Source organism: Vombatus ursinus, unplaced genomic scaffold (assembly GCF_900497805.2).
Source record: "Vombatus ursinus unplaced genomic scaffold, bare-nosed wombat genome assembly UNPS02014812.1, whole genome shotgun sequence".
Classification (NCBI taxonomy): Eukaryota; Metazoa; Chordata; class Mammalia; order Diprotodontia; family Vombatidae; genus Vombatus; species Vombatus ursinus.
The window spans coordinates 20,640,932-20,785,110 of record NW_020954590.1 but is presented as its reverse complement, the minus strand read 5'-3'; the positions used below and the strand labels follow the sequence as shown (position 1 = coordinate 20,785,110).

The following is a 144,179-nucleotide window of genomic DNA, read 5'->3' as shown; positions in this document are numbered from 1 at the left end:
TTAGAAGCAAAGCCTTTGTTCTAAGAATCTTCCCCTCCACAAATACACCTCAGCACATCTCAGACTTCCCTCAGGTTGACCTAGTCATTGCTAGGGTGGCAAAAATGCACTCCACTTGGGTTCCACCAATTCTTAATTTATAATGCTTTTGTTTCCTTTCCTTCCATTCTATTCTCACTGGCATCCCCCTATTCCACTTGTTTTACTGGCATCCCTGTATGCTTGTTTTACCGCAACAACCCCAGTCTACCCAACCCCAAATAAATTGGGCCTGTACACAGCTGCTAGAACAATTTCCCTAAAACATTGTTTTTGGCAGGTAACCCCCTCTGTTCTTAAAAACCTTCAATTACTTCTCATTGCCTAAAGGATAAAGTACAAAATCCCTAATCACCATGATCTAGCCCCTGTTTATGTCTTCAACTTTATCTCCCATTAATCCACTATATGAGTCCTATGTCCTAGCCAAGCCCACCTACTCATTTTTCTCTCATAGAAGTGTGAATTCCTGCCTCTCTCAGCTGTTCATAGGATCATGGATGTAAAACTTGAAGGGACCTTAGAAGCCATCTAGCCTGACCCTCTAATTTTACAGATAAGAAAATTGAGGTCAAAGAGATTAAGTGACTTTACATAGGGAAGCTAGGTGGTACAGTGGATAGAGTGCCAGGCCTGGAGTCAGGAAGACTCATCTTCCTGAGTTTAAATCTGGCCTCAGATTTACTAGCTATGTGACCCTGGACAGATCATTTAACTGTTTACCTCATTTGCCTTCATATATAAAATGAGCTGGAAAAGGAAATGACAAACCACTCCATTATCTTTGCCAAAATAACCCTAAATGGGGTTACAAAGAGTCTGACATGACTGAAAAAACAACTGAACAACATACCAACAATAATAAGTGATAGAAACAGTGAAGATTGGCCAATGAAATTCTAGTCCATTTTGACTATAATCTGGTGTTCCCCGTGTCTGAAAAGCCCTCTTCTCAAGACATATATCTTTTTTTTCCTGTATCCAATGCTGAAGTTTTATCTGTATAAATTAAAGAGGGAACATTTCCAAATATTCCTTTTTTCCCACTTAATAGTATTTCATTTTTTTCCAATTACATGTAAAGCAGTTTTCAACATTCATTTTTATAAAATTTAGAGTTCCAAATTTTTCTCCCTCCTCCCCAAGAAAGCAAGCAATCTATTAGAGGTCGCACAGTTACAATCACTTCAAAAATATTTTCACATTAATCACATCGTGAAAAAAGAATCAGAACAAAAGGGAAAAAATTACAGGAAAGAAAAAAAAAACAAAAAAAAAAGTGAAAATAATATGCTTCAATCTGTATTCAGACTCCATAGTTCTTTCTCTAGATATAGACAACATTTTCCATCATTAGTCTCTTAGAACTATCTTGATCATTGCATGGCTGAGAAGAGTCAAGTCTATCATAGTTCATCATTGCATAACATTGCTGTTACTGTGTACAATGTTCTCCTGGTTCTGCACACTTCATTCAGCATCAGTTCTTCTAAGGCTTTCCAAAATTTGCCTGCTCATCATGTCTTACAGTACAGTAGTATTCTATTACATTGATACACCACAACTTGTTCAGCCATTCTGCAATTGATGTGCATCCCCTCACTTTCCAATTCTTGGCCAGCACAAAAAGAGCTACTATAACTATTTTTGTACATGTGGGTCCTTTTCTCATTTTTATGATGTCTTTGAGATTCAGACCTAGCATTGGTATTGCCGGATCAAAGGGTATGCACAGTCTGCTTGCCTTTTGGGCGTGGTTCCAAATTGCTCTGCAGAATGGTTAGATCAGTTCACAACTCCAACAACAGTGCATTAGTGTTCCAATCTTCCCACATCTCCTCCATCATCTGTCATTTTCCTTTTCTGTCATCGTAGTCAATCTGATAGGTGTGAGATGGTACCTCAGAATTGTTTTAATTTGCATTTCTCTAATCAATAGTGATTTAGAGCATTTTTTCATTTGACTATAGATAGCTTCAATTTCTTCATCTGAAACCTGTTGTTCATATTGTTTGACCATTTATCAATTGGGGAATGACTTGTATCTTTATAAACTTGACTGAGTTCTCTGCATATTTGAGAAATTAGGTCTTCATCAGAAATACTGGCTGTAAAAATTATTTTTCAGCTTTCTATTTCCTTCTAATCTTGGTTGCATTGGTTTTGTTTGTGCAAAAACCTTTTAATTTAATATAATCAAAATTGTCCATTTTGTATTTCATAATTGTTCTCTATCTCTTGTTTGGTTATAAATTCTTCCCTTCTCCATAGATCTGACAGTTAAACTATTCCTTGCTCTCCTAATTTGCTTATGGTATCACCCTTTATGTCTAAATCTTATACCCATTTTGACCTTATCTTGGTATACAGTGTGAGACACTGGTATATGCCTAGTTTCTGACATACTATTTTCCAGTTTTCCCAGCAGTTTTTGTCAAATACTGAGTTCTTATCCCAAAAGCTGGAGTCTTTAGGTTTATCAAACAGTAGAACACTATAGTAATTTATTACTGTATCTTGTGTACCTGACCTATTCCACTGATCCACCACTCTTTTTCTCAGCCAGTACCAGATAGTTTGATGATTGCCACTTTATAATATCATTTTAGATCCAGTATGGCTAGGCCGCCTTCCTTTGCATTTTGTTTTCATTAATTCCTTTGATATTCTTGACCTTTTGTTCTTCCAGATGAATTTTGTTACTATTTTTCCTAGCTCTATAAAATAATTTTTGGTAGCTTGATTGTTATGGCACTGAATAGATAAATTAATTTAAGTAGAATTGTCATTTTTATTTTATTAGTTCAACCTACCAATGAGCAATTGATATTTTTCCAATTGTTTGGATTTTTGTAAAAAATATTTTGTAATTGTGTTCATATAGTTCCTGGGTTTATCTGGGTTTTCTTGGGTAATATTTTATATTGTCTACAGTTATTTTAAATGGAATTTCTCTATCTCTTGCTGCTGAACTTTGTTGGTAATATATAGAAATGTCGATGATTTGTGTGAGTTTATTTTATATCTTGCAACTTCGCTAAATTTGTTAATTATTTCAACTAGTTTTATAGTTAATTCTCTAGGATTCTCTAGGTATACTATTGTATCATCTACAAAGAGAGATAGTTTTGTTTCTTCATTGCCTATTCTAATTCCTTCAATTTATTTTTCTTCTCTTATTGCTAATGCTAACATTTCTAGTACAATATTGAATAATAGTGGTAATAATGGGCATCTTGTTTCACCTCTGATTTTATTGGGAAAGCTTCTAGCTTATCCCCATTACAGATAATGTTTCCTGATGGTTTTAGTTAGATACTACTTATCATTTCAAGGAAAACTTCATTTATTCCTATGCTTTCTAGTGTTTTTAATAGGAATGGGTGCTGTATTTTGCCAAAAGCTTTTTTGGCATCTGTTGAGGTAATCATATGATTTCTGTTGGTTTTGTTATTGATATGTCAATTATGCTAATAGTTTTCCTAATAGTGAACAAGCTCTGCATTCCTGGTATAAATCCCACCTAGTCATCGTGTATTATCCTCATGATAAATTGCTGTAATCTCTTTACTAATATGTTATTTAAAAATTTTGCATCAATATTCATTTCTCCCTCCCTCCCCTCTCCTCTTCCTAAAATGGTAGGCAATTTGATATAGGTTATACATGTGCTATCATGTAAAACATATTTCCATGTTAGTCAAAATTGTGAAAGAAGAAACAGAACAAAAGGGGGAAAAAACACAAAAAAGAATAAAATGAAAAAAGTATGCTTCATTCTGCATTCAGAGTCCATCAGCTCTTTATCTGGATGTGGACACCATTTTCCTTCACAAGTCCTTTTTACTTGCCTTAGATCACTGTATTGCTGAGAAGAGTTGAATCATTCACAATTGATCATCACACAATGGTGCTGATACTGTGTACAGTGTTTTCCTGGTTCTGCTCATTTCACTTTGCATCACTCTGAACAAGTCTTACTAGGTTTTTCTGAAATCTGCCTGTTCATTATTTCTTATTGAACAATTGTACTCCACTACATTCATATACCACAGCTTATTTAGCCATTCTCCAATTAATGAGCATCCCCTAAATTTCTAATATCTTGCCCCCACAAAAAGGGCTGCTATAAATATTTTTGCTCATATAGGTCCTTTTCCCTTTCTTATAATCTCTTTGAGATACAGACCTAGTAGTGGTATTAAAGCATATGCATAGTTTGGTTGCCCTTTGAGTATAGCTCCAAATTGCTCTCCAGAATGGTTGGATAAGCTTAACTTCTTTCTTGACTATTTTGTGGTTATATTTATCTAGTTCTGAGAGGGGAGGTTGAGGTCCCCCACTGGTACAGTTTTGCTGTCTATTTCTTCCAATAACTCAGTTAAGAATTTGGATACTATACCACTTAGTGCATAAATGTTTAGTACTGCTATTACTTCATTTACCTTTTAGCAAAATGTAGTTTCCTGCCTTGGATCTTTTTATTAGATCTATTTTTGCTTTTGCTTCATCTGAGATCAGTATTGCTACCTCTGCTTTTTTTTTTCACTTCAGCTGAAGCATAATATATTCTGCTCCAGCCTTTTACCTTCACTTTATGTGTATCTCTCTGCTTCAAATGTGTTTCTTGTAAGCAACATACTGTTGGATTTCAATCCATTCTGCTATCCACTGCCATTTCATGGGAGAGTTCATCCCATTCACATTCACAGTTATGATTACTGTGTATTTCCCTCCATCCTATTTTTCCCTCTGTTTATATTTTTCTCTCTCCCTTCACCCTGTCCCTCCTCACCAGTGTTTTGCTTCTGACCACCACCTCCCTCAATATGTCCTCCCTTTTTCCTCCTTTTCCCTTTTCCCTCCTACTTCTGCCCTCCCTTCTATCAGTTCCTCCTCCTCCCTTTTCTTTCCCCTTTTCCCTCCTACTTCCCTATAGGGTAAGATAAATTTCTACACCCAACTGGGTATGTATGTTATTCCCTCTTTGAGCCAAATCAGATGAGAGTAAGGTTCAAACAATGCTCATCCCCTTTCTTCTTCCCCTCTACTGTAATAAGTCTTTTGTGCCTCTTCATATGATGTAATTTACCCAATTCTGCCTTCCCCTTTCCTCTTTTCCCAGTACAATTCCTTTTATATCCCTTAATTTTTTTGTATCATCACATCAAATTCAATTTATACCCACACCCTCTGTCTACGTATACTCCTTCTAACTGCCCTAATAGAGACACAGTTCTCAAGAGTTATGAGTATAATCTCCCCATGTAGGGATGTTAACAGTTTAACCTTATTGAATAACATGTTTTTTTTTTCTTTCCTGTTTACCTTTTTATGCTTCTCTTGAGTCTTGTATTTGAAGATCAAATTTTCTGCTCAGCTCTGGTCTTTTCATCAGGGAAGTTTGAAATTCCCCTATTTCATTGAATGTACATCTTTTCCCCTGAAAGATTATGCTCAATTTTGCTGGGTAGTTGATTCTTGGTTGTAATACAAGCTCCTTTGCCTTCCAGAATATCATATTCCAAGCCCTCCAATCTTTTAATGTAGAAGCTACTAAGTCCTGAATAATCCTGACTGTGGCTCCTTGATATTTGAATTATTTCTTTCTGGCTGCTCATAGTATTTTCTCCTTGATCTGATAATTCTGGAATTTGGTTACAATATTCTTTGGAATTTTCATTCGGGGATCTCTTTCAGAAGGTGATTAGTGGATTGTTTTGATTACTATTTTACCCTCTGGTTCTAGGATATCAGGGCAGTTTTCCTTGATAATTTCTTGAAAAATGCTACCCAGGCTCTTTTTATTTTTATCATGGTTTTCAGGTCAATAATTCTTAAACTATCTCTCCTGGATTTATTTTCCAGGTCAGTTGTTTTGCCAATGAAGTATTTTACATTTTCTTCTATTTTTTCATTCTTTTGATTTTGACAGATTCTTGACATCTCATAGAGTCATTAGCTTCCACTTGCCCAATTCTAATTTTTAAGGAATTATTTTCTTTTTTTTATTTTTAATTTTTTTTAATTTTTTAAATTTTTAACAAGTGTTTTTAAAACTTTGGGTTACAAATTTTGTCCCTTCCTCCCTCCCCACCCATCCTCATTGAAAAGGCAAGCATCTCGATACAGGTTATAGATGTGTAGTCATGCAAAACACTTCCATAGTAGTCTTGTTGTGAAAAACTAAGTATATTCCCCTTCATCCTATCCTATCCCCCATTTATTCTATTCTCTTTTGACCCTGTCCCTCCTCAGAAGTTTTTGCTTTTGATTATCCCCTCCCTCAATCTGCCCTCCCCACTATCAACGCCCTGCTCTCTTGTCCCCTTCCCCCCGTATTTTCCTGTAGAGTAAGATGGATTTCCATACCACATTGTGTATGTTATTCCCTCCTTAAGCCAAATCCTATGAGAATAAAATTCACTCATTCCCTCTCACCTTCCCCCATTTCCCCTCCACTGTAAAAGCCTTTTCTTGTCTATTTCATGTGAGATATTTTACCTCATTCCACTTCTCCCTTTCTCCTTCTCCCAGTATAATTTTCTCCCACCCCTTAATTTTATTTTCCAGATATCCCTTCATCTTCAACTCACCCTGTGCCCTCTATCTATCTATCTATACAAACATATAATTTTTTCCCTCCCACTACCCTAATACTGACAAAGGACTCAAGAGTTACAAATATCATCTTTCCCTGCAGGAATGTAAACAGTTCAACCTTAATAAGTCTCTTATGATTTCTCTTTCCTGTTTACCTCTTCCATGTTTCACTTGAGTCTTGTATTTGAAGGTCAAATTTTCTATTCAGCTCTGGTCTTTTCCACAGGAAAGCTTGAAAGTCCTCTATTTCATTGAATTACCATTTTTTACCCTGAAGGATTATACTCAGTTTTGCTGGGTAGGTGATTCTAGGTTGTAGTCCTAATTCCTTTGCCGTTCGGAATATCATACTCCATGCCCCCCGGAACCTTAATGTAGAAGGAATTATTTTCTTTAGTTAGCTTTTATATCTCCTTTTCCATTTGACCAATTCTACTTTTTAAGGAGTTTTTTTTTTCTTCAGTGTACTTGTTTTTCATTTAGCCAATTGTATTTTTTAAAGAATTGTTTTCTTCGGTCAATTTTTGTCCTTCCTTTTCCAAGTTGTTGACTCTCTTGCATAACTCTCATTTCTTTTCCCAATTTTTCTTCTACCTCTCTTATTTGATTTTTAAAATCCTTTTTGAGCTCTTCTAAAAATGCTTTTTGGGCTTGAGACCAATTCATATTCCCATTTGAGGCTTCACCTGTAAACATTTTGAAGTTGTTGTCCTCTTCTGAGTTTGTGTTTTGATCTTCCCTGTTACCATAGTAGCTTTCTATGGTCAGGGCTCTTTTCTGTTGTTTGCTCATCTTTAGCCTATTTCATGACTTTTAAAGTTGAGATCTGCTCCTGGGGCAATGGAGCTTCTTGTGCTGGGGTTTAGGGGCCTGGTCACTGGCTTTCTGCGCTGGGGCCTCAGATGCTGGTGGCTTGCCCACTACACTGGGGTGTCCCCAACTCATTGTGTCTGTTTTGCCAGGGGTTCCAGGGCTAGCAGTTTGTCTTCTGCTCTGAGGCTGGATGACTCACAGCTGGCCTGCTGTGCCACTGGTCTGCTAAGCCAGGACCATGGGATCTCAGTTGCTGATGTGTACTGTGGCTAAGAGCCTCCCACTGGCTTGCTCAGACACTATCTGTGCTGGGCTGCACTCCCCTTTTGCCCAAGTGAGACAGACCTTTCCTGAAGGCCTTTCAAGTTATCTTAAGTTATAAAAATTGTTTCACTCCATCTTTTTGTAGGTTTTATCACTCCAGAAACCATTTAGAGGATTGATTTAACGTTGTTTCCAAGGGAAACTGGGGAGAACTCAGGCAACTTCCTGGCTTTTCTCTACCATCTTGGCTCCACCCTCCAACACCTATCTTTTTTATGATCCCACAGGATCCCACCTTTCTCTGAATTCCTACAATGATCATTAGCTGTATCATTCATTTGACATTTATCATGTTCTATCTTGTATTCTTAGTTATTTTATAAGATTATAGATCTAGAGCTGGAAAGGACTTCAAAAGTCATCCCATCTAACCCTTGTTTTGCAGATAAGGACACTAAGGCCTAGGGAAGATTTGTGACTTAGCCAAGATCTCACAGGTAACATCATCAGAGGTAGAACTTCAATCCATGTCCCATTACTCTAGAGCCAACAATCTTTCCACTCTACCACACTACTACCTCTATTTTTTGACTGCCCAACTAGAATATAAGGTCTGGAAGAGAAGGGACCATGTCTTATATCAATAAGAAGGTATTTATCAGGTGTCTACTATAAGCTAGGCACTAGAGATATAAAAGAGGCAGCTGATGGCTCAGGGGATAGAGCACTGGGCCTGGAGTCAGGAAGGCTTGAGTTCAAATCCAGCTTCAGACATTTACTAGCTATGTGACCCTGGGCAAGTCACTTAACCTCTGTTTGCCTCAATACACTGGAGAAGGAAATGGCAAACCACTCCAGTATCTTTGCCAAGAAAGCCCCATGGACAGTATCGGCATGCTATGATTCCCGGGGTCATGAAAAATTGGACATGACTAAATGAATAAACAATAATAGGGATATAAATACAAAAACAAAAAATGAAACACGCCTTGCTTCTTGCCTTCAAGGAGCTTGCATTCTATTGGGAAAGATAACATGCATACATATAAGCATATATAGAGACAAGATAACTTTGATGGGAAGGCACCAGCATCTGAGGGAACCAGGAACCATCTGAGCTGAAACACTTCAGCTTAGTCTTAGGAAGCCAGGAACTCCAAGAGGAAGGAGAGCATTCCAGGTAAGGGGATAGTCATTGCAAAGTTATGGAGTTGGAGATAGAATGTTATTTGTATATTTCTCTGTATTTGAACACTAAATTAAATTATTGTATTCAAATATTTGAAAGATATCATGTGAAGAATTAGACTTGTTTTGTTTATGGAGACCAGTACAAGGGGTAAAAGTTTCAGATGGAGATTTGGCTCCCATATTGAGGAAAATAACTTCCTAACAACTAGCACTACTCAAAAATGGAATGGGTCACTTTTAAAAGTATTGGCATTGCCCTCACTGAAGGTATTAAATGGAATGCTGGGGATGATACAGTGCTGATTCTTCTTTAGGTTTGGGTTGAACTAGACGGTCTCTGGGATCCCTTCCAACTCTGAGATTCTGTGATTCTGTGTTCCGGTAAGGGTGACAATAACTTGGAAATAGTGTGCATAAATGTTTGTTGGCTGATTGTGAAAGGTGTTTATGGTATCCCTTGTCTCTGGGTTTTCAGAAAAGTCCTGCATCTATCCATCATTGTTTTCTTCTAGCTTTCTCCCTAACTCTTCATAACATTCCCTTTAATCTGTCAGTCATTCCTCCTACCCCACCCATTTCCAGTACTATTCTGAAAATGTGTTTATATTGCCCTATAAACCTGAATATACTCTGTCTACCGGGAGCTTTTCCCATAAGAACAAGTAGAGGAAAGTATGTAGTATAATAAAGGGGAAACCCAAAGCAACACAGCTGGTGTTTTTGCCTGAATTATTTCTAAATGAGATTGTTAGCCCCTGGGGTAGGATCACTTAATAATTATATATGATAAGCTAAGAAGTGGCAGGCAACCACACAAGACAATGCTAGCATACAGCTAATTTTTAAAATGTAAAATTAAAGACCAAATCCATGCTCTATCACAATTTTCTATATTTAAAGACTATTACACCCTTCCTTTCAAAAGCTGTGATCTCATAAAATATAGGATTTTTAACAGCTGTTCTAGTTTGCAATGTGACACTTCTTAAGCTCAAACTATGAGTTACAAATAATTCACTAAAATCTACTTATAGAAGACATATGCTCTCTGTTGTCTTATATTTTGCAGTTGATTAAAACTGAACTTAGTTGTACTTACACAAAGCAAGATAATAAAAATTGAATGTCTTAAACAGCCCTAATTATATTTCCTTCATATACAAAGACTGGCAACCATTCTTGAAAAACAATCCTATTTTCATTTTAAAGTAACATTTAAAATTCACCACCCTGAATCACAGAATTCTAAATCCTTTGTGGGTTTAAAAGTGTGTTTTTCATAGTCAACATTATTTTTTCCTTGATTCAAACTGGATTTACTTTTACTCACACAAAACAAAAGAAGAGAAACAACTTTATGGCAACAATTACTTCCCTCTTAAGTAAAAAATGGTTGCCATCTCTCTCCATACCTCATTTGATACTGGCCTTAGTAGTCAGTTTTCACTGAATTGCTGTGACCAAAATAATTTATCACCTAGTGGTCCCCTTCCAGGGGAAGCTTTATATAATGATACCAATAATTATCTCATTCTAATGCCTAAATGAAATGAAAACATTTTTATAACATTTCAAGAAAAAAGATTAAAACAAAAATAAAAGGTTAGGCACTAAAGTACATACCCACTCAATCATGGCCCAACATGCAGTAAATATTAAAATATTAGCCCATTTACTAGAATGGAGATTTCTTTGCAGCAACTATTGTAAGATTCAAATTAAGAAGAAAAGAAAAAAATGAAGAGGAAAGAGAAAACAATAATTAGCCCTTTCATTTCCCAGTCTGCTGCTTCTCACTAGCAAAAGCAATACTTCTTACTAATCTCATCTTTAAGGTAAAATCAACTATTATGAAGGGAAGGAGTGAGAACACTAACTCTGGCTCTGAATTTACAACATTGTTTTTACTGCTTCACTGTTGCCATATAGCCAGCTTCACAATCTCTTTTTCTTGTTTGTTTTTTTTCTTCCCCCTCTTCATTCATTGAAGAAATATTCATCTTTTATTTCACTCCAGAGAAAATGTGTAAGATGCTAACAGCAACTTTAAGCAAATACATAAACATGAAACAATCAAATAGCTTCTCAGTTCCCTGACCCCTTTATTCAGACCCAAAGGGAATTGAATTTGGGGTGGCACATTAGCCCTCTGTCCTTCTGCTAAGTTCCTCTGTTCCAGAGTGTACTTATACAGTCTCCATAAGACTCATAGCACCTTCCTATGGAGTCTCCTAAAAGGTAATTATGCTTTGGAGATTACAGAATAAGCAAACCTTTTATCAGACCTATGCTGTCTATTTCACCCACTGCCTTTGCTCTCCAAATAGACTGTTATGTAAGAACCATATGGACCATCTTTTTCTTTCTCCGAGCAGAATACTTCACTAGGAAATCGCTCTCTGAAAGGCCCACTTCTTGAACTTGGAGCTATCTTCAAGGTAATTCCCAAGGCTGGTTCAGTCATGTTCAACTCTTCATGATCCCATTTGGGGATTTCTTGGCAAAGATATTGGAATGGTTTGCCGTTTCTTTCTCTAGCTCATTTTACAGATGAGAAAACTAAGGCAAACAAGATTAAGTAACGTTCCCAGGATTACTCAAGTAATGTGACGCCAGATTTGAACTCACAAAGATGAGTCTAACTACAGGTCCAGCATTCTATCTACCACACCACCTAGCTGCCCTCCCATGACTAGTACTGGTCAGGAAATCACTTTTCTCTTCTAGGAGACTATACTCCAAGATCACAGTGCCTAGTGAATTCAAAATCCACTCCTCCCTTCCCTCCTCCAAACACATACACACATACACACATACACAGACACATACAATGCACAGGAGTTTGGAATTCATTAGGAATGTCCTTAAACTCCCTTCTCAGCCTGTTTGTGTAAGCACATGTCTCCCATCAATATCGACTGCTACTATGTCACCATTATTGCTTCACTTGGGGGAAGGGAAAGGGAAAAAAAAATCCCCTCCCCTTGTTGCACTCTGGAAGAAGGTGTAAAGAAAAGTATGAGGAGTTAGTCATTCAAGAGACCTCTAGAGAGTGGGAACACTGATTTTATAAGTCAATAGCAAGGAAGATTGATCCTATCAACTAATCATCAGGAATTGCCAATGTCTAGTCATCTACTTCTAAACCATAGTTCATGCCTAGTAATCTCATTATCTTCATAGTCATACTAATTAGATGCAATTGTTAAAGAAGAGATTGCAGAAAGGGGGAAAAGGAATGTACAAATGTACAAAATCCTAAATGCTAAAATACAAAATCCTAAGGAATATGAATATTAGGAAGTAGGAAAAGGAGCCAGTGAAGAAAACAGAGAAGTGACAGTTAAGGAGATAAGAGGAGAACCAGTTGAGTTCAGTGTCACAGCAAAGGAGGAGTATTGTTTCAAGAAGGAAGGTGTAATCAACAAATCCAAATGTAGCTAAGAGGTTAAAGCAGATAAGGACTCAGAAAACACCATTGCATTTAACAATTAGATCATTTGATGACCTTTGATAAAATTGTTTAAGTGGAATAGTATGGCAGCTAGGTGACAAAGATGAGTGCTGGCATTAAAATCAGGAAGACCTGAATCTGAATCCTATCTTAGTCATTTACTAGTTTCTTAACTAGTTTCTTAGCTTCTTTTCCCCCTCATTTTCCTCACCTCTAAAATGAAGAAGTTGATGGTCTCTAACAAATCTATGACCCTATGCATAGAGACATATTAAGGGACTTAAGTAGTAAGTAGATGTTAAAGAAAAGGAAGCAACATGGACTTTTCTTTCAAGAGGCTTGGTAGTAAAAAGGTTCAAGGCAAATAGAATGATAAAGTTGAGTAACAAAAGAGTTAAGGAAAGTTTCTAATTTAGCTATTATTATCATCATCATTAGTATCCTATCTATAGAAACTGAAGTCCCCAAGTATGGTTGCTCCAAAGTGGCTGGAAAAATTATGTAAGTCTTGAAGGTATCAAGAAATAACAACAAATAGTTCGCATTTTATAGCATTTTAAGGTTTGCAAAGTACTTTATTTACAACCCCAAGAGTTGAGTATTGCAAGTACTATTATTTCCATTTTACAGATGAAAAAACTGAGGCTTGAAAGGGTAAAATAACTTCTCTCAGGTCATACAATTAATGTGGGAGTAGGGACTCAAGTGGGAGTCTTCTGTCTAAATCCCAGTTAGTACTCTTTTCCACCATGCCAGATGCTGGATATCAATAGGTAGATAGATAATAGAAGAACAAATCAATAAAATAGATAAAACAAGGATAATGGAAATAAGAATAACTGATATTCATATACCACTTTAAGTTTTACAAGTTTAACAACTTGTTTTATCCCCATTTTACAAATGAGTAAACTAAGATTCAGGTAAAGTTACAGCATAGTATTACTATACACTTTCTGAAAGTACACTTGCCTTAGAGTAAGGAACACCTAGATTAATATTAATACCTACATTGATAATAATAATAATAAATGTTAATAATTAATTAATAATATTACCTTTGTAACCTTGTCTCTTAGTCTCTCTGGGCCTCAGTTTCCCCATCTGTAAAACTGAGCAATGGATGAACTAGATTATCTCTAAAATCCCTTACAACGCTAAATCCTGAGATACTGATTTGTCCAACCCACTTTACAAAACTAATTAGGACAGAATTGGGATTCAAACACAAGCGCTTTGAACTCCAAGTTCAGTGAAAAGACTGTGCAGACTTCAAAAGAGAAGGCATTGTTAACAGATGGTGGAATAACAATTAGCAGAAGGAACAGCTTTTAAAGAAAGACTTTAGAAGGAAACTATTTCTTCAGAGAGAAACCAATTAAGGAAAGGAGTGAAAGGCCGTGGTCACATTAAAGAAGATGATGTAGGAAAACTTGTTAACAATTTAACAGGTTTTCCAAAAGATTCAGTAGTAAGGACTTCTGAGCAGTAGAGAGGTGGAGAGAGCCTGGGGATGGCTTTGAGCTGGAAAAGAATATGAAGGTGGGAGGGGTGGAAATTTCAGGTGAAAGAGAGCAGAAGTTTGAATGTAGATGAAGAATTGATCAGGAAAGGAAGCACGTTGGGGGTAGAACTGCTGGACAAATTGAACCAATGTGATTACATTGAAAGAGCTTGCAGAATAACCTCCCAAAATTCTTAATGAAGTTATCCACAACCAAGTTCCAAAGTCCATTGGTGTGGGATTTTCTTCTTGATGGTGATGATCAATGTCCCACTTCTGTGTCCTGAATGGGGCAAAATTGTGGAGAGCGAGAGAACTCCAGTCTCTTTTGTATCTTCAATCTTTTACGAGCTTTCAAGTTGCTGCATCTCTTCAGACTTTAAGGCACTTTAGGCTTTCATAATCAAAAGGGAAGATGGACAAGACCAACCCCAATTCAGGTTGCTGAAGGAAAAGACTGGGAAGAAGACACGAGAGGAACTGGCAGTCCCTATCAAGGCCTTATCCCCAGCTTGCTACGGATTTTGAGGAACTTGCCCTTTGAATGGGATTTCTCTCTCTCTCTCTCTCTCTCTCTCTCTCTCTCTCTCACTGAGTTTACCTTGCTCCCAGTGGGAGAGCTCTTTCTATTGTCTTGTATATATTATCAGATGTATACTTTCTCTGATTTCTGTTTTGCTATTGAATTGGATAAATGGATTTTCTTTGATAATTGCTATATGTGTTCATTGTGAAACTGGTATTTAGAGGAAAAGAGGTCACATCTCGGATAAAGGGCTAACAGTGACCAGAAATTATCTTGACTTTGAAAATTACATGTCCCATACTAATGATATGTAAGGGAACAGATAGATATGACTCTAGTCCATTACCCTTTCTTCCTGAGGAGAGCCAAGCAATGGCCTCCAGCCCCAACTTCCTGCTTCCCCTCCTGGCAGGAATTAAATTCTTGCTAGGAGAATGGGATGGGCAAGGGAGGTAGGAGAGGCTATAGACATCTATTCTTCCTCTCTTTAAGCTACACAATGATATGCTACATACTGAGGGCAGCCCTCATTACATATAGTTTGAGCTAAGATGAGCTTCTACAAATTTTCCTCTCTAGTAGTTGACCTGGATCTGGTGAGAAGAAGGGTAGCAACTTGGGGGGTGGGGGGTGGGAGAGAGAGAATTCTCAAGAATTTGGCTAGATATGATAAGAGCAGCAGCTTCTTGAATACGACAAGCTGATAGAGTAGAAGAGGATACCTTAATAAGGTATTATTATTATTATTATTATTATTTCTTAATAAGAAATCTATAAATATTTTCTGAATGAAAGTATGAACCCTGGGCATTGAAAGTGGCTAATGCATAGGAGTCATTTTCATCACTGAAACAATCAACTACAACAGCTAAAGGTAAAAAGAGACAATGACTGACTACCATTGGGAAACAGTTAATCTGGCATACTAAGACATTTCCCAATTCAATAAATAATCAATGAAGCCCTTTAATGGCAGTGCCAGGAATCAGATTTTTTTTTAAAAAATTCATAAATAGTAGGTATTCAATAAATACTTGTTGATTGCCTTCCTATCAATACAATCATCAGGGATAAAGCAGGTACTTACAATGACTGAAAGAGTCAATATAGCAACTCAAAATCTCTCAGATTCTCTACTTCCTCACCAAATGCTTTTGTATGTGCTAAATAACATGTAATGTAATAAAATATAATTCTGTTAGCTGACAGCAACCTGCTCTCTGCTTTATATCATATTAAACTCATTACTGATTTTCAAGATGTAATTAAGATAAGTTTAAAAATAAACAAGCCAAAATGATTTTTAAATGGAAATTTTAGGAAAGGATATATTTGGAAAGAGATGTGATATAAAACAAAAAATACCAAGAAAATATGATGATTTTAAAAAACAACTAGATTGAAACTACACAGACCAGGTCCAAATACAGGCACTTCTTTTTGGCTGTCATACAAATCACAGCACAAAAGAAGAAAAAAAAATTTAAACCAAAGCATTCTTTAAGATGTCAGTTCTGTAAATGAAAATAAATGCTTTGCTATTGCTTTTTTAAAAAGTGTATTTCTAACTCTTCTGCTGCAAATAAATATTAAGCTATAAATGGCAGAATGGTTCTAAGACTAATGGGTACCAAAAAATATTAAAGGGGGCAAGAACTGCTCTATTTAGGGAGGAAGTCAGTTTCAAAAGAAGAGGGAAAAGTTGGCTTCTGCATTCTCCTTGCTGTACTGCTTCTCAGATCAAACAGAACACCAAAATAGATAGGAATGTCTCTGATCTAGATCTGGTTTCTAGTCCATCCCACACCAATAGAAATGAAATTATGGCTTCACTTCAAACTATTAAGATCTATTTTCCCCAGGCCTAAATCAATCTCTAGTTCTGTTCAGGATGCTTAGTAGGGATGCATTAACTGATTTAGTCCACAGGAATACTACTACCACTACCATAATTAGTGAACCCACAGTTGTTTTTTAACCCCTGTAGGTTGTGTTCTGATGAAAGTTATAAACTTCCCTTGGTTGTTTGCTTCTTTGCACATTAAGGTTTTCTTTCAATATTTCAGCAAATCAAACAGAAATAGCCAGCTGGTTGAGCTGAAGTTTACCAGGGCCAATTTCCAGTTCCTTTTCTGGTAGGTTTAGTCTACTTCTTCCCTGCTGCCTTCGCTGACACCTGCCCTTATATTTTTATCTGATTATCAAATGTCTGGTGAGGGAACACTTGGCAGCATTAATGTTCATCCAGTCATCCAAAGGCCACAGAGCTGAAGGAATAACATGAATACCCTGCAAAGCAGTGTCCTTGAAAGTCTGCCTGCTTAAGCCCAACATGACACGTCGACCTCTTCCTATACACTTTTCTTGCATAACTCAGAGATTCACATCAGATATTCTAGTGCTTATTACTAGATATAGAGATTTAGGATCCTGCTGTTCTTTGGCAGTAAGGACCAGGATAACATCTTTTCGCACCTGATATCCTACTCATAGTACAGATTAACTGTTTACAGACCTTCGAAGTTATAATGGATTTTTGGCTCTACATTACATCATTCATTCAACAAATATTTATCAAGCACCTACCAAGGGTAAAATTCACAAACAAATACAAGAAAATATAAGTACATATGAGTGGTACAATAAGTAAATCATCCCTTTTATCATAGGAGGATTGGAAACAGGAAAGTGTCATGGAAGAGCAGGAATTTGAACTGCACCTTGAAGGATGAATAGAATTTCAACTGGTAGAAATGGGTATTGGTTAAATGGGGACATTGCAGACTTAGGAAACCACATAAGTAAATTTCTCCTTACATCAAGCCTAAAACTACCTCTCTGAAATTCCAAATATTGTTTCCAGTTGGGCACAATAGAACCAATGAAAATAAATCCTCAAGGTTTAATGGCAACACATAATCGGAGGTAGCTACCCTACTACCCCCTCACCATTTTTGGATGCCCTTCCTGTTTATCAATGTCCTTTCTAAAAGCTAGAGCCCAAAACCATTAATTCAGACCAGGGCAGAATACAGTACAATTATCAGTAACATAGCCCTAAACATTATACCTTTCTTAATGCAACTTAGATTGAATTATCATTCTGAACAATTTGTCCATCAAATGTTCCTGTTTAAACAGAATCCCATCTTTAATACGGAAGCAATTCACAAATGGATTTTTTAATTGTGTAGGAATTTGCATTTATTTCTATTAAACTTCATCTTACAATATTTGGCCCAACATTCTAGCCTGTTGAGATCTTTTTGGATTTAATAAATGCCTTATTCTAAGTCAGTGATAAAAATATTAACAGAGTCAAGCACAACTTCACAGTATACTCCAATAGAAACCTTGTAAGTTGACATGGAACCATTAATAACTCTTTGAATTCTTAATTCAATTAACTGTACAATTTACTAACAAAAATTTCTACATCTTGTCCACAAGACTAACATGAGAGACTTTGTCAAATGCTCTGCTTAGATCTAGGATATATGTGTGTGTATGTGTGTATGTATATATGTGTATATATATATATATGATGGATGGATAAAATTTATATATATAAACATGTGTGTGTTTATATGTATATACTTATATATGTATATATGCATACACATGTATAATTTCTCTCTCCCATCAGTCTGGAAACTGTTTTTTTTTAATAGTACTCAGATATTCAAATATACCTGTAATCACATGAGTTGGAAAGTTTACTTTGACTATGTACATCATAACTCTCCATGCCTGCCATCAGCCAACAAACAAATATTTATTAAGTGCCTACTGTGCATGTACTAAATTCTAGTGATACAAAGAAAGGCCCACAGTTCCTGCTTTCAAGGAGCTCATAGTCTAAAGGAAGAGATAATATGAAAACAGCTATAGACAAACAAGCTATTCTCAGGATAAATTGGAGATTGTAGTTTGGACATGAAGGAAGCCAGGGAAGCTAGGAGAGAGATGTGCAGCTCTAGAGATGGGGGATAGCCAGTGAAAATGCAGAGTTATGGAAAAGGAGCATCTTGTGCTAAGAACAACAAAACGGGCCAGTGTTACCAGATTGAGAGTCAGGGAAGGAAGCAAGGTGTAAGAATACTGCAAAGATAGGAGGGAGGGGAGTTTTTCAGTACTTTGAATGAAAGAATATTTTATATTTGATCCTAGAAGTGATAAGAAGCCCCAGGGGTTTATTGATTGGAGGTGGAGGGGAGCCATTGTCAGATCTATAGGAAGATTAATTTGATAACTAAGTGTAGGACAGACTAGAGTGGAGAAAGACTTGAGGGACAGAGACCAACCAGCAGGCTACTACAATAGTCCAGATATGAGGTGTAAAGGGTTTGTACCAGGTGGTTGCAGTATTAGAGGAGAGAAGGGCTCAGGTATATGAACAGGAATGTGCTGGTAAATGTTTAACAGCCCTCCAGGGAAAAAAAAGTTTTCAGGATACAGTTTTAATTTTTTCTGAATTATTAATGTTTTTCAACCATTTTCTTAAGCCTAGAAATCAACAAAACAACAAATCAAGCCCTAATTTGAAGCATTTGCTGATTTCTAAGTGTGCTGACACTGAAAATTTAACAATCAGTTGTCTTGAGTCTCTATGGGTGAACTCCAGCACCCCAATCATGAGAAATATTACAAAGGTAGAAATGACAGGACTTGACAACTGAGGATATAGGAGAGGGGTAGAGAGAGTAAAGAGCTAAAGATGATATCTTGAGTACCACCCTCAATGCCTGGGAGAACGGCAATGCCCTTGACAGTAATAGGAAATTTGGGAAGGAGAGAGGGCTTGGGGGAAAGATAATTAATTCAGATTTGAATATATTAAGTTAAAGATTTCTGATGGATATACAATTTGAAATATCTACTAGGCAGCTGGAGATGTGAGGTTAAATCTAGATAAGTAAATCTGAGAATCATCAACATAGATATGATAATTGAATCCATAGAAGCTGTTGAGATCACCCAGTGAAATATCATAAAGGGGAGGGGGGAAGTCCCAGGATAGAGCCCGGGGGACACTCATGTTTAGCATGCATGATCTACATAAAGATCTAGTAAAGGATCAGAGTAGTGTCCCCAAAACCTAAAGAGAAGAAATTATCAAGGAAAACAGAGTAATTGACATCTGTCAAAGGCTACAGAGAGATCAAGAATGAAGACTGAAAAAAGGCCACTACATCAGGCAACTCAGAGATCATTGGTAATTTTTGGAGAGAGATGGTCTGGTGGAATACTGAGGTCAGAAGCCAGGCTGTAGAGGGTTAAGGAGAAATTGAAAAGAATATTATAGAATATAATATTATAACTGTCACTCTACTCTCCATCTTCAGGTCAGTTTGATTTCAACTTCATGTAACAAGATGCTCCTTCCAGGATAAGCTCATCTCTTCTAATCCCATTCATGCTGCTAACTCAACCCTGTATACTCAGATACTTCCTCGGCCTCCTCTCCCTTTGACTTGAAGGGTGGGAGGTAGAAAATTTAACTCTTCTCACAGCTTTCCTTCATAGAGGGCACAAATTGGATTTTCAGTCCACTCTATTAACTGGAACTGTTTGGTTTCAACTCCACGCTTCAACTCCTGCTTGGATACTCCCTGAATCCCTTTCCCTTTCCAAACTTCCTTTTGTATGTTGTCTTTCCCCATTAGATTGCAAGCTCCTTGGACAGGGATTGTCTTTCTTTTTCTTATTTGCATCCCCAGATCTTAGTATAGTGCCTGACACATAGTTATTGAATTATTGGAGGAGTTTAGCAACAAAAAAGGAAGGGAGAAATTGGATGATAGCTAGTGAAGATGGATGGATAAAGTGAGGGATTTTGTTGTTTTATTTTGTTAGGTTAGGGGAGACATGGGCATATTTGTAAGCTGTAGGGAAGCAGCCAATAGACTGGGAGAAATTAATAATAAGTGAGAGAGAAGGATGACAGAAGAAGAAATCTGCTTAAAAAAAAGAGATGAGATGGAATGGGATCACTTGTCCATGAAGAGGGGTTAGCCCTAACAAGGAGAAGAGTAACATCTTCACATGAGAAAGAAGAAAAGGAAATAATTGCAGAAGGCATCTGGGTGAACAAACATGTGGAGGATGGGGAAAGAGGGAACTCTCTGAATTGCCTCAATTTTTTGCAGTGAAATATGAATGGGTGGGAGGGGTAGTTATGGGAGATTTGAAGAAAAATGAAAAGATTTGGAAATGTCACTATGGCAACTGAGATAGTGAAGTAATTTTTGTTGTTCAGTCATGTCCAATTCTTTGTCATCCATTTGGAGTTTTCTTGGCAAAGATACTAGACTGGTTTGCCATTTCCTTCTCCAGTTCATTTTACAGATAAGGAAACTGAGGCAAAAAGGGTCAAGTGACTTTCCCAGGGTCACACAACTTATAAGTGACTGAAGCTGTATTTGAACTTATTCCTCTTGAGGGCTAGAACTCTATCCACTGCACCACCTAGCTGCCTGAGTGAGGTGATTATAGAAGTGTTAAAGGAACATAAATCTGTAGTAGGCCCAGTCATTATAGTTTCATAATTTTCTCCAGGATCATTCAGTAGCACACGAGTGGGAGCGAAGACAGCAGACTGTGGGAATACTAGGATGAGGCTTGCTAGACCAAACGAGATCTTTGATAAGATAAAGAGGGAAGGGACTAGAGAGGAAAGAAGAAGAAAGTTGAATTGGTTCACTGACAGGTCAAGATGGGGAAGTAAATAAAGTATAACTAGTATAGGAGTAACGGCCTGGGAAAGAACTGAGGGATCAAGAGATTGGAGGTCCCTGTGAGGATGAAGAACAGGTTTTGGAGTTGCAAGGCAGAAAAGGAGGGAGAATGACAATAGATTAGGCAGAATTCATCAACATGGAAGGGCTATATTTGTGGATGATACCAAGATCTTTCTATGCAGCTGAAGTGAGGTAGAGAAATAGGTTATGTGAAATGAGTAAGTAAAAGAATTGGGGAACTAAGATATCTAAGTATTAATATGTATGTTGAAGTCCACTGGTATGAGAGCAAGAGTTGGAGAGAAGAGAAAGACTATTGGCTAGGCACCAAACTCATTAAGGAAAGAAGGAAGAGGAGGTAATCCTAGAGGTCAGCAGAAAAACAACTACGGGAATTTTGATTGGGTAATAGAAATGGATGGAATGAACCACAAAGGAGAGGTTATGCTGCTAGTAGAGAGAGAACCTAGAGGTGGCAATGAGGAGCTGCAAGGAGTATTCCAACTCTCTCACCTCAACTAGTGAGTGCTGGGGTTTGAGTGAGTGTATCCACTAGAGAAAGTGTGTCCAGGAAGACTGTGTCATTAGAAGGCAGCTAAGTCTCAGCGAGAGCCAGAAAAATAGGAGTGGCAAAGAAAATGATTTAAGATGAAAGTAGGTTTGTTGCCTATAGAAGAGTTATTTTCAGAGAGAACAGTGGAGAGGATGGTGGACTTTGAGTGAAACTTGGGAGGTGGAAGTGTTGTGTTGAGGGGAATGGGAATAAGGAATCAGGCAGTGGAGGACAGAAAATAGGATTGGATGATGACCTATAGGAGTTCAAAATCACTGGAATGGGGAGGGTAAAACTTGGAAGGAGTTTGTTAATCATTGAGGAATAAGTTCAGATAGGTAAGCAACGTCCCTAGGGTGTCTGGCCTGACAGTGGAGTCTCTCAAGGCCGTGGGCAATTCAGATGAGGGGACTTGTTGTTGGGGAGAGAGCTAAAGAAATGATATTTCTTCTCTTCCTTCAAAAACAGGAGACCAGGCAGGAGATCAAGTGTAGCCTTTCTATCCTATCCTACTCATCCTTATGCTCCCATAAGTTTGCCACAGTGAATCCACTCAATGTGCTGGAGGTTTCCCTTTCTCCTAACATTTTGAGGATACCAGTGAAGCTGTCTGGTTCTCTGTCCATCATCATCCTTACTGTGAGAGCAACCTACCTTCTCTTTCTAGCATATAATTCTTTGATGATATCTTTTATTCCTGTTCTTATTTAATGTTCCTCTTTGGTTATATGTTGCACACTGTTCAAATCTACCATGTGCTTCTCCACTCTGTTCAAAGTAATAACTTACTTCTATTTCTTTGCAGGCAGTTGTAATCCATATCTCACTGCCATATAATAACAATGGTAGAATATTTAGATTAAAAAGTTGGACTTTTGTTTTCAGGGAAGCTTGAGATCCATAAAGGAGCTTCACAGTTTCTCAAAGGCAACACATCCAATTCACCTCATGCTGTTCAACTCTGGCCCCAACTCATTGTTCTTCTGTACTTTAAGTCTTACATTCTGAAGTTCAAGCTCTCTAGGGATTTCCTTCGAACATATGGGGCAATAGACAGTCTTCATACACTTAATCCTTTCTTTGGATCAAATTCCTTTGAGTAATTACAGCTCTTTTCCAGAAGACTCTGAAACGTTCTGGGGCTTGACACATTCATTACAATATCCTCCTCAAATAAGGTAGACCTTACCATCTACCAGGAATCCTTCTTTATCCTAGTAGTTTCTTTAACCTGTCAAAAATGGAAATGAGGTTTAAACTTTAAATTTAGTACAAGATGATCTGTTCTTGATAAACCCATGTTGATTCTTAGTAATCAACTTTTCAAATCAGTGCTACATAATTGTTAGCTAGCTACTATTAGGAAGGAAGTATAATTTTCCCCATTTTAGAGATAGGGAAATAAAAGTTTAAAGTAATTAAGTGATTTGTCCAAAGTCAATTCAATAAAGCAATAGGCTACTTGTAAATAGAACCCATATACTAAAGCCAAGTTTTGTCAATTACAGTTCTTCTTTATTAAGTCAACATCAGCATTTTCTTCCACTTTGGAAGATTCTATTTTATTTCTTCAACCTTGAATGAATATGGAAAAATAACAAATAAAAATTCTAGAGTTATAGAATTTAGTTATTTGGCACTGGCAGTTCTTTTGGTACTTACATTCAAGCCAAAAAAAAAAAGGTTTGTAAGGTTGTACACAGTTTAACAGATGTTAACAGTCTTTGAAAAGGAATAAAAAGTCTATACTCTAAAAGTCCTGTTATTACTAATTACTAAAAAATTAAGTCCACAAAATTTTTCTGTGTTTAATCATTTTTGTCTAATGCACCATTGAATGTATTCAGCCTTATATATTTTGAGATAAGTAAGTATAAAGAATAGAACTAGGAGCAGTGCGTGGGAGTTGTAGAGGCAGATTTATGTAAAAACTTTCTAACAGCTGATCTAGAATGGACTTCCTCAAGTTGATGAAGTAGAAAGGGGACTGATTCCAGAGTTCAAAGATCTGGGTCCAAATATTCCATCTCCGATGCTTATTACCTTTGTGACTTTGGACAAGTTACTTTATTTTCCTGAGCCTCTCATTCAATAAACGTTTATTAAGTACCTATGAGCCACGCACATAGGGCAGCTAGGTGGTGCCTGGAGTCAGGAAGACTCATTTCCCTGAGTTCAAATCTGGTTTCAGATACCTACTGGTAGTGTGTCCCTGGGCAAATCACTTTACCCTGTTTACCTCAGTTTCCACATCTGTAAAATGAGCTGGAGAATGAAATAATATACCACTCCAGTATCTTTACCAAGAAAACCAAAAATGGGGTCATGAGGAGTTGAACACAACTAAAATGTGTGAAAAACTGTACTTGTGACAAGCACTGGGGATACAATTAAGAAAAAGAAAGATAGTTGTTTTCCTAAGGAGCTTACATTCTAATGGGGAAGACCACACACACAAAAGGAAGTTAAAAGGGGAATGGTATGGAGAAAGGTAAAGGGGAGATGGGGATAATGGGGAACTCCAAAGAAGTCCAGAAGTGCACAGAGTTGAATGGGAGATGAAAAGAAATGGCTGGCCTGGTCCCCCACCTCAAGTGGAGGATCTGAGGTTCATGGCTCCACCCTCCAATCACAAGGGAAGGAGCAACTTTTGAAGTATAAGTATCAAGGCTGATTAGATCTATCAGGATGATGAGATTTTCCCAATTCTGAGGTTCCTGGGGGCATAATGGGGAAGAGTAAAGAAGTCCAATGAAAGTGAAGAGGAATTAAGACACCTCTTGATGAGAGTAATAGAGGAGCTTGAAGCTTAAAGTAAAAAAACTAAGATCTTAGCAAGTGGTCCCTTACTTCCTGGTAAATGGTCTTGGTGGTCTTTACCCTAAGTTCTCCAAAAGGATCATAACATCAGGAAAGTAATACCATGACTTGCAAGTGAATTGGAATTAAGAGATGGCTGTGCAAAGTCACTAACCCCACTCTCTCCTCCAGAGCCATCTGGGTCCAGTGGCAAGATATAGATCAGAACAACTGGAGATGGTCCCCTCCTGTCAAATAGAGGGAGACAAAATGGAAGCAGTGTCAGATTTCATATCCTTAGGCTCAAAAATCACTGCAGACAGTGACTGCAGCCATGAAATTAAAAGAGTATGCTCCTTGGAAGGAAAGCTATGGCAAATCTGGACAGCATAGTAAAAAGCAGAGACATCACCTTGCCAACAAAGGTCCATATAGTCAAAGCTATGGTTTTTCCAGTAGCAATGTATGGTTGTGAAAACTGGACTATAAAGGAAAGCTGAGTGCCACAGAATTGATGCTTTCAAATTGTGGTGCTGGGGATGACTTTTGAGAGTCCCTTGGACAGCAAGGAGTCAATATCAATCATTCAATACTTAAAGAAATTAATTTAGGGTATTTACTGGAAGGTCAAATATGGAAGCTGAAGCTTAAATACTTTGGCACAAAGACAAAAACCTATTGGAAAAGGCTCTGAAGTTGGGAAAGATTCAGGGCAAAAGGAAAAGGGGGTGGCAGAGGATGAGATGGGTAGAAAGTATCATGGAAACAATGAACATGAACTTGAACAAATTTCAGTAAATAGTAGAAGATAAAAGGGCCTGGTGCTCTATGGCCCATGGGGTCACTGAGACATGTACAGGACTGAAAGGCTGATCAACAAAAAAGTCCAAAAGAATGCAGAATCTGGGTGAAAAATGAAGAGATTGCTGGTGTGGGTCCTCTCCTTAAAGGGAAGGATTTGCAGTTCATGGCTCCACCCTTCAAACCTATCCGCAGAGGGTATTAATGAGGTATGTGCACCAGGGCTAATTGGATCATCTATAAAATGAGGAACCCCTGAGAACTCTGCCAGCTTCTATGATTTTCTAAGATCCTAACTGGACAGCCCCAGGTGGAAGGTGGGGATGAGAGGGGGAGGAGTTCTAAAGGAGATTTCAGTCAAGGGTTTGATTTGATGACCTCTGAAATCCTGGCATAGTTATATGTTACTATTCTAATGGCAGTTACGTATGCTAGACTGCAAATTCCTTGAAGGCAAGTAATCTGTCATTTCAACTTTGAATCTTTCCCTGGTTACCTGGTGGTTGTTGTTTTTCAGCCATGTCCAACTCTTTGTGACCCCATTTGGGGTTTTCCTGGCAAAGATACTGAAGTGGTTTGCCATTTCCTTCTCCAGTTCATTTTACAGACGAGGAAATGGAGGCAAACAGGGTTACGTGAGTTGCCTAGGGTCTCACAGCTAGTAAGTGTCTGAAGCCAGATTTGAACTCATTATGAGTAGTCTTCAAAACTCCAGGCACGCCACTCTAACCACTGCACCACCTAGCAGTCCTGGTTACACTTCATAAATATTTGTTGAACAAACAAAATAATGCATTTATTGCCGTATATGCAACTGATGGCAAACCGAAACAACTGCAGTCATAAATGAACTAGAACACCAAAACGACGTAACTAAAGGCTTTAAGAGTTTTCATTCAGAGACCACTGCCTTACATAGCACCCTTCACACAGTAGGTTTTTAATCAACGTTTTGAGAGATTAACCTGGCGAAAACGCCCAAACCAGTACACACAGGAGCTTCCTCCACCTCCCGCCCCTACACACAGAGACACACGTGCACACCTACAAGCACAAACACCGATTCTCACTCGTGATTACACTAGATATACTCTCATTCCCACTGAGGCTACAGAAGAAGTGAACGCAAACGCTTGCAGCAAGAACCAGTTCGACCACTCCCGCCAGGGAGGCGACAGCCCCGGGAGGGGTTGGGGTTGGAAGAAGAGGACTGAGGGGTGGGGGCGCAGAAGGGCCAGGCCTGGGAAACTTGGGGAGGGGACGAGGGGCGGCGCCCTGGCTCACGTGGGCGGAGAGCAGCTGAAGGTCCGTGCTTGAGGCTTGGCTGTTCTCTCGGGCTGAGTGCTGGCTGAGGAGGTGGCTTGAGAAGAGGAGGAGGAGGAAGAAGAAGAGGAGGTGGCGGTGGCGGAGACTGTGGCGGTGGCTACGCCCGCGGTGCCGGAGGCAGGAGGAGGAGGTGGCGGCGGGGAAAGGAGGGAAGACCAGGGGGAACAAGGGCAGCGTCGGACTGGGGACTGAAGAGGCGCGAGCTGCCCGGGGCGGTGTTGTCGGCTCGCCCACCCGCCCGCGCCCGCTCGCCCGGCCCCTGCGTACACCCTGCAGCTCTCGGTGCACCCGGTGTCCGTGCCCCAGCGCGGAGCGCGCCCGGGCAGCCCCCTGAATGACGGGTGGAAGGTTCGACTTCGACGATGGCGGCACCTACTGCGGCGGCTGGGAGGAAGGCAAGGCGCACGGGCACGGAATCTGCACGGGGCCCAAGGGGCAGGGCGAGTACTCGGGCTCCTGGTCGCACGGCTTCGAGGTGGTAGGTGGCTACACCTGGCCCAGCGGCAACACGTACCAGGGCTACTGGGCACAGGGCAAGCGCCACGGGCTGGGCGTGGAGACGAAGGGCAAATGGATGTACCGGGGGGAGTGGTCGCACGGCTTCAAGGGGCGATATGGGGTCCGGCAGAGCCTTTGCACCCCCGCCCGCTACGAGGGCACTTGGAGTAACGGGCTGCAGGACGGGTACGGCGTGGAGACCTATGGCGACGGAGGTGAGTTGCGCGCGGGCAAGCTCGAACTGTGTGTGTCTCTGTGTCCATATGTACGTGTGTGTCCCCAAAAGGTGCTATGGTGTAAGCCCGACTGGCACTTCCCTTCCTAGTCTCGGCGCCAACTAAGGCGGCTGGAATTGGGGAGGGCTCGGCGCGCGCGCGCATACACACGCGCACACAGAGACACATACATACACACACACGCACTCACGTCAGGAAAGCTGCCCAAAACACCTGGAGCTCCTTGCTCAACAATCCCCTACCACCCCCACCTCGTCCTCCAAGAAAAAAGGAAGGAAAAAGTTGCTTTTCTTTGGGACTGGTGCACTTGGGGTCATGGTCTGTATACCTTTCTGTCCTTCCCTCGGTCCCGGAGGAGGTGGTGTGTCCACTCCTTGGGGTTACGTGGCTTGAATGTACCTGACATAACGTCAGGTCCTCACTGCCAACGGGAAGGCGGGAGGGCCAGCCTCCACCCCCGCTCAGAGCTCTGGCCCCAGAGAGCTGATATGGAAGGGGACTGTCACTTGAGATTGTCACATTACGTTCCCGATCTGTCCCAAACCCCTCTCCCAAGCACTCCTCCTGGAGAGAGATTGAGCGAGCGCACTTAAAAGCCCTGGGGTTTGGCGGCTCCTAGGCCCAGCGTATTGCTGTGGAGACCTGTAATCTTCCCCAGACTGGTCACACAATATTTTACTAACAACCTGGTTAACTCTTCGAAGTGGGAAACAGAACCCAGTAATGGGGGAAGGGAGCCTAGGATAATTATGCATTTTTGAGTACATTTTGCCTTATTGTAGGCAGCAGGGAGGAGAAATGAACCCCCAGTACAGTTTAGTGGAGGGAAGGAGGGGTCCCAGATATCACTTAAACTTAGTTCTCAAACTAGTCTCTTAAACTAGCATAATTTATTGCTGGATTGGAGCTCCAAGTAGGAATTACCTTGTTATTTAAAAAAAAAAAACAGCAAGCCTTTGTCAACTAGTGAAAAACATACAATTTCAGAAGTAGAAAAATGTATATCCCTGTCCCTAGCCCAGGGTTACATTGTCATGACTGAGTTAGAAAGAATTCAGATTACTCATTCTCAATGCCAACAGTGAAATCACTAATATTTTTTCTAGTTAGTTGTTGCAACCTAAACACCATAGAAGGCAATGAACAAACTTACCCTATGTTAATGTGCATATAAACAACCTAGGCAAAACTGCTAATAAGGCAAATTATTCCTTTATTATCATTCTGAGTTAAGAAAAATTTAAATCATTAAGATACAAGTCAATTGGTCTTTATTAGAAAGTTTAGCTAAAGATGTCTCCCATGTACTTTAACAAAATAACATAGTCTGAATAATAATATAAATTACTAGTTTCAAACAATTATTGTTTTGAGGCCAAGTCAGATCTAAGAGTTTATGCTAAGACTTGTAGAGCTCTTCGGAGTTGTCAGATACTTAAATGAATGCACCTCAAACCCATTACAGTATCATTCATACTTACCTATATGAAAGCTTATCCGGTTGAAGCTTGTCTTACTTAAGAGAATATAAGTAGTGTTAAAATTGGAAGTCCAAATAGTTTGCATGTTCCATATATAAAATGCCCAACCTTTAAATTTTAGGTTACAGTAATTATTAAATTATTTCAGTGCATTGGGGGGATAAGTAAGAGAAGGATGTGTGAAAGAAGGGTGCAGTGTTTCCTATAAATGGCATTATTATTTGGTAGGCATATAGGTAGTGCAATGGAGAAAGCAGTGGGCCTAGAATCAGAAAGACTGGAGTTCAAATCCAGCCTCAGATACTTCCTAAGCTGTGTAACCCTGGACAAGTCACTTAATTTGTTTGTTTCAGTTTCCTCACCTGTAAAATAGGTGTAATAGTAGTCCCTACCTGCCAGGGTTGTTGTAAGGATCAAATGAGATAATAATTGTAAAGGGCTTAGGCTGGTACACAGAAAGTGCTATATAAATATTAGCTATTATTATTAGTTGCCTTTATTAGAGGCTTAAGGTCAGATGTTCAAGCTCTGATGTTCAAATACCAATTAAGCAATTACCAGTTAGTTTTCTATTCAAAGCTCCCAGAATAGAATGTGAAATTTATTTGCTAAATGTAATAGGTAATTTCATTACTCCAACATTCTCATACATTGTTAAAATTTGCTGTGAGTTATTTCTTGTATTTTTTTTCTAAAAATTAAAATTCTTAGGAGGCAGTGAAAAAATTTGAGGGAGGAGGAGGGAGAAGGATGTAGTTACCATAGCTTAATCATAGTATAAACTGTGAATTACTCTTGGTGAATTTATGCTGATACCAAGGTGCATTACATAATTCATAAGTTTAGGCCATTTGTGATACCCGAATATGTTTCATTTTCTAGTAAGCAAAATAATAAAGGAACATTTTAATATATATAATATTGAAGCCCAAGTACGTATCCAATGTAGCTTTTTATTAAAAGTCTCCCCTTGTACATTGGGACTATCTACTGTTTTAATGTTAATTTGGGAATTGTCATGTTTAGACACCACAATATCTTGAAACTTAACTTCGCCATAATGAAGAGATCTTTGAGAGAGACAGAGACAGAGAGACAGACAGAATGAGAACAGATAGATGATCTATCAGCAACAACATTATTTGCTACAGCCACTGTTGCTGTGTACAAACACTGCTGGTGTGTCTGAATTAAAGAATATCGACATACTTTTTGTAAAGGTTCTCTCAAGATAAAAGATATAATCAACCTTGAAAATATTTTTCAAAGCCTTTCAGATCCTTTGAAATGTGATTTATAATAAACAAAATCAGATGGCAGATCTATATTTGCTTTCTTTTGTCTTTGCACATGCTTGCATTTGTGCCCTTGACCGTGTAAGCACTCAATAAATGCCATTAAGTTCTGTGGTTATTTTGATTTTTTTTTAAAGTAAGGGACATTATGGTACAGTGGAAAGAGTATAAGTATTATCACCAACATCTTTTTTCTACAAATTAGGAAACTGAAAATCAGAGTGGTTAAGTGATTTGTTTATGATAATACAAGTAGTAACTAGCAGAACCTGGATTTAAAGGAAGGTCTTTGATTTCCAAATTCAAGGCCCTTTCCACTGATCTGTGCTATATATTATAATAGTTCCATAAGAATTATCTCATAACTTTTCTTAAAAATCAGCAACATATCTGAGTGCTCTTGAGCCTAGCCATTTTATACAAAGTAGGAAATGTTCTCTAAAAACTCAACATTGTAATTAAAAATAGGTTAAAACTTCACTAACCAGTTACTTAGTTTTAAAGCACACCTTTTCTTAGAGATCCTTTTACTGACTTCTGATCTATCAGGGATCATAGATTAAGAGCTGAAAGGGACCCCCTAGGATATCTAATGTAGTCCATCCCCCTCATTTTACATATGAGGAAACTGACTTGCCCAAAGTCCCACAGGTGGTCCGGTCAGAGATGGGACATGGATCCAGGTCCTCTGACTCCAGAGCCAGTGCTCCTTCCACTGCACCACACTGCTCAATTGCCTAATGCTTCCTGTGCACATTTCATTGTCTTTTCATTGGGTTTCTACCCATTATAAAACATTCCTGTTGAGAAAAACTTGGAAGAAGCTATTTCTACTAATGTGTAGCATACAAATATGTAACAGAGAAAGGTCAAAATCTCACTGTGATTGCAGGTTGCTTTGAGCCAAATACAGTTTAGAATGCTTTAAACTAGAAAACAGGATTTAGTGAAACAGCTAAACTAATAGCATTGTACATAATTTGTAGTATCATTTTTTTCTGAAAATGTTTCCACACTTGTAAAATTGTTTCTAAAGTAGTAAGAGAAACCCTTTCTTTTCTCTAGTTTTGTATATCATATGAAAATCTATTATATCAGTTCTGTATCTCAGCTTTTCTATGTTCAGTGCATATAATTGCATAGGATGTGAAGTGTGCTAGTAGAGTTATCTAGTAGTTCAGTACAGCCTAGCTCTTGTAATTACTGTTGTTGCTTCAAGGCATTTCCATATTTAAGTTGTGTCTCTCTTCTTTCTTGAAGTATGCCCAGGTTATTTAAAAATTTTTGGTAAGGTATAGTTACTCCAATTTAGTTGAATAGCAAACCATATATATTGTAATTTCGCCCTTGAGTTTGAAAACACTGAAATAAAGTCTTTTGAATATTTGCTTTAAAAATTCATCATTTACATCTATCACCATTTTGGAAATTATTCCAGTAAAAATTAACTCTGCTTTTCTTAAGTTAAATGTTAGAATAGGAAATACATGTTTCTAATGCATCTTATTCAAGAACCGCAAACTGGATGTTATATTTTTAATCACTAGCTCAGGTTTTACTATCATCCTAGATGTCTTAGACTATGTACAAAAGCAAATGAAAATGGTGAGTTAAAATTTCTAGATAATTTTGCCCCTCATTCTAAGAAAACTCGAGCATGAAATGGTGGTTTCTAAATCACTGTCTAGTGATAAAAAGCCATAATACAAACGTTCACTTAGCACATCATTTTCATAATGTTATTGTGTATATGTGACACACATTCCTGTATGAGAGATGAAAAATTCAGTCATTGAAGTAGACAATATGTATGGCATATTGGAGTTGTATAGGTGAACTATCAAGAACAGTGACAGAATAAATGTTTTTACATTTAGGATTCCAAGACTCTAAATATTTAAGAATGAGGATTTCTAATGTTATGGTTACAAAACTAAAGAAAGGTAGACTTTCTTCATATAAGACTACAAACATAATGTATTTATGAGCTATAATGAGTAATGTGATTGGAATTTTGTCTTTTTAAAAATAGCTAAAATATCCCTTAATTTTTATTTGGGAGTGGTTGGGTGAGGTCCTAGAATTTAAGAGATAGTATATTCCATGTATAGGCTCTCTCTGTCTTATTTAAAAGAGCTGGCTTTGATTTCATCACCCTACTAAAAAAAAAAGATTCTGATCAACACACAAAGATAATAGAGTAATTGCCCTGGTTTTTACATTCTCATGGGTATCTGTTTCCTTCTAAGAACCAAACAATATATGTCACAATTAGGTTACAATTTTGATCTCCCTTATATAAATTAGCAATATAGAATTTAAAGTATTTCAGATAATAGCTCAATATTGAAAAAGAAAAAAACTCATCAAAAGTGCTTTAAAATTGCTAAAGCCTTGAGTATCTCTCTTTGATGTCTCCCTGTATTGCGTTTTGTAATGGTGATAGTACTTTTGTTTTTGTTTAAAGCAAAAAAAAAAAATTGTTTCACTACTTTGTTATCTAAGTGGTTGGAAGTATATGCATGTATGATTTTCTTTTAAATCAGGTGAAAAAGTAGAAATGAGCATTTTCAGTGACTAAATATTGAGTTGAATATGCATATCATGAATTGAGCCTTTTATAGGGAATTAAGGTAAATTATATTTTGGATAATCTATTTTCTGTTGGTTTACAGAAGAAACTTATTTAGAAGATTGCGAATGATAAGATATTATGTATTTACTTAGTACCTGTAGGTAACATGACACCCCAACTAAGAATTTGGGGAATTTTGTGTTAATTAAAAAGAAATGATCCCTATCCTCAAGATGGGGAGGTAAGATGAAATGAATAAGTCAGGTGAAAATTAATTAGCATGTGCATGAGTACATCTAAATCTATAAATACACACATATATGCATGAATAGATGTTATTTAGATCATTTGGGAATGCCTCATAAAGAGATGGAATTGGAATAGCTATTGGAAGGACATATGATATGTAATTGAGCAATGGGTTATTAAATAGACTTATATCAGAATTATGAGGGAAAGGAAAGAAGAAAAAACTTAGACACAGGAAGAAAACAGGTGTACATGTTTGGAAGACAACAGGCTGGAGATGAGAACTAGGAAGTGTGATTATTTAACAGTTGGTTTTGAATAGATTTGAATAAGGGTATGATTTAAGGGGAAAATTTATTTAATTGCTGCTTATGACAAAGCTGTAAGAGGTTTGGAGCATATTAGTGAATAATGTCATGCATTCAACAAATATGTATTATATGCCTTCTATGCAGCAGGTACTAGGTTCTCACTAGACAAATGCAAAAATGAAATAGTTCTTGCCTGTGAAGGAGGGAAACATACCAATATAACTAAATATATACAAAGTCATTTCCAAGGGAACGGGCCTTACCAACTGTGAGGATCAAGACAGCCTTGTGGTGCTTGAGCTAAGCTTTGAAGGAAGGTGATTGATATGCTAGATGGCAGAGGTGGAAAAGGATGGTATTCTGTGTTTAAGAGACTGTTTGGGATTGGGACTGGAAATGTAGGATCTGGTACAGGGAATAGCCTGTCTGGCTGAAATGTAAACTGTGTGAAAGGAAGTGATGTGCAATAAGTCTGAAAAGGTAGGCTAGACCTAGATTTCAAAGTACTTTAAATGCCAAACAAGAATTTGTATTTGCTCCTAGAGGTTAATAGGGAACCACACTAGTTTATTTAGCAGGGGAATGACGTGGTCCTATCTGTGCTTTAGGAATATTGCTTTGGGCTAAAGAGATGCTAGAGGGAGAGAGATCAATTAGGAGGCTATTGCAGTAGTCAAAATGAGAATAAAGCATTATATGGGTGGAGATAAGGGTTGGACTGTAAGTAGATAAGAGAATAATATAATTTAGTAGATATTTGAATGAAGCGGGGAAAGTGTTCTATCTAGTGATACCAAAGCTTGGTGAAGAGGACAATCTGTTACCTTTGAAAAGTAAAACAGTAAAAGGAGATGATTATGTTAGTAACTTTCACATGGGGATACTCTATAGATAGTAAAGGGTGCGGTCAGGGTGGGAGGTATTTGAGTTGCTATGTACTAGTTTATTTGAAGCCATCAGAATGAACAGATGAAATATCTGAAAGAAGGAAAAGTTTAAGAAGCCTAGTGTTGAATTTTGAGTAAGAAAGACTAGAGGAAAAAAGAAGAGTCAGCAAAGGAAACCTAAAAGTACTAGAATCAAGATGAAATCTATAAAGTCCATGTTTGAGAAGCTCAAACCAAAGAGTGTATTAAAGAGAAGGGGAAATTCTTTATAACTTAAGCTAGGCTGAATATTTAACTTTCTCACAATGGAGCAAAATAATCCCACAGTTTCCCAGATATATTTTGCAAAAATATTGTAGCAAAAGTGAAAGGGGGCCCTTTTATCTATGCCTTAGTAACATAATGAATATAAAGTTTCACCTTTCTAATTCATCCCCCTCCCTACAAAAAAAAACAAAAACCTTGGTTTTGTTGTTCAGTCTTGTCCATCTCTTTGTGATCCTTTTTTGGGTTTTCTTGGCAAAGATACTGGAGTGGTTTGCGATTTTACCAATGAGAAAACTGAGGCAAATAGGGTTAAGTGACTTGCCCAGAGTCACACAGCTAGTGTCTGAGGCTAGATTTGAACTCAGGAAGATGAGTCTTCCTGACTGACTCCTGGTCCAACACTCCACCCAGGACACCACCTAACTATCCCAAAAGCATTATAGTTAGTGGGAAATCCTAATCCAGTTATCCTTATTTAATCTTAATAAAGGGATTGCTTCTAATTGAATTATTAACACAACACAATTCACAGACAATACACATTTCCTATCTTGTCATTCTTCTTGCTTCTCTGGAGGAATTTTGGTCTCTCAAATTTAAAGCTTTATCATTTGAAAGTAATTTTTGTTCTCAAGTAGGTGATTTCCCTATAAATGTTTTAAGACACCTAAAGCAGTCCTCAGTGAGAGATCTTCTAGTATGGAAACTCCATCCATCACATCTGTAATTTACAGGATTAGCGATTTCTCTGGGGTAATGAGAGATTAGGTGATTTGCCAGTAGTCACTGGTATTTATTAAAGGGAGAATTTGATCTCAAATGTTCCTGACTACTAGCCAGCTTTGGGTCCATTGTTCTATGCCATCTCTCATGTTTAAAGTTATATATTAAGAGGTAACTACTAGATTTTTGAAAATAAATACAAAAATTAAAGCACTAAAACTGAAATTTTATATCATATTTTACAAAGTAGACCAGAAAGTAGAGTAGATATTATAGTTTAACATGAAATTTTAAAAAATATCCCTAGGCCTGATTATACCCATTTGCTTTTTTCTCCCATATATATATTACAGATTTATATCGTTGTCTCTTTTTACTGCCAAATCTAACAAAATTTATTGTGGTCATAGATAATTTATTTTCATTTCCTTTTTCCAGATTAACTCATTCTGTGCTTTGTTTATTTGCCTTGGTCTTTCAAAGGTACTTATCAGGGACAGTGGACTGGAGGGATGCGCCATGGATACGGTGTGCGCCAAAGTGTGCCCTATGGCATGGCTACTGTGATCCGCTCACCCCTCCGAACATCTCTGGCTTCTCTACGCAGCGAGCAGAGCAATGGCAGTGTACTCCATGACATCACCTCTGATAGCCCAGCTGGAACGAGAGGTGGATTTGTCTTGAATTTCCATACTGATGCTGAATTAATGACTAGTAAGAAAAAAGGCTTATTTAGAAGAGGATCCCTCCTTGGTAGTATGAAACTTAGAAAATCTGAATCCAAGTCATCAATCTCAAGTAAGCGAAGCTCTGTCCGCAGTGATGCAGCTATGAGCAGAATTAGCTCCAGTGATGCCAACTCAACAATTAGTTTTGGAGATGGTGATTGTGATTATTACCCAATGGAAGATCATGTTGATGCTACAACAACAGAAGCTTACATGGGAGAATGGAAAAATGACAAACGAAATGGTTTTGGCATTAGTGAGCGCTCAAATGGGATGAAGTATGAAGGAGAATGGCTAAATAACAAGAGGCATGGATATGGATGTACAGTGTTCCCTGATGGCTCAAAAGAAGAGGGAAAATATAAAAATAATGTTCTGGTCCGTGGAATAAGGAAGCAGCTTATACCAATAAGAAACACAAAAACTAGGGAGAAGGTGGACCGAGCCATAGAGGGTGCACAAAGGGCAGCTGCTATGGCAAGAACTAAAGTGGAAATAGCAACTTCAAGGTATGTAATAGCAAAATAAATATTTTACCAGGTTGTATAAGCCAATAGAATATGCTTTATTTGTGATTCTTCTAGGAATATCTTAAAGTTCCTAGAAGTACTAAGTATAGGTAGAAAACAGATAGAAAAATAAATATTCTTAAGTGATGGGAAGATTATGTCCTTACATTTTTAGGAAATTAGGTTTCTATTGTCAAAGAGATACATATTATAAAAATTCTCTTTAAATTGCCAAATTACCAATTAATGTAGTGATGAAATTTAATTAGGTTCCACTTTCATATTCTGCCACCAAAAAGTTAACTTTCTATACCTTTGGAACACTACTGAACACAGAACATTTGAAACACTACACTAGGGAGCAAGTATTATATGTTCCAGGAACACAATATTGATCTATTTAGGACAGTACCAAATTTAAACATCCATTTTCATTTTCCTGCCTAAGGATGGAGCTTGAACAAAAAAAAGCTCTATAAAATTACTTGTATAGAGTATCTGTGTAACTCTAGTGAAGAGGCAGGATACTTCTCTTTCATTTACAGAGAAGAAAATGGTTGATGATATTGAGTTTTGGAGAATAGAAGATGAAAGCCCGGGTTGACTGGCAGTCTTCACAGTGAAATAAAAAGCTAAGCCAACTGCTATAAGCATGAAAGTAGAGTTGGAGAAAAGTTAAGAAAAAATTTAGGACATTGACTGTGGAAAATTAGAAGGATTGTTGTTGAGTACCAGCAAGGCTTCACTTGAAGCTTTGGGACATGAATTTATGGCAGATGACATCAGCTGTATTTCATGATTTTCTCTTTTTCTATGATATTCTAAAACCCCAAGAAAGAACAGAAAAAATGTGATGGAAGGGATGAGGATCTGAAGGTCAGAAGTATGGGAGAGAGGGGCAGGGGATTCTATGGAATAGAATTAAAGTGGAAGATCACTGGGGCACAACTGAATTTAGGGACAAAAGAAGTATTAGGAAGATGGAATGGGAAAATAAGGATGAGCCAAGAAAAAAGACAGATGCACGTAGTGTTAAAAAAAAATGCATGTAGTGTAAGTCAAAGAGTGAGAGAGGTAAAAGAATAGAAGATTGTGTGAGAATAAAAAATTTCAAAGTTCTGAATCTTAGAGATTTTGCAGTTCTGGGAAATGGTAAGGTCTAAGATATCAGTATACCCTTCTATGTGTATATAGTGTATATAGAAATCATGAGCACTGAGGAATTTTGTGTTCTAATTGTTTAGGGGTCATCAACATGAATATCAACATGAATATTTAAGACATAGCAAGAGATGGAGTGGAGAGAGACTGAGTCTGGCACTGATGTGAAATGGGACAGATACTTATCTCACAGAATTGTTGAGACTCTAAATGAGAAAATGCATATAAAGTGTTTTTAAAACTTTAAGGTGGTACATAAATTTCATCATTGTTAATAACAGCATGGACCTCAAAAGAAGAAAGGTTATTGAAAGTTTGTACTAGAGGAATGGTCTGGAAATAGTGATGGGGAGCCAGGGGGTAAGTCTATCCTTTTTCCGGACACTCCTAGTTTGGGGAAGTTAAAGAAGAAATGGACACCTTTGGAAATGGTTGGAAAGAATGTAATAGCTTAAGCAGCATCCAGGTTATATTCAAAGGGAGGAAGTTCAAAACAATGTGGCAGGGTGAAATATTGGAAACTTCAGATCTGTAGAGATCTCTGACACTTACTAGGTAGGGTGTATATGAGTCCATAAGAATGTCATCTTGGGGCAGCTAGGTGGTGCAGAAGATAGAGCTCTGGCCTTGGAGTCAGGAGGGCCTGAGTTCAAATCTGACCTCAGACATTTGAAACTTACTAGCAGTGTGACCTTGGGCAAGTCACTTAACTACCCCAATTGCCTCACCGAAAAGCAAAACAAGAAAGAAAGAAAGAAAAAGAAAAGAAAAAAAAGAATGTCATCTTTAAGAGTCTACTTTAAGAGGGTTAAGAGAATGAACAAATCTAGAGAGTATTTGGAAAATTGTCTCATTTTCCCGGTGTAATTATCATAAGTTTACATTTTCTCATCCCAAGTCAGAGTAAAGAGGGACTGGTCAGTGTTTCTTAGCATTTGGTGCTTGTGGCAAGCAGGAGGAAATGAAACATTTTAGGGCAGCAGCCATAGTCCTCAATGGAGGTGAGTTTATTCCCTATTCCCTGTATCTCAAGGACATTTCTTCAGAGTTTCTCAAATTCATCATCTTTTTATTTTTATCTTTCCTTGCCATTTAATTTTCCATGCAATCATAAGGTTTTATATTAATTTCATATGTTAAATTTCACTTCCTTAATTCACCCATGGATGCTTCTAGTTTTACTATATCATATTGTTTTTAACATTTGAGCAATGATTATTAATTACCAACAGCATTAATCTTTGGATTTTGTTAGCTTTAGCACTGTACCACTTTTTAAATCTGATCTCTAGTTTTACTTTTAATTTCTTTTTTTTTTTTTGACTATTGGGGTTAATTGACTTGCCCAGGGTCACACAGCTAGTAAGTGTCAAGTGTTTGGTCTAAGGCTGCATTTGAACTCAGGTCCTCCTGACTTCATGGCCGGTACTCTATCCACTGCGCCACCTAGCAGCCCCTACTTTTAATTTCACATCTAGAAATCTTTCATCTGATTCTCACCTCATGGCCCTAATGATATATTAGAAGCAGTGAGTATTGGGCATATGAAAAGGATATATGAGGATAGGAATTTAGCTAGCAGATTTTTATATCCTTATCCTATTTACTTTCTTTTAAAGATTAACTTAAATTTGGGGAAATTAACCTGAATGAGGAGAATAGATTAGAAAATAATGAAAGCTTGTGTCAGATTAGATCCATGATCCGTGGTATTTAGATACTTCTTTCAGCTTTCCTAAATATCATGAAATTATTACCTGGGCTCTTGGCAGCATTGCCTTTAGTGATGCTTTTTTTTTTTAAGTGATGGGCACAGAACTGTGTTTTGTACCATTAGTTGATCTTTGGTGTCAGACGTAAGGTGTGTGCTAGGTGTACCAGTGCTTCTTGTGAAGCATTCCCATTGGCTCTACCTCTAAAAAACAAAGTAGAATGTCCATACCACGTGAAATTTTGTTATAATAGAAAAATGTGGTTTCATACATTTTCCATTTCATGATTAAGCTAAGTAAATAATTGACCTGAGGGGAAAGGAAAGAGTCAATAGAAATACTCTTGCACTGGTGTTCACACACTCAGCCCACACTTCATGCTCACCCACGGTGCCAGGCAAGGCAAAAGTGTCAAACCCACAAAACTCCCTGGTACTGCCTGAACTAGATTAAAATATAAATGGGGAATGTTTGACAAAATTACTAAAAAATACAATGCAACATACATAATGTTAATTTGTAGTATTCTAAGTTGACATGCAGTCCACAGGGATCCATTTCTATTTCTTTGATACTGCTGGTATAAGACCTTATACTTTTGTCCATTAACACACTTTTTGAAGATTAAATATGGACCTTTAAAAACTTTATTTATCCTGTCACATTTGACTCATTTTCCTCATTTCCATTGGTACTATTTTATGTTAGCTATTATGATTTCTATTCATTTTCTCTTTGCAGTGTCCCAGTCTTTATATTTCTATGTTTTTCTTAATACAAAAAGAGAAAGGAAAAAAAAAGTCTTGCTAGATTTTCTGAAAATATTGCTTGGGGGAAAAGATACTATGTACATTATTGTCATTATGTGTTGGTATAGCATTTTATAGAGTCAGAATTTCTAATTAATTCTTTCCCCACTCCCCCAATGGCTATTAGTTTGTATCTTATTCTTGAAGTACAGAAAGATTTAGAACTTCAGGTGACATAGTGACAGAATCAAAGTTAGAAACCAGACTCTTCTATCCACTTTCCCACTAATTAACCCACTAGATCATTCTCTCAGTAAGAGAGAGGGAAATCAATTAGCAGCTATTAGTTAATTTATATTTTGAAGTTCACCTAGGGGTTGTGTCTACAATATATTTTAGCCTTGACCTCCTCTGTACTCCAAGGATTTTATAGTTCATAAATTCAGAGAAGAACCTCTTCATTACTCCCGTTCATATTTTGCCTTAGAGTCAAGCCTATGTTTGACTCTTCAGGAAAAATCACTCTTCCCTGAGTTATCAGTCAATGATATTTATCTGAAAGATGTTCATAGGAGTGACATACTGTATTAAGAGGCTATTCTGAGAATGTAGGCCACCTACACATTAAGCAACCTGTGGACTCTGAAATAAATAGTCAACATTGGAAAGCTAATCTGTGTCTGTGCTGTACACAGAGAATTTTCCTCTAAGGATTTATGAAAACATGCTCCCTGATCCATGAAAGGAAGTTACTTAGCCTAGAGGTATCTAGGTGGTTAGAGCACTAGGCCTGCAGTTAGGAAGTTCAATTGCTGCTTCAAATACATACTAGCAATCTGACTTACTATCAAGTCACTTAACCTCTGTCGCTTCAATTTCCTCAACTGTAAAATGCAGATGATAATAATTACCTATTCAACAGGGTTGTTGAGAGGATCAAAAGAGAATATTTGTAAAAATGTCTTGCACAGTTTAATTATGCTTATTCCTTTACTTTATTCCCTTCCCACTCAACATTAGTTACCATCAATTGCTAACTAATAAGTAAAAACTATTTGCAAGTAAAACCACAAAAGAGTCAGGTAGCTAGCAGTCCCATGAAGCTTTTACCTGTTTTGTAGGTTTCTTTGTTTATTCAAAAGGTAGCATTTATATCAATAAGACCCCAGTGCAATAACCTGTTTTTCCCATGGTACTCTGCCTTGTCTCTTTGGGGTTGTCATAACCTCACAATTATCAGCCTTGGTTGAAAAAGGACAAATTTTGAGATGGTCACAATCTCAATTAGAAGTGATTTCAGAGGTCATAAGAGTCCGAGAGGGAGAAGAAATATCCTTGGACTGTGTAAAAAATATTGAACTTAATTCTCTCAATTCCTACTCCCTGTTAATAAATTAGAGAGAAAATCCAGAGCTCATTTGCATCCCTGGTGTGTTGTTTTGTGTACTGTCACAATGCTGCTGCCTTCTAATGTGCTAAATTTATTAACTGAGATGCCTTAGGAAATAAATTGATTGATGATTAGTGTGGATTGGAAGCAAGGGTAATCATAGAATCTCAAGCTACAGGGGACCTAGTTCAACCCCATCATTTTCATGATACTCTTCTTACCTAGTTCTGCTCCTATCTGTTCAACTTCTCCTCTGTCTTCTCTATTGGTTCTTCATCCATGACATGCTCACTAACCAAAGGTGTCCCACTAAACCCTATTCTTGACTTTCTCTTTTCATTCTTGTCTCACTTGGTGTTGTGGATAGAGCTGGCACTGGAGTCAGGAATACCTGGATTCAAGTCTCCCATCTGACACATAACAGCTGTGTAACCCTGGCCCAGTCAACTAACTTCTCATTGCCTCCAAGCAATTCTTAGAAATAAGTTGAATAATAGGTCTGGATCTGCTAACTAATAAGAAAATTATTTGCAAGTAAAACCACAAAAGAATTAGCAAGAGTGTTGCTTACTTAACTGGTACTGATAAAATTACAGGTCCAGTTAAAAAAAAAAGGAACAAAAGGAAATTAATGAAATGATAGTAGTATAATCTGAGCTTTATATGTTCTGAATATTAGGTAAAAAAAATCCATGCAAAGTAGAAACAGAGGGTTATATAATAAAAGGACTTAAGGAGAGAGGGATCATCATCAAGTAACTTAAGAGCTTCTTGATTTTGGCTGCAGTGTCTTCGTTGATCTAGAGAAACTCATGTTGAAAAATAAGCACATGGCCATTATTGGTGAAGAAAAAGACTTTTTGCAGCTAAAGAGAGATGAATCTCATGGGTTTTTTTTTAGCAGTAAACTTGTTATTTAAAGGGGGAAAGAGGAAGAATTATGTCCAGTGTGTCTTACTTGGACCATGTGTACATAAATTAAAATATGACTTTTGTTTCTTCCTATGCAATAGTTCTTTCCGGGCAATAATGAACCACTGGCTATAGGAGGCAAAGCATCCTATGGAATGGAATGTAGAGTAGTGGCTGATGGAGGGCCTGATTTCTCACTCTGATTCTGTCACAATATCTTCAGAACCCTAGCTGGACCTTTTTTATTCCTGCCTTTTCAAATTAAAAAACAATCCTTAATAAAACAACAAATCTAAAGATAGAGACATTGTATAGAAAAAGTGAGTGAAACCGTGATAGTCTACATTTAAAAAAAAATACCTGTGGTAGACAATGAGGTAAAGAATCTGGGAGAATAATTGAAGAAAACAAGTCAAATATAAAAAGCTAAATGGAGAGAGCTACTGAAATGTTGCAATACTGTAAGTACAGCTTGGAGGTTGCCAAGAAAAGACATTTGGATTTCCACATTTAGTTCTACATAATTAAAGCAAAGTGGAAGGCTACAGGATTAATCAATGTATCCAAGAGTCTAAATAGCCAATCCATTCAGAATTTCTTTCCCAACTGAGCCACCCTGCCTATCTAAACAGGACTGCTTTTTATTTCATTGTGTCTCTACAGATGTAGCCTAAACAGTCAAAGTCAATAGAGTTGAATAATGCACATGTAGCATTAAAATCTATCAATAATTATAGCTGGGCTGGCTCTTTCAGTGGCTGTTAACATTGACCTATCTGTGACAGTGATGGAGGAATTGATGTTATGTGCCATCAGCTATATTCAGAAAAATAACGAATTCATATTGCCACCACCACCCCCTTTCATTCATGTTGTAATTGGCAACAGTGTCTGAAGAACAGAAAGAAGGAATGGTAAAGGGTTAGGATAAAATGAACTGCCTTTCCATCATAGTGTTTTGTCCTGTGACTAAACTTTTAAAATTACCAATCCATTTACAGATTTTCTTGGAATTAATCACATGAATTAAACTTTGATCATTGTACACTAAAGTGTAAATAGTGCAACTTTTTTTTTTCTGGAGGATTTAAAAAAATTCTTTTAAAAGAAATTTCACAATTTTTCATTGTAATTCACTTTTTAACTGAAAATAATCTTAGAATTAATTTAAATAAACAATTACATATTGTGGCCAACAGGAAATCACAATTTAAACCAATTAAAAGTTCTTTCTTTGACTAGAGATCTTGTGCTCTCACTAGGTTTAATCTTGTGGGCGCTTCTAATTTGTGTTGTGTCAGACATGGAAACCACTATTTTAAGGCTGACTCTTTGGTTGTAATAATTCATTTTGCCATGAAATCTGGTATTCATCATGAATAGAAAAGATGTAAATGAATGTTAAAAGGTACTATTTTCCTTAATTAAGTCAACCTTGTTAGCATTGATTGTCATAATGGCAATATATCTAAGGAAGCAGTGGCTCAAGATTTAGGCAGCCAGCATCTGCTTTCTTTAATAGCTATGCAATCCCTATGGGTTACAGTTTACATGAGTGACTCTTTTATAGATTTGTAAGCTAAAGGAATGTTTTTCCTTTAATTACTTATAAAAGCTTCGATGACTTTAATTCAGTCAAAATTTTTGACCTCAGAATATCATTTTTATATTAAGGAATAGTCTGGAGGAAAATATGTCAAGCTAGAACTTATACAAATGATCAAATCTTATGATCTTTTTTAAAAAATCTAAGCTAGAATGTGATGAACATTTTTTTTGTCTTTTTGAAAGGTCATTTTGTGTTGTAACTCCTTCATTTAAAAAAAAAATCTGTCCTGATAATTATAATTTTAACATGTGGAGGCAATTTGGAAAGGTAAATAGAAATCCCTGGCAAGATTAATATGCTAAATTTATTTTTTTCATTTATTATTCATCATTCAGGCTTTCTAACATTCAAAGCCCTTACTGAGTCAGCATACACTATGGATCCAAATTGAACTTGCTTCTACTATGAGGCAGGGGACCAAGTCTTGCCAAGTTATTTTGTTTTCTTTGTGAACCTTGTTTTTATTGACATGTTTTGTTTTTATATCATCTTCATTTCCAAATATTTCCCTCCCCTCTTCCCTACCCAAAGAACTATCCCTTGTAATTAATTAAAAAGCAGAAAAGTAGAGGGACAGCTCAACCAAACTAAGGAATACATCAATTGTGTCATTGTATATAGTATAATACATTCCACATGGTCTCCCACTTCTGCCAATAAGGGAGGGAGGCATTCTCGACTCCTCTCCAGGGCTTTTGTTCAGTTGTTTTTCAAAATCAGTCATGTCTGATTCTTCATGACCCCATTTGGGGTTTTCTTGAAAAAGATACTGTAGTGGTTTGACTTGCTTCTCTAGTTCATTTTATAGATGAGGAAATTGAGACAAAGAGGGTTAAGGGACTTGTCCAGAGTCACACTGCTAGTAAGTGTCTGAAGCCAGATGTGAATTCAGGAAGATGAGTTTTCCCACTTCCAGGCCCAGTACTCGATCTACTGCACCACCAGGGTTAATCTTAGTTATTTTGATTATACAGAATTCAGTTTTATTTTTTGTTGCTCTTTCCATTGCAGTGTTTAGTAATTGTGTATTTTTTTTCTGCTGAGTTTTTCATATTCATAATTTCTTATGGTATGATAATATTCCATGACATCCATGTACCACAAATTGCTTAGCCAATTCCCAGTCAATGGACATCAATGTTATTTTCTATTCTTAGGTAGCACAAAAAGTACTGCAATGAATATCTTGGTATATGTGGTATCTTTCTTTCTGTCTTTAACATCAGGATATATGCCTTCCGGTGTAATCTCTGGGTCAAAGGAATGAATATTTTGGACACTATTTTTGTAGCATAATTCTTTCTAGAATGATTGGGCTAATTCACAGCTCCACCAAAGGTAGATTTCATGTGCCTGTCTCCCTGCAGTTCTTCAACCTTCACCACTTCTTTGTTTTGTCATCTTTGCTAATGTGTTGAGTGTGAAGTGAAATTTTAGGATTTTGATTTGTATTTCTTTTATTATCAGTGATTTAGAGCTACCTTTCGTAATGTTATTAATGGCTTCTTGCCAAGTTAGTTTGTTGGAGCAGTATTTTAAAATGTTAGTGACTATTATCTATTAGACCATTCCCACCACAACCAGAAAGGGAATCAGAATAGTTTGAGCAAACTACAAGTGATTGTATTAGAGGATAGAGATGACCCTATTACTAGAAGTATTCAAGACAGTGCCAGTAATAGCCCTTCAGACAGATTGGATTACTTGTCTCATAAGAGAGGTGAAAACTCAGGTAAGGGATAGTTGAGAACTGATTTGTTGTTCCTTCCTTACATCAGAAATTCCTGGTGATACTCAGGTTCATAGTGGGTTTTGTACACAGGCTGTGTTTTAAATACATCCTGTTGATGACAGTTGATTCTGTATATAGTTGAGTGTGAAAAGATGTGTGCAATGCTAGTACTCCTTTCATGAACATAGGCAAAGATTATTCTTTTTTTTTTTTAGTATTTTTATGGTAATTTTTATTTTTTTTTTGTTTTCAACATTTACTTCCACAAGATTTTGAGTTCCAAATTTTCACCCCATCTCACCCCTCCCCCACCCCAAGATGGCATGCATTCTAAATACCCCTTCCCCTATTCTGCCTTCCCTTCTATCTCTCCCCCCATTCTCTTATCCTCTTCCCCTTCAATTTTCCTGTAGGGCAGGATGGATTTCTGTACCCCATTTCCTGTATTTCTTATTTCCCAGTTGCATGTGAAAACATTTTTTTTAAACATGTGTTTTTAAAACTTTGGGTTCCAAATTTTCTCTCTTCCTCCCTCCCCACCCACCCTCATTGATAAGGCAAGCAACTATATTGTTATACATGTGCAGTTATCAAAACACTTCCATAGTAGACATGCTGTGAAAAACTAACTCTATTTCCCTTAATCCTATCCCACCCACCCATTTATTCTATTCTTTCTTTTGACCCTGACCCTCCTCAAAAGTATTTGCTTCTGATTACTCCCTTTCCCAATCTGCCCTCCTCTCTATCATTCCCCTACTCTCTTGTTCCCTTCCCCCCCTATTTTCCTGTAGGGTAAGACAGAGTTCCACACCCAATTGAGTGTATATGTTATTCCCTCCTTAAGTCAAATCCTATAAGAATAAGATTCACTCATTCCCTCTCACCTTCTCCTGTTTCCCCTCCACTGTAAGAGCCTTTTCTTTTCTGTTTGTTTGGTTTTTTTTGTGAGATAATTTACCCTGCTCTACCTTTCTCCTTCCACTAGTATATTCCTCTCTCACCCCTTAATTTTATTCTCCAGATATGACCCCTTCATTTTCAACTCACCCTGTACCCTCTATCTATATTTATATATACGTACATATAATTTTTCCCCTCCAACTACCCTAATAGTGACAAAGATCTCGTGAGTTACAAATATCATCTTTCAATGCAGGAATGTAAACAGTTCAACCTTAATAAGTCTCTTACGATTTTCTCTTTCCTGTTTACCTCTTCATGCTCCACTCAAGTCTTGTATTTGAAAATCAAATTTTCTATTCAACTCTGGTCTTTTCATCAAGAATGCTTGAAAGTCCTCTATTTCACTGAATGACCATTTTTTTCCCCTGCAGGATTATACTCAGTTTTGCTGGGTAGGTGATTCTTGGTTGTAATCCTGTCTCCTTTGTTCTCTGGAATATTATATTCCATGCCCTGCAGTCCCTTAATGTAGAAGCAGCTAAATCTTGTTATCCTGATTGTGTTTCCACAATACTTGAATTGTTTCTTTCTGGCTGCTTGTAATATTTTCTCCTTGACCTGAGAATTCTGGAATTTGGCTACAATATTCCTAGGAGTTTTACTTGGGAAGATTATTCTTTAAAGTTTCTGTTAGATAACAGTTACTCTGAAAAGACCTGAACCTTTAGTGGACCATAAGCTCAATATGAGGTAACAATATGAATATGGTAGTCAAAAAAGATAATGTGATTGTAGGATATGTTAAGAGAAGTTTACTGTCAGGAATTAAAGGATGGTTAGTCTGGCTGAACTCTGCTCTGGTCAGACATATCTGAAGTATTGTGTTTATTTCTGGCACAACATTTTAGGAAGGACATTGAGCCCTAGGCATGGTACAGCATGCCTATAATCCCTGCTGAGGAAGTCAAGACTGGTGAATTGTTTGAGCTCAGGAGTTTTGAGCTGCAGTAGAGCTAAAGCCAATTACATGTTTGCACTAAGCTTGACTCCAATATGGGGAACTAGCTGCCGGGAGTTGGAGGGGGAACCACTGAGTTGCCTGGGGAGGGATGTACTGGCCAAAGTCATTAATTGAGCCTGTCAAGGCCTCTGTTCTGATCAGCAATAGGATCAAGCCCATGAGTGACTACTCTACATCCAGCCTGAATAAGATAGCCAGATCCAGTTTAAAAGAACAGGTGTGGGGGACTAGTGGGATGGTGGGTGGAGAGAAGGATATTGGTGAGGTAGAGAACACTCAAAAAAGGGTGACTAGGCAGGTTAAAGATTTCAAGTCATGCCATATGAGAAATGGTTAAAGTAACTGAGGATATATAGCCTAAACAAGTAAAGACTCCAGGAGAATATGATAGCTGTCTTGTGGAAGAGGCCCCAGAGAGCAGAACTAGTAGCAATAACTGAGGTAAAAGTTATAGAAATACTTCATAACAATTAGAGCTATATATAAATGGAAAGTTCTGCTTCAAGATGTAGTAGGTTCTCCCTCAGTGGAAGTCTTCAAGCAAAAGTGAGGTGGCCATGTTGTTTGCAGCATCTTTGCCATCTCTGTCATCTTTCCCATCTCTGTCATCTTTCCCTTCATCTTTCAAGTTTTATGTATAGAAGAAAAATCAAGAAATTATGACTGATAGGAGACAAAAAAGAGAAAAGAATGAATAATGAAAGGAACTGGAAAACAGAATGATAGATAATTTAAGTGAAGGCAATTAAGTCACACTGACAGGGCTAAAGAACTATCTGTGGGTATGAATATATCTCAAGTATGTAGAATTTTAGCCCTACCCCATTCCACCATCAAGTGTACATGAAGTCATTTCTCAATATACACAGTAAATCCCCAATAATATTTTTCTAGACACAGGGCAAAGAAAATGAGGAGAAGAAAAACTGGACTGGAGAGATTATATATTAAGTAATCATTAATTTGGGCCTTTAAAAGCAAACTGTGGACAGATAAATAGCTTTGAGCCCATGGTGTAATGAAGGGGTACTGTATTAAACACAGCAGACATTGTGTTAGAGATTGATATATCAATGTTTAGATGTGCTGTAAGCTTTGCATATAAAGATAATGTTATTGAACTTAATTCTCCACTCCTCACCAGAGGCAATGGACAGACGCTATCCATTTCCCAAGGAAGGTAGAAGAAAAGACTACTCTAGGTCCATCCAAGTATCTCTTGCAGTTGAAATGCAGTATTGCACTTTAGGAGAAATTCATTTTTCTATCCATATATTTATGCTTTGTCCCATAGAAAAGGCTTCACCCTTAACCATTCCCCTTAGAGGCAATTATTCTTGTATATAATGCTGTGATTTAACAATTTGTATATACTTATGTGGTTTAGGAGCACAAGGGAAGGGTTGATGCTATTATCCTAACCCTCATCCCCTCAGCATAAATTTGCTAGAGCCTATTTTCCAAGTCAGGTTGGTGAATATGCAAGAACCATTATATTACCTACTTTAATATTATATGTGTATGTATGTGTGTGTACATATGTGTATCAGCATCAACATTATCTTTTGATGCCGTGTATCGCAAATCTGCCATGAAGACATTCCTATCAGACCCAATTTATTAATAATCATACAACTCCCAGCTTATTCACAAATGCAGGCACTAAAGTGGCCATTTGGCCCTGTAGAGAAGGGAAGACCAGTATATTCTGATAGCATACAATTGCAGTCTTGGATTAGAGTACTTCAGAGGATTATGCAGTTATCCACATATTTAGGACATTTTAAAAAATATTTAGCTTAATTATCTAAGCATGAATTTTCACTTCATTTAAGCAATGTATTCCTCAGAAAGCAAGGAAAAAAATGCCCTGCACAATATGAAGACTGTAACTTGACAATAGTTAAACCAGTCTTGAATTTAGAAATACTGGTTGAGAAGACTGGAGGAAAGGGCCTGATTGTAAAACTGTTACACATTGGAATGGTTCAGCCATTGAGACACAAGTTTGTTTAAACAATGCATCTTTCAGCGAAACATATCTCATTGTGTCTAAAAGGTATGAAAGATAGCTGGTATTTCATTTTGTTTTACTTTACATTTGTTTCAGTTGACAAATCTATTTTCTCTCCTTTTCACCTACCACCTCCTCTCACTGAAAAAGAAAGAAAAATAAAACTCATAATAAATACATAGTCAAGCAAAACAAATACCTGCATTACGCATGTAAAAACAAAATATCTAAATCTGTACCTCAAGTCCATTATTGTCTGTTACAAGGTGTGTATCATGTCTCATGAGTCCTCCGGAATTTGATTGGTAATAGTATTTATCAAAGATATTAAATCATAGATAATATTTCAAGGATTATAAATATAAGTAATTAAAATATATAGTGAGGTTTTTTGCATATAGCCTTTACTATATTTGTAATGTAAAACAAAAAAGTCTACATGTAGTGTTTTTTGTGTGATGGTACTAATACTTAATCAAAATGCTCAGTGCCATCCATTTACAATTCAGTTTTGGCCTATAGTGACTGTGGTTCCCTGTGAGTAGGAGAATTTAGTGTGCATATTCACAGAGCTTGTACTCTCCTCAACAGAGCAGCTGCTGGTCAGCCAAACTATGCTGAATTATGTGCTCTGCACACAACTTTCCATTATGGATTAAGCTGACTCTACCAATCTCACTTTACTCAAGACACCAAACTGGACACTTGCAAGACTAGTGCCTTGCAAATCTTTGAGATGCTTTTCTTATTATAGATGAAATATGAACATTGTGTTTAGGAATAGGATCCAACAAATGCCAAAGGTATTTATGTAAGTCATTCAGCTTTAGTACAAAGACTTCTTAAGTATAAAACCAAACTAGATTTTTAATCATTTTGCTCTTTGATCTTAGTTGTCACAATGTTTTATGTATATGTTAAATTCACAATAAATATTTAATTCAGACTTTTAGTTGTGAGAAAATAAAAATTATGCTAAAAAGAGCACAATTAATATTGAAACTAAATTAATTTCCCTTATCTTTCCTGTGTATGTAATAAAAGAAATAAACTAATTTAACCAATTAAATTTATAATTTAGTCCCTTTTATGACACTCCAGACTATCCTAGAGATGAGTAAATATTTACCTTTTTAAAATACTGTATTTAATAGTTTAAATGGGAAAGTTTTCCTTATTAAAATACATTTTTGCAATATTTGCTAGCAATTTGTGTGTGCCAGATTTTGTTCAAACTGATTGTTTTCTTAGTTAACTGTTCATTTATCCTTCTACATTAGTGTTTGGCCAATTTTCTGAAGTGCCATGCCAGGTCTTAATTTAATCACTTCTCTCTGACTGTTTGGGGGGAGGGGTGCAGCAAGTGTTTGGGGAGCCTGAACTTGTTGGCAGAGGCACTATTAGTCAGTCAGCAAGCATTTATTAAGCATTTACTGTGTGTTAGGCACTGTGATAAGTGAAGAGAATGCAAAGAAAGGCAAAAATTGTACCTACCTTTAAGAAGGATGCATTTTGATGGGGAGATTGTAAAGTAACTAAGTTACAAATAAGATTACATAAAGACAGATAGTATTCAGAGAGATATTAATTATTAATTAGAATTACTTATTAAAATTAATATTGTATCAGTTATTTCATTATTAAATTAAAATTAAGGTTAATTATTTAATAATCAATGAAGATTGATAATCTGCATTTGCTGTGGTGGGGGGGTATCTGGAATTACTTCTTGCAGAAGGTGGGACTTGAGCTCGGTCTTGAAGGAGGCCAGGGAAATTAAAAGGGAGAGAGTGAGGGAAAGAAGCATTCTAGGCATGGGGAGCAATCAGTGCGAAGACATAGAAATGGGAAATGGAATGACATTCAAAATTGCAAAGAGGTGGCCCAGTGGCTACAATGCTGGACCTGGAGTCAGGAAGACTCATCTTCCTGAGTTCAAATCTGGCCTCAGACTCTTACTAACTGTGTGACCCTGGGCAAGTCATTCAACCCTGTTTGCCTCAGTGTCCTCATCTGCAAAATGATCTAGAGAAGGAAATGGCAAACCACTCCAAGAAAATTCCAAATGGTGTTATGAAAAGTCAGACAAGACTGAAAATAACTGAACAACAACAGTATAATTGGATCATAGATTGTATGGAGGGAAGTAAAATCTAAGAAAATTGGAAAAGTAGGAAGAGGCCAGGTTTTAAAATGGAAGATGGTTGGAGTCACAAGAAACTTGTGGCAGAGAGACCAACTAGAAGACTTTTTCAGGGTAGCAGCTATGTGAGTAGAGAGTAGGCAACATATGTAAGAGATTTTGTAAAGATAAAAAGGACAATAGATTGTATATGTGGAATGAGAATAAGGAGGATGACACCAAGCCTGTGAGCTTATGTGACTAGGGGAATGGTGGCACTCATCAGTGAAGCCTGGATGCATAGATGATAGGCAATTTTCAAAGGGATCTAGTTATCATGATCCAATTCTAGATCCAATTTCCAGTTCACTTTTATAACCTACAGAGAAATGAAACTGATGAAATTTCCCTAGAAAGCTATACTTTTTCAGAATTCATAGAGGCAGAGATGACTTCCTGTGGTGCTATTCCATTTAGGGAAGAAGTCACAAAGAGTGACATAAAACTCAAAGAAGAGACAGGATTTTGGCTATCCTTGAACAATAATGCCAGCCTAACTTGGTCATCCCCAATGAGACTGACATGCCTTTTTCTATTACCTTTAATCACTATCCCAAAGCCACAATGGAGACAGACCAGCATTTCCTTGAAACTTCATTATAAACTTTCCATATTGACTGCTTCTATGATGTCCAGGAATAGGGCACATTCACCCCTACTTTTATTCAGCATTGTTCTCAATAAGGATACTAGAAAAGGTAGTAGGAGGAAACTAAAGACTTTGCCTTTACAAATTTACCTACAGCTGCCCCATGACTTGTACACACCTTTCCATGAACCTGGCTGTACAACCACCAAAAATCATCTTGGTTCAGTGATGACATAGGTGCCATGGTTTCCCAATTAATCACTCAGTCAAGAATTTTTTAAGGGCTTATTGTGTGGTAGGCACTGAGGATATGATGACACAAATAAAACAGTTCCTGCTCTCAAAGGAGCTTACATTTATTGGGGAAGACACATACAACTTGGATTCTAGCTGAGATAATATGGAAAAAGTGGAATGTGCTAGGAACATGAATCACAGAGTGTTGGTAGAGACCCCAGAAGTCATCTAGTCCAACCCATCCCTGAATGATAACCCTTCAATAATATATCTGATAGCTTTAGCTTGAAGATCTCTTGAAAGGAAGAATTCACCACTTCCAGAGCAAGCCCATTCCATTTTTTAATAGCTCTAATTGTGAGGAAGTTTTCCCCTATAGCAAGCTAAAATCCGCCTTTTTATAAATTCCTTGTGTTGTATCTAATTCTGCCCCCTAAGCCAAATAGAACAAGTGTAATCAATCCCCCTTCCACATGGTATTCTCATGAGCTAATACACATATCAAACTTTAAAAAAAAAAACCCTCAAATTCTAAATGTGTGTAAATGGATTATTCTATATTTTTTATAGGCTATTTGAAAACTTTTTGAAGATTTTGGACTAATCACTCATTAGTGAACATAGGTGTCACTACTAAGTCTTCTCTTCAGCACATAATTTCTGTTTTGGAGAGGTTTGAGAGGTCATGGGGATCACAGAAAATGTTTAATCCTGTGTCTTGTTGCTCACATGACCAGGAGTTTCAGGTCAATTATCAGTTCCTTCAACTGACCCACATGTGGCATGATCTGAATGCCTTTCATCGTCCTGGTCATACTTTCTAGCTTATCGATGTCATTCCTAAAATGTGCTCAAAACTGAACAGAGTACTACTCCCTATACATTCTAGCAGAGTTAGCCATCCTTCCTCTTCCCACTCCAGTCCTGGATACATGTTTCGTTTCATATAACCTAACATTACATTAATAAGCCTTTGTATGTGTGTGTGCATATGCATGTGTGTGCCATATCATCTGTGAACTATTGAACTTAGACTATTAAACTCTCAGATCACTTTTCATATGAACTTCTATCTAACCATGCCTCTCTAATTTCGTAAAGTTGATTTTTTTGAAGATGCTACCATTATCTCTGTTCAATTTTATTAGATTGTGCCTAGTACTGAAGTCTTCTGAGATCTTATGGTGTCCTTTTACAGACAGTCAGTAAGTAAGCTATTCCCTCCTGGCCTTGTGTCATCTGAAAATTTGATAGACATCCTTTATGCAGAATCACAGAATTTTATAACTGAAAGAGAACTCAGCCTTCTAATCTGTCCCACACTTAAAAGGAATGTCCCCTATAGTATATCTGACAGTTGTTCACCCAGCCCCTGATTAAAGACCTCCAATGAAAAGCAAACTCCAGAAGCAGCCTGGACTTTTGGACTTGTTAGGAAGTTTGTCATGCCTCAATATCCATCCAATACTCTTGGCTGTACTTTCTGAGGCCAAACAGAGTAACTCCATTCCTTCTTTCACATATCAGTCTTTCAAATATTGCTTCTGCCTTCCCCATTGATTAATATTCCTTGGGTCTGCACATTCAACTAATACTTATTTCACCTAACTTTCCTATTGTCTAGCCCTCTTTTCTCCATCTTATCCAAGAGAATATCATGTCAGACTGTCAAACACTGCTAAAAATCCAGGTAAACTGTAACTATAGCAATAACTCTGTATCCTTTACTTCACTTTTCTCATCTCTGTATAGGAATTTAATTAGATTGCCCGATCTAGGCAAGAAGTATTTATTATGCATTTACTGTATTGAGGGACAGGGCTCCCTTCTAGCTCTTATTTTTCTGCAGACACTTCAGATTAACTTCTATATTGGAATGACTTGCTATTTAAGTTAAGTTAAAATCTACTCCATATCACTTTTTTCATGTCTATGCTCTCCCAGCTGAAGGTGATCTCTCCCCTCGAATCTCTCAACACTGGATTTGTGTACTGAAAGTAGGCACCATTTCATATTCATCTTTGTACTCCTTAGCACCAAGCACAACTCATCATCACAAAGTAGATCTGTAATAAAGGCTCATTTAATTGAATTGTAGGAGTTTTATCACTTTTTCTCTTTAATTTTTAAACAGAAGATTATCTCTCATTTATTTCAGAATTGTTCATAATTCTGAGTGGGGAAAAAAATCAGGAAAATGCATTGAGATATGCCAAACATTTTTGTATGTATCTGAGTCAGTGAGAAAGTAGCATAAAATACAGAGTTGAGGAAATCTATTTTATGTTTTATGTGCATAAAACAAGGGTTTCATTGCTTTCTGTTTTAATTCTTCACTAAAATTACTGAAAAACATGTAACAAGTGTTAATTGATTAATGATACCTTCCTCATTGACCACCTTCCCTTACCACATGGCTACACATTTGGTTCTTTTATCTATTCATTCTTAAAATGTCACCTATATAGCAAGTCCCTTACTTTAAAAATGAATATAATTTAACTCTTTTTATCTTATGTCTGTCTTAGCTTTTATCTTTTTTTCTAGATAGACATTGGCAGAACATTTTTTTATTCCATTTTGAAGGCCTAAGTAAAATTGGGTATTTTTATGGTGTTAAAGTGAAAATTAGTCCAAAATCTTCAGAAAGTTTTCAAATAACCTACAAAATTATGGAACAATCCATTTACACAAATTTAAAATTTTGAGGATTTTTAAAAAATATAGTGTGATTTGTGTATTAGTAATGAGAATTATCACATACTACTAGCAATATGAGCATACTTGGCGTTATAGCCATCAAAGCTTCCACCTGTTTCTTCAAAATCTCTAGGATTTTCATCAGCGAATAAGATTTAGGGCAACTAAGAAGCTTAGAGATCATGTGGTACAATATCTTCATTTTATAGATTTTTTTTTAAGTCCCAAGGAACTGGCCGTAGTATACCTGGAATAAACAAATCATCAAGCATTTATGAAACACTTACTATGCCTAGGCACTGTGCTTAGTCATAGGCGTACAAAGACAAAAGTGAATCAGTCACTGATATAGATATTTTTAAGACCCTCACATAACAGACACAAAGTCATCTTGGCTGGGAAGGCAGTAGCAGCTAGAGGGACAAGGAAGAGGCCTCATGCAGAAGGTAGCACTTGAGCTGAATCTTGAAGGAAGGTAGGGGTTCCAAGAGGCAGAAGTGAAAACAAATAGCCTTCCAAGCATGAGGGACAGTCTCAGAGACAAGACATGGATCATTATGTGTGTGAAGAACAGCAGAGTTAATATGGCTCTAGTATAGAGTGTGTGGAGAGGGGAGTAATATATAAAAAGAAGACTGGAAAGGTAGAGAAGGGGCCAGGCTGTAAAGACTTTAAAATGCCAAACAGAAGAGCTCTTCTGACTACTAATCTGCTGTTCTTTCCACTAAGCCATGTGTAAGCCAATGTGCCGATGGTGATGAAATAAAATTATAATGTGTTAATGAAAACATTTTCTGCATTGTATCATATTGGTCATATATGTTTAGAGAATTTAGATAGGTTTATTCCCTCTCAGAAGATGAGAAGGGGCAGTTTTTAGTAGTAATATTTAATAATGATTGCTCATGTCTATATAACTCTTAAGGTAGGCAAAATGCTTTACATAAATAATCTCATTTAAACTATACAATGGTCTTGTGAGGTAGAAGCTATTATTGTACACTTCACTATTCCAATGTCATAATGTTGTAAGAATATAAAGAGAAATTACTTTCTTTATAGAAAGTAGTTTTAAATGCACATTCCCCCCCCATCTATTACTGCTTTTATGCCCTCATTCTTAGAAAATCATCACCAATGTTTCTTCAAAGAAGTATTCTATTAGAAAATGCAGTAAAACCTTACAGAGGCAATAAGAGTAATTAAAAGAAAACATTGCCCCTCCCATCTGTTGTTCTTGTTGAGTCATTTTAGTTGTGTCCAACTCTTTGCCAAGAAAACCCCAAATGGGTTCACAAAGTTACTAGAGTGGTTTGCCATTTTCTTCTCCAGATCATTTTACAGATGAGGAAACGGAGGCAAGCAGGGTTAAGTCACTTGCCCAGGATCACATGGCTAGTAAGTGTCTGAGGCCATATTTGAACTCAGGTGACCCTAAGTCCTCTGCACCACCTAGCAGCCTACCCCTCCCATCTAGAAGCTTACAATCTAGTTTGAAAGAAAAGTTAGGTAACTGCATAAGGCAGGTTGTGATTAAATGTCAGAATGAATGGCACAGAGAATAAGGGCTACATGAGTTAAGAAGTTCCAAGGAACTCTACATGGAAATTATCCTGGTTACACTTTGTTGGGTGGGGAACCTGCAGCCTCGAGGCCATATGTGCTGTCTAGGTCCTCATGCAGCCGTTTGACTGAATCCAAACTTCACAGAACAAATCTCCTTAATAAAAGGATTTGTTCAGTAAAACTTGAATTCAGTCAAAAGGCCGCACCCAAGGACCTAGAAGGCTGCTTGTGGACTCAAAGCCACAGGTTCCCCACCCCTGGTTAGTTCTTAATACTTGATGAGCTTAATACAATTAAATAGATTTAAAGATACCTATAATTCAGAGTTCTCGATAATCTAGAATATCCTTCTCTCCCAAATGGCCAGATTTGAGAATTTTCTGTAATTTAAATGAGAAATGTTATCATTTTAAGTTGAAATGTATGTTTACTAACCTATTTTTTTCATGGAGAGAAGAGGAAAATATTTGAGGCTTTTATTCCTTTCAATAACTTTTCCAGATTGATAATAACTAACATTTATAGAGAGCTTTATGGTTTACAAAATGATATATGTACACATATATATACATATACATATATGTACATATATACATATACATATATGTACATATATATACATATACATATATGTGTGTATATATATATATATAAAATTTCTTTTAATCCTCAATTGTATTTTACTTCCTGGGTTTTGTTAAACCTCTGCAAATCTGTATAAAAGCTGTCCACATTGAAGTCTTTCTATCCACATTGTTTACTTAGTATCCTCTGTGCAAAGTGCTTGAGTAGTTTGGAAATATTACCCCCAAAAGTAAAAGAAACAGCTACTAACAGAGGGAAAAATATGTATGTGTGTGTATAGATTTACTTTCAGTTTAATATCATCTCTTTTACTAGCATAATCCTATTATCATCTTGTTTACTTTATTCTGGCAAACTAATAGAAACTGGAAAACACTTAAAAAGAATGTACTTTTCTTCTTCCTTCCCCCAGAAAGGACAAATAATTTGTGAAAGGAGATAGCAACTCTGCTTGGGTCTGTGTTTTGTATTGGGCTGAAAGGAAATGCTACTCATTCATATTATAAAGGTGGAAGAGTTAGGCAGATAGGATAATTACAGGAGCTGAACAGTTCCTGTCAGTTTTAGATAACATGGCTTAATTATAGAATCACCAAAACTCAAAACTGTAAAATCTAAACCAACCTGTAGTAAAACAGGCAACGCTTTTGACTAGTATCTACTTCAAAAATGTCACATATAGCTATATTCAAATGGATGTAACAAACTAATATGACTTTTGGATTATCTGTCATTCAAGATTATCCAAACCTTTCCATTAGAACGTTTAGTCAACAGTAATGGTTTTTGTTTTGTTTGTTTACTTGTTCATTTACTATAATATAGAGCAAGAGCTGCTTCAGAGAAAGAGATAGGTCTTATAAGAAATGATACAAAATTAAAATCCTTCCTTACAGCATTCCTCTGGTGGGTTCAAATACTGCCTCTTAATACCTAGGTGACCATTTGCCAAGTGACTTGACTTCTCTGGGCCTTGGTTTCCTCATCTATACAATAACAGATTGGACCAATTTATCTCTAATATCCCTTCCAGCTCAAAATCCATGATCTTATTAAAGGGAATAATTTTAGGTTCTGAGAAACTGAGTTAATATGATCAAAAATTTGAGGGCACTCTTTTTTTTAATTTTTTTTTTTTGGCTAGGCAATTGGGGTTAAGTGACTTGCCCATGGTCACACAGCTAGTAAATGTCAAGTGTCTGGTCTGAGACCAGATTTGAACTAGGTCCTCCTGACTCCAGGGCCAGCACTCTATCCACTGTGCCACCTAGCTGGAGGGCACTCTTTTTTTTAACATAGTAGTTTGTGTTAGTAGAAAGTACTGGGTTTGGAAACCAGGAGAGACCTGAGTCTCAATCCAGCCTCTGACCTTTGTTAGTTGTTCAGCCATGGATAAGTCACTAAACCTCTCTGATCCTCAGTTTCTACACCTGTAAAATGAGGATATTACAATTTATAGTACTAAGTCCACAAAGTTAGTGGGTCAAATGAGAGAGAGTAAGAAAAGTGCTACAAAAATGTTAGTAACAATCAGTAGAGCACATTGGAGAAAGAGTAACATGCAATCTGAGAAGTTGTTGAGGAGATTACCTAACTAATCAAAGTGTTAAATAATAAGGCCTGACTTGTGGCCATGTAAAGCTAAAAAAAGAAGAATGAAGATGTAGCAATGAGTTGGGGGAAGAGGAGAGGATTTGTGGAATGATAATTTTAGGGCTCTAAGCCTAGCAGAGCTAAGATCATAAGATTTGAGGGACATGATCATAACTGTCTGGATACATCAATTTTAGGTGACTGGGCATCCAAGCTGAAATTTTGAGAACCAAGCAGGATATTGCTAAGAAATTAATTTTGTTTAGGTGGTAATTAAAGGCATTTACACATCTGAGTGTCCAAGAGGAATAAAAAGATGAGAAGCTTCAGATTATTTTCCATAGAAATTTTCCCTTTTTCTTCTCCTTGCCATCAATTAATGATGGACAAAGTGAGGGTAGAGGGTGTGGGAGAAGAAAAGAGGGAAGTATGACCGTAGGCGTGAAGAAAATCAGGGAAGTATTCCATGAAATCAAAGTTAGAAAGACATCAAAGAGGATCAAGAAATGTCAAAATCTTAAGAAACAGAAGGATGAAAAGATCACTTGAGGAAATTGATCACTAATGAAATGAATTGTTAGTTCAGAAAAAAATGTCAGTTAAGATTTTAAAGATTATAAATACCAGGAAAATGCCCCAGTTTTCCTTAGAGGACATTAGAGGAACCTAATATGTAAATTAAATGAAAAATCACTTATCAAGTGTTTACTATGTACCATTTGAAACGGTATAGCATAGTGTCCAGAGAACTGGCTTCTAAGACAGGAATGCTTGCTTGCAGATTAAACTGAGCGTTCATATAACTTTATGGTAATAAAGTTTAAGTAAGGCACTTAAATTCTGAACTGTAATTTTGTGGTCAAACAAGTTAATATGATAGCCAAAATGGAGAAGAATAAATGTGTAAGACATTGGGTACAGTATCTTGTTCCTCAAAGGAAAAAGGATACCAAAAATAATGGGGGATCCAGGCAAAGTGATTAATTGTGATGGTTATTTTCAGTGCTTTCTATAGTCTTCCTTTCTGCCCTCTATTCTGACATTTTTAGGGTCATTCAGTCCTTTGAAATAACCTTTTCATGATTCCCTCTTACTCCAAGAGAGTATCTTTATGAACTGAAAAAAAATTGTGTTTACCGAGGAACCAGAGACAAGCCTTTGGTTGCATGTCAGAAACAATTGAGTTTCCCTGATTTTCAGTATCTCCAGCATCTAAGAATAATGAATCATCTTTGGAAATCTCCTTTTCCTGCTAGGGAACAAACTTAATTCTGACAGTACATTGAATGAAATGTCATGCTGGACAGACCATCTTTCTTGTTGGAAAAATAATACATACACCTGTATCTTCTCCGTTCTTTCTGTAGGTGAATTTTTCAGCTTTGTGTTTAATCTTTTTAAAATTAAAGAAAATATTGCACTGGATGTTAAATCAAATGTAATGAAAAATATAGGAACGTTTTCTTCAAAAACTTTTCATTATTCTGGCAGCACTACAAAATCTTGTAGCTTTCATTATGAAATTCTTTGTAATTATGTATGTCCACATATGTATTTGGTATACACTAGAGAAGTAAAACTTCCAGACATTCCAAAGCCATATGAAAACACTTTCTTTTTTGAAGGAACCTGGAAATTTGGGGTTAAATGAAATTGACAGTGTTTATTTTTCATTACCCTTTGTGGATTTAAAGCTTGTTATAGTTTGTTAATCTGCAAAAGGTATTATGTAATTTGTTTTGCTCACAGGATTAATGGGTCTGTCATATTTCAGAATAGAAGGTGCAAAGGAAAGCAAATGTAAAAATTTAAAGAGAACATTTTTTTTGGATTTTTCTATTTTGCTTTTTTCCCCCCTTCCCCTGGCCCTTGCAATTCTAAGTTTAACTAGTTTTTGCCTGCATACCAAGGTCCACAAATTGTTTTTTAAAATACTGTACCTGTCAACTCTGTAAAGATTGAGATTCACTGAAAGCACAGATTAAAAACTAGAATTATTCTTATAATTCAGAAGACCAACACTTAAGAAGAAAATGCTCATTTGTGAGCAGTAAGTGGTTTATTTCCCCCACTCCTTGTCACATTTTGCCACTGTTAAGCACAGAGTAAGTGTTCAGTAAATATTTATTTCTTATTTAGACAAAGTTCTCTAGCTCTTTTTTTTTTACTGATATAGAATACGTAGTGCAAAAAAGTTTAGTGCAACTGTGTAAAATGTAATTGCTATATGTCTAGTGCATATTGAAAAATCTGCTCATATATTAAAACCTAATAGTAAGGAAACAAGCATTTATTAAGTATCTACTTTGGAAAGAGCCAGAACTTTAATCCTATCTTAGTCATTGACTTCCTGGGTGATCTTGAACAGTTCATTTCTCTCGGTCTCATGTAGTGATCATAGGATTTAGAACTAGAAGGAACCATAGAGATCATCTATTAAAGTGCAACCTCCTTGTTTGATGGATGATATACCTGAAGTTCAGAAAGATGAAGTCACAAAGAGTGAGTCTACCCACTGCCTTGAGAGGTAGCATGGCATCCATTTATATGACCACCACCCTATATTAAGCCTTCATTGCCTCTCACCCAGACCGTTACACTATTAGGATATTAGTATCCTAATTTGCCCACCCTACTTTCTGTCTCAAGTCCAGCCCCAAATCTGCCAGAGTGATATTTCTGAAGTACAGATCTCACCATGTCACTTCTGCGTAGCAAACGCCATTGGCTCCTTTTAACTCCAGGATCAAATGAAACTCCACCATTTGACCTTTAAAACCCTTCCCATCCTAACTCCAACCTACCTTTCTAACTTTTAATCCCCTTCATCCTGACTTATCCAGTCAGACTGGCCTTCTTGCTGTTCCTCACACATAACACTTCATCTCCTGCCCAGGTCCTTTGCACAGGTGGTCCGTCCCCCATTCTGGGAGTGTAACCTCTCCTCCCCTCTGCCTCTTAGAATTCCTAGCTTCCTTCAAGGTTCAGCCTATGTAAGGCTTTTCCTAATCCCTATAGCTGCTAGTAACACCCTCTCCAAGAACACCTTGTACTTATTTTATATATATGTATATAAATTTTATATATGTGTGTGTGTGTGGTGTGTGTGTGTATCCGTTCTGATAGAATAAGTTTCTTAAGAGTGTGGGCTGTTTAATTTTCATCTTTCTATCCCCAGCACCTTCCACAGTGTGTAGCATATGTTACAAGCTTAATGAATTCTTGGTAACTGATATTACATATCTCTCAGTCATTTAAGGTTTTCTAATGTTATATGATATTGATATGGTGGCTAAGATTCCATCAAGGAATCCATTCTAATTAAAAAATTCTGAGTCTGTGAAGTACCTGCAGCAATTATTTCTTGAATCTTAAGATAGCTGGAACTACCAGTCCAAGCTGCAAGTGGGATAGGATACAGAATTTCAGATGAGTACATTTCATCAATAGTATTTTGAAAAAACTGAGTTTATGGTGGATAAATTAACACTTCTGCCTATAATTCCCCAAAATTTCTCTAGCATTCTAGTATACTGTGGGTATAGACAAAGACAATTAAATTGGGGGTAGTTTTCTGGTCAGATTTTTATAACTCATGTTACCTTCCTTTAGGTAGTGAGAATAACATAATGTATGTGGTCTGCTGTGGAAGTTCAAATAGCTTTATACTTAAACATCTGTTTCTTTGTCAAAATCCTCAAATTGATGAATAGAACCTGATTACACTTCCCTTTTCAGCAGTTTCCCACCTCATTTTGTCTCTCAGACTTTCTATGCCTCATTTTGCCTCAGTTAACCTGTTCCAATGAAACAACTAGTCCACTTAAAATACTGGGAAAAAAATAAATAGAAAGGTAGGAAATTCTTTTTCTGCTGCTTTTTTTCTAATATAATGCTATGAAAACCAAAATGAGAGGTTTCTTGGTGACTCCGAAGTACTTGTGTATCTTTTTTCTAGATTTTTCTCCCAAAATTCACTTAGGGGAAGGAACTAAAAACAAATTTCTCATTATACTTTTGTGGAAAAGAACAAATTTTTTAAAAATTAAAAAAAAAAGAAAAAGAATGAGTTAGCAAATAACAATTGAAGGCCAAAAGGACATAATCTGATGAGTATGGAGCACACAAGGATGCTGAATGTTAGGGTTTCTTTCTCTACCCACACACAGTTTTATGGGCTTCCTTAATCTATGTTTTAAGCCTTCCTTCATTTTTCCTAGCAGCAGGATCATTATTTTGTTGGCCCGGAATATAGATAGCAATTTTTGCAATATAAGTCAACAAATATAAGTCAACAACTAGTATAATAGAGAGGTTTGAAAACCAGCATAATAATAGAAAGAATAAAATCATTCCCTTCAAAAATTTTTGTTGTAATGTGTACTTGAATTTTCATTTTAGTGAAAAATGTGATTAATAGAAACAAAGAGATTTCGTGGTATAGTGAAAAAAGGCCAGGATTCTAGTAGTCCTCACTGGTTCTGGAATCAGTTCAAATCGCACTTTTGAAACATACTACCTGTGTGATCTTAGGCAAGTCACCCTCCCTGGGCCTCATTTTCATCAGTAAAATGAGGTGTAGGTGGCCTCTGAGGTCTCTTCCTGCTCTAAAACAATGTTTCTACTTAATAGCCATGTAGCCTTGAGCAAGTTCCTGAAGTTTGTACTTTGAATTCCTTATCTGAAAAGTGTGAAGTTATCTGCCTTACCTAAAATTATTCACAAAACTGTTGTGAAAATCAAATAATTCTTATGGAAAGTGCTTTTAAAATTGTAAAATGCTATACAAGGACATGGTGTTATTTTATTACTAAACATGTTAGGAGACTAGAACTTTTGACTAATCAGATGTGTTCTCTCTCCTGAAAAGAACCATTTTATAGCATGGTGCTGTCTGTATGTAGTGGATATGCCTTACACAATGCCAGACTCATAATAAGCACTTAAGTTAGTCAGCAAGCATTTGATTAACTTGTAAAGAACCTTTAAAGCCAATTGCAATCCTTTGATTTTCTTTCTTTAAAGAACTGAATACCTGTATTAAGCGGATTATTGCTGTGCTTTCACAAAGAGAAACATTTGCCTCATAGTTTAATATTGCTTGAATATATGTATTTTAAGATTTTATTAAAAGACTTGTATTGGTTGCATTTTTTACATTTCAACCAGTTATTGGAATTAATCATTTCTATTTATCTATCCATTACCTTCCTATACAAGATTGATCAAGTTATAAAATCTACTAGTGTTTTTATAAAATATTCTGAAAAAACTATGAAGTATTAAAGGATACACATATTCCCTTCCCTGATAAAACATAAGTGCCTTAAAAGCAGTGACTGTTTTTTGTATATGTATCCCAGTGCCTAGCACAGTGGCAAAGTTACTGCTTAATAAATGTTTGTTGATTGATGGCCAGGGCTGTTCTTATTACTAGATCCATTAGCATAGATGCTTCACAAGCTTCAATAATTCTCTCTTGAGCTCAATTCAGCAACTTTCAAACCTAGAATTTTCAACAAATGGAAGTTTCTTGAGAAGAGGAGGAATACAACAAAGAGGGAAAAGAAGCAGACGATGAAAGAAAAAATTTGCTTAGGAGTGGGGAACCTGTGGCCTTGAGGTCACTTGTGGCCTTCTAGGTCCTCAAGTGCAGCCCTTTGACTGAATCCAAACTTCACAGAACAAATCCCCTTAATAAAAGGATTTGTTCTATAAAACTTGGACTCGGTCAAAAGGCCACACCCAAGAACCTAGAAGGCCAAATGTCCCTCAAGGCTGCAGGGTCTCCACCCCTGGTAGATATTGAGTCTGGAAAAAGTTGTGTCGAGGGAAATGTGATTTAGTGATTTAGTCGGTGATACTTTTCCAAATGTTCACTTCCTTATACTTAACCTCTTTCTAATTCAGTCCTTATCTCTGCCCGTCCTCTACCTCCCCTGTTTCTTTACTTTCCTTCCCATATTCCTTTAGTTATATGAGATGTTATTATAATAATAGCTAACATTTGCAAAATTCTTTTCATATGTTAACTCATTTGATCCTCACCATGCTCTGTGAAGGAGATGCCATTATTACTCCCTTTTTACAAATTAGGAAACTAAGGTAGACAGAGGTTAAGTGACTTGTCCAAAGTCATACGGCCAATAAATGTATGATGCAGAATATGAACTCAGATCTTACTGACTCCAGGTCCCAAGCTTTATCCATTGTAGAAGTTAGCTACCTCATTGTAACTAGGTCACTCACTTTAATTTCTACTTGTAACAAAAAATCAGCTTTGACTACTAAATGAGAACTTTGACAACTGGTACAATTTTGCTCTTATTGATAAAATATCTATTTCCTTTTTACAAAATTCCTCACTTTCCTGAATAAACCATATTCTCCAACATGTTTAGTATATTACTGAGTTTACCTTTGGAAAACAATCATTTAAAAAAATTTTTTTAACAAAGTTGGTAAACTGAAGTCAGGAAATAGAACAGACCAGTGAAATATCCAAATATGTGATTCCTTGATTTTGTCCATGTTGGGGCAAAAGGTAGACCATTTAATGAGTAAGTGAGTATATGTGTGTGCATGTAACCTAGCAAGGCTGGTCCATGACCCATACACACACATATACTTAAAGTCCTTCCAACCTTATAGGATCTAACAAAGGTTTGTGCTATGGTCTGCAACATTGAAATGGAACTTTAATGGGAAAAAGTACATATCTATGGATTTGAGGACAGGACTGGGAGGGAAAGGGCTGATTTATAACTGGAATTTCTTAAGGCCTCATATTCTTGTTTTTTATCAAACTAAATTAATTTAAAGGAAAAAATTCTAAATCATTTTCTTGGGTACAGTATACACCCAAGTTTATCAGGAGAATCTAAAGTAAACTAGAAGTGAATAAATGAAGTCTAGAGTAAAGGTGAGAGATTTGACTTGCAGAAGCTTGAAGAGTAAATCCTAGAGCCAGTGTTCACACAGGAATGCCTTGCATGTGGAAGGAACCTCAAGAGATTGCACATGGAATCTTAGGGTCCTCCCACAAAGCTTTATGAATCTAAAGTAGCCATAATGAAGTCATTGATCAGATTCAATCTCATTACATTTTTCCACATATTCTGAGCCTCCCCATAGACTATATAGGATAAGTTTAGGGTGGGGAAGGGAAGATCATAAACAGAGAGAACTCAGGGCCCAAGGCTGTAAGAGTGAATCCATCAATAGCCTTCTTTTGGACCCTCAGTCTTCCCTGAGACACTATACTCTTCTGGTTCTTCTGAGAACAACTACTGTATCTCCATCTCCTTCATAACTTTTCTTTTTTCTGACTTAGGAGAGTGAGGTTTCTCTGGGGTTTTTGTGTTTTTGGTTTTGTTTTGTTTTGTTTTTTGCTGCCTTTTGCCTTTCCTTCTCAACACTCCTATAACTTTACCAATCACTTTTATGTAGATGATTCCCAAATTTCTATTTCTAACTCTGACCTCTTACTACCTTTAGTCATACATTTTCATTCACATTCCATTTGTCTAAAGGATATCTCTACCTGGAATTCCTATAAGCACTTCAAATTCAGTATATTTAAAACCAAGCTTTTCTTTCTTGGAAGAATCTGTTCTTTCTTCCTTTTGACATCAGTGTTTCTGTCACCATTCTGTGATACCATTATTCAGTTTCCAACATTCACCACTTAGATGTTTTTTTTTCCCATTCTTCACTCAACTCTCATGTCCCATTAGTTTACAAATTCTACCCATCAGTTATAACTGCATATCTTTGGATTCCAAAGCTGTTACCCAAGGCTAGTTCAGACCCTTATTACTGCCTAATATTAACTGATATTAATATTAAAATTGCCTTTTTTCTTTTTTGCAACTGCTTTCTAACAGACATTCTTGCCTCTACTATATTTTCACATCCATTATTCATACTACTTTTAGATATATCTTAAACATAGATCAGGTCATATCATTCCTATGGAATATAATAATAGTACTTACCTTACAGGGTTTTTGGGAAGATTAAGTGAAACCACTCACCTACAGCACTTTGCAAACTTTAAAGCACTGGATAAATGCTAGTTATTGTTTATTATTTAGGTTTCTCTTTAGTTGACATTCCAGCCTTTCCACTCTGCCATTCTTGCCTTGTTTTATGCTACCAACCTCCTCAGCATACTCTGTTCCAACCAAATTCAATCAGAATTTCTAATGTACAACTGATGATCTCTTACTGTCTTGCCTTTTCTTATCCTGGTCTGTCTGCCTAGGATGCCCTTCTCCCTTCACCACTCTGTTCCCCAAATATTGAATTGCTATTCATCCCTTAAAGACCAAATAAAATTCAACTTCCTACATAAAGGTATTATGACCTTTCACCCTAGATCTGTTAGATCTGTTGATTTGTACTTATGCATTATTTTATATTATAGGGTTTTTTTATGTAGAAATAACTGTTAGAATATATACATAAGATCAGGGACAATGTTTATCCAAATTTTATTCTACCATGGTGCCTAGTACAGTGACCTATGGTAGATGTTAAATATTTGTTCAATGGATGTGGAGAAAATGTTAACTTAGTAGTCAGAAGATCTGGGTTCTAATGCTATAGGATAAATCATTTAATCTCCTTGGGTCTCAGTTTCCTCATCTATAAAATAAAAAGAGTTAAACTATGTTATTAAGTTTTTTTCATCCTTGAAGTTTAATAATCCTGTGATTCAAATCCCCCCACATTCTTCTCCCAAAAGAAAGTTCATTTTCATCTGAAATCAAAGGTTTTTTTTATCCTGTCTTATCTAGATAATTATTTTCTGTTTTACTTTTAAATATTGTAGGCATGATTAAAAAGTAACTTTTGTGACCTTTAAGCTAAAAGGCAGAAAATTGAGCAAATTGACAATGATAACCTATGTAATGATAATAATCCACAAGTTTGCATTGATTAGCATCTGTTCTGTATGTGGGAATTGTTCTAGAGTAGACAGACACTGGCAAAGACTCAAAAGTGTGATAGTCCATAAAGAAGGTTGTAGTCATAATAGAAGCAAAACATGATATACTTTAACTTGCATAAATAACTACAAGGCAATTGTTACCCTCTCTTTGTCCTCAATCTATCTTATATTTACTTCTCTATTCATTGTATTTCTCCAGTGGAGAAATACTTTTTGAGAGTAGTGTAGCTGTCTCTTTTTTTAATCTTTATATTTCCAGCATCTAGCACAGTGTCTTCTATATAATGAGTTTAATGGATGCTTTAATGGATGCTTCTTGTTGTCAATTTTCAGTGCTAGAATATATCTCCAATTACTCATTTTCCCTCTGTACATAAAATGCACAAAACTTGGGGCTTGTTACCAATGAGAATGAAAAAGTAAGTCATTAATATTAAAAAATAAGATCTTTGTCCATAGAAATAGCTTTCATAAGCTCACGCTCATGCAGTGTCAGGCTCATGCCATTCAGTCACCATTTATTATGTAGCCACAATGCTCAGAGAACTATGAGGTGCTGCAAAGAAAGTAAAAGACTCTGTCCCACCTCTCAAGTGAGTTTCAAGTCAAATGGAGGAAATGGGACAGATACAAATGATGGTATTAAATACAGTAGCAGAAATATGAAAATAAGTATCTCCAGTTTTAAGCTCTAAAGTCCCTTCCAGATCTAAACTTATGACTCTATGTCTGTGTGCATCAGTTCTGAGGAACTGATTGGAAGGTGACTGGTGCTGCCCAGGTTGAGGTTAAATGGAGAAGGCTTTAGAGAAGGTGAATTTTGTAACCAGAGTCTTGGAGAATAAAGGACAAGATTAGGGTACTTGGAGACATTTAAAAACAAAAGGCAAAGAAGGAAGAAAGAAGTGTATGCTGGTAGAAAAGTAGAAAATGGTAAAAATTCATATAGATAAATTATTCTTTAGTGATAGACCATAGCAGTTCCTTATAGCTCTCTTCAATTATTCCTTGGAAGTAGGTATGAAATGTTGCAGATTGAAGACATCTTTTTTAAAAATTTATTTTAAAATAGATCTGACTGGTACCATATGCTCTATAAGTAGTACATTCTTTTTCAAATAAGATTAGTGCAAGAACTAGACATTGGGGGGAAACCAAAAAGAATCCATGATTCATATGTATTCCTGTATATCATTGTGACGGAGCTGAATTGTGTTGCATATTTTTGCAGAATTTTAGAGAATTCTAGTACAGTGCCTTACACATACTAGGTACTCAGTATATTTGTATTTATTTTATTTTGACTTCACCTTAATATCTGTAATAGTCCAATCCATAAAGACATTGTGACTAACTCAGCATCTTTATGATAGAACAGAGTCTGGAATTCAGATTTCTAGACTTCTAACTCAGTGCTCTTTCAAAATTTGATCATACTGTCTTTTGTTAGAAATCAATAGATATCTTCACTGGATAGGAATATTCAGAAATAATATTAGCCTATGGCAAATACTGAGAATAGCTGAATTAATAAACCACTAATCCAATAAATGCAAAGCAAGGTAGTGCATTGGGAAAGACACTGGATCTGGACCAGATGTCCTGGGTTCGAATCTCAGTTCTCCCACTTACTATCTATGTTATCTTGGGCAAGTCATTTCATCTCTGAGTCCCAGTCTCATCTATACAGTGAAGGTATTGAACTAAATGACCTGAGACTTCTAGCTCTAAATATATAAACTATTATCTTCTATTGTCAAGGTTAAAAAAAAAGTAACAGAAAGTGGTTGGCTATATTATTTATTTTGTTCTTATAAGTAATACTTTTGCTACATTACCATGCTCAGATTTTTTTTTTCAAAGATATGCTTCACAGAGAATTTGACAGTAAAAGCAATAAGGCCATTTAAATGGACACAGATAAATTTTAATTTAATGTGTACATTACTACTGAGAAAAGGAGATGGGCTTAAGACAGCATATGCACATGTTACTGTAGCTGGTGTTTCAGAAGAGGAGTCTGACTAAATAAGGCAACACACAAGTTGGCCCTATCAACATTTGACAGGAATATAGTCTGACAGCTGATACACAGAAGCCCATCTTTTCTGTATTATCATCAACTTCCTCACAGATCAGTTTATCATTTCATATCTATCATTTATTTCAACTTTCTAGGTTTTTACTTTATCCATGTATCTCACTTATTTGTAAAACCCTGATTAAAATAAATTACTAGATTCAACAGGGATGATATAAAGGGCTTATCTTACCACTCCTAAAGTAATATATGTGTACTTTTCAGGAGAAAGTTGAGCATTGATTCAGTACTACTGTCTCAGTATTTCTTTTCCTTTTTCCAATTCACCAATGGCTCTGCCCCAAATTGACTGACCAAGGAACTGATTGCCAGAGGACCCTGGTTCAAAGTCCTGGTTAATGAACAGATGGAGTTACTCTCCAGTGGTTCTCTCCTTCAGTTCTGTGTGCAGGGTGATGAAAGAGAAAGCTGAATTCAGAATTCAGAGTTCCACATGCCTAACTCTTTTTCCTGCCAGTTCCTTGGCCACTCTGTGCATACAGTGTTGCTGTTCAATATGTAAGAAAATTATTTTGCTTTCTAGAAATATCAGCTTAATCCTTTAATGAAAGAGGTGTTTAAAAGGAAGGAAATCCAAGAGTTTGATTCTCAAAATGAATATAGCACCAACTGTCATTTATTGGTCAGATTAGAATTGACCTCTTTTTACAGAGACTTCTATTCTAAAGCTTAAAAAAAAAACTTGGCAATTTCATTGTTAGCTTACTACTCTAATACTTTCTTGTACTAGATCAGAGAATTCAAGTGAGATCTCAGGAACAAAAAAAAAACTTTCATCTGAACTTGAATTTGTTCACTTTAATCTTAAAAGGTTTTAAAATATTAAGATTCACTTAATTAAAAAGCAACTGATTTTGCTCACATGTTCTTGATAGATTTCATAAAGTTTTAAATGTCATTTGTATTATATTTTCTTCAACACAGCTCAAGTCATTTACAGTGTTGATGATTTCCATCAGACCATCCCTATTCTCTTATCCTCTGGACTAATGGCATAGAAAAACATCAGGGGAAATGAAATGACTGATAGAGAATGCCTTATCTTGCTAGAGAGACATTATTGGGTAAGCTCTCTGGTAACAGTCGTCATGACTGCAGTAAGTTTAGTGAACCATTTTAAAATGAAATTCTCACTTCTCCCCTAATATGTCATGTTTTTGATACCAACACAATAGTGGGAGGAAAATTTAACCATTGTGGAAGACCATAGCTCCTTTTTTACACTATTGATCCAGAGAGCATTTTAATATTGTGCCATATGCCTAGTACATGCTCAGGATAAAGTAGTAGATTGGTGAAGGATTATTGTCATTGTTCTTTTTTTATTCTCTTCTTAGAAAAAAAAGGGGGGAGATGATAGTTTCAAATATTGTACAATACTACTATCAGAGAAAATGCAGCATAGCGCATAGGGTACTGGGCTTGGAATCAGGATAGACCTATGTCCAAACCCTGTCTGTAACAATTACTGGTTCTGAGTTTCTGGGCAAATCACTTAACCTCTAGTTCTCAATCAATTCCCTAGTAGTAAGATGAGTTATGTGTTAAAGTAAGCTCCTTGAGAGCAAGAATTGTTTCATTCATATCCCTAGTTAGTGTCTAATACAATGCCTTCTACATCGTAGGAATTTATTGTATGTTTGTCTAAAAGAATGGAAAAACCTTAGTTGTGAGGTTGATCAATCAGCAAATTAGAGTTAGGGATAAAATTAGAACATACCTTAGAATGATCAGTTTAGAGGGGTTTTGTTGTTGTTTTGGGTTTTGGCTTATTTGTCTGTGTGTGTGTTATTTTGGTTTTGTTTTTTCCCATGAACCAGTAGCATAGTAGAATAGTTTCAAGAGACTAGTACTGGAAAAAGTAAGAACTATGTATTGACTCTATAAAAAGACTTAGAGGATGGTACAGGCAAAAATGGGGTAGGATGCAGGAAATTTTAGGAAAGAAATAAAGAACACGATGGGATGATACAAAGGTGGAAACAACAGATTTTAAAAATGAAATTGGGACGATTAAAAATATCATACTCTTATAGAACTGAAGAGTTGGAGGGAATTTAAAGGCCATCTAGTTTAAAGCAAACATGCCCAAAGCACAACTCTCCTCTTCAATGACAGGCATCAAGAATTTATTCATCCACCTCCTACTTAAAGACTTCCAATGGTGGGGAGCTCTCTTTATCTAAGACAGGCCATTCCATTTTTGTACACTTATAATTGTTGGGAAATGTTACTTTTTGTTGAGTTGAAATCTGCCTCTTTGTAACTTGGCACATATTAATCCTAGTTTTTCTCTGTGATTCTAAGAGAAACAAGTCTGTCTTCCATGTTGCAGCCTTTCAACTATTTGAAGACAGTGTTAGATCTCCCCTAAATCTTGTCTCCTCCAAGTGAAATATCTTTATTTCTTTCAACCTATCCTCATGTTATAGCTTCCAGTCTCTCTCACCATCCTAATTATCTTCCCTTGGATGAGTTCCAGCTTATCAATATCTCTTCTAAAATGGGGAATTGAGCATATAACTCCAGATGTATTCTGGCTCATGCTGAGTATAACAGGACATTTCTACTACCCTTTCTCTAGACCCTTCTTCAGGACTTCAAAATGACTCTGCTTTTATCATTACAAGTGCCACTTACACTGATGAAGTCACAAACAATCCCTCCACATCTGGTTAGAGTGGATGTGACCAAAACATTTAGCATCTTTTACACACTCTTGTGAAAATAGTATAGTCTGATCAGACTAAGTCCCAAAGTTACAAAGTTGCTTCCCTCCCTCATACCCTCTCTTTCCTTCTCTCCCTCTTCATCTCCCTCCCACAATCCCCTTTTCTTCTCTCCCCTTCCATCCCTTTCTTATATTTTCTGTTCTCTCTTAATCAATTTTACTTTCTCCTATACTGAGAGAACCCTTTCCTAAAGGATCTTCCTGATATTATCATTAAGTCACAATTGGTTGAGTGATGACATGACCTTGTCTTTAACCCTTCCTGATTCTGTAAAGACAAGCAATGCTGAGGAGGAAAAAATTGTTCTGGACCACAAAGTACAATTAGAAAACATTTGCCTTGTGTAGACATATCTTTAAATGAATTTGTTCACTTTAGAAATGCTCATTGGGGGAAGCTAGGTGGTGCAGTAGATAGAGCTCCGGCCTTAGAGTCAGAAGGACCTGAGTTCAAATCTGAGCTCAGACACTTGAAGCTTACTAGCTGTGTGACCCTGGGCAAGTCACTTAACCCCAATTGCCTCACCCAAAATAAAATTCTCATTAGTTGGTTCTAATTGAGAGTAAGGTTTTCTATGATAGATACATTATTAAATATTGAGTACATTAAAACTTAAAAGTAGTCGGGTCTATAAATTAATGTGGGTAGGGTAGGTTACCCTACCCTTACCCCTATCACTATGTATTCAGCCACAGCCTCTCAGGGTCCCAAGCAAATCTATGATTATAGATTGTAGAAAAAGTGCTCATCTGTGTTGCTAGGGAGAGGGGCATCTCTGTACAGATGAAATCTTCCCCTGAGAAAAAGTGTGCTTATGTCCTTGCCCTTCATTTACTTATCTTCGAAAATGGGGTATTTCACCTAGTAGTTGTAAGCTCCCTGAGCAAAGGCATATGACTTTTTTGTTTGTATCCCCTGCACCTAGCACAGTTATAGTAGACATTTAATAAATGCCTATTGAATTATCTAGTTTGTAATCCTCATAGTTCTTACTTTCATGAAATAATTTCTCTCAAGTGATGAGATTCATGTGAGCCAGAATTAAACCTAAATAACATGTATATACACATTATACATAATGTTATTTTACTTACTCTTTATTTTCTTTTGAACCTTAATGTTGATTTCCTCCATTGATCTGTATGTGACCCTTTTTTCTTGCTGTGCTCTTTTCCTTGACATTCACATTCATTTCTGTAGTTGTTATCTTTTTTGAATTCCAGACCTGCATCTCCACCTGACTGTCCCTAAAGCATCTTAGCATTTCCAAAACTGAAGTTGTTACCTCTTTACTTAAATATGCCCTCCTCTCTCTCTCTCTCTCTCTCTCTCTCTCTCTCTCTCTCTCTCTCTCTCTCATATGTGTATATATATATATATATATACACATGTATATATATGTATATACACATATATATATTTATAGCCTGTGTATGTGTTTTATTAATTCTTATTTTTATATCACATTCATTTCTGATATGTGATAATTCTAAAAATTCTTCTTTTTTCAGAAAAAAGGCAGTTAAAGCTGATCCAGCAACCAAATCTTATAGTGAACAATATTCCACACCTGAAATCTCCAACATTTCTAGGTAGAGGAGGGAAGTAAGTTTCATCACCTGTAGTCCAAGACCAAGAATGGTCACTGCATTTAATCTGTATTCAGGTGTTATAAGCTTTATTTTTCTTATTATTGTAGTTTTTGCATGTCATTTTCCTGGTTCTACTTTCTTGTTCTACATTTGTTCACAGAAGTCTTCTCACATATCTCTGAATTTCTCCTATTCGTTGTTTCTTACATTATTCCATTATGTTCACATATCATAATTTCTCCAGCTATTCTGTAATTGATAAACATTCATGTTTCCAGGTTTGGGGCCCCACATCCAAAACAGTGCCCTGTTAATATTGCGATATATGTACAATCTTTTTTGTCTTTGATCTCCTTAGGGTATATACTCAGTAGTGGGACAACTACATCGGACATTATGAACAGTTTAGTGACATTTTTTGCATATTTCCAGATTATTTTCCAGAGCCTCTGAACCATTTGACAGCCCCACCAACAGTTTATTGGAGTGTCTCTTTTTTTTTTTCAATTTTTAAACATTTTTATTTAAAGTATTGAGTTCTGAATTCTATCCCTCCCCTCCTTTCTCTCTTCCCTGACATGGTAAACAATCAGATATGGGTTATACATGTGCAATTATGTAAAACATTTCCATATTAGTCATTTTGTACAAGAAGACTTGAACAAAAGAGAAAAATGAAAGAAAATGAAAAATAGCATGCTTCAGTCTACATTCAAACAATATCAGTTCTTTCTCTTGAAGCTTCATCATTAGTCCTTTGGTATTGTCTTCAATCATTGTATTGCTGAGAATAGCTATGTCACTCACAGTTCTTCATCAAACACTTTTGCTTTTACTGTGTACAAAGTTCTCCTGGCTCTGTTCACTTCACTATGCATCAGTTTATGTAAGTCTTTATGGGTTTTTCTGAAATTGTTTTGTTTGTCATTTCTTATAGCACAATAATATTCCTTTACAATCATATATCACAGCTTGTTTAGCCATTCCCCAATTGATGGTTATCCCTTCGATTTCCAATTCTTAGTCATCACAAAAAGAGCTGCTATAAATATTTTTATACAAATGGGTCTTTTTCTCTTTTTTTGAATGTCTTTGAGATATAAATCTAGCAGTGGTATTACTGGATCCAAGGGTATGCACAGTTTTATAGCTCTTTGGGCATAGTTCCAACTTGTTCTCCAGAATGGTTGGATCAGTTCCCAACTCCACCAACAGTGCATTAATGTCCCAGTTTTCCCACATTCCCTCCAACATTCAACATTTTCCTTTTTTGTCATTAGTCACTCTGATAGATGTGAGGTGGCACCTCAGAATTAATTTGCATTTTCTCTGATCAATAGTGAGTTACAGCATTTTTTCATATGACTATAAATACCTTTGACTTCTTTGTCTGAAAACTATTCATATCCTTTGACCACTTATCAACTGGGAAATGACTTGTATTTTTATAAATTTGACTCAGTTCTCTATACATTTGAGGAATGAGGCCTTTATCAGAGATACTTGTTGAAAACATTTTCCCCAATTTTCTATATATTTGAGAAATGAGGCCTTTATTAGAGATAGTTGTTGCAAAACATTTTTCCCAATTTTCTTTCCTTATAATTTTGGTTGCATTGCTTTTGTTTGTGTAAAACTTTTTAATTTTATATAAATATCTGTTTCACATTTTGTAATGCTCTTTATAGTTTCTTTGGTCCTAAATTTTTCCCTTATCCATAAATCTGACAGATAAAACTATTCCATGCTCTCTTAATTTGCTTATAATATCATGGAGTGCCTCTCTTCTTCCAACATTGACTCTTTCCATCTTTTGTTATCTTGTTGATGCTGTTACAGTTTAAAATGAGCATTGATTAACTGGTGCATGTGTAAGGGAGATTGAGTAGGATGATGTAGGGTCAGAAAACTAAATCATACAAAAAGTTGAAGGGGGCGCTGTTTAGACTGGGAAAAAAATTTAGAAGGGTATATTATTATTGTCTTTAAATATTTTTAAAACTACCATGTAGAAGAGGAAGAAGATTGATGCTTTGTAGCACTGAGAACCAGTTACAGGAAGGCAGATTTCAATTTGTTAGAATATTCCTTTATATTAGAACTGCTTCGAAATAGAATAGGGTATCTAATGAGGTAACAAGCTCCCCATCATTGACATTGACTAACCACTTATCAGGGATATTATAGAATGAATTCTATATTGATTGAGCTAGGTGACCTCTGAAGTCCTTTCCAAATCATAGGTTTATAACAATATGGGCCTAAGCTGGAAGAAGCCTTAGAAACCATCTAGTCTAGCTTCCTCCCTCTCATTTTAGAGATGAGGAAACTGAAGCCTGGAGAGGTAAAAATGGCTTATCTAAGCTCAGACAAATAAGTGAAATTTCAACTCAGGTATTCTGGCACTCTAGTATTCATTCATTTCACTGCACAGTGCTGCCCTTTCACCTAAGCTCTCTATCTAAGTCCCTACTTTCTCTTTTGGCCAGCAACCCTGAGAGTTTGATTCCTCTCTCAGTTTGATTGTTTTTTTTTTTATTTTGTATTAAAGGGGCCATCCTTTGACTCACTTCTTAAAGAGTCCTATTGACTAAATGGATGTTACCTCACTCAAAGTGAGAGCCTGAAAAGACCTTAGCTTAAAAAGGCCAAGGTCTCCCACTGCATCCTGGGCCATCTCCAGTGGTCCTGCTGAATATCTGGCCACTGGACCCAGATGGCTCTGGAGGAGAAAGTGAGGCTGGTGACACAGCCTTCCCTCACTCAAATCTAATTCAATTGCAAGTCATGTCATCACCTCCCTGATGCCATGGTCAAACCACAACCACAACCTGCTTTCACTACACGCTGTTCTGTTTTCAGCCTCCAGAATGGCCAAGCCACCCCTGAAGTTACCACCCTCCACCTTTAAATATGCTCAGCACATATTTAAATATGCTAGCAGCTTCATACTGCCTTAACCTTAAGCAGATAGGGCACTGGTAAACCCCTTACATTCACTGCCATGTTTTCATGAGTAGAAATTAGCGGTCACAATGACTGAACGCTCTCTACTCAGCTTGTTGCCATAGCTTCTTTGTTCCAGTGACTTCTGGTTCTATCTATATCCTCCCTTTGCCCTATTGTGTCCACCACACCCCAAGTTAGAGGATTGCTTCTTAGAAGGTAAAGAAATACAGAAGACAGCCGATTTGGATGTTATCTTCCTGGTCAATTTCTAAAGACTGTGGCTTTATTACTCAATTGCTTAATGGGTAAATAATAAAGGTGGAAGAATGGCATGCCCTTCCCTTTTAGAGTTAAATGGTAGATTGTTGCTATGGTGATATCTCCCTTTTATGAATATAATCTGGTTTTCCCCACCAGTTGTATTGCTCTAAGAAAAACATGGTCTGAATTTTATTCATATTTATTTCTTTATAATGCTTATAAACATTCTCATTTTAAGCCATCATTTTTTACATGTAGTCTTTTAGAGCTTAATACAAGAGTGCTTAGAAGAAATGTAGTAACACATTAACATAAAAGACTACATTTGCTACATTGATCTTATCGAAGTGTTTGTCTCTCTGACATGAAGAATTTAAAGGGAATCACTTTTTGTTTCCCCTATCATAGAACATGGACATTTTGCTAGTTGTTCTCTTTCATTAAAAGCTTAGGTAGGTAGCAGAAACCAAAATTTCCATATTGGGAGGTAAGCACCCCTTGGTATGCATGGCAGAGTGTGGCACATAAAACCATCCTGCTCCTTTCTGGCCAGCCAACCCAAAGTCTCATTTGGCTCCCTCCTGAGAGTCCCTTCCATTCCCTCCCCTTCTGGAGCCCCTCACTTTCTCTCTACTTTCTTCCCTTGACTTGCCCTTGCTACCACCAATTCACAAGTGGCATAATGCAAGTCAGTCCTGTTGCTTGCACTAATTTAGGAGTTCCCTAATCCCCACTCCCAGCCCTATTAGAATATATTTAAAATAAAAATATTTAAAGACAACTCACAGTTGATAGTTTAAAAAAAAATTCCCTTCTCAGCAACACATTAAATTAGTACCGAGCAGGAAAATATTTTGTCTCAATGGGTTATGTGAAACACAGTTTGGAAGCATTTTAGTTGTTTGGAGTTGAAAACTTAGCTAACTAGTAATCCATAACATGTTAAAACCACAGAAGAAATATGGGCTAAAAATTAGTGTATTGGGAATATGAGGCCTTCTCTGGATATTAACATGAACTCCTTGGCAAGTCATTTAAGCCACATTTAATTCAGAAATGTCAAGATTTTTTAAAGGTATTAACCATTCATAGTTCAATACATATATATGGATATATACACACATATATACATATTTGTATGTATGTGGATATGTGTGTGTATATATATGTATATATGCATATGTGTGTGTGTATAAAATAAAAAACAGAGACCTTAAAACATGAATATGTTTGTTTACCTCAATGCATTCCTATCTGGGATTTTTACTCATTTAGTTTACTTAATGCTACCCATATGCCCCAGTTTCTCTATCTCCAAGCTAGTTCAGATTATAAACACTAATAGTGTAAAGATTGTTTGTTTTACTCATTTGCGCAATAATGCTATTACACATGGGCACCGGCCAAATAAATTTAACAAATATTTATTAAACACTTCCTGGGTGGGACTTCAAAGCATCTCACTCAGAAGCACTCAAGTGAGGTAGTTGTAGAAAAGGGATGCTACATGACCAAAACATCCATATCCAGGAATTCAAGTTGCCTTGGAATAACCCCCCCCCAATCCACACCCAACACCAGTGGGTTAAATCAATGAGGTCAGTGGTATCTCTGTAGATTCAGAGCTAATGGGAAAATAGCTACTGGGAGTTGCCTACATCTATGGGGGTATAAGAGAAAGGGACAGCCAGTGAAAATGTCTCATTAGGAGAGTGAATGTCTTATGCAAGAAACATCTGGAGGGACCAGATTATGAAGTACTTTAAATGCCAAATAAGGGAGTATGTATTTGGTCCTGGGAGGGAATAGGAAGCCACTAGAGCTCATTGAGAAGGCAGAGGGAACAAGAGAGGTGAGGTGGTTGATGTGGTCAGACTTGGGCTTTAGAAAAAAAATCACCTCCACAGAGGAGAGGGGAGGGACTTGAGGCAGAAGATTACTAGGGTCCTCTTATGGATTAGATGCCACTTCTAAAGCAGGAGGGGATCCTCAAAGGTCCAGACATAACCACACAGAATTTGTTGAGATGTTATCCATCTTAATAGATTGCTTGGAAATTTCAGTGGCATTTCAGGGCACAGCCTAGAGAAAGGGTAGGGTGCAACAATAGCATGGCACTACCATTGACTTTGCACTGTTATTGTGGATTGCATTCTGGAAGCAAAACCACAGTTCTTGGCCCCTTAATTTAAGGAAAGGCCACAGATACCTAGGATGTATTAATTGAATTGCTATAGCTAGCACAGCCTGAAGAAGAAGAAAGAGGCCATTGTATGTCTTTTTTTTTTTTAATGAAGTTTTTTTCTCTTTGACAATTCATTTACATAAAACATTTTGAGCTCCTTGCTGAATACTTGGGATTATCCTTACCAAGTACTCTTATCATGTTTGCTCATTATTCTCATACTGGCATTAGTCCCATGACAATTTCTTGACCCATATTTGTAAATGTTTAACCAATTCTGTTAAAGATAAGCTATCATTCAGAGGAAGACATTTCCCAATGAGTTGTGACTTTGCAAATTAGACTGAATAAATCTTAAAGATGGATTAAGAACACTACTAATTTTCTTACCTGAAAGTAAATTTGTCAGTAAACTAAAAAGCTACTGAGATCTTGGGCTGCACAGAGATTCCAGGAATGGGAATATGAGAGACAATCCTACTGTACTCTGCCCTCTCTAGACCTCACCTAGAATGTGGTGTTCAGTTATGGGTGCCACATTTAAAGAAGGACATTGCTAAGTTCTGGAAAATGTCCAGAGGAGGGCAATGAGAATAGTGAAATGGCCTAGCATCCATGTCATAGGATCAGTTGAATGAACAAGGGTGTTTAGTCTGGAGGAGGCTAAGGGGCAGCATGATGGCTATCTCCAGGTATTGGAGTGGCTGATTTGGTGGGAAGGAATTGGACTATCAGACTTGCTCTGTTTGGCCCCAGACATAGAATTTAAGCTTACTGTTAGCTGTCCAAAAGTGGCATCTAAAGAAGCAGTGAATGTCCCCTCCTTGGAGATCTTCAAGAAAAGATTGAATGACCACTTACTTAAGAGGTATGTTATAGTAGTGATTCCTTTTGTGTGTGATTTAGAAAAGATGACCACTGAGGTCCTTTCCAACTCTAAAATTCTGTGATTCTTTGAATAACAAACAGCAAGGAGCCCAAATAGTTCATTCAGACAAGAATCTAGCACCTTATTGATTGAAAAAAAAAGTAATAGGAAATTGACTTTCTATAACTAGTTAAGTTAGCCTCTATTTCTTCGCTTCGTCTATATCCAGGTGAGCTAAATAAATTCAAAAGACAAAATCTGGCACAGCAGCAATGAATTTGCCATTATATCTCAAGTTTGAACACATCATAGCATGTAGTCAAATTAGAATTAATATCTGAACAATATTGGTATAACTACTAATAAGAACAGATGGTATCACCTGTAATCCAATCTGATCAGATTTGAAGGAGACAATCATTCTTTTTTGTTTTACCAATTCTCTGTCAGGGGCTCTGTCTACTAAAATAAAAATGTCCTTTACCTTGTAAAAGGAAGATTTTTCAAGCATTTCTCATAACAATCTCATTAGTTAAGGAGAAAAATTACAGTATCTTGATAAGTTTTCATGAGCAAATTCTATATAACTTTTCTCTACTAATTCTGAAAATACAAACAATTGCATGTTATTTGGATACTGTGAGGTCAAGTCTATGTAACTAAATAAAATAGAGATTGGGCAACCCTGGCATGAATTCAGACAACATAAATAATAAGAGTGAATAATTCGGGTCACAAAAAAAGCAAGAAATTCCAGTTTTGTTTAATTCTAGCTGCCAAAGTCGTTCTACCAAATGAGCAAGCATGTCCATGCTTTAATCTTCCCATAGGCAAAATGAGAAGCCTAATGCCCATCACCAACATCAACTGAGATAATTACCTATAAGGCAATTTAAGGTCTTTATACAAAAGTACTATTTGTTTTTAATGCACTTTGCTAAAATTCAAAATTTAGTACATATTCAATCTTACTTATGATGTGTTTATATTTATAATTGCTATGCTGTGAGAGTTAATGACATCTCATCTGGAAATTAGTATTTTAACTTTAATGATTTAGTTTCATTGTTGATTTAGCCCACCGTCCTTCCCTCCCTCCTTCTCCCACCCTGTCTCTTCAGCCATATTGCTTCTCAGGCTAAGAACCTGGACTTCTTATCAAACAGAAAAACACTGAAAGTGCTGAAACTAGGAAGAAGAAAGTTTTTGAAAAGGGAAGTACAAAAATTCACAATAAAAGTAGTATTGAGGAAAGAAAATTATTTCTGAAAACATATGCTTCCAGTGTCTGAGGTAGAGATGACTCTTTTATGTTTTGGGGGCATCTTATAAAGGAGCTGTTGGGTATTGTGAAAATTGAAGGACATGAATTATCCCACAAGTATTATTGAACTACAAATCTAGTGCTCTACACATGTTCCTAGAACCCAAAGTTAGAAGCCACAGGAGCCTTAGCGGTTTTCTTTTCCCAAAATTCATGGCTCTCTGGCTGTTCTTATAGGCTCATATTGACAGAATACCACTGTTGCTAATAGTCCAGAGGGGCAAGTTCTGCTTAGATTCATCCTTGCCAGTTTATTACTGCCAGAGCTGCGGTTAATCACTGCATGATTCCAGAGGGACAGAATTCATGAGGGTGATCCTACCTCTCCCATTTTAGCAGTAAAATAAGTACAAGGAGGGGAAGGGCAGCAGGATCATTATGCCAGTAAATATGGTATAAATATACACAAAGTTTGCTCTTAGGCCAAAGTACAATTGGATTATGTAAAAAAGGTGCCACCTCCATTTGCCATGTTTCTCTTCACAGAGCAGTCCAGTATAAATATAGCCTACTACCACAACTTGCCCAGAATAAAAATAGCTGAGAATGAAGTTACAACAAATGGCAGTGAGAGGGACTCATTGCCAAAGGACAGCTAACAGATGGGAAAAGATAGCTTTGAGGTAGATGTTAAAGGCTAGAGAAAAATGATAGTAGGTAGGACATCCTGGGTTCTTGCCACATAGTAAAATTTGTAAGTTGACGTAAAGTCCCAGAGCACCAGAAAGAGAAGAATGGAGATGTTAGTCGAGTTAGTAGCCAGAAGCTAAATAAATTGTTTATCTTTTTTAAGTTAAATTCGACAAACATTTAGTCAGCACCTACTATGTGCCAGGCACTGAGCTAGGTTCTAGGGATACAAAAGAGAAAAAAAGAAAAAAGAAAAGAAGACCAGGTCCTCAAGGAGTTTATATTCTGTTGAGGGGAGTTTCAAAAAATATAAACAGATAACGAAATGCAAAACAGTTTGACAATTGAGAGAAAATAAGAGAATTAGGAAAAGTTTCATGTGGGAGGTAGTACCTGAGTTGAGCCTCTAAGGAAGGAAGAAGGAGGAAAGGAGAGAGTGAATTTCAGGTATGCGTACAGCCTGTGTGAAGGTACTAAGGCAAATTGGGTTACAATGCATTCAAATGTTATCCTGATATCAAAAATCAAGAATACACATTTATTAGAGATGGCTTTGTTGTATTGGAAGAATCATTATCTATCAATAGCATTATATCTTAGTATATTAATTAATAGGGATGTGGGAGAGCAGTATAACAATCCATGGATTGGTGAAGTGCTTCATAGAATAATGTAGTTCTACCATAAAGCTTTTTTAAAATAAGGCTAGATTTTTGACAAATATTCCCAAAGAAACTTTGAGATTTTGGTCTAGAGTCTCAGTTAAACCATTTATTCCTGAAGGACTTTTTTCACCAAGGTTTTTTTTTTAGGTTTGTTTACAGGGGTAGGAAACCTGCAGTCTCGAGGCCACATGTGGTTCTCTAGCTCCTCAAGTTCGGCCCTTTGACTGAATCCATCTTTACAGAACAAATCCTCTAACCCTAACCCCTACTAGTATGTATCATCTTCAATAGGACCCAGCTTTACCAAAAAGGAATAATAGTTCAATCTTCTAAATTTCAGAAAACTGGGAATGCTAACTGTCTTTCTTTGGGGAATAGGAAGTGTCCAAACCTGTAGTTTCACCTGTTCAGGGAATTCTCAGTAGGGAAATCTCTTCTAACAAGGTAGATTGACAACTATTCTGCAATTTAAGAGTCTCAGGAAATTTCCTGGGACACAGAGAGGTTAAAACTTAGAGTAAGGAAGACCTCGGTCCAGATTCAGATGCTTACTAGATGGGCAACTCTGGGCAAGTCACTCAACCTCTGTCTGTCTCAGCTTTCTTACCTGTAAAATAAGGATAAGAATAGCACCTAACTTCCAAAGTTGTGAGGGATCAAATGAGACATTTGTAAGATATTTTACAAGCTTTAAAGTTCTATGTTAATGCTTGTTGTTCAGTCATTTCCATAGCGTCTGACTCTTCATGAACCCATTTGGGGTTTTCTTGGCAGAGATACTGGAATGGTTTGCCATTTCCTTCTATAGCTCCTTTTATAGATGAGGAAACTGAGGCAAACAGGGTTAAGTGACTTGCCCGGAGTCACACAGCTAGTAAATGTCTGAGGTCAGATTTGAACTCAGGTTTTCCTGACTCCAGGCCCAGCACTCTATCCACCATGCCACCTAGCTGCCCCAATGTAAATGCTAGCTAGCAATTATTAAATGTTAGCTTTTGAGTGACTTGCAGGGGTCACACAGACAGTATGTGTCAGATTTGGGAAATAACAAATTCCAAATAGCAATTACAATTTGTGAGCACATGAATTTTTATATAAAGTCTCACAAATATTCACCTTGACTAAAATCAAAAGAATTAGTATTTTACAAACATTTTTTGAATGACAAAAGGGACTTTATCACCTTGGACCTAGGATAACATCTGTGTAAAATAGCAGATAAGATTCTAAAGCAAATTTCTCAATCTTTAGTCAGTCCTCATTCATGCTTTCAAAATGTCACGGGAAATGTGCACTGCAGCATTAGACTTTGAAGTGTTAAATAAAAGTAGCTTGCTGTTCCTCAGAGGTCTGCTGAAATAAAAGGAAAAAGACAGTCCACAAATTAAGCAGTAGCTTCCAAGCTTTAGGAAGGCTTTTGGAAACCAGCTCATTACATTATACTTAACAAAATGAACAATAATGAAAAATAACTGTTTTGGTACTTCCAACACAAAAATCGTTTTTTTAACTTCAAGTTTACATGCTTCACATTCAAATGCAGCAGACAGCTGTGTCATGAATCTTATGGTGAGGGTGGCATATTGCTCCACTGTTGACTAGTGCCAACTCATTTGACCTCATTTAGTGATACCATATTAATTAATTGCCTCACTGCATTCATTTACTGGCATTTGGAGTGATTTCACTGTATAAGTTTCACTTTTGTTAGACTTTGATTTGAACTTTGTTTTTATTGGCAAAAAAATGAATTTATTTATGAAGAAGTTGTACTAGAAAATAATAATTCTGGCCATTTCTTCTCCCTCTCCCATGGAAAAACTACCATGAAAGGAGAGCTAATTATTATGAAAGGTAGTACTTATTCCTCTTACCCACAACTCAAAATACATCTACTATTTCTTTCAGCCTAACTCCTCAGAAAGTCTTCTGTGGGAATTTTTGCAAAATATTCTCATTTCTTCAAATCCTAGAATCAATCACAGGTGTAGAGGTGGAAAGGACCATCTGCTTCAATACCCTCAGATGAGCCAACTCAGACCCATGGAAGCTTTAACTTGCCCAGGGCCACTAAGGTGCTGAGTGGCAGAGCCACTCAAATTGGGTTTGAATCCAATGCTCTTTTCATAGTACCATGATGTCTCTCATTTGTTTTATTGACTCATGCCCTTCTCTCTCTTTTGGTTACTACTCTAAAGTACAGTCTACCACCCAGACTTTTTGACCAGTTCATTTATTGATAGAGAAAAAAAAAGTCTCTTTCATCTTCACCTTTTCCTTCTCACCCATGCTTCCAGGGAGGCTCTTTATTAGTTCTTTAGTCTTAACCAAGGCTAGTTGACAACCAAAGGACCAATAGAAATTGGACACTTTTTTTCTATCTTTAGGTAAGCATCTACTCAACTTTCAGCTATGAGGTAATGTATTAATGGCCCTGTTTAGCCTCTCATTTAGGAGTGGATCCTATAGTCTGCATGTGTTCATTATAATTTACCATATCAATATATTCTTCCTCCCCCCTTTCCTCTAAAAAGTGCATGCCTCCACCCAATATCAAATATATTTCATTGCTTTTTTGATCCTTTCTTGGCAGTGCCTCTGACTTTTGTTCTTTTCCTTTCTGATTCCATGGTCACTATCCTACTTGTGGCCCTTTGACATCCTGCCTAGATAAACTGTTTTAACAGCTTCCTCTCTCTTTGCCTCCAGCAGCCTGCATTGCCCATACTAATCTTCCTCAAACACCATTTTGATTCTTGTATGTTAAATAAACAATTGAATCCCACTCCCCATGCATAGGGATTTTCAATGGTTCCCCCCTCACTTCTAGGATAAAATGCATGGAAGAGCTAAGTCATTTTTCAGATATTTATTCTGCCAGGCAAGAACATTTTCTGCTCCTGTTGTGGTCTAGTCTCTGAAAAACATGAAAGAGTAACTTCAGATTTACTTTTATCAGTTGCTGACCATGGCAGCAAGATAGGTGGAAATTACAAAGGGAATAAAAAACACCTTTTTATTTCATCAGAAGAACCAGAAGAGGGGTGTGGCACAGGGAGGGGAAATATGTGAAAGGGAAACTACATAGGTAAATAATGGTGTTTACACTACAAATACAGCCATAGATTGGTCTTACAGAAAATCATCATAAATTAACATATGTCAAAGAAAGGGCAAGTAAAATCTTTAGCAATAAGAACTCTTGTACAGAAGAATTCTTAATGATGAAATGAGCAATTTTCTTAAAATCAAAGCAGAAATATCATCAAGGTATATGGCCAATCCTGGGTGTTTTGATGCAATACTGGCAGGTTAGATTTTTTTTTCCTAGACATGTTTTCCTCATGTTACTAAAGTCAATAAGCATTTTGTTAAGATTTTATTATAAGGCGTTGCACTGAGGCTTGAAGATACAGTATCTGCTCTGAAGGAACTTGCAATCTTGAGACAAAGTTACAGTCTCATAGTACCAACTATTACTTCTTTTTCCATTTCACATTCTACAGTAGTACTTGGGTAATAATGCATGCTACCTCCAGGTGACAGGTACCCCTTCAGTTAAGGGTCTCTGAACTTCATCACAGAAAGACTTTTCTCTGGCAGCTGCAAGAATAATAAATAACAGCAACAGTAACAATAATAATGGCTCGTTTATATAGTGCTTAAGATTTGCAAAGCACTTTATTCATCCTAACAACCACCCTGTGAGATTATTATTATTCCCCTTTTTTTAAAGGTAAGGAAACTGAAGCTGAGAAAAGTTAAATGAGTTACTTAAGCTTATATACCTTAACTGTGTAAAGTAGGATTTGAACCCCAGTCTTTCTACAGTTTACCTACTATGGATTTATTGGTCAAACTAGTTGTTATTCCAGTAGCTTTTGAATCCACAGTACCAGGTTCAGTATAATTCTGAGACTCTGCGTCCTAAAGTCCATTCTCCTATTCCTGTGTGTTAAGCCATAGAGGGGTGGCTAGAGATACTACAATATGGCTCAGTGAAGGCCTGCATGTCTTTTGCCCAGGGACCAACATAACCAAGTTCACAGAAGTTCATCAGCAAATTGGCCACAGAGTGATGAATTCTTTGGTCATAGCAGCTCATGAAGACTGTCCTCTAAGAAGGCTTAGAGAAATTGCAAACATTATGATGGAGGAAACGCCCACATCAAAGAAACCGTAGATTCTTGAAGTATTGAAATATCTGTATAACAGAGAAGCCCCCATAGGTTGGATTTAGTGGGCATGGTGGGAAGGGGAAGAATTGAGGGAACCAGCATTTATTACACACCTACTATGTGCCAAACACTATGCCAAGTGCTTTACAAATCTCATTTGATCTTCACAAGCCTGTGAGATAGGTGCTATTAATTATCCCAATTTTACAGTTAATGTAACTAAGACAGACAGAAGTTTAAGTGACTTGCCCAGGGTCATACAACCAATTAGTGTCTGAAGCTGGATTTGTATTCTTACATGGGGAACCAATCAGTTTAGGCAGTAATGAAAAGTATCAGTCAAACTGGTCATGGAAGGTTTTTTGGGATGTCCTGTATTCATAGCTCTACCTTGATTGACTTGATGTTGCTGGACAAACTGTTAAACCACTTTGTGTCTTTGCTTCCATGTCTCCTACCTCATTGGAAGATATTCTAAAACCTGGCAGAATCAAGATAGAGAATGTTAAGAATCTCAGAAATGAAAAATAATTTAGAAATTTTCAGAGATAATTTTGTGAATTTAGAAAACATGAAAAAAAACAATAATCATTTGATATTTGCAGTTAATGATGGCAGGGTTAGTTGTGATTTCAGCTCAAATCCATGGGAGTTCAAAAGAACTTTAAAATGACCACCTTTTTCCATCTTGAGGAGTGATAATCTTCTGTGACATTTCAAAGCTGCAATATACAGCCAAAAATTAATGTAAAAATATGTAAGCAATAGGGGAATGAAAACTGTAGAATTATAGAGCAGTCAGGGAAAAAAAAGTCCACAAAAAGAAAATGTGCATGAAGGTAGAGGATGCATAGGAAAATAATACTTTGAGACCAAAAAAAGAAAAAAAAACACTTTTGACATTAAAGAAAGAGAATTTTACTTGGCAGAAAGAACATGCATGTACCATAAAAGTAAGAGGATAATGATGAGTGAATTTTACAGCAGAATTGTTTTAAAAGTGTAATTAGTTAGGTAATTAAGTAATAGTGTGAAAGAAGAATGAATTTGGAGTCGAAGGAGTCATTCTATGCCTCTCTCTTTCCCACACTTCTTTTGATATGATATATATGGATGAATGAGCCTGAAGGGATATTGGAAGACATCTAATTCAATTCCTTCATTGTATATGTGTCTATGTTAAATAGAATTGTCTACAGCTTTTGCATTTAAATCTAGCAGGCTGCACAATCACAGTGTTTGTTCAAGTGATGACACCATGTCACAGCAAGATCCTGCATCATCAGAGAAAGATTTGCTTATATTGTGTGGCAGAGTATACTTTAAAAATTTTAGTAAGATTTGAATTAGGTTTGAAACAAAAAACAATTTTATGGCAAACTCAGTTAACTAGGTTTTTATAGCTAGATCAGCCAAATTGTAACCTTCAATGAGGGCATTGGAGAGGAGGAAGGGAATAAGCATTCATATAGTACCTCTTATGTATCAGGCACTGTACTCTAACAGCTTTACCTATATTACATAGTGTTTCACACTCTTAAAAAAAATCTGAAAGATAACAAACAAGAGAGTATTGAAATGCAAATGGTGGTTTGAAACAGCATGTTTCAAAGTATCTCTGAATTGAAGGGGTATATTAAATTTAAAAAAGAGCACTTAATCTTGAATGTGAACAATGGAGAAGAGTTGTAGGCTTGAAGAAAAAGGACCTTCTCAGTTTATATCAGTTTATTACCTGTATCTTTCAGGCAAGTCCCTCAATGAGGAAATGATCTCTAAATCTGTGAGACAATGAAACTACAGTGAATTTTGATTAGCGTTTATCTCTAATTAGATGTCACCTCACATTCATTAAAATGTTAGCAAGGGCATTCCTTATTCATTTACAAAACTAGAACTGCAAGATCATACATTATGCACAGTAGTAGCTGACATCAGGTAGTTTGCTATAGAATGAAAAGCTTCAGTGATTGGCTTGTGAGTTGGCATTTCAGCCACAAAATAATTATCCTCATACTTTCTAAAATTTCAATAATTTAGGAAAAACGTGAAGCATTTTAATTCTTAAATATAGAAAAACTGGCTCCCTGTGGCGTGACCTTACAGACCTTCAGAGATGACTATTTGATTCATCATTGCTAAGTAAGTAGGACATTAACTTTAAGAGATTTTCCACTAGTGGTGATGGATTTATATTGATCCATCCTGTTTTCCTGTTGGCCCCAGTTGTTACCAATAGCAACATTTGCAAGTTGACTGATTATAATTCTATCACACGGTCATGGATAGGAATAGAATAATGCCAATTCATTAATATCCAAGTTGAAAACTCACCTTAATTCACATGAACTACACATACCATAAGGTTAACCAATCCAGGGGAAATCCAAACATTCTGGGCACCAGTCTGTTATGATTTTACTGTGAACTGTTCAGGTCATAGTTTCCTTGTCCAGAGCTGCCAAGTGTGCAGTAACTGAATTTCAGTAAGTGAGCTAAAAAGAGATTTTCTACTCAGATTTTTTACTCAGATGTTTTCTACTCAGATTGAAAATAAGCAACATTTGAAGCACATACTTTTGTGCATCAATTTGCCTGCTTTCCTCATGTCCATGCAAATTTTAGCACACTTGATCTGTTTTCGAGTCCCGGTTGTTCTCTGCTTCATTGTCTACATTCTATTTGTTCACTTAGTAGATTGCTACAATTTACCATTAACTTTTTACCTCCCAGTTTTGTAAGACTTGCTCCCCAGAGCCTGAGATCCAGCCCCTAAGGCCTAAGCATCAGATCTCATGACATCTTTGTATCTGAACATCTGATCAAGTTGCCACCAACTTTGTCAGTCATATAAGAGCTGAGTCTTTTTCTCCTTCTTCCCCTGTTTAGCTATACAGGCAACAAAGAAAATCTCCTGGGAGAGGATATAAATATTGATGAGGAAGAAATCACTCTGACTAGGCTGGGTAGAGGCATCAGAATACAAAACCTATTCTGGGAGGGGATAACGTGAAGGCACTAGTTGTGGGTAAGCCACCATAAAGAAATTAGAAAGCACTGACAAGAAGGGTGAAGGAACGCAAAAGAGAATCTATATCTCAATAACTGCCTCAAATAAGGTTCGGCATAAATACTTAGAAATTCTCACATAAGGAATAAAAATTATGGATAGATTCCTTCTGGGTCATAGAATCAGAAAATTTCTGATGAGTTAGAAGGGATTTTAGTGGCCTTCTCATCCAACCCATACCTAAACAGGAATCCCTATTCCATCATACTTCTTTCATTCTTACTCTTTGACCTATCTGGTTTGATGCTGTTTATCTCCTAGTCTCGCCTTAGTTTTCATGTCACTACTCTCTCCTAGTTCTTATTTACCACCTGGGTGGCTTTGTATAGGTTACTTAAATTCTCTGAGCTTGTTTCCTCAGCCACAAAATCAGGAGATTGGACTAAATAATCTATAAGGTCTCATCCATCTCTAAATCAATGATTCTTCCACCTGACTGGTCATTTCTCTTCAGTCTCCTTTACTAGATCATCATCCCCTTTCTATGGGTGGACACCAGGTCTTTGGCTTGGGCAGACTTCTCTTCTTTCACTATTATTCTAACACCTCTCATGTTCTAACACCTATCATCTGCATTCAGATGCTTCCCAGACTTATATATCTATCTCTAGACTCTCTCCTGAACTCTTGTCAGGCATCACCAACTGTGATGGACATTTTGGACTTGGAAATTGGGAGTTTCCAACTGAATGTCTCATAGGTATTTCAAAATCAACATGTTTAAAACAAAACTTATTTTCCCACCACTCTTCCCAACTTCCTTATTTCTGTTGAGGGCACCACTACCCTTCTAATCATTTAGGTTCATGACCACAAAGTCTTCCTTCCACTTATTATACCTGTGCAATCAGTTGCCAACTTTTTTGTTCCTACCTCGACATCAATGTAAAATCGTTCTCAAGTCTCTCCTTTTATTTATACACACACAGCCACCATCACAGATAAGACTCTCATCATCTTTCTCATGGACTATGCAATAGTCTCCATCTCCACCTTCTCCAATCCATCTTCCATGTAGTTGCCAGATTGATTTTCCTAAGCACAAATCTGAGAATGTTACTTTCCCACTTAAGAAATTCCAGTGGCTTCCTCCTGCTGCAAGAAGTCTTTCCCAGTCATACTTATTCTTTTTGTTTCTCTTTTTCCCCCTAGGCAATTAGGGTTAAGTGACTTGCCCAGGGTCACACAGCTAGTAAGTGTCAAGTGTTCTGCTCTGAGACCAGATTTGAACTCAGGTCCTCCTGACTCCAAGGCTGGTGCTCTATCCACTGTGCCACCTAGCTGCCCCCTTATTTATTCTTAGTGCCTCCTCTCTAAAATTATCTCCAACTTACCCTGTATATAGCATGTTTATATGTAGCTGTTTGCGTGTTATCTCCCCATTACATTGTGTACATGAGAGGTGTAACTGGGGTTTTTTTGTTTGTTTAGTTTGGAGTTCTGTTGTCTTTCTTTTTATGCCTAGTACTTAACACAGTGCCTGACACATAGTAAGCTTATACTTGTCGACTGACCTAGGATAAAATGCAAACTACACTGTTTGGCATTTAAAGTCATTCATAATTTAAAAATCCTTCAAAGGCTAGCCTATCTTTCTTGACTGATTATCCACAATTCCCTCTTTATATACCAACCAAAAAACCTGACTTGCTGTCTTATCTCCATCTCTTTTACACAGGCTGTCTTTCATGCTTGGAACATACTTCCTCCATACTTCCCTTGTAAAAGCCTCAGGTTGCTTCAAAGTTTAATTCAAGTGTCACTTTCTACATCAGGCCTATCCAAATGCCTTAAGCTGTTAAGAACCCAGCCATGAGGAAATTATTTTGCATTTACTTTGTATTTATTTTCTGTATGTTGATCTGTGCACATGTTGTTTCTCCCAAATACAATATAGGTACCTTGAGGCAGAGGCAGTTTCATTTTTGAATAAAAATTGTATCCCCAGTGCCTACCATATTACTTGGTACATAGAAAGTTTTTTTAAAATGGTCTTTTAGTGGGTAATGAGTGGTCATCTAGCTTTTTTTTTTAATTAGGTAATTGGGGTTAAGTGACTTGCCCAGGGTCACACAGCTAGTAAGCATCAAGTGTTTGGTCTGAGGCCGGATTTGAACTCAGGTCCTCCTGACTTCAGGGCCGGTGCTCTAACCACTGCACCACCTAGCTGCACCTGTCATCTAGCTTTACCTAATGCCCTGTAGTAAAGAGTAACCCACTACCTTCCAAGGCAGTCCCTTCCACTTGGGTCAGATTCCATCTTCCCTTGCACAGAAATGTTGACAGCAAAAATAATCTTAAATTTTGACCAAGAAAGGACTAAAAAGCAGGCCCACAATCTCTCTTTGCATGCCCTATTCTTGTTTCACTTTCTTAACAGGACTAGAGAATGAAAATGGGGAGAATGTAAGGATTTGTTTGTTCAGACTGAATGAGTTAATAAGATGGCACCTTTGCTGACTCCTGACTTTTATGCCCTGCTTAGGACTGCACATGCAAGAGCTAAAGCTGATGCTGCTGACCAGGCTGCCCTGTCTGCCCGCCAAGAATGTGACATTGCAAGGGCTGTCGCAAGAGAGCTTTCACCAAATTTCTATCAACCAGGTAAAAGCCATTTGTTCTCCCTTCATGAAAGAAGTGTGGGAAACAGACATTGGCCTTTCAGTTTATTTGATTTCATTTTACTTTCCATAGAGAGTGTTCTTTGTTAAACTAAATATTCCTGCCTTTTGAATCCCGGCAATAACACAAAACAAGTGAGAGAGAACAGGAACAGAATTGTCTGAGTATTGACTTCGGGGATTTGAGATTTCTTTCCATTGTGGGGTTTTGTTTTTTGGGGTTTTTTTGTTTTTGCCTTGGCAATGAATAACCATCAAACTTTAGTACTAAGCAACTCAAACTGGTAAGGGACCAGAACCTAAAAGAAATTGGGATGGTTATGCTAATAAATTGAATTAAGAATTGAGACGATGGTGATGCCCCTCAAGTGCTTATAAATGTCTGTCAAAATGATATCAGTGAGTAATAATAATAATAATAATAGCAGCCAACATCTATATTGTGCTTTAAAACTTGAAAAGTGCTTTACAAATAGCATATCATTCAATCTTTACAACAATATTATCTTCACTTTACAGATGAGGAAACTGAGATAGTGAAAATGAATTACTTGCCCTAGCTATTATATGTCTGAAGTCACATGTGAACTTAAATCTTCCTGACTCATTCAATACTATATCTCTGTGAATGCTCTAGCTCTGTGGGAAAAGCCAGTAAAAATTGTGTACCTGATATATTTACTAATTTATTTGTAAGGCTGAACTACTTAACTGACTTTGTAGGAGAAGTATCATAGGTTTATCTATAGACAGCATTTCAGATGTCATAAAGCAATAGATTAAAATATGTAGCAGGATAAACCGTCTATTTCCCCAATGAAGAAATGTGTTTTCATCTCTATAGCACAGTTATCTTTTCATTTTTTTTCTATGTTGTATATAACAACCCCTCTAGCTTTTCCCATTTGTTTACATAAAGCTCCTTTGTGCAGTGTCATAAATTTTCAGTAGGTGTGTAGGTGAGAGGACACATTAAATCAGATTCTCCTAACTTTTAACATTTTAAGGGAGTTCAGAGAAAACCTTTTTAACAATGATACTTCACAAAGATTTTCTAAATTGATAGGTGTGAGTTTTATGCATTTTGAGTTGCCTGATAGGATTCATTATCAACTTCTCAAGTACCCAGTTCAATCTATTACAACTTCAATAGATGTTTGTGGTTGATCATGATGATTTTTTTTTTTACTCTGAACTTAAATACCAATAAAATAAGCTCTTCTACATGCATAGTAGAAGAAAAAAATAAAGCACATGAAGCTCTTAAGTTTCTTATAAGTTACTTTTCTTTTTAAATAAGCACAGCCTGTAGCTTTCAAATCTATCCTGTTTATTTGTACTTCTTTCTGCCTTATTTCTGTTTTTTCTTTTAATTTTTTAAAAGATTCCTCAATCACCCTCTTTTCTTTTTTTGTTTTGTCTCATATCTCATATCCCTATGAGAGTATAAATTTAGAATGCATTAAGACTTAGCCATTGAGGTTGAAAGAAGGAAGACAAACAAACCAGGGTAGAAATAATGGAAGGATCAAACCTAAAAATGGGAGGATTGGCCATTATAAAGATTAAATAGATAGGAGATGAATACTTCTGTGTGTTTTCTATTTGCCCAGAAACAAAATAGGAAATGGAGGACTGTGCTGTAGAAGACTAGACTTTGCTGAGAGAAATAGTGGTTAGGGTGAGGGGGCTGGATATGAAAGCTAAACTGTTAGTATACAATGACATTTTTTTCTAGTGTCTCCATTTCAGGATTCAACCAGTGATAAAGAGGTGTTGTTTTCGCCTGTATTCCTTGTTTTTTCCTTCTTGTGGAAAACATAGAACAGTCTGCTTATGAAATATCCCTCATAAGCTATGTTCATACATTTAAAATAAATCAACCCATTAATTCTTCTCCAGTACCAGAGTACACATTTCTTCATTGGGGAAATAGACGGTTTATCCTGCTACATATTTTAATCTATTGCTTTATGACATCTGAAATGCTGTCTATAGATAAACCTATGATACTTCTCCTACAAAGTCAGTTAAGTAGTTCAGCCTTACAAATAAATTAGTAAATATATCAGGTACACAATTTTTACTGGCTTTTCCCACAGAGCTAGAGCATTCACAGAGATATAGTATTGAATGAGTCAGGAAGATTTAAGTTCACATGTGACTTCAGACATATAATAGCTAGGGCAAGTAATTCATTTTCACTATCTCAGTTTCCTCATCTGTAAAGTGAAGATAATATTGTTGTAAAGATTGAATGATATGCTATTTGTAAAGCACTTTTCAAGTTTTAAAGCACAATATAGATGTTGGCTGCTATTATTATTATTATTACTCACACTACCTATCCCAGGATACCAAGTGGAACCTGGATCTTCTGAAGAAGTTTTACTTTCCCCAGTGACTCTTCTATTCCTTCCTTCCAGGATTGACTCACCAGAGGAACAGGCCACTGTAGAGAATCTCTTCAACCATGAAACAATGTATTGTTGCAAAACAGCCCTTGGTTTCTGCCACATTTCAAAGGAAACAAACTTACTATTGTCCCTTAATAGTAATTTACCATTTCTGTTTTTACAGTCTATTGGCGCATAGAGTCTCTATAGATTTCTACTAGGTGCTACTGAGAAGTAAATGATATGTAGAGTCATCTCAGTTTCCATGACTAGACTTTTAAAGGGCTTTTTAAAAGGCCCTTTATAGTGCAAAAAGTGTTGGAAAAAATATTGTGGGAAAATGTAATTCCACACTTTTCTTAGCTAAAAAAAAACACATGTAAGTAAACTGTCTTTCTTGTAATGAATACATCACAGAAGCATGAAATGACAACAGGGCTATTAAGAAAAGAAGTAAGGGTGGAGACCACAATCCCATTTGACCCACAGCCAACACTTCTTTCAAACCCACTATATAGTAGGCTTTTGGTTTGCTGAGGTATTATTGATGTCCCTGAGGGAATAGCTCATGCTTTCTACCCTTCATTTACGGCATGATCAAACAAGATAGGCATTTTCTAAAGGCCCTTTGGATAGTTATTTCTAAGTTACACTGCTTGAGCTGATTTCCATATTTCAGATGTAAAGGTCTGTTATTTCAAGCGAATATTATCTTTCATAGAAAAGTTGTTAACCCTGGGCAGAGAAAAGGAGGGACTTCACTCATAACTTATTTTATCCTTCACAGCTTTCAAAATTAGAATAACTAAATTCTTTATTTGTACTATTTTCTTTCATATATTTTATCTAAGCACATTTGTTTTACCCAGGTAAAAAAAACAGGATGATTGCATTTTGCTCTGGGAGAATAATTGTTGTATAATCACAAAGAACATCATAAAACACACCCAATCCTACGCCATTACAATGTGTCGGTTATTTGTTGCAAAGGCTGCCTGCATTTATATATTTTCAGTGATGATGGCAGTTTAAAGGGGAAAATTGAATTAATTCTGTTTCAGGAGAAGCCAAGGAAAGATATAGCCTATGCATACACACACATACACACATGTAGCACTTTCACTTTACTCATCCAGTACCCATACCATCAAACAGTTGACACATGCTGGCAAACTTACAAGCCTTGTCTGCTTATGAATTATATATTTTGACCTTGAGTCCAAAGCTGAGCATGACACAAAAAAAAAGAATGCCATGTCTCAGGATTGAAAATTTTGAAGTTTCCTATACTCAGGACTGAAATACTCAAATGATATGATCTCAAATGGATATCTCTTCAATGTGGGTGTTCCCTACAGTACAAATCACAGCCCATCCATTTTGGCCCATCATGTCACTCCCAATAATTTCACCATGGTACGGGGAGTGGGGATTGATGTGCTAAGGGTCTTTCTCTCTTTCTCTTGATTTCACAAGGATTCACACATTTACTCAGCAAACATTTATTTAATACCCACTGTGCCAGTCACCATGCTAGGCATGAGTGATACAAAGGCAGAAATGATAGAATGGGTGCCCTCAAGGAGCTAAATTCTACTGGAAGATACCAACAGAGTTTGCAGGTTGTCTATTGCTCAGTCTCACCATGTGACCAGCCTTTCTTTTTAAGCTGTCAAACATTCTTTGAAAATATCTTGGGCGTATGTACATGTACATACTTATAATTAGGTTTTTATAAACTTACCAATTGGGTATGTTTTGTAGTCTTTTCCACCTCTTAAATGTTATAAAGATGGCCCCAGATTCAGTTTTTTGAGACTGGTGTCTCAAAGACTTTTTATTAAAGAGGTTGAAGTGTGTCATTTCGATTCTCGCGAGAAGCAGGCACACCTCCTTGGAAGGAGAGAAAATGCACTTGGTAAAAGAAACCAGGGCAAGCTTTATAGTTAGATTGGTCCTAATCCTTGTGGGTTGCAATCTTCCTTGCATGCCCCACCCCAACATACATTATGTGCCTAGAATTGTGTTATCACTTCTCCCCCCCCATCCCTGGCCCAGAAGTTAGCCTGTCTGTGCTCATTTCTTATCTACTTATGCGGAAACTTAACTCTTTCATTTCTCACATAAAGGACTTGGGGCATCTTATAGGTTAAAGTGTAGTGTGAGGTATGACATTTTAAAGAATAAAACTGAACAGGGATTATCTAGAGGGTATTAGAAAAAAAATTGTATTTTCAGGGACCTGAATTGAACTTCTTGTTATAACAATCACACAGTGTAATTTGTTTTAAGTTTTCTTGCAGCTGAGGAAAAGAGGAAGCATCTTAGGTTACATACTTAAGTCCAGAGGTAGAATTGAGCAATGAATGACATGAGATCATAGACCTAGAGCAGGAAATGACCTCACGGTTCATGTTGTCCAACCCCCTCATTTTATAGATGGCCCAGAGATGTTTAGTGACTTACCCAAGGTGTCCCAGTTAATAAGAGGTGGAGCTTAGGATTTGAACTCTAGTACTGTGATCCCTAAGTTCAGCTTTCTTTTTCCAAAGGAAATATTATACCTTAAATGAAATGAAAGTATCAAATTTTCTATTCTGGCTTCTGTGTCAGAGGAGAGAAGGATAAATAGTAAATAAAAAGTAGAAGAAAATCATGTAAGAGACTTACATGGTTTTGGATTGTTGTAGATTAGAGGTTGAATCTGAGAAGGAGACATTTGGGAAATACTGAAGAAATTTTGAAGAACAATCTCCAGTCCCAGGAGTTGGTCCAAATTCTGCTTCCAAGTTGAAAACAAACAGGAGGACAATTAAGGGGAATAAGAGAGATTTAAGGAGAATGAAGAGAGACTAGGGAGTAGAACTTGAAGGTGTAGTCAAGAAGGATAAGCAGAAAGTAGTTGGGAAGGCAAGGTAAGGAAAGAAAGACAAGTAATGAGAGATTATGGTAAATTGAGTTGTTTGGTAGGTGGGAAGAATTGGTGAAAAGAGTGGGAGGTTGGTGCAAGGCTATAAAAAAAGGTTGAAATTGTGGAGACTAAGAAAAAGATGCTTAGTGAAGTTTTGTAAAAGTTTTAAATAGATGCTTGTAGTTAAGTTATAAACACCCACAAGTAATTTTTTTATTAATTTATTTTAATTTATCAACAATCACTTCCATAAGCTTTTGAGTTTTAAATTTTTCTCCCCCTCCCTCCCCAAGACAGCATGCAATCTGATATAGGCTATACATATACATTCCTATTAAACGTATTTTCAAATTAGTCATGTTGTAAGGAAGAATTAGAACCAATAGGAAGAACCACAAGAAAGAGAAAACAAAACAAAACAAGAAAAAATCGCAAATAGTATGCTTCAATATGCATTAAAACTTCATAGTTCTTTCTTTGGATGTGGATAGAACTTTCCATCATGAGACCTTTGGAGATGTCTTAGATCCTTGCATTGCTAAGAAGAGATAAATCTATCAACATTGGTCATTGCATAGCGTTGCTTTTAATGTGTACAACATTCTCCTGGTTCTGCTCACTTCACTCAGCATCAGTCCATACAAATCTTTCCAGGATTTTCTGAAGTCTACCTGCTCATCATTTCTTATAGCACAATAGTATTCCATTACATTCATATACCACAACTTGTTCAGCCATTCTCCAATTGATGGGCATTCCCTCACCACAAGTAATTTTTTAAAAAAAAGAGTAAAAATGTCACTCATTAAAGAGGGTAGGGAAAATCATGCAATGACTGGCATTAAGTGTGCAGTGCTTGTATTTCTGCCCCAGTTGTGTTATCTATATAACTGTTCCAAGTACAGGCTGATCTCCCTCATGGAGGAGATATGATTGCTGAGCCATTGTCAGTGATATTTAAAAGATTATGGAAAATGGAAGAGTACCACAAAATCAGAGAAAGGCAAGTATCCCATTTTTTTGAAAAAAAAAAAAAGAGTAAGGGAGAGCAGTCTACAAACTCTAAGCCCACAAGCTTGACTTCAATTCTCGGAAGATTTCATAAAAGATCATTGAAGAGTTAGAGAAGCTCTAGAAAGGGAAGAGTCTGTTACAAAGAACCAGCATGATGTCATCAAGAACAAGTCATGGGGCAGCTAGGTGGCTCAGTGGATAGAGCACCGGCCCTGAAATCAGGAGGACCTGAGTTCAAATCCGGCCTCAGACCAAACACTTGACACTTACTAGCTGTGTGACCCTGGGCAAGCCACTTAACCCCAGTTGCCTTCCATGCTAAACTAATAGTTGAGAGGAATCTTGGGATATGATAAATATGACACTATATCATCCTGATCAAGTCACTTAACCTCTTTCTACCTCTGTTTCTTTGACTGTAAAATACAAGAATTAAATGACATAATATTTGTAGATCGCTTTGCAAGCTTTAAAGTACTACATAAATGCTAGTTATTATTAAATTAAGTTTTAGCAAAGTGTTTGATAAAATGATAAAGATGTGGAATAGATCATAACACAGAAAGATTCATAACTAGATGATGCTAGGAATCCAAAAGATCTTGACAGCCTAGAATATTGGGCTGATCTAATACGATTTAATTCATCAGGAAAATCTTCTGCATATTTAAAAAAAAATTCAACTTTCCAAGTACAAGATGTGAGAAGCATGGTTAAATAGCAGTTATTTTGAAAAAGATCTAAGGATTTTAGTGGACTTACAATCTCAATGAGTGAGCAATGTAATATGGAAGCCAAAAAACCTGCATTTAGAGGCATATACCTTCCAGGAATATTGGGATGATGGTCCCACTGTAACTCTGTGTCATTTGAAGTATTGCATTCATTTCTGGGCATTGTAGCTTATTCCAATGATAAGCTGGAAAGTGTCCAGCAGGAGGCCATCAGAATGGTGAAAGGCCATAAGTCTTTAGTCTCAGGGAGGTCATAGTAATTATCTTCAGGTATTTGAAGAGTTGCCATGTGGAGGAAAGTTGAAGCTTGTTCTATCTGGTTGCAGAGGCCAGAATAAGGAGCAATGGGTAGAAGTAGAAAAGGGGCCTATTTAGGCTTGACAGCAGAAAAATAAATTTCCTGACAGTTATCCAAAAATAGAATAAGCGGCTTAAAGAGGTTGTAGATTTTCCCTTCCTGGAGGTTTTTAAGCAGAGGTTGGATGACCATTTCTTGGGTGTGTTCTAGTGGTGTTTCCTTTGGTGTATCAGTTGAACTGGTTGACTGCTAAGAATCCTTCCAAATCTCAAATACTCCAATAGCTGTCATCAGGTATGTCAAAAGCTGTCATATGGGAGAGGGATCAGACCTTGCTTTTCTTGAAGCGTTGGAAGGAACTGGCAGATTCAGACTTAATGTTTAAAAAAACATTCCTACTGATTCCAGATTAATAAAAGAGGAATGAGTTGCCTCCCACCCAAAAAAGTAGCAAGTCCCCCCTTATTGGCAGTTTTCAAGCAAAAGGATGCAGTATACCATCAAAAGAAATTATTTTTCCAATGTAGTGCAGTGGAAAGAACACTACCTTTGGAATCAGAGGATCTGGGTTCAAATTCTGCCTCGGAGACTTGCTACCTGTATGACTTTGCATGTCACTTCCCCTGTCCTGGCCCTCAGTTTTTTCATCTGCAAAATGAAGAAACAGTTCCTTCCGTGATCCTGTGATCCTATTATTCTAAACTTAATACCAATGCTTATTTAAGGGAGGACCTTTATTTCTAAAATATCCAGTTCACAGTCTTCGTTCTAGCCACGAAAACTTATTTTTTTCACTCCCATTAACCCCCATCCCCACCCCATTCAGCTGATTCTTTTCAGCCTCTAAACCATTACATGTCATTCCCCTAGATGCCTCCTGGAATGATGACCATCATCCCCCTCTGCCAAACATTTCTTGACTCTCCTTCCAGAACTCTTTCTCTAACTAAAATATATCCAGATTACTCTCATCTCCAAGCATGTCTTTAGTATTTATCCTTTTTGGCTTTTCATGAATGAAACACCCCTGTGGAGTTTTTAAAGGAAAAAAAATTTTTAAGAACTTGAATGTGGATAAGTTCTAAAATCATAACCAATCAAGTCTATTACAATATTGAGAAAGTGTCTTGACCCCTTATTACCATTTGCCAACAAAATAATTAGCTATTAACTAATGCTGAAAAGTGCCCTCTCAGGTGTTTTGGTTCTCTTAGCATTTTATAAAGCAGTACTATCTCATTGGGTATTTTGGGGTTTGAGGTTGTTGGGTTGTTTTTTTTCTTCATATTTTGTTGTAATCAGGGATTCCATTAGGCCAATCAGTGAATTAGAGAAATAATTCATAATGGAATATTTCTAAACATAGTAGCTTTTTTCTTTAAATTCTCATTTGTGTTCACAGTATGACAAATGTGACCCAAAAAAAGTAGCTTTGGTATAGTAGGTTGAAAACTCACCTTAAGGCCAGGAAGATCTATCTCTCAGCCAACTCTGACATGCACTGGCTGGGTGGCTTTTTTTCAAGTTACTTAACCTCATAGTACTTTAGGCAACTTCTAAGGTTATATAGCAGGTGCTGATATTGGTACATGGTGTGACCTCACTGGAAGTTGACTTATTGTTCCCTGGCTATTGCTAACTATAATTGAAAAGCTTGTTGCTGAATTAGTAAAAGTGAAATTAAATGAAGTCAAGTTAGTTTGGAGTATGCAGAAGACAGAGAGCCAGTAACTTATGCAAGTTGACCTATATAAATAAAATCACAAGTTTGATTCAAATAATAATGAAAAAATAAACTATTGAATTACATTGTAAGGGAAAGTGGGGGTAGAGGAACAGAAGGAGGAGGGATGCCCATGTTAAAGTTTCACTATATTTTTGTACATGTGAACACCACAAAAATCCTACTCTCATGCTTCAGCCTGGTATGCCAGCAGAGCGTTAGTTCTTGTATTTCCTACCAAACTAAAAATACTTCACACCAGCCCTGAAGTCAGGAGGACCTGAGTTCAAATCAGCCTCAGACCAAACACTTGACACTTACTAGCTGTGTGACCTGGGCAAGTCACTTAACCCCAATTACCTTTAAAAAAAAAAAAAAGACTTCAAGTATAAGGCCTAGTGACTGACATGCTTGCCTTCCGAGGACCAATCTAAGTACGTCGAGGGCCCATCACCAGTGAAATTATTTAGCCATAACAATCCTCAGACATAATTTGTCTTAAAGAATTTTAAGGGCTATCATGAAGGTAGAGGTAGACTTGATCTGTCACTGTGAGTGGGAATTGCAAAGAGGCAGATTTAGAATTAGTAGAAGATATGCAGACAAAGGCCAGATACCACTTAGCAGGTATGTCTATTTGCTCAAGTTATACTGGATGACCTGTGAGGCCCCTTCTAACTCCTGAGATTCTGGGATCCATGAAGCCTCAAAGTGGTTGCCATCTACATCAATCTCCACCCTAATCACAGCCCTTCCCAGGGGGAAGAGGGCTTCTACCACCTTCATCTAAACAATAGAAAGTCATCATTTGGCTCTCTGTCTTCTGCATACTCCAAACTAACTTGACTTCATTTAATTTCACTTTTACTAATTCAGCAACAAGCTTTTCAATTATAGTTAGCAATAGCCAGGGAACAATGAAATCTATGTTTTTACCCTCTGGCTGCCTTTCTTGGATGATCCAGATGACCAGTCCTTCTGGGTCTTCAGAGGCTCCACATTTATCCCATACCTGGAATCTGTTCTATAAATTCCATAATTCCTGTGCCAAGAAGGAACCAATGTCAAGCCACTCAAGCTTGGAGCAACCCAGCCTTCACCATTGCTATGCCTCCTCCTAGCAACCTAGGGCCCCCTTGTCAATCCCACCAGATCCTTCAGACCATACCAGAAGTCTTGCACCCAGACACATACAGACCCCAGATACAAATTCATGATCTGAAGAGATTGAATCACTGAAGCAAATAATTTTTAAACCTTTTCACTAAAAATAAACTAACAACAAGAATATGCAAGTTCAATTCTCTGGGTTCTTAGTTTACCGAGTTGCACCCAGGCCAAAAGCAACAATAGCCTTTGAAAAAATAAAAAATTAGTCAAATTAGAAGAGCTAACCCTTCTTCTTAATACTAGTTTATATAAGATTCCTCCAAAAGCAGGCTTTAGTGCATTTAGGCAGTGTAACAGTAAGGTGTTATGGGCTGCACAGCACTTATAATTCATTTCACAGGTTTGGCTCTGTACCCACAATGATACGTTCACACTTTTCCTAGCTTATAAATGATTTAATAATGATAATAATCATAAACATACATGCACATAAATGTGATTACATATGATTACACAATCTTAGAAACAAAGACTATTAACAGAAAGATAGAGACATAAAGAAGAAATACATCACCAATCCGAGGAAGCACCAACTCCTGAACATCTGGCTGGGGGAGTCCTACATCACAGCCGTCAGAGTCTCAGTTGGGAAAGTCCCCACGGCAGAGCGTCCTCTCCGAGGGAGACTCCCAAAGTCACTTTCCCAAGAAAGACCCTTTTTGTCATCCTTACACAAAGAAGGCAGGGAGCCAAGCAATAGGTGATTAATCCTAAGGACCTGAGAGTTTTGACCAAAACTCTCCAACCTCAAGAACAATCTTTGTTACATCAAAAATGTCTTGGTTCAATACCCAGGAACTGGCCAAGTCCCTGGATGTTTACCTCAAGACCTGTTTTTAAGGAATAGTTCCCCAAGGTGGGTCTGGGTTGAAACAAATCCCAGAACAATACTTTAGGGAAGTTCCTAGTCCCTTGGCTTGGGCTGTGATAGGGAAGATCTTATACATTAACCTTTCACCCAGTTTTGGGGTATCTTTGATAAGGTACTTTCATTCACTAACTACACAGCCTTAGGACCTACGGTCTTTGCAAAAATAAAGATGTTATTATGTAATTGTAAACATAATAAGTCAGAAGATTGGAGTTCCATACTGAGTGCATACATAAATTTGTCCCATGGTGAGCCATTTCTTTTTAGAACATCACAGTAGTCTCATAAGAAAATCTCTGCTGCTGCTGTTACTTCCAGACACTCATGTCTTTACCACACCAGTAAGCTTTTGTTTTTTAAGGTCTTTTTTGACAGTATGTATGCCTGGAACCAAGATACTTTGGCTTGCTACTGTAAGAGCTTTTAGGAATTGTCATCCACCTTGCCCTTCAGACCAATAAAGTTGGCAGCTTTAACCAGCATATCAGTGTCGTTGGATGAGCTGTGCTCCAGGTAGGACTTCTTACTAACCTGTTTTGCCAGAAGATAACATGTTAGGTGAGGCAAGTGGTATCCATCCACCTAGGTCCTTCTTTAACTTGGAACACTGAGTAAAATCATCTCAGATTCATAGACACTGCTACTGTCTTTCAAAAGGAAAGATGAAAATGATGACTACCATCACTATCAGAATTTATTTCTTTCCATCTCTGGAAAAATTCTGAATAGTCTTTATAACTGGCTTCTCTTTAATATCATTAACTCAGAGCTTTCACCATCAAAGTGGTACCATAGATTGCTAAGTAAGTAATGACTGATCTTTGAAATGCAGAAGCAACAGGGAAAGTTCTAAGAAACAATACCTTTACCCTCTGTGTGTGTGTATATATGTATGTGTGTATAAAGCTTTTAATGACATCAGTAGTCCTTTGATCAAATAACTTTCGAAGTATGAATACCCATTTAGTCAGCCAGTCCATGTTTGAAGGCTACTTGATAATTAAATGACCCATCAGATTAAAGTCATGGCATCACATTGTTGCTATTCTCTGTTGAAAGGGATTTTTTTCAAGGCATTTGTTAAGTACTATCTTATTCATCACGTTTTGTGCATGCTTTAATATTCAACAGCAAACTTAAAAACTGGTAGTAGAATATTTTTAATTGCTTTGATTCCAGTTCAACAAGTTATAGAAATTGTGGAGTAAAAAAGATTTAAGAATAATTGTTCATTGGAAATGAACATACAAGTTTTGCTTTTTATTCAGCTTTTGTCTTGGGACATGTAAATGTTTTTGCATGTACAAATGTTTTTGTTATAGTTCAACAAATGAAGTGAGAATTATCCTAACAGTTTAAGTATTATATTAGGTTAATATAAGAGCTTATGGACATTCAACACAGTGACATAGATTTGTAATGAACTTGAAGAAGGTTCTTGTCTTTTCAGTTCAAAATATTTCAGCTTAAAACTGTCCCTTGTTTCTGCTATCACTTTTAAACCAGACATCAAAATGGCATTTTGGGAAGACAAGTTAGTAGATTGTGGGACCAATTGTACCAGGCTTGCTAAAAGTTAACTAAGTAGCATCAAATCTATTACTTGGCAATCAAAAGATGCAATCCTAGTTTAAAAAAAAAAATGAACTGAATCCAAAATATCTTTCCAGTACAGCTTCCATAATTCTGTTTTGTTGTTATGTCTTGAAACTAATATCATCAGTGCTGCCAAATAGTTCCCAAGCTAGATGAAAATCCATATTAAAAAGAATTAGTGTTTAAATGTTTTGATGTTCTATTCAAATATTGTTTTAATATTTCACTGAGAAATGACGTCTCCTGAAAGAGCACCTTTCCCTCATAATGAATGTACTTTTTAAGTGGGTATTTTGAAAGAGAGCATGTTATAATTGACTGAGTCCTGGACTTGGAGTTGAGAAGACCTGGGCTAAAATCCTGACTGATTTTACTGATGCATGACTATGGGTGAATAGCTTAATTCCGCTGTGCCTCATCTCTGAAAGAGATAATAATACCTGTAGTACTTACCTTATAACATTGTTGTAAGGCCCAAATGAAATAATATACATAAAACCCTTTACAACTTTAAAGTGCAATATAAATAAAATAAATATATTAATATATGATATAAATGTAACATTTATATTTTATTTATATATTTTTATTATTACAGTGAAGTTAATGTGAAGATAAAGTCAGATAATATTTTTAAAGTGCTCTGTAAACCTTAAATACTGGTTATTATTATCTTTCCCATTTTATAGATCAGTAAAGTGAGGCCAGACAGAGGTTAAGTGACTTGCCTAGGCTCACACAGCTAGTAAGTGTCTGAGGCAGCATTTGAACCCAGGTCTTCCTGACTCCAGGTCTTGCGCTCTGGCCACTGTGCTACCTACCTAGCTGATGATGTCATGCTATTGTTATACACTGCTGTGTTTGCCCTATGTCTTAGGTTACCCTCTGGGCCAACAATTCCATTCCTTCCCCTTCCCCACCCTGCTGCGGTCTGTACCAGCCTAGGTCTTAATGCACAGTCTGGGTTCAACTCTTATCCCTACTATTAATTCCCTTTGTAACCTTGGCAAAGACCCTTTACCTCTGTAGATGAGTTTCCTAATCCATAAAATGAGGGATTGGGCAGCCTTTACTCAAGATGAGTCTTTGTGAGTTCAAATCTGATCTCAGACACTTGTACTAGCTGTGTGACCCTGGGCAAGTCACTTAACCCTGTTTGCCTCCATTTCATCAACCATAAAATGAGCTGGAGAAGGAAATGGCAAACCACTTCAGTATCTTTGCCAAGAAAACCCCAAACAGGGTCACCCTAAAGAGTCAGACACAACTGGAAAATGACTAAACAAAATAAAATGTTTAACTAGATAATCTGAGGTCCCTTCCATCACTAAATATATTATCTTATTAAGCTCAGCTTTGCACTTGGCTCTGATACATACAAGTTCATTCACTTTCACCCTCAAACATATTCTTTGCAGTCACAAACTGATTCACTTCCCCCTCCCCCCCATATATTTAACTTAATTGGTTTTTATTATGAATGTATGTTTAACTGCCAAGTAACAAATAGTCCCCCATATACCCACTGAATCAACTTTGCAACATTCTCCCTCTTTTCACACTCCCTGATCACAGCTCAAAACTTTCACCACAAACATTATCATTCTGTCAAAAGCCAAACTCACTCCTTCATTATTCCCAAGCCTATCTCTATTTATTCACTTGACCAAATACCAGCTCTAAGGTAGTTTCCTGATGCTGTTAAATAAGCCCTCAAGATTTCCCTCCTCTCGGAGCTTCTAAGGCATAGCTAAGCCTTTCTTCTCCTTTTGGTCTAATTGGTCCTCATCTTCTGACACATGCTGACAGAGGTTATCTACTATGTAATATAATTTTTCCTGTATTTTTGCTGTATTTTTCTAGTTGATGTGGTTTCCTGGTTTCCTAATTGCATCTTCTCTCACTTGCTGCAATCACTAGGTCTGTTTCAAGTATCTTCTACCAGTTTCTCATCTGCGCTTCCCTTAAATAGCAAAGCTTATTATGTCAAGAACCTTTAATTTTCTACACAAGTCTTAGTCAATAAGTAGACCACAGCCTAAGGGAGTATTCATATGTCTCTTACAAAGTAAAGTGCATGGGCTTTGTAATAGGCTTTTCCTTCACTGCTCAGAGGCTTCTTTTCATTTCCAGTTGGTTCTTTTCAGGATGATTCAGATGGTCACAAATCTAATTGCTAAATTTAATCAATCGTGAGTCTTTTATACTGTTTCTGGGTGGGGGTGGGGAGAGGTGTGATTTTAAAATGTTAGTCAGTTTTTACCTAATTCAACCTAGGACAAACCAGGTTGTCTCAAGGCTTCTTTGCCAACATAGACATTGGCCACTTTTACATAGCAGTATCTTGTAAGCTAGTCACTTTGTGTACCATGTAAACATTTCATAATGTATATATTTGATATTTAGTTTTCCTCTTGTTTTTTACATATAGCTATATACAACAGTATTATTTGTCCTATGTGATAAGCTCCTTGAGAACACAGAACACGATTTGATTGTCTACTTTATACATCATCTACATATATAGATGGGTGCTTTTTAAAATGGTATTGAGTCATTGGGGTGGGGGGTGTGGAGATTATAAGAGTAAATAAATTTGCATCTATACATGAATAAGCAGTTTTTTCCTTCATGCCCCTCTACTCCATTCCCAGTATTGTGTTTTGTTGAAATAAATATAAGAGGTGATGTGGCCCAGTTGATAGCTAGCTGGACTTGGAATCAAGGACTAGATTTAATTCTTGACTATGCCCCATGTTGTCTGTATTACCTTGGGCAAGTCGCCTAGTTTCTCTTAACCTCAGTTTCTTCATCTGCAGTATGAGGCTCAAACAAGGTAATACATTTGAGAGCTCTGTGTGAACCTTCTGGTGGTATAGGAAGAACTCCTTGAATGCAGGGACTATTTTATTTTTAACTTGGTCTACCCAATGCCTCACATTCTGCTTTCAACATAGTAAGAGCGAAAATAAAGGTGTTCATTAATTAACCAGACTCTCAATCCAGGATGATTCTTCATAAAGAATAAGGAATAAGGTTCATCCATGAATTAAGTTATATCAGAACGGTGTTTATGGAGGAATATTATTCTCTAATATTCTTTATTAATGCAGCCTTCAACTCCTACTCATTGGTGAACACAATCTCTATTAGTAGGTTAAATGTTTATTTGTTCTGTGCTTTGAATCATTTCTATATGATGCAATCCTGTGGGAATAATTTAGAAATAGAAATGCTTGATATCTTCTATGATTTCTACTGCCTTGTTAAATTTCCATACTGATGTGCCCCCACTTTTATCTCATGAATATTTATACCTATTCCTTGCTTGAAGGATCTCAGACACAAATACCAGGATTTTTTTATCCATTGCTCATCAAGTTTTGACAATAATTCCAGTTCATAATACTCTTTAAATGGTAAAGTAAGTTCCTAGCATATTGTCAAAATTGCTGAGCCATCTGGTCCTCAAATCAGAAGAATTGAGAGTGGGATAGCCTAGTGATGCTAACTCAACAAATCTAAGGAAAAAGTTCTTTGAAAGGTTTAAAAGATATCTAATGACAGATCTTAAAGATATCTAATCTCTGAGATAAAATAGTATCCTATACTGTATAGGGCCTATAAGAGTTATATGGCTGTTTCAGGGTTTTGCATGTGCCCAGCTCCACTGATTACCACTGGGATAGCATATGGCGAGCACAAGATTCTGTGGAATGAAAACAATCACTGTAAAGTCTCTGCGCAAAACCAATAGTGCACATATTTGGAGGTGAGTGGTGCCACTGGGCACATCACTGGAGAAGACAAAAGTGAGTTAGGAAAATTAGACAGAAACAGTCAACTTCCTGTGCCCAGGAGAGGAAATCATCACCACCTGCCCAGATGTTTGATTACTCTCACCAGATTGAGCTGTAGTGGCCAAAGGGAATGTGCACATATGAGAAGAGGAGGTTCCTGGGAGAAAATTATGTACAGGTGAGAAGGGAGGATGTAAAATAGTTATCATACTACTATAGATTTAGAGCTGGAAGGGACTTTAGAGGCCATAGAGTTTAGGCCCCCTCATTTTACAGATGAGGAAACTGAGGCTAAGAGGTTAAATTACTTACCCAGCTAGTAAGTTTCTGAGACAGGATTGTGATAGACACAGAGGCCCATGAATATCGCTTCATTTGATTTTAGAGGAAAAAAAGTTATCTTACCAAAAATCACAAGGTCTACACTTACCACTAGCATTTTCCTTTTGAAGCAATGTGGTGTAATGGAAAGAGTGGTAGACTGTGAGTAACTAGTCACATTGTTTTTGTTTATTTGGGTGAGGAGGAGTAAATTTTGGCATAGGACATCTGGCTTAGGTAAAAGCTTTTCTGATAGTAAATATTGAAATGTGTTGATTAGAGTGATTTTTAAGACTCTCCTGTCCAACTATCTTTAAAAACCATGTCTGATGTTTCTTTCATCCTTGTGATTCTCTGACATCATTATTTAAAATTACACAATGAGTGTCTTGCATAGGCCCATGTTTAAATAAAGAATTCCATACCTTATAAGGTTTGGATTGTATCATGTAGATCAGAATTCGATAGATAAATCTGGTGTGAATCACAATGTTGTTACCAATGTCCCTTTGGCATGATCTTTGATGCTCTTTTCTGAATATGAAAAGAGTCTTCTCAAGCTTTTTATTTCTGTATTTAACCTTGGATGCAGGAGAAGGATGGGGGAAGTATCAAGAAGGGGTTCTAGATCTATTGTCATCAAGGTAAGGAACTTGAAATTGTGAGTATAGAAACGTCTTCCATTGATGCAGGTCTGCAACTTTTGAGTAACTTAAAATCTTAGAAATTTGCCTGCAGCACTAAGTGGTACCCAGGCACCTAGTGGTACAATGGATAGAACACTGGGCCTAGAGTCAGAAAAACCTGAGTACAAATCCAGCCTACATTTATTTAACTATATGACGTGGGCAAGTCACTTAACCACTTTTTGCTTCCATTTCCTCAACTATGAGATAGAGATAATAGTACCTCACAGAATCAAATGAGTATCAAAAGAGATAATATTTGTAAAGCTCTTAACATGGTGTTTGACACATAGTAAGTGCTTAATGATTCCTTCCTTCCTTCCACAGAGAGATAGTAGATGCAGGTCTACTGTCGAACCCAGGTCTTCCTAAATCCAAAGGCAATCTTCTATCTACTATACCATGATACCAAATATATAGCCAGATTAAAACATGTAGCTTGTATAAATAGATCTCTGTTTCACATCTAAAGGTAGAATAAGTGAATTTAATCCAGCAAAAACTGTCATCAGAATTAATAAGACATCATATCCTATTTTAGTCACATTTTTCCATTGTCATCTCTTGCAGGTCCTGATTATATCAAACAGAGATTTCAGGAAGGCATAGAAACTAAAGAAAATCCAGAAGAAAAAGTCCCAGAAAAGCCACCTTCACCAAAGGAATCTCCTCATTTTTATCGGAAAGGCACAACTCCCCCCAGGTCCCCTGAGCCAAGCCCAAAATCAAGCCACTCTCCTCAGCCTTCCTCCCCAGTGAAAAAGCAAAACCCCAGCTCAGGGGCAAGACTCAATCAAGAAAACAAGGGCATAGCCGATGAGTATGTAACTGCAGTTGTCAACAAGCCCCTACTTTCAAAGCTACCCCCAAAGGAGGAGGTAACAGCATTGCCGCAGTCCAAGTACTCTGGCCGCCACAATACCTCCTTCCACCCTGGTAATGGGGAGTTGCATTCACAGTATCATGGCTATTATGTGAAACTGAATGCACCACAGCAACCACCAGAAGACAAGGAGGAAGATGGAGGTGTGAGCCAGTCTTCTTTGGCACTGGTGCCCAAGCAACCACATCAGAAGTCAAGTCCCCTTAAGTCCACGACAAAACTAGCTGCCAAAGAAAGCAAATCTGAGCCAAAAATGAAGAAGTCTGAACTTGCCACACCAAAGAATCCAGCAAACAATGATTCATGTTCTTCTTTGGAAAAAGAAGATAATTCGGTGAGTTTTATAGGAAACTTCTCCCTCTTTCCTAGTACGTACTCTTAGGGGATTTTCCTTTCTGTTAGCAATGTGGGATGGTTATTAGCCAAGAGGTCATTGAATTAAATAAGCCAAGGAATAAATGTCCTCAGAATTGCTTCTAAAATTTAGTATGTTAGTTTGAAACCAAGGATTTTCAACTCAGAAATCTTCTAATATTCCTTTTCCAGTCAAGTTAAAATAACCCAGAAAACTAATGGCCACCTGCCCCTTTTTTTTTTTAACCTTTATTGTTTTGCAGCATTAGGAGCAACTTTTTAAGTGCTAGGAAGGAATTGTAGCTCTTTCTCCCTGGCTGCTGTTAATACCTGCTATTTGTAAAACACTGTGATAGGCTTAGAAGAGAAAAAGAAATGATACATACAGAAGCTGCTTTCAAGAGGCTTAAAATCTAGTAGGGAGTAAAAGACATGTGCACTAAAGACACTTATACCAGAGAGAGTCTGGTAAGTACAAAAGAGCAGTGTGCTTTGAGAAATTTGAGGGAGAGATGACTTTCTTCTGGGGTTCCCAGGAAAAGCTATAAGAAGGAAATGTTGTCTAGGTTAGACCTTGAAAAAAGGGAACTTCAGACAGATATGATAGATATGGAATTCATTCTAAAGGACAGTGTGAAAAAAATGACTGAGAAGGGAGAAAGCAAGATGGGAATAGTCCCTGAGCCTTGGCTGGTTTTCCTGGAAAGTACACAAAGAAAGGCAGATTGGAAGTCAGTTGTAGAGGGCTATAAATTCTAAGATCAACTTATACTTTGTTCTCTAGGCAATGGGGAGCCACTGAAGGATTTTTTTTTAATGTGTTTCTTTTTCTTTTTCAACTAGAAAACTGATATGATCAGTCATGACGAAGATTATACAGTAAGTGGTGTGAAGGATAGTTTGGAGATCAGTTAGGAGACTGGTACAGTGGAAAAGGGATGAAGGCCTGCCTGAACTAGCATCATTTCAGTGGTAGTTAGAATAAAGAGATGATTGTGAGAGAGATGGGGGAGATAGAATCAATAGAACTTGATAATTTGTTGAACATGAAGACCAAAGGAGAGAAGGAAAAGTTAAAGATGACTATGAGATTACCAGGATGCATGACTGGGAGGTAATATCAACAGGAATATAGAAGTTGGAAGAAGGGCAGGTTTTGGGGAGAAGATAGAATTCAGTTTGGGGTATATTGAGTTTGCAGTGCCATCAATTCATGTCGGTAGAAATATCCAGCAGGCAGTTGGAAAGATGGATATTGATCTCTGGGGAAACCTTGGCAGTGAAGGTAAAGATTTAGGGGTCACATGCATAAATGTGATCATTTAAACCTTTGGAAGTTAACGAGCCCAGCTAGGAAAAGAACAGGACCTATGACAGAAGCTCCTCCTCCTCCCACCTCCCCACCTCCATGTTGAAGAATGGTAGGGAGGGCCATATGGGAATATTGTATCACAAAATCAACTAAGCGAAAAAGTATCAAGAAGGAGGAGAGTGATCAACAGTGTCAAATGCATTAGATCAGTCAAAGATAATGAGAACAGAAAGCCATAGATTTGGCATTAAAGAGGCGATTACTTTGAAGACAGCACTGTCAGAAGAATGGCAAGGATAGAAGCCAGATTGCCAAAGGGTAATGCTCCTAGACCTTCCTTTGGTACTAGCTAGTCAGCATCCTTACACAAGTAAACACCCATAGGACCTCTTTAGTCCTCAGTTTCCTCATCTCTAAAATGAGAGTTATCCTAGCCTATTGGCTAGAAGGTTAGCCGTATAGTCAGGAAGATCTAACATTAGCTGTGTGAGTATAGGCAATTCACTTCAGTGCCCCTAGACAAGTCTCTGAGTCTCTAAGTTATAGATGGGCTCTATCAGGGCTACATCAATCCACCAATAATTATTCATGTCAATGAAATCACAAGTCCAAATCCCCTAACCCCTACTCCCCAAAACCAAAATATGAGGGGGTAGAGGAGTTTATTGCTTCAATATTACGTGATTTTTTTTTAGAACCAGGTATTTAACTGAACATATTTTACATGACTAGTGTTGTCCTGTGTATAATGTTGCCTTCATGTGTATTTGAATTCAATTTGATGAACAAAGCTTTGCTGCCAGAACACCTTTCCTCACTACCAGCTTCCTATGTAGTGACTAAAAAATTCCAGCATTTTACAAAAGAACTTCGTCCATGCAAGGAAAATGTTGTACTAGAATGTTCTTAGACAGCCAAGTTTTCTAGGATGATTTTGTTACCTGTTGTTTCTATTTTATTTGTTTATATTATTATCTAATTTATTAATTATTATCTATTATCTATTTTATTTATCAAATAAATTTTATTTATTATCACTATTATTATAATTTAATATATGTCAACACAAGATCTGTTATTATTCCCTATGATTGTGTTGCTGGCAAATTCTAAATTTTCATCTACATGTGACTGATTCTCCTACATGGCTTGTGGAACCTGTCTCTTTAATATATACTGATATCTGGTACACATTGACAATGAAGAAAGTGTGTTCCCAAACTCAGCAGTACTTATAGATTCTGCAGCTGCAGTTAGTGATTGATCAAAATCTGTGCAGCAATTACAAAGCAGTCCAAATGCCTTGTGGGTGGAATAACTGAATTTCAGATTTAGCTTAAGAAAGAGACTAACAATTTCAAAATGACATTTTTTTATTCAGATTTGGAATAGTTTAACTGACAAAAATGACAGTCTGACTATGACCTTGATATAATGATAAAATAGTTGAAGTTCATTAGTTGAAATTAAAATATTTGAAGTCTATTCCCTTGAGTCTCTTTTTAAGACTATTACAAATATTTATGACATATTAGTTACCATTGTTATAAATCTAGTTTATTTTCTCTAGATAGATGTTTTTTTAAATTGCCAAAAATAAATTAACCAGATGAACTGTATCATCTCCAAAAATGTCATCCTGCAATAGAGTAAATGATGTGCTAGAACACTGAGTGTTTAATGATGTATCAGTAGGATGGTATATGTTGACAATGTCATTGAATTTGTTAAACATAATTTACCTATCATTTGTTTTTCAGCATTTATATCCATATATTGGTTATTCTTCAAGGGCTCCTGAGTAATGTACACATAAAAAAAATTTCTTTGTATACCATGGGTGAAAGTCATTCCTATTCCTTAGCTCTCTTTAAAAAGTGGCATTAGACTTTAATTTAGCTACGTGGTTTAACAGAGGACCAAGATCAAAGTGAGTAATGGTTAGAGAGGGCAGATTTCAACACAATAGTTGTCTTAAAATGAAATAGGTTACAAAAGTTGCACCCCTTAAATGATGAACTCCTTATCAATGGCCACAATCAAGTAGAAGTTGGATGAACATTTATTGAGAATATTGTAGATGGGATTTACATATCAAATAGGGGACTAGAATAAATGATTATAAGTATTGACTATGTATTTTATTCAAAATAATGTGGTAGATGGGGTACTAGTCTTGGAGTCAGTTAGATGGGCTTCAGATCTCATGAGCTATGACACTATGGTTAAATCCTTCAATCTCCTAGAGTCTCAGTTCATCTGTGAAATATGGATCATAGCTATGGTTCTTACCTCACAGAGCAAGTGTAAGGCTCAAATGAGATAATATGTGTGTACAGTGCCTGGCACATAATAAATGTTTATTGACTGACAGTCCTTTGTAAACTTAAAAACCCTATATAATGTTGATTATTAATAGTCTCAGGAGACTATTAATGACTCAGGAGACAGGTTCTAATTCTGTCATTACCATAATTTACTGTGAGTTTAGAGTAAATTATATTATAGCTGTCCATAGTATCCTTTCTGTAAAATGACTTTGTTAGTTGTAGAAGGTGAAGGCACACCCATCTTAGATGAAGAAAAGGTCTGGTTGACTTTGAAAGATTATCCCTCAATATTATAACACATTCCTTGCTCTGATTCATTGTATTACTCAATGAGTAGGTTGTGTTTTGGATTCCTGATGCCAAATCCTTGGTTACAGAATTCTCCTCTGCATTAGGCTCCCTGATTCCAATAGCAATTGGCAATAATCCTTCATGAGGTATATTTTATGTATAAAGATTTTTTTGTGTGTTATATGTTGTTATCTTTGGAAATTGGAGCTTCTAGTCACACTCTCAGTAACTGTTTTTGCTCCTAAATAGCCATTTAATACCAGTATCTAAAACTTGGTGTGTTTTAATATTAAAACATACAATACCCCTAATAAACTATGCTAACAAATCAACCTGTCTCTCAGATTTTCTGTGTCTGAGATATGAGAATTATCTAGAGTATTTAGAGAGGACTTAGGATAGTATTGTACAAAGCAATACTCACCATAAATTTGAGAAGGAAAAACTCTATCTAGTTTTGCTACAGTTCTCTCTACATAAAGATTTCAAATTTATAGCAATATGAATTCACAGCATGGTCCAGTAATGTCTATCTTTCTCTGGACACTGGGAAAATGGACAGAATAAAAACCAAAACGTTTAACCTGAAAATTAGTGTTTTTGGTGGGCCTACTGAAAACACTACTCCCAGACATGAGAAAGACTAAAGCAAACTGAAGTGGAACTTGGCAATAATTTTTGGTAATTGTACCAGTTCTACAAAAAAATCCTAAGGAATACCTCAGTTCTGCAGTAACACGATCCATCTGGAGGGTGAACCTAGGGTCCTCTCTAAATATCCTAGCTAATTCTCATATCTTAGACACAGGAAATCTGGGACACAGGTTGACTGTTAGCACAGTTTGTTAAGGGAAATATATGTGTTGGGGAAGGGATGAGAAGTCGGAAATTACCCATGAGAATTGTATATTATATGAATATGTGACTGTACATGTGTAACATTATTCCACAACTGCACATTTCCATTTGATACACAAATTCATGGGATTTTTCAACATAATGACTTTGGTATGGGCCACTAGAAACAGATTTAAGCTACTGTCTCACAGCAAGCTGAGACGTTTTTCAGTAGAGGATCCTAACTAATTATCTTTGAAAATTACCCATGATTTTTCCTGATTTCTTCCAGCCATTACTCTGATCTTCTTCCAGAACACTTTTGAGCATTACCTGAATAGAATTCTTCCTCAGGTCATTCATAGTTTCTTTTGAATTGAAGTAAGCCCTAAATAATCCCTAAATCAAATCAGGCTTGAACCTGGAATAATCTGTTAATAATTATTTTTAGAGAAAGACTTCAGGTTTATTTCAGGTAATAAAGGGGACTGTTTTATACATTTTGTTTTGGTTCAAAATAATTCCATTTTACTTGAAGGATAATAACCAGGCTCACTTAACTAACACTAGAATATCAAAGAGGAATTTGGATATATATTTTCTCCAGATGTATTTTAATTATCTTTGATTCACTTAATCTTGTTGCATCAGATTCAGAATTTCTTTCCAAAAGAAAATTCTTCATAATTGGATATAGGAGCAACATGCTCATGAATAAAACTATACTTCCTTAAAGTTAAAATTTAATTCCACATTTTGACTGGTTCACATTTTGTTATATAAGATATTATGTTGGTTCTAATCAAGACTGAATCTTCATGCTGCTGCCACTTCTTTCATTGCACCTGCCCTGATCAGTCTTGAAAAGCAAAGACTGATTTTTCATTTTGCTATGTTAAGCTCCTACTGGGCATGACAGTCATATTTCTGGGACTTCGCCTTTCCCTGCACATAACATAAATATTTGAAGAATGAAAGGGTCACCCACTGGCACCTGTCTATAAAACACTGTGGCCTAGAGCTAAAAGTGACAAAATAGCCTTTTTTCTTCATATTGCTGCTACTTGAGCTTAAAGACATAACTTTACCAAGGCTTCTTTAAAAAAGTGTTACAAAGAATATTCCAAAAAGTAGCTTAACCAGTGGCATATTTCATAACTTAAGGAAAGATTTATAAGATGGTCTGCAGACTTGCTCACTAAATCTGAAAGCTAGAACAACAGTAGGATGTCGCTATAATATGTCCCAAAAGTAATAACACCTCACATTTTTTCTAGGACTTCAGAGTTTTATTAAGAGCCTCTGTATATGTTTTATCATTAGAACTTAGGACAGCCCTGTGGAGCAGTCAAGATAAGTGATTATTATCCCCATTTTACAGATGGGAGACGCTATGGCTCACTGGGTTTTAAAAGATTTGTCCAACATTACATCAACAGAATCTACATCTCTTGTATCTAATTTCCTTTGATCTCCCCCTGTAAACCATGAGGCCTCACACTAGCTAGTAAGCATAATTTATACCCTAGACTATAGAAGTGAATACATTTTTGACAAATTCTTGGGTAATTCCACAAGGTTATTAAAAGAAAGGACAAAGGATTTGGAATTTTAACCTAGACATCACAGAACCAGTATGGTATAGTGGGAAATATGCTGGACTTGACTAAGAAGGGACCTGGCTTGAAATCCTACTTCTGCCACTTAACTAGGTGTTTAGATCATAAGTATGTCATTTAACCTCAGTTTCCTCGTCTTAGGGGTGGTATCTATAGTCCCTCACAAGGTGATTGTGAGAATTGAATGAAATGTTGTATGTGAAGTGCTTTGCAAGCCTTAATGGGCTACAGAAATGGCATCTCTTCTTGTAGAGGATACTTACCCTACTCTAGCACAGTCCTTAATGCTGCCATGGTGCATGGGATGTGGTATGTTTTACCCACTGCTGTTGGTATAGGCTGAGGTGTCATGTATTTCGCTTCAGAAGTAATGTATGAATTCCAATGTCCTGAAAGGATTGAAATGCTTTGCAACATAACACACTCATTGACAGGCTGCTAATTGGAGTAAATTGAAATACAGCATCTAGTTAGTCTCCATAGTGAATGATGGCAGAGTCCAAACTAAGATCACCTGAAGATTTCATTTGTTCATTTATTATTAACATGGAAAATATAATTAGCATTAATACAAGTCAGACCTCCTTTTGTACTAGTTGGAAACCACCTTTGAAATTCTATGTGAGAAGAGTTAATTAGTTATTATCAACACATTTTATTTTTCCCCATGGTCCTAAGGAGACTACATTATGCAGATAGAGTACAAATTTTAAGGAACTTGGCAGCATACTAAAATTGCTTTGTTGCAGTCTAATTTTATGTAAATTAAGGTCTATCCCTACAGTATTATCATCCATAAGTATCTTTGTTCTTGCTACTAGATACCAGCTCAGGACCTGCCCCATTGCCATTTCTTCTTCCTGATTTTGCCAAGCCCATTTTCTGTCTTATAATTGTCTGTTCTCCTTAGCCTGAGAGAATTTCTCTTTCTCAATACTTCCTTAGGGAGTGGGGACATCTTAGAAAAATTCTCCTGATAAAGTCTGTTGTTTAGTTAGTGTTAATTTTCATTCTATTTAAATACTGTTCTTCTACTACGAGTTTCCTTGTCTGTAAAATAAGGAAGATTATGTCTACTCTGCTGTGAGGATAAAATTGAGATAAGGGGGTATGAAATATCCTTGAAAAAAGCATTAAAATTTTTGTATGAACTGATAGAAAAGAATCATTGGCAGTACCAAGAGAATAATATACACAGTGATGCCAACAGTGTAAGTGAAAAGGAAGTTGAAGTCTGAGAAACAGAAAAAATAATAAAGATCCTGAAGAAGGCATGAAACCTACCTCCTCCCTCACAGTGCCAAAGTAGAGGGCTTCCAAAATGTCATACCTATGGTCAGACAAGGTTTCTACATCACATGTTTTTGCTTCATTATTTCTCTTTATCCCAAGGAAGGGTTCACTTTAAGAAAGGGGTGGAAAATGCCTGATGTGAAGACAAAAGACATCATTTTAAAACAAAATTTAAAAGTAAAGCTCCATATAAATACAGGGTATGACTATCAACCATTTAATCAACAGGCATTTATTAAGCACCTACTACAGTCCAGGCACAATGCTAGACAATAGAGATAAATACAAAGAATGAATAATCCCTATTCACAAGGAGATTTCATCCTAATAAGTAAGCATTAGGTACATATGTAAGTATATAAAGAATAAATACAAAATAGTTAAAGACAAGGGCATTTGAGAGGGAAGGCATTAGTGGTTGGGGGTGGGAAAGGAATCTGAAAAAATATATATGCATAGAGGATAATGTTTGAGCTGTATCTTAGAGAAAGAGAATAATTCTATGAGGCAGAGGTAAGAAAGGATGGCATTCCATCTATGAAAAAAGAGTCGATACAAAGAAACAGATGAAAAATGAAGTGTCATGTGAGAGGAACAAAGAGAAGGCTAGTTTGAATAGATTGCAGATTAGGAGAGGGGGATTAATTTACAGAGAGGCTGGAAAGATAGGAACCAGGTTGAGAAGAGCATTAAAAGTCAAATAGAGGAATTTATATTTTATTCTAGAAGCAATAGAAGCCACTGGGATTGATTGAGCAAGGGAGACTCGGTTAAGGAGAATCACTTTGGCTGCTGGGTGGAAAATGGATTGTAGTGGGAAGAGACTTGAGGTAGGGACACAATTAGGAAACTTGCAATTATCCAGGTAAAAAATTATGAGGTGGTGGCTGCATGTCATATACAAGAGAAGTTGTAGTCCTAGAAACAGCAAAGTTTGGCCACATGATTGAATACATGGGGTGAGACAGAGTGAGGAGATGAGGATAACACAGAGATAATGAGCTTGAGAGGCTACAAGAATGGTGATAACTTCTGTAGAAATAGTGACATTTGGAAAAGGATTGGATTGGGGGAGAGAAGAATAAGTTCTCTTGTAAATATGTCGAATTTGACATGTCTCTTATACTTCTAGTTTGAAATATCTAATTGGCCATTGATGACATGGAACTTGATCTGAAGAGATAGTGGGACTGGATATTTAGATGTGAAAGTCATCTGGACAAAGAAGATAGTTGAACCCATAGGAACTGATTGATGACCAGAGAAAAGAAGAGGACCCAGGACAGTCTGAGGGAACACCCAGTGTTAGAGGGTGTGATATCAATAATGAGCCAGCAAAGGACACTAAGAGGGAGTAGTCAGAGAGTTAGGAGGGGAATCTAGAGAAAGCAGCATCACAAGTACACAGAGAAGAGGGAGTATCCAGGAGGACAGGATGATCAAGATTGTCAGATACAGCAGAAAGGTCAGTTAGGTTGAGGACTGGAAAATGAACATGTGATCTGAAAATTAAGAAATCATTGGTATTTTGGAGAGAGTAGTTTCAATCAAGTGAGAGTGGAAGTCAGATTGCAAAGAGTTGAGGGAGAAGAAAGAAAGTGGAATCAATAAGCATAGATAGCTTTTTGTAGGAGTTCTAATGAGAAAGGGAGGCAAGATATTGAATGACAACTTGAGGGGAACAGGGTCTAGTGAAGTTTTTTTTTTAAGGTTGGGGCAGACTTGGTCATAGTTGAAGGCAATAGGTAAAGATACACTAGTTTGGGAGAAACTGAAGATTAAAAGGGGTTATAATCTGCTGGAGAAGACAGGAGAGCATGAGATCAATGACATGTGAAGGAGTTTGCCTTGGCAAGTAGAAGAGCTTCCTTATCAGAGACTCACATAAAATGAGGAAGAGAAAAGGAAAGATGAGTCAAGGGATTTTGAGGTATAGGCAGAGCTGTCAAACTCACAGCTGTAGTAAAATTATCAAGTACAGCCTGAACCAAATTAAAATCTAATTGGGAAATGCTTAACAAAATAAATAAAAATACAGTATAACATAATGTTGATTTGTTGTTTTCTAAGTCACTGTGTAGTCTCCTGGGATCCATTTCTGAGTTTGACACCACTGAATTGTTGAGAACTATAGAAGAGGGAGTACATGTTAAATGGCCTCAGTTTTCTCAAACAAGTAAGAGGGAAACTCCTCAAAGTGGGAGAAAGGGGGTAGATATGGGACACTTGAGGAAAGGAGAGAAGATTTGGAATAGCTTCTGAAAGGAATGAGAGGTGATTAATTTGGGAGAAATGAATTTATGTATACCCAGTCAACATGGTTTTATGACTTCCCCCAGGTCTGTTCAGCACATGTGTTAGGTGCAAAGGAAGAGCACGATGGGAATAAACTGAGGCTTCAGTTTATCAAGAACAAGAGGTCAAGGGATTCAAATTGATGACAATGTATGGAATTGAATTGCTTAACTATAGGGCGAAGATTGGGAAGGAAGTAAAGTAAAATCAGAGCAGGGGTGGTAATGGCCTGAGAAAGTACTGAGGAGTAGAAGGAATGACATTCATTGTGAGCTCAAGGAAAAGGTTTGGGTGAGGCAGATGGAATGATAGGAAGTTATGGTCAAATAAAGGAATGTCAAAGTTTTTAATTACAAAAGTGGAACACTTGTGGGTAATGATGAATCCAGGATGTGACTATCCCTGTGTGTGGCTAAGGTGGAGTTGAATGGGCTGTAGAGTTTGAAATTGAGGAATTGGGAGGTTAGGAAGTTTGAGGGAGCATCAACATGGATATAGAAGCCTCTAACATAAGAATAGTTGTAGAGGAGAGGCAGACAGTGAACCAAGCAATAATTTCTTTAAGAAAGGAGAGGGAAATGACCTGGGTGCCAGTAGATAACATATACCATAATTTGAATAGGGTAGAAAATTTTGATATAAAGGAGGAGAGGTAGCTGAGTAATGGTGGGAGTCTGGAAATAACAGTGAGGAGCAAGGAGTATTCAAACCAGTCTTCTAAGACAAGTATGTGGGGGAAAACAGGAATGGAAGTGAAAGTATAGCCAGTGCAAAAGATTGATTCCTAACTGAATAGATTAATAAACAAATAGATTAATAATAGATTAATAAAGAAGAGATTAATAAAGAAGAGATTAATTATGTGAGACTTTGTGTATAGAACTTGTAATCAAATCAGCAGGGCAGGTAAGTGGCGCGGTAATAGAATGTCAGGGCCTGAATCAGGAAGACTCATCTTCATGAGTTCAAATGTGACCCCAGCCACTTACTAGCTGTGTGACCCTGGGCAAGTAACTTAACCCTGATTGGCTCAGTTTGCTCATCTGTAAATTGAACTGGAAAAAGAAATGCCAAACCACTCCAGTATCTTTGCCCAGAAATTCCAAATGGGGTCAAAAAAAGAGTCAAAAGGGACTGAAGAACAACAAAAATCAAATCAGCAAAATAATTACGGCAGGCCATGTAAATAGCCTTGTTAGGTGAGAATAGATGCTGGTAAGGGTGTATGTTAAAAAGGGAGCCTGCCTTGAAAACCATCATTGAGCATGTTGATACTGGGTTTTAGGGTGTGTTTTGGATATGAGTATAGGAAATGAAAATTTGCAGCTATGAAGTTAATTCTGAAGGTGAGTAATTTAAATCTGATCCACTATTACAAAATTGCCTGGATTTTTTAAAATTTAGTTTAATTTGTTTATTTTGTTACATCTTAAGTTCCGAATTGTCTCCCTCCCTCCTTGCCCTGCACTAGAGAAGGCCATCATTTAACACAGATTTATAAATATATGTAAAATTATACTTTGCATACTTCTATTTATCAATTCTTTCTCTGGAGGTAGATAGCAGCTCCCTCCATAGGTCTTTTATAGTTGATTTGAGTATTTGTAGTACTCAAAATAACTTGATTGTTCACAATTATTCTTCGAACAATATTGCTGTTACTGTATACAATGTTCTCTTGGTTCTGCTCAATTTCACTCTTCATTATTTAATACAATTCTTTACATGTTTTTCTAAGATCATCTAAGCTTATCATTTCTTATGGCACAGTAGTATTCCATCACAATCATATGCCACAACTTGTTCAGCCATTCTCTGATTGATGGGCATTCCTTCAATTTCCAGTTCTTTGCCACCACAAAAAGAGGGGCTATAAATATTTTAGAATACCTTGGGAAACAGACCTACTAGTGATATTGCTGGGTGAAAGAATACACATAGTTTAACATGTCTTTGGGCGTAATTCCAGGTTGCTCTCCAAAGTGGTTGGATCAGTTCACAGTTCTACCAACAATGTATTAATTAATTTTCCACATCCCTTCCAGCATTTATCATTTTCCCCTTCTATCATTTTAAACAATCTGATAGGTATAAGATGATATCTCAAGGTTGTTTTAATGTGTTTTTCTCTAATCAATAATTATTTAGAGCATTTTTCATATGACTATAGCTTTGATTGCATCATTAAAAAAACTACCTGTTCTTATCTTTTGACCACTTATCAATTGGGGAATGACTCATTCTTACAAATTTGGCAAATATTTGACAAATATGTATTTGTCAAATATATTTGACAAACATATTTCACAAACATATATTTGACAAATATGAATTTGCAAATATATTTGACATACTTATTTGAAATACGAGACCTTTATTTGAGAAACTTTCTATAAAAGTTTTTTTCCCCAATTTTCTACTTTCCTTCTAATCTTGGCTACATTGATTTTATTTGTACAAAAACTTTTTTAGTTTAATGTAATCAAATTATCCATTTTGCATCTTGCACTGCTCTCTGTTTCTTATTTATTCATAAATTCTCCTACCCATAAGTCTAATAGGTAATGTGTCCCATGTTCTTCTAGTTTGCTATCATGTATTTTTTAAGTATACCACCTGTCAAACTGGCCTGGGGAATATGGACTTGAGGAAATGTATGTAAAAAGTATTATTTCCCATGTGTATATGTATATATGTATGTATATTTGGGTGGTATCCAAAAAGGCAAACAGAAGAAGGTAAGAGGAACATAATTTCATTTTAGCTTTCTCTAAATGCTTGTTATTTAGATACTTTGGTATAGAGCAGGGCTTCTTAATTTTTTTTTGTCATGGACCCCTTTAACAGTCTGGCAAAGCCTGTATGCTCCCTCTCAGAGTAACGTTTTTAGATGCATAAAACAATTCACAAGATTACAAAGAAGGCCAGTAATATTGAAATAATTATACAAATATTTTTTAAAAGTAAGTTTATGGACCTCATGTTAAAAACCTTTGTTGTAGAAGGTTTTACTTAACTGCATTCATGAGAAAGCAAATCTTCCTAAATTGAATTCCCAGTGGCTGAAATCCACAGGGATAGCGAATGTCATCTCAGGTAAAGGTTCTATCTTTATAAGGACTAGTATTCATATGTTAGGAGCTGGCTAATTAAAAATTGTGTTACCACTTACAGAACAATCTCTAACATTAGAATGTGCTCAATTGAGATAAATCATTGTCACTTTTAACATTTTTACAACTTTAACAACTGGTTACGTTTTAAGTTATAGAATTGGGTTAATTGGTAATTCACTTAATGGGCTAACTTTATCCTTGAGGGTTTTTTTACATTAAAAAGTAATATTTATTTTGTTTTATTTTCAGGGTCCTAATTCAGTCATGATTGTCCTGGTCATGCTGTTGAATATTGGGTTAGCCATTCTTTTTGTTCACTTTCTAACTTGATTGGAATTAGGAAAGGTAAGACTAGTATCATTTTCATGTAAACTCACAAGACATAATAGTTTCAATTCCCTTATTCAAATTTATAATCACAATTTTTTTGTTTTTTGTTTTGTTTTTGTTTCTGTTTTTTAATATCTCTGTAATGTCCTTTATTTTAATTTTGGCTATGCCTGAATGTGATTCAACATAGTTACTTACTGATATCACTGTTTTGACCCTTCAGTGAAGTCATGACAACTAGTGGAATTAGCCCACAGTTCTCTGCGGTAGTGTCATCAGCCTTTTAAATGGCAACACACCAGTCATGCTCAGACACAGGGAAGGAGGCTTGGAATTAGGATGGGATCGCAAGAGAGATATCTGAGACTTGGAAAATTCAGCCAGAGGACCTGTTCAGTTCCCTTGGGGATGGTTTGTGGCTTTGGGGTCCTCTGAAGGCTGAAGCAAGCAGCTATGTTGGAGAGCAAAACTTAATGATTTTTTTTTATTTAAAAAGCAAAAGCCAAACAAAACACCAAATCTGCTGCTGCAGCCCCCAACCGGTGAAGTGCATTGGCTACTCCATCTGTCCTAGCAGAGTGTGACTAAACTGGAAATGTATGGAGCTGCACTTTTTGTTGATGGAAGCTAACAGCTGCCTTACTGTTTTACCATCTGACGTTTTTAGTAGGGAGCTGGGGAAAGGACTGCCAGAGGAATGCGGTCAGAGGATACTGTTGCTGTGGAAGTGACTCCAACATTCACTCCTTTCTCATTAGAAGAAATAGTTAGCAGCATCACTCACCAGTCTTATGCCATTACCTGCTGCTTTTAACTTCTCCTGTGGTGTTCTGGGAGATTACATTTTCTTTTGCTTGTGCATGACTGTTCATTTTGCTGTTGATTTAAATTTGATGTATAGCCATGATAATTAATGGTGTGAAGTCCTGGCTAGTTAAAATGTAATTGTTGCATCTTGAGGTAAATGCAAAACAGAAATCTAGTATACACATGTATTTTGATAGAAAGGCAGAGCTCTTCATGACATTCATTTTCCTAAACTGGTAAAACTCTGTTTCTCTTTCATGTTGATTGGGCAGAGTCTGGAGACACCATGATGTCTTCCTGAGCAGTCACTAGGCTTGACATGCTTGTGTCAGTAACATACTGGAGCATGGAGGCTCTTTGGGGTGATATTCTTAAATGGAAAGCTAGACTACAAAAGGATTCTGAGAAATAGAATCAAGGCTTTGCATGGTTTGGGGATTTGGTTTTTCTTTTTTTTTTTTAATGCCTTTGTGTTAATAGTGATAAGTGTTGAAAAGATTTAATTTCATCACTGATGTACCCTATAAGTGAATAATCTTGTTAGAGGCCAGTTCCAATGAAAATGAAGCTAAGATGCTAATAATAACTATTATTTGGGGGGGATAGACTAATTTTGTGTTGAATACATTCAGGTAGAGCATATAAATTTGTTTTTAAAATCACTGCTTATCAAATTTATGCCTTTTGTGTTTTTTTTTAAAGACCATATGTAATTTTATTTCAAATTTAAAAGCCTTAGAAATTTTCATTTGGGGTATTTGTTTTGGTTTTTTTTTTGGTGGTATTTATTATTATATGAGCTGCATTTATTTTGTGAGGTTGAACTGTAACTACTATATCCTTTATTACTTAAAAGCATGCATATTTACTTGCAGAAACTGTATGTAGGATGCTTGTCCTCAAAGTAAACGTTTTTGTTATTTAAAAAATAAATTGGAGGAAGGAAGAGACTTCTGTCTCTTTATTTCAAATATTTTATCCTTTGTAGTTTGGGAAACTTTTTGTAAATCCTTTTCATTTTGTGCACGATATAACAAGAATTATTTCCACCTTGTATGCTGTCTTTTCAGGGCAGCACATACAGTAACATAGGTGAGGACTTAATGCTTTGTCTCCTGAGCCAGCTAACTGCAGGGTAGTAACCCAGTGGTGTTTTTTGCAGAAGTACAGTATGTTGAGAATCCTGTGTGTGACCAGTATGGAATCAAGAAGAAAGCAGAAAGAGAGCAAATGAAAATTGCAACCTGTGTATTTATTTTTTTAAAAAATCATACTTTTACTTTGATATTTAGGAAGCAACATTTTTAAATTAAAAAATGTTTGTCTCTATATAAACCTTGGTACTAGAGGTCACTGCTCCTTCCTGTCGCACTCCATGTCTCCTTACTGGGAAAGCTGATTTTTTAACTGAAATATTTAATTCTTATTAAATGTTTATTTAAAGTACTAAATGCTTTGGAAATAATGAGTAACAGATAACTTCAGGAAATGTTTATAAAGTAAGCATGGTGGTTCCATTTATAAATATATGTATGATTTCTAAGCTTTTTTAAAAACAAAGCTCAAACAGAAATTGTTGGTATTTTTCTAAAATGTGCACAAGCTGTATTTTACATGAAAGGCTATTTATAATGGGTTGTTATACTGTACACTACATTTTGGACAGCACATGAAGTCTGCCAATGTACTTAATATGTCACTTTGTTTATTTAAAGTTTCTTGCTGTGAAAGAACTCTTTACCTATGAGTTCCTTTATTTATAGTCCTTGACCCCAAAATGTATAATGTACAGTTTTCACAACTGTATTTGCTCTAATAAAAAAAAAGTTGGTTATTAATAAAGTTGTAGGTGGGTTTCCTTTGTGTTTAAATTAGTCTTGTACAGCGTGTACTTTTTTGTTGTTGACTTTGCCAATGGAAATTTAACAGTAAAAATTAAAATGAATCAAAGCAGGCCAATGTCAAGTTTCCCATCATATTATTTATTTCTTCATTTCTGCCACCTTCCCCCTTTAAAAAAAAACAATCATTTTTAATTGTTAAATATCAAATTTCTTCTAAAACTTTCAAAAATTGGATTACTGCCTAATCAAGGGAATTTACTTTTACATTTAAAGAACTCTGTAAGTTAGTATAAACTTCTCTCCTACATAATAACCTTTCAGTTAATTAAAGTTGTTTCAGCTATTTTGCTCCTTTTCTTAATGCCCAGAATAAATTAGTATGTTACCATAGTCTCCTAGTGCCTAAGTTGATAAGTGGCAATTTAGACACCTTTGGAAGCCCAATTAACTCTCAGGTTACTGAGTCTCCTTGAATTTTAAGCTCCCCTTTGAGCCCAGAATGTTGCTGAGTTAAGATTAACTTGACATGTAAGCATGCTAAGCAGCTAAAAGGTCCCTCTGCCACCAAATAACTCCTCCATTTTCCTTTCCAAAATAACTACCTACAATTTCCACATTAGTTACTCCTTTGGGTGAAAGGATTAAAGGTCCCTATTACGTTATTTGAGTCATTATCACAACTAAGTGAAGTAGCTGATCATCTTTCGGTATTTAGCAGGCTAATTAATTTAAAAAAAGAAAAGGTTTAACTTTTCATGGAAGGAGGAAAAGACCCATAGTATGGAAGGGCAAACTGCTTGTTTGTAAAAACATGATTACCGTTGTGGAGGAAGGGGCTTGAAGAAACTGAGGACAACATAAAGTCCCATGGAAGCCTGGGCCCAAAAGATAAGGAGAACAGTTTTATCCCAGGTCGTAACTGGCCTCCACTGAGCCAGGTGCCAGAATACACACACAGCCATGACTTTGGGGAATTTGGAAGATTACTCACACCCCATTTATAGTAAATGATTTCTGGTAGTGTGAAGCAAATTGGACTACTGACTTGCCCACGGTCACATAGCTAGTTAAGTGTCCCAGGCAGGATTTGAGTCTAGGAGGTAGTTAAGTAGTGCATTGGACCTAGAATTAGGAAGATTTGAGTTCAAATACTGACTCAGATAGTTACCAGTTCTGTGACTCTGGGCAAGTTGCTTAACTTCTCTCTGCCACAGATACCTCATCTGTAAAATGGGAGTAATAATAGCACCTACCTCCCAGCATTGTTGTAAGAAGGTAACATTTGTAAAGTGTTTTGCAAAATTTAAAGCGCTATGTAATTGTGAGCTATTATTATTATTACCTGACTTCAAGTCCAGCACTCTAACCACTGTGTCACATGAGTTATAAATAAAGTACTCTTACTATATTCCTGGCATAGGCTTCCTTATCCTAAAAAATGTACTCATTACCACTTCTCCTCCCATATCTCTCCTCTCATCCCATGAACACAGTGATGAAGAGTAGCTCTCTCCTTCTTTTACTATAATGAAGTGAGTCTTTAACACTGTAATAATTCACCATGAATCACAAAATTTGACCTCTCCATCCTGACCTGACCCAGTAATGTGATTGTCTGCAACTTTCAGCTAGTGTAATATATGAAAAGAACTCTGAACTTGAAATGGGAAGGCCTGCTTTACAGTCCCAGCCTGTCAGCATATAAAGTACTCCCTCCCCAACCTTCTAAATCAATCATATTTCAATAATGTCAAATTGAATTAATAATCCATCCAAATGCTTACATAAGAAGGAATACATGCAGGTGTTTCAACACAGTATTTCCCCCCCCTCCCTTTTTTTTAATCTATTCATCCCTGCTCTATGCTAAAGAACATACTGGGTTGGGAGAGAAGAGAGAAGAGTGAATAGTGAGAATGTGACATAAAGAAAAAGTATCAGTAAAAAGTATTTTTAAGATAATTGTCATCATTGTCAGACCCCTCCAAGGTCACAGCCTTTCTCGTGACTTATTAAATCATTTTTAAAGTTTCTATATGTATTATACTTACATATATGAATATATATATATATACACACACACACAATCTATAGCAGGTTCCCCATCCCTGATCTATAGTATAGTATATGTAATACATACATACACATATATATAATACACATATGCACACATACATGTATAGTATAATGTAGTATGTATTCAGAGAGAGGAAAAGAGTGTGTGTATGGAATCATCAACTGTCCAAACTTCAGATGAAGGGCATCTCTGCTAGGTTCTCAGATGACAGGTACACAGGCTTTCCCAGAAGCATAGAAATTGTCAGAACTTGCACTTCCCTGTAATTGATTGCCTTCAAGAACCCAGAGACACTTCCATGTTATGAGAAAGCAATGGATTTTACCAGAGCTTTAATGCAGGGTAGTTTACAAAAAAAAAAAAAAAAAAAACCATAAAGCAAAGCACAAAAGCTTTCAAAGTTCCTTAGAGTGTACCAAAAGGTACATGTACTCTCACTGGTGCATCTTCCATAATTGGCTCAGAAATATTCAGGAATCTAGGCCATTCATTACATATACTAAGTATAAACATTAACGTCTGTTACCAAAACACATGATAGAAAGATGCAATTAGGTAATAGAAGAAATGAGTCTGACAAAGGTCTGCCATATTGTTCGTACCCTTAGCAACAAGAACCAGATTACCAATAAGTATACAACCTAGAAAGATAAACACTAGTACAGAGAAATGTATTAATAGGCTTACTCAGCCATTGTGTTTAATCAGAGGGATTATGAAATAGATAAATGGCTCTAACTTTGGATAAATGAAAACATGTCTAATGAGAAAATGAAGGCACACCGGGTAGCACAATGTCCAAAGATGTTTCAAGAACTGAGGACACAATTTCACTAATGATGGCTTGAAGGTCTGTGGTTGATGCAGGAATGATGAAAAATAAGATTATTTTCTGAGATGCCGTATAAACAACTGAATGGTCTACATCATCCTAAACTGTGGGCTTTTTCTTAACAAGTAACAGGTAAAAGAAGCTTTTTAAATTTAACCAATATACTTCATTAGCTATTTTAAGGGGTGTTTGGTTTTAATAAAAATAATTCAAGTTTATGTATTGCTTTAAGGTTTACAAAACATTTTCCACACATTGTTTTGCTTCATTCTCACAACAACCATATGAAGTAGGTGCTGTTATTATCCCTCTTTCACAGAGGAGGAAACTGGGGGTGAGGGAAGACAAATGACACACCAAGTATCACAAAGTTGGTAACTGTCTAAGGTGGGATTTGAACCTAAGTCTTCCTGAGTCCAAGTTTGGTGTTGTATCTACTGTGCCATGCTAGTTAGGGAGAATGGGGAGCTATAGAATTCTAAGACACCTCCTCTCCCCCCACTTTCCCCATAGTAAACATGGAGATTCAGGACACAAAAAACCTACATTTATCAAACCTTATTCCTTTTACATCACTCCAACCCAACCCCACCAGAATATCCTACTTATCAAGAAAGTAATCAGCAACAGAAGCAGTATTCTGTAATGGATAAAGAGCTGGCCTTGGCATCAGCAAGACCTAGAGATTGGTCCCTCTGATGTTGGCTGTGTGATCCCAAGCAATCTAACCTTTCAATGCCTGGCCAACTCTCTATGACTGCCGATGGCAGAGTAGGTGTCATCTAGCTACATTGATAGAGGGAGCTTCCTCATCTGGAGTACCCCACCAGTGAAATCCCAGGTCTGAAAAAAAAAAATCAGCAAGAAACAATCAAGACCATAACAAGCACCCAGCGTTAGAGATGGAATCACTGCCATGAATTAGGTTAAGCTAAAAAATGAATGTTGCCTCCCAGGAGTAGATGAGAGAGACTTAGGAAGGAAGACAATATGCTTTCTGTGATGTTATTGGGCCCAAGTTACTCACTAACTTAAGATAGCTTGTCTAACAGACCTTTCCTCTTGAGTCTGACCATATTCTTCTTTAAGTATGCATCCTTTAATAATGCTCTTATTTTTATCAGGCTGTTCTCAAATTTCCACATTTGCAAGCCTACACAGAACTCCCTCTGTCCATCTGTGTAGGCTACTAGTGTGTTCAGTGTTCTGGTTAACAGATGAAAAATCATAGAAAATATGGAGGGATGTGTTATCAGTCTGCACGTATAGCTTTCATCCCATCCTGCCTAATTCCCTGTGAGACCAAGGACTAAAGGAAGCTGTATTATCAGGAAAGGCTTAATGATTGGCAGGAAGTAAGGGGGCTTTTAGGAAAACATCCTGCTGTAGCTCCTTGCTTGTGCCTTTAGCTATGGAACAGATGAAGGAAATCAACTCTCTGAGGAGGTTTTGGGTAAGCTCTGAATTTGACTTAGAAGTATAGATTGCTAACTTTTTCACATTTAAGACATATCAAAAATTAATGAAAAATGCTATTCAAAATTTCACTGCAAGTTATCATCATTAGGCATCATTGAGAGCATCACTAGGACTGAGTTACTCCTCATTTACCTTTTAAGAACTAAAGTACTAAGGTTCTCCCAAAATATGAACCACACAGAGAAACATCCAGGTTACAAGGAAGTGGTCAATATCAAATGGGACAAATGTTGGTCATCCTAAAGTACTTATATACATCAAACTGGGAAAGGAAGGGGGCCATCCCTTGACTCTCTTCTTAAAGAGGTATATTTACTGAATGGGCATTGCCTCACTCAAAGTGAGAACTTGAAAAGACCTTAGCTTAAAAGGACCAAGGTCTCCCACTGCATCCTGGGCCATCTCCAGTCATCCTGATAGATATCTGGCCAGATGACTCTGGAGGAAAAAGTCAGGCTGGTGACCTTGCACAGCCCTCCCTCATTCAAATCAAAGTCAATTGCAAGTCATGTCATCATCTCCCTGATGTCACAAAGGACAAACCACACAATAACCACAACCACACACACAATGTAGTTACATGGGTGACCTGAGAAGGGAAAGTCTGAGAATTATTATGGGAGACAGCACAAAGATTTGTGGTGTTCTTTGGTTTGGACTATGGCCTGGTCTTCCTGACTCTGAGGCCTGTTCTGATCACTACACAATACCTCTCAAAGATTCTGATCTTCTATTCTTTAAAGTAGATCTCTACTCAGGAAGGCTCTGTTAGTTTTGCTAAATTACTATATATAACTCCATATACAAATTAAATTTTACCAAAAGCAATAAAACTACATTTCTTTAAAAACATTCCATAACTGTCATTTCCCTATAAAAGCTGTCCTGCTGGCTATTCTGACAGTGTGAAGTTTCATTATGTATAGAGGCATTTTCCATTTATATCACAGAGTCTCTTTGGAAAAAAGGGACTTGAAAAGGTTGCTTGAAACTTTTTGACCCACAGTTATCTAATCTATAAAAGGGAAAGTGTTTTACTTGATTCCCTTTTGAAGGTTTTAAAATTTTTTTATTGATGTTTTGTTTTTACATCACTCTTATTTCCAAATGTATCCCAGCCTCCTTCCCTAACCAGAGAGCCATTCCTTGTAATAAAGAGTAACAAAAAGAAACAAAGAACAGTTCAACAAAACTAAACAACATAGCAACTATCTGACTCTATATTTAATGTTCCACACCCATATTCCCCACCAGTCCTTCCACCACCAGCCCTTCGGAGAAGATAGTGAGGTGTATTTACTCGTACTTTCTTTGGGGCCAAGCTTGATTATTATAATGTTTCAGGTTTTTTAATGGTTGGTTTTTTGGGGGGTGGAGAGGGGTGTTAGTCTTTCCATTTACACTGTTGTGAACTAGGTGCTCTTCAAAGATTCCCTTCTAGTACTAAATGAGAGATGTTATGGCATAGTGAATAGTACTAGACCTGAAGTCAGAAAGATGTGCATTCAGATCCCATCTCTGACTCTAACTGTGTGACCATGGATGAGCCAATCACTTAATCTCTCTGCACCTCAGTTTCCTCATCTGAAAAAATGGAACTAAAAATACCTGCAAGTACTTTGCTCACTGGGTTGTTGTGAAACTTCAGTGAGGTAATATGTGTGATGTGAGATGTACATACTTAAGTGTATATATATATATATATATATATATATATACACACACACACACGTGTGTGTATACATATGTATATGTCAGCTGTTATAATTAGTCAATGGGATGACTGCAGTGCAAAACAGGTGGGTGAAAATCAAGCTATTGTCAATGCCTGTGAATGCTGAGCTTTCAGAGGAAATAGTCAGTCAAAAACATTTATTATGCATCAAGGTACTATGCTAATTTCTGAGGATAGGAAGAGAGGCAAAAGACAGTCCCTGCCCTCAAGGAGCTCATGGTCTAATGGAAGACAACAAGCAAACAAAATATGCAAATAAGCTTTATACAGGATAAGTAGGAAATAATCAACAAAGGGAAAGCACTAAAATTAAGAGGGGTTGGGAAAGGCTTCTTGTAGAAGATGGGATTTTAGTTGTATGATACTTGAATGGTACTTGAAGGAACCATGGAAGTAAAGGAAGCCAGGGGTCAGGAAGGGCTTCCTAAAATGTTTTAAGAAAAATCAAGGGTAGTTTGCCGGATGGAGCCCTGGGGGAAGGCCCAGAGGGGCCAATTGCTCATCCTCTTTTCATTCACCACCCGTTCCTCTTCCTTCTTTAGGGGGCACAGGATTTCTTTTGTGTTCTTTGTTGGTTTGTTTCCTGTGTACATGGAACAGGAGCCCTTCAGTGGAACTCACACACCAAGGCTGAACTCTTGACAAAGTTTAATTTTAAATTCTGGAGAGAGTGTGAAGGAAACAGAAACAAGACAGAACCAATGATGTCATCCCAGGCCATATTTTAGATTTGAGGGCTTTTATTTTTCTGTTCTTCCTCACTGTGAAAGGGACTTATTGGCACCCCAAAATTATTGTGAGTAGAGTTCCAGTATTCCACTACTCCTGCCCCCAGCTCTTGTCTAGACTGCAGGAATTTTTTCCTTTTTCCCCTTGGCTTTACCCCAAAGGTTGGAATTTTCTTTTCTTTTCTTTTCTTTTCTTTTCTTTTCTTTTTCTTTTTTTTTTTTAGGCAATTGGGGTTAAGTGACTTGCCCAGGGTCACACAGTAAGTATCAAGTGTTTGGTCCGAGGTCAGATTTGAACTCAGGTCCTCCTGACTTCAGAGCCGGTGCTCTATCTACTGTACCACGTAGCTGCCCCAAGGTTGGAATTTTCTTAAAAAAAAAAAAAAAGGCAGGTAGCTAGGTGGCACAGTGGATAGAGCCTTGGAGTTAGGAGGACGTGAATTCAAATCTGGACACTTGACACTTACTAGCTCTGTGACCCTGGGCAAGTCACTTAACCCTGACTGCCTCACCAAAAAGCAAGAAAAAAAAAAAAAAGGCATTAGTAGCACATAAGTTGGAGAAGATTGAAGTACAAATGACATCTAGAGAGGAGAGAAGTGTTGAGTTATAGAGCACGAGAAGCTTAACCTAAACTAAAAAAGAAATTAATCAGATGGAACAGAAAGCTGGATGTGAAGCCTGGAAGACCCAAGTCTGAATCCTGCTCAGCCGCTTATGGCTGTGTCACCCTAGGCAGGTCTCTTTATCTCTCTGTGCCTCATTCCTCATCTAGAAAATGAGGAGGTTGGACTAGATGATCCTTAAGGTCCCTTGGAGCCCTAATTTATTATCCCTGGACATTGCCAGTCATCTCAGGAGCAGAGAGTGAGGCTGATGACTTTGTGCAGGTCTGCCTCACCTAAATCCAGTTCACTGGCAAGTCAAAACAGCAGCCTTGTGATGTCATTGGTCCTCTTCAAGAATGAAGACAAACAAAAAGAAAATCTATTATCCTATAACTAACAAGCCCATTCTCATTTGCCAGCATCTGGCCCAGTTGCCATGTGGCCTCTCCATCTTGCCTTGTGAGAAACCCCTAATCTAAGAATTGGAATTGGCCTCAGATCCATTGACTTCAACTTCCCTGACCACTGACAACCCAGCATTTTCAGTAAGACGTCAAGTGAGGGAGAACTTGCTACCTCCTGAGGCTGGGGGCAGGCAGCGTATTCCACTTTTGAATAGCTTTGATGGTTGAGAAGTATTTCTTATACACAGCCTACTTAAATCTGCTCTCTGCCACTTCTACTCATTTCCCCTAATTCTGTGGAGACTCAAGCAGAACCAGTCAGACCCTATATACACAACTTAAAGTATTTTATGAAACCACCAGTGTAAATAGAAAGAAAGGAGAAGGGGGACAACTGCACCCATAACCATTAGTTTTTCTTCTATTACTGTTATGCAGTGAGGTGGTGCCATGAGAGAGCTAGGCCTGGAGTCAGGAAGACTCATCTTCCTGAGTTCAAATCTGGACTCAGACACTTACTAGCTGTGTGACCCTGGGGAAGTCATTTAACCCCATTTGCTTCAGTTTTCTCATCTCTCAAATGAGCTGGAGAATGAAATGATAAACCATTCCAGTTTCTTTGCCAAGAAAACCCCAAATGGGGTCATGAAAAATCAGACACGACTGAAACGATCAAACAATGAACATACCATTTTATCCAGGCAGTAGAAAGCTTAACAAGCAGAAAGCTTGATTAAGATAGCTTAGAAATATTTTTGTGCCTAAAAGTCTTAAACCTGGAGTTGAAAGGTCTAGGGTCTAGTCCCAACTTTATCACTAACACAATTTATTAATTTTAACATACTGCTTTACGTATGAGCCTGTTTCTCCATTTCTAAAACAAATAGGAAAACACCCACATTTCTTGCTTCCCAGGGATGTTGCAAGAATAGTGGGGAAAGGTAGAATGTTACCATGGAAATGACACTACCTCTGTAGTCAAAGGATCTGAGTTCAAATTCCACCTGAGGCTTTCAACCTGTGTGACTTTAAGCAAGCCACTTAATCCCTCTAGGCCTCAGTTTCCTCATCTGTAAAACTGAGCTAGATGGTCTCTAAGGTCCCTTCTAGCTCTAAATCTATGACCTTATGAGAAACACCCAGTGGTCTACAAAGATAGAATACATCACCCCCTTCTTCCTCATGAAGCTTCTGGACAACAAAACCACCAGGCTCTGCTTGTCGTTGCCATAGTCTGCTCCCAGGACACAGCAATAACTGCCTCCTATCAAGGAATACACCATCTCCTGCTCATGCCCGATTCAAGGTGGGCTTCCAGATATCTCCTAGGACAAAGAAACATAGCTTCTAGGCAGTTAAAGGTCATGCAGAAATCTATAGAGCCAACCTTGGCTCTTCCAGTTACCTGCCTTCATCATCAGACTTCACTGATACTCTACCAGGACTCATTTCTCAATTGTTAGCATAAGCCTCACCCCCACTTTCTCCACTTCACTCTACTTTACTTTGCCCATTCTGGTGATACTGAACACCTGCATGTCAAAGAACTCAAATACCACCTATTGGCTTCTTCATTTCCATTCTAAACCTTCCTCCAATGTCTCACGCCAGATCATCCCACTCCTTCCTTCCATGGTGCCCTTCAGAAATGAAGTTCCTTAATTAACAAGCTTCTTTTCATATTATACTACTTCCTCTCTGATTCTTTCCATCTTCTGGTACTCACTAAAGCCAAGACTTTCCAGCTAACACTGCATCTCTGGCCATTCTTTCCTGTAGTTTCTCCCATTACTCTCCTACTCACTGGTCACAATACTCCTTGTTCCCCATTGCCACTTCCAGACTTCCCCTCTACTATTATCTGTTTTGCTTCACACAACTGCCTCCTCTAACCCACCCTCCCTTTAACACCTTCTCCCTTTCGCTTATCCCCTTCTCCACCTATTTCCCTGTTGAGTAAGATAGATTTCTGTACCCATCCGAGAGAGAGAGAGAGAGAGAGAGAGAGAGAGAGAGAGAGAGAGAGAGGGAGAGGGAGAGAGAGAGAGTATTCTTCACTCTTTGAACCGACTGCGATGAGAGGTTCAAGTGTTGTCCATTGCCCGCACTTCATTTTCCCCTCCACTATAAAAGCTCCTCCTCCTTTACATGAGATAATTTCCCCAATTCTCCCTCTCCTTCCCCCTTCTCCCAATACATTTCTCTTTCTTACCCCTTCATTTTTGATCAGCCCCCCCCCCAAAAAAAAAAACTCATACCCATGCCCTCTGCCTATGTAGACTCCTAACTGTCCTAAAAATGATAAAATTCTAAGGAGTTACATGTATTATCTTCACATATGGCAATGTAAACAGTATAATCCTTGTGATTTCTCTTTCATGTTTAGCTTTTTATGCTTCTCTTGAGTCTTTAGTTTGAATGTCAAATTTTCTATTCAGCTGTAGTCTTTTCATCAGGAATATTTGAAAGTCCTACATTCCCTAAATGACCATTTTTTCCCGTAAAGGGTTAAGCTCAGTTTTACTAGGTAGGTTATTCTTGGTTATAGTCTTAGCTCCTTTGCCCTCTGGAATATCGTATTCCAAGCCCTCTGCTCCTTAAACATGAAAGCTGTTAAATCTTATGTGATCCTGACTATCTCCACAATGTTTGAATGGTTTCTTTCTGGCTGCTTGCAATATTTTCTCCTTGACCTGAAAGCTCTGGAATTTGTCAAAACTATTCCTGGGAGTTTTCATTTTGGGATCTTTACCAGAAGGAGATGAGTGGATTCTTTCCATTTCTATTTTACCCTCTGGATCTAAGATATTGGGGCACTCTTTCTTTAAAATTCCTTGAAATATGATGTCTAGGTTCTTTCTTTGATCATGGCTTTCAGGCAGTCCAATAATTCTTAAATTATTTCTCCTTGATCTATTTTCCAATTAAGTTTGTTTTCCTGGTGAGATATTTCACATTTTCTTCTATTTTTTTCATTATTTTAATTTTGTATTATTGTTTCTTGCTGTTGTATGGAGTCATTAGCTTCCACTTGTCCAATTCTGATTTTTAAAAAATTATTTTCTTTGGTTATCTTTTGTACCTCTTTTTCCATTTGGCCAATTCTGCTTCTTAAGAAGTTCTTTTCTTCAATGAATTTTATGTTTCTTTTACTATAGGATCAATTCTTGTTATTTTAAGGTGTTATTTTCTTTAGATTTTTTGTGCTTTTATCAAACTGTTAATTTTTTTCATTATTTTCCTTCATTACTCATTTCTTTTCCCAATTTTTCCCCCATTATCGATAGAAAGACAAAAAATGAAACAATTCCTGCTCCCAAGGCACTTGCTTTCTACTGGGGGTATACAACTAAATAGGAAGTAATTTGAGAAAGGAGAGAGCAAAACAATGGGGAAGAAGGAATCAAGTAAGGCTTCATTGAGGAGGTTGTACCTGAACTGAGCCTCCCAGGAATACAATTCAGGTGTGAAGAATGGCTATGCAAATTCATGGAGGTTGGAAATGGAATATTGAATGTGGGGAATATGAAGAGTACATAAAGGTGAGTTGTAAGATAAGGCTCAAGAGTACCAGCATCCTGGGCAAGTCACTTAACCCTGATTGCCTCAAAAAAAAAAAAGTTAAGTCTCAAGAGGAAAATTGGAAGCAAATTACGAAGAACCAAGGAGGCTGTATGTTTTCTAAGAGGCAACAGGGGACATGCTGAAAGTTTTCAAACAGAGAATTATACAATCAGGGCCTGTATTTAAAGAGCCATGGACCCATTGGAATCAAAAGATCTTGATTTATTTAAATCCAGCCTCTGCCTCTTCCTTGCTAAGTGAGCAGTGGACAAGCCACTTTATTTATATGAGCCTAGGTTTCATCTTCTGTAAAATGGGGATAGCCAAACTAACATTACTTCATAGGATTATTCAAGGAATGTGTTTTTTAAACTGCAAAGCACTACAAAAAACATGAGTTATCCACCATGTTAACATGTCAACTGCATAATGGTGTCATATTCAAACCTAGTACCCAAGCCCACATTCTGTGCTAACATCCTAAAATTCATATTTGTTCAGTACTAGAAATTAGCCTTGTACCAAGTGATCTTCTAGTTTCAGTGCTCTACAAATTGCATTATATATTGCTGCAAGATGTATATTCCTAATGCATAGAGATCATGTTACTCCTTGCTCACAAACTTCTGATAGCTCCCCGTTGTCTCTGCCTCTGCCTCTGCCTCTGCCTCTGCCATCTGAGACAAGATCAAGGCCAGACTATTCAACTTCACATTCTAGTCCCTCCATTGGCCCAGCTGTCCTTTGCAGTCTTATCTCACACTATTTCCTTTATATAAATTATACTCCAACCAAATTGTACTATTAATCACTTCTCAAGCATGTCCTCAAACACATCCTATGCTTCCCTCCTTCTCCATCTTTGTTCATTGTCAATTCCTAGGCCTGGAGGGCTTTCACTTGACTGTTAAAATCCTATCTAATCTTCAAGGCTCAACTTAAATGATACTTCCACCATGAACCATTCCCAGAGTCTTCCATCCAAAAGAAATCTCTTAAGCCTTTGTGTTAGATCAAAGCTTTATCTACACATATAAAGTGAGTTAGAGAATTGAGACAAGTAGCTGGATTATTCAAGCCCCAAATTAACACTTTCAAAGCATTTTCAGACAAAGAGAATCAACACAGAAAAGCATTAGACTGAAAGCTTTAAGAACCAGTCCTGATCCTGGTTCTACTAATTAGTTGTGTGATCTTGGACAAGTCTTTTAATTCATCTGGGCCTCTGTTTCTTAATCTAATGTAATGTAATGTAATGTAAAATGACTGTGCAAAGGGGATTAATGTGAGATACTCTCTCACCCTGTGAATCTACTTAACCTTGACATTTCAATAGGTACAGGACATTTTGCATCAGAAATTATTGTCTACAAACATTGGAAATGATGTGTATACTTCACCATAAAATAAAACTATTTGAAGACTCAGTCAATAATTGCACTCCTTCCTCATTTTAGTATCTTATTTACTCTTTTGGACTTCAAACCCATAATAAGTTAAAAAAAAAAAGAGGGTTGCAAGCAAACTAGTGAAGTCTAGAGAAGTCTATAGAGGAAAGAGTAGATAAGCACATAAATACATAATGGACATTTGAAATGTATCTGTTGAGTTCAGCAGTGGTTCAGTCACTTAAAAGACAGAAACCATCTCATTCAATGATAAGAACTGAGAGAAACCTAGAATTTATTTCCCAATCTAGTCCTAATTAATTGATTCATTCAAACTGACTATACCTCAGTTTCCTCATTTATAAAATGAAGCAAAACACCTGTCACCTCCTTTATATGGTGTTTATGAGGCATAATTTTAAAAACTTTTATGAAATGAAAGTTGAATATTGTTCAGTAATATGCATATAGTAGTAAAGATACATATAGATACACACATTCCTATGTGTATATATAATATATATATACATATAAATGTTTATATATATATATATATATGAATGAGAGAGGCAACAAGTTATAGTGGAAAGAGCGTTGGACCTGAAATGAGGAGAAATTCCTAAGTTCAAAACCTATCTCTTGTATTTTAAAGTCATGTGACCTTTGTCATGTCATTCAACCTGTATGAGCATCAATTTTAATATCTATAAAATATAAGCAATTACTACTATCACATTATCCAAGATCATATGACCAATAATGGAACATATTTAGATTATGACTGGAGTAATAAAAAACATTAACTATCCCCTTCATTTGTAATAAAAAGTTACCTTTGTTGCTGTGTTTAATGATGAAGTTAAGATAGGCTGAATTCTTGACAAAATCACTGAGGAAGTTTTAAACTCAATAGTGCCATTGTTTTTCAAATGCACCAGGAATATTGGTACTTTCAGAATAGGTACAAAGGTAAAGTTATTATCCTATTATCAGATCCTGTTATCAGATCAGGTGTTGAAAATTTCTTAGTGTCTTTACAGAATTCCATACCAATATAGAATTGTAGCAATTTATTGTATATTTCAGAAACTTTTATCATGCATTAGAATACACTATTTTTAAGCCTGTCATAAGCAAGAATCTATGTTCGTGACATAAATGTTAAATGGTATGGAAGTGTTGTCATCCAAATTAGACAATGATTATGTATACATGCCACCTCTATTCCTATTGGTCTAGAAAGATGAAATCCAATTGTGTACCTGAGGTTGTTCTCATTTTTGAGTATGGAATAATAGTTCCTTTGTTCCCCTGAGCCCCCAAACCACATCATTTTGGTGGCCCATATGGGGAAACTGCCTAACCCCAAGTTCTTCTCCAGCCAAGGCTGGAAGGTATGTATGCCTCCCCATCTCCTTTCTTGCTCTGCAGTTAGGGTTGCTCTCCAAGCACCAAGGCTTGGAGGTACTTTTCGGGCAGACAGTTACGAGGCTGTCTCACATTCAGCCTGATGCTCTCAGGCTCTCTGTCCATTGGGTCGGTTTGAGGCCATGGACCTGGGTACACCTTCCACAGCATAGAGGACAAGGATGGACACTACACGGAAGTGTATCTGTTAATTCCCTCGGCGCTAGGGAATTGGGGAAAACTGCAATTGCTTTTTGGTTCCCTGAGGCTTACTTACTCCCTTCCCTCTGCACCCTTGAATTCTCAGAACAGCTAAAAATATCTTGGCATATTCTAAAGGCTTTGTGATTGATCATTAGGGAGTTTTGAAACACCTTTGATTTCGCCCTACCCCACCTGGGAAAGGAAGGGGGGGCAGCAGCTACAGCATGGGCCCCACAGGCAATGGCCTTGGGCCCTGGTGCAACCTTTGCCTGGAAGCATCACCCAGGTTCAGCACATCCTGCTCTAGGTAAAGAAGCTGGCCTTGGAACTTGGGTAAGCACACTTTTTTAAATTTGGAGTTTTAACTGTTAACCATTAGATGTTGATTCTCTGTGTAAAGTAATTTGGAAGTGCATTTAACAAAACTGAAGTCACCTGATTGGTAATGGGTTTGTTTCAAGTTTCAAATTGGTAAACTTTATGTATCAGTTATGTCAAGTAACTTTTCATAATTTGGTTACCATTAAAATAATTTAGCTATTGTTGGTTATTGTTTTCATGTGTAAACTAGCCAAAAAGCTTGTTTGGGTTATGTATGACTTGCTGAGAATTTGCAAGTGTATAGAAATCTCTAATGATTGGCTTTTTACACCAGGACAAATTTAAGTTTGAGATGTAAATCCTGGAAAAGTTTTTCCTAAGCTGTGATTAGTAAAACTTGCTGTTTGAGGTAAAAATTCATAGGATTTTATTTTGAGTTGTCTGATGGGTCATAATCCATCGATAATCAATAATCCACCATCTGAAAGAAATGCCACAAGCTACTCAGAGAAGGTGATACTGGTGGGAAGTCGGCACTGGGAAAAGCTGAGAGGACAATTTTAGCCTCAGTCTAAGATGGGATCCTCCTGGCTCAGTTTCCCCATTATGTCCCTTTGAAAAGGAATGTTACCCACCTGGCTATTCCTGAGTCTGGCTATGAAGTAGATTTGATACTGCATGGTTGGAAAACTGAATTATCTGAATCCAAACAGAGCTAAGGATGTTTTATCCTCAAAGTTGGGCCCTAAATCTAGTCCCTGCTTTATATCTGGGCCCTGCAGTCTTTTCTGTCAGATTTATGTCTTCCAGACTATGGGCCATTCACCTACAGTTGGTAGCAAACAGTGAGTACCCATCCCCACGTCATTCCCTGGATGCGGCCTGTGCTCGGTTCCAGTCAACCTCCTCTTTGGGACCCCCTCAAGGCAGGGACAGCTCTACTCCCCTTGCCAGCAGGAAGCAGTGTCAGAAGCCGAGAACTTCACCCCTTACTCCAAAAGCATTTGGGTCCTATTTGTTTGAGGGGGGAATGATGGGGTTGGGATCTAGGCCCCAGAAAGGAAAAACCACATGGTCAAATCGCTGGCGTTAGCCTGAGGTTATAATCATTGTGGCTACACCCAATCTCCTCTCCATGTCTTACCTCCCTGTGTATGGCCCCTGGCCATTTCCCACCCTTAATCCTAGCTAGGCTCCATTCTCCCTTGGCCACCCCTGGAGTTCTATTACCTCATAGACTACTTGGCCACTCCTAGATCCCTCCCACAGGCTTTCTGTATATAAGGTCCATCTTGTCTCCATTAAGATGCTCTGATTCTTGTAATCTAGCCACTGCTGGAATTCTTATAATCCAGCCACTGCTCAGATTCTTATAATCTAGCCAATAGCTTACTTGTTCAGACTCCTTAAGAGTCTTCCCAATATGACCGATGTTCTAA

The 144,179-nt window shown here is 37.0% G+C and overlaps 1 protein-coding gene across 5 annotated transcripts; it reads left to right on the top strand.

Moving 5' to 3' along the window:
* The first annotated feature begins 26,947 nt into the window (after positions 1-26,947).
* On the top strand, positions 26,948-127,976 carry LOC114053738 (junctophilin-1). 5 transcript variants are annotated; one of them, XM_027876875.1, is made up of 6 exons: positions 26,948-27,326; positions 35,619-36,372; positions 93,027-93,145; positions 111,253-111,899; positions 125,262-125,357; positions 127,312-127,976. In XM_027876875.1, exons 1-5 carry the CDS (start codon positions 26,948-26,950, stop codon positions 125,340-125,342), a joined length of 1,980 nt encoding a protein of 659 aa, XP_027732676.1. In that variant the 3' UTR covers positions 125,343-125,357; positions 127,312-127,976. The 5 variants fall into 5 exon arrangements, with proteins under 5 accessions (XP_027732676.1, XP_027732681.1, XP_027732677.1 ...); XM_027876880.1 differs by lacking the exon at positions 127,312-127,976 and adding an exon at positions 126,010-126,847; XM_027876876.1 differs by lacking the exon at positions 127,312-127,976 and adding an exon at positions 125,839-126,847.
* Positions 127,977-144,179: the final 16,203 nt, after the last annotated feature.

Bases quoted from the DNA above. Each gene is read 5' to 3' on its own strand.
- LOC114053738 (XM_027876875.1), top strand. From the start codon at position 26,948: ATGACGGGTGGAAGGTTCGACTTCGACGATGGCGGCACCTACTGCGGC. The intron at 93,146-111,252 runs GTAAAAGCCATT...CATCTCTTGCAG, and splicing joins ACCAAATTTCTATCAACCAG to GTCCTGATTATATCAAACAG. The intron at 111,900-125,261 runs GTGAGTTTTATA...TTTTATTTTCAG, and splicing joins TGGAAAAAGAAGATAATTCG to GGTCCTAATTCAGTCATGAT.